Genomic DNA, 142594 nt, shown 5'->3' with positions numbered 1-142594 from the left:
AATACCAGCTCTCTTGGTTTGTTACTAGAACTAAGAACTTCGTAGCCATATACCAAATTGTCTCTTTCTGAGAAGTCAACAGAATGTAGAAATTAATTCACAAATTTGTGTGTCATCCTTGCATAGGGGCCGTGCTAATTTTCTCTGTATCATTCCAATTTTAGTATATGTGCTGCCAAAGCGAGCATGCAGAATGTAGAAATGTGATGTAGGACTGGAAAATACCCTGCTCTTTAGCATCAAGATGCAAACACACTCTGTTCTCCAGGTAACAGAGAATGGTCTACTATGAACTTTCCAACATTCTTGACCTTACAGTAGGGTCTTGCCTTCACTGCTCACTTCGTGATCTGAGGACATTTCTCAGAGATCTGTCAAGCTTTTCTGGGAACATGAAACCTGTTTTCTTAATTCATCTGACACATGCTGGAGGCTGTGAACTCCTTCTTTGTGCAGGTAGTCGCTCTGGCTTCAAAACAAACATTATCTTATAGCAAAACCCTTCCTTACATCATTATATAGTTATTAAAAGCACAGAAGCTGCCCTGCTGAATCAGAGTTGGGTCCCATCTGGCCTAGCATTTCGCTTTGAAGGGCAACCAGCCAGGTGCTTTGGGGGAAACTCATGAGCCAGGTGCAAAGGTGAAGGCTATCCTCTGACTGCCGCATATTCCCAGTGATATTGCCTCTGTACGTCCAGGTTCTGTGTAGATATTAAGGCTATTAGAGATGGGGCAGATTATTGGTACAGTGCTGTTGGTGCCAAGGTACTTCTATAACAACATTCAGCCTGTCTTGGAACAAGAAATCACCATGAGTTCTCTTCACATCTGGCACTTGCTGTTGCTTCTCTGCCATACTATTTTTTCCCTTTGTTCTTGGATCTTTTATAGCAGGGGTAGCCAAACTGTGGCTCTTTCACACATATTGCGTGGCTCTCAAAGCTCTTGCTGTCCCATTGGCTGAGTTGGAAAAGGCATTTCTTTCTTTCTCCAAGCCAAGCCAGCCTGCGGCTTGGAGAACGCATTTAAAGTTAAAGTTGCTTTCCTTCCACCTCTCCTTCCCTCTCATCTATTTGCCTTCCTTCCTTCCTTCCTGTCTGTGGCTCTCAAACATCCAACATTCATGCCTTGCAGCTCTCAGACATCTTTTATTCTGTGTGACACATCAGGCATATTTGGTCACCTCTTTTATAGGATATACTTTGCATGCTGTCTGGCGTCAAACCTTTGATCAACTATTGGTTTATATGTTTTCCATTGGAAAGTTTCCAATTTTTTTTTTAAAAAAACCCAGATCCAGGTGGAAAGCTTATACCCAGAATTAAACTTTGTGGGTTTTAAAGATTCCACTGGATTCAAACATTGTTCCATTTTTTTGCTCCTTCTACCCTGAAGGCCAAGAGTACAACCGATATGAGCACCACTCCTGTCCCCACGGAATTTAGAAGACCAGGATGTGAGGAGGATTACCAAATCCATGTAGGGATTGCAGATCTCCCAGAATTACGACTGATCTCCAGACTACAGAGATCAGTTCCCTTGGAGAAAATGGCAGCTTTGGAAGATGGACTCTCAGTCCCCTGTTGAGCTCTCCTCTCTTCAAAACCTGCCCTCCCCAGACTCCATTCCCAAATTTCCAAGAATTTCCTAACCTGGAGTTGGCAACCCTGGATGTGAAGAGGCCTCACCTTACAATCATGGCCTAAAACTTTTGTGTAGGTTTTTGTTAGTCTTCCCATTTCGTTGTTAAACATCCAACTTGATGAAGAATTGTGGAGACCACCAAAGCATGCACACTGTATTGCATTATTTTTTCACTGGTCTTCCTTAAAAGACTTTTTTTTAACATGGATTTTGCTTTTGGATTTTGCTCCAGACTAATACAGCTACCTGCATCCAGTATGTACAGTAGCAGCTGTATGTGATAGGGCTGCAGAGCCAAAGGTTATCACCGTTGCTGTCCAAAGGCTCCTAGCAGCTAGTCTGCAAAAACTCTATTTGGAGAGGAAAAAACCCAGATGGAGTACCCATCTGGTTTTACAGCACAAATAAATTTCACACAAGGAGGGCTTGCCGCTACTCTCCAGAGCCAGCAGCTTCGATAACTAAAATAAAAACACCTGCCCTGCTGCGATTCTGCGTCAGTCACTCCACCGCACGTTGCCCTGCCTTGCTGGATTGCTATCGGGTGGCCGGTGCCAGGCAGATATATCACCTCCCCTGGGGCTGATTGATTAATTAATTAGTTAATGATTGAACTGTGCTTTGAAGATAAGAGGGAGCCGCAACATTCAGCAGCAACCATCCTTCAGAAAGCCCGGCAGCGTGGTGCTTCGCAAATCTCAGATGAGGCTTCGGTGCTTGGGGTGGAAAAGCAAAATGGCTCCCTCTGTTTACATTAATTAACAGGGGGTCAATCCACGGGTGGTGGGGGGTTCAGAGTGAGTTTTATTTAACGCTGCGGTTCAAGCCCATTTCAATGAGGCTTTTCCAATTCATTTCATCCTCTGGACCAGATTTTTCTGGTTCATTGGGAGCAGCACCGGCCCGATGACACACAGCACCCTAGGCAGACTAGTAGTCTGCCGCCCCCCACATCTTCCCCCCCCCCCTGCGGCACTGCCCCCTCCTTCCCCACCCCAGGCCTATTTTAATGCGGCGAAAGGCGATCACACGCAGCTCCCAGGCTGTCTAAAGGCCGCCCTCCGCCAATCAGCTGATTGGCGGGTAAAACCACGCTGCGTCCTCACTCAATGCTGGGGCAGGCCAGCAGCCAAACTAACGAACCGCATCCTGAAAGGGTGCTGCTGTTCAGCTGATTGGTTGGGGGGGGGGGGGGGCGACGGCCTCTAGATAGCCTGGGAGTGGCGTGCGATCGCCCTTCCCTGCATTAAAATAGACCTGGGGGGAAGGGTTGGAGAAGGTGTGTGTGGGGGGCAAACTAGGCATTTGCCTAGGGGGGAGGGAGAAAGGCCAAATTCTGCACCCCACCTGCTGGTGCCCTAGGCAACCGCCTAGTTTGCCTAGTGGGCGAGCCGGCCCTGATTGGGAGACCATACCAAGTCTGGCAAACAGTGGAGGCAGGGACATGGTGAACATGTGTGAGACACTGGCAACAACTCCACTTCCAGGTACACTTCCAGAAGTGACAGAAGGTAGCTCTAGGAATTGGCAGAAACTCTCTATGGTTTTATGATAGAGTTTCCAGTGATACCTGCTGCCGCTGTGAGAGGTGGTGGGCAACAAAGCTTGCCAGTCCAAGCCCCTTGGATCTTGCAGCATGACACAGTAAGGTTGCCAACTGCAGTTTCTGAAATTCCTGGAGATTTGGGGGTGGAACCTGGGGAAGACAGGGGTTGGGAAGAGGAACAACCTCAGCAGGGTATAATACCATAGAATTTAAATTCCTAGAGAGGAGAATGTAATTTCCCTGTTCCTCCATTTTACCCTCATAGCAAGCCTGAGGTTAACTGGTACAAGGTCACCTGGAGACCTTCCATGGGAGAATGGGGATTCAAACCTGGGTCCTCCAGATCCAAGTCTGACTCTTTAACTGCTACACCACACCATGCTTTAATTACTACACCTGTCTGTGTGGTATCAGCTTGCTCCATCTCTCACAATGGGCATATTTACGGCTATAAACGTTTTACAAAATCACTGCAAGGCTCCACTACACTCTCTTCACAAGGAAGTCGAACCTGTAAAAATGCTTCCCCAAACAGCCCAATCCCCTCAGAGAAGTGGAGACGTTAATATATATATATATATAAACTAACACCAAAGGCTGCTGGGGATTCCACCCACTATATGTTTGGATATTATAAAGGGCTTTTTTTTTTTAGCAGGAACTTACAGGAATGGCGTTCCGGCTGGCTTGGCATCAGGGGGTGTGGCCTAATATGCAAATGAATTCCTGGTGGGCTTTCGCTACAAAACAGCCCTGTGAAACAATGGTGCCACCAGAGGTTCCTACTGGGTTTTTTCTACAAAAAAAAAAAATCCATGAGGATATGTTCAGATCATAATTAGAGATTCAGTGCATTCCAGCAGATTCAGCAAAGAGAGAATAAGTTCTGCATCTTTAAAAAATGCATCATACCTATTGCACGTGTAAAGTGCCATCTCCACTGCCAACTTATGGCGCCCCCAGCAAGGGGCTCTCAAGGCAAGTGAGAAGCACAGGTGGTTAGCCGTTGCCTTCCTCTGCAGAGTCTTCCTTGGTGGTCTCCCATCCTAGTACCAACCCTGCTTAGCTTCCAAGGTCTGATGAAACTCGGCTATATTATACCATACCATAAGCAGGGCTTTTTTTGGTAGCAGGAATTCATTTGCATATTAAGCCACACACACCTGATGTAGCCAATCCTCCTGGAGCTTACAGTAGGCCCTGTACTAAAAGCCCTGTAAACTCTTGGGGGATTGGCTACATCGGGGTGTGTGTGTGTGGCTTAATATGCAAAGGATTTCCTGCTACAAAAAAAGCCCTGACCATAAGCCTACAGCTGACTTATGGGGTTTTCAAGGCAAGAGATTTTCAGAGGTGGTTTGCCATTGCCTGGATCACGACCCTCGCCTTCCTTGGCGGTCTCCCTTCCAACTACCGACCCCACTTAGCTTCCAAGGTTTGACCAGATCAGGTTATACATGCTGCTTTCTCTCCCTATAGCAGGGGTGGCCAAACTGTGGCTCAGAAGCCACATGGGGCTCTTCCACACATATTGTGTGGCTCCAAGCCCCTCCCAGTCAGCTGGGAGAAGGCATTTGTCTCTTTAAATCACTTTGCCAAGCCAACTGAAGAACATATTTAAAGTTGCTTTCTTTCCACCTCTCCCTACTTCCCCCTTCCCCTATCTGCTTCCTTCCTTCCTTGTGGCTCTCGGACATCTGACATTCATGTCTTGTGGCTCTTGAACATTTGTGGCTCTCAAACTTCTCACATTTATTCAATGTGGCTCTTACAATAAGGAAATTTGGCCACCCCTGCCCTATAGCATTTATTTAGGTACCTAGTGCTATATATTGCACGTTAGACACCTATACCTACTAACAGATGGAGGGAAGGTGGCATGGCATGGCCCAGTCTCTTCAGGTCTCTGAAGCTAAGCGAGGTCAGTACTTGGAAGGGAGATCACCAAGGAAAACTCTGCAGAGGAAGGTAATGGGAAACCACCTCTGCTTCTCACCTGCCTTGGAAGCCCCTTACTGGGGACACCATAAGTTGGCTACAGCTTTACACACATACTAATACTGTTGGAATGGAAGCAGAAAATGGCATTTCATTTCCCACCTGCAGGGCTCACTGCAGTACTACAGTATTCCTTCCTGGATGTTGTTCACCACAAATGGCTGCTTGGCTCCCCATCCGTTCCATATGGTTCTTTACAGCACAGGAATCTTTGAATGATCCTTCACACACAGGTAATACAATTGCAAGTTAGGACTTATTCCCATCTCAATCGAAACTCATCTTTCAAAAAGAAGGGCAGCTCTAGGGTCAGTGACTGAGTTCCATCTTTCTGCCTCTTTCTTGCTGTTGGAATTGCAGCCTTGGCTGATCATAAAACAACAGACCTTTTTTATGCACAACATCGTGAAAAGATTTACCTGCTTGTTTTTGAAGGCCAAGTTCCTCAGAAGGCCAAGGACAACCAGAAAAGGTCAGGTCATTTTCTTGTTTTGCTGATCATCTGACAGTCGTACTTGACTTTATTTCTTCCAAGACTGGCTGGTACAAAAATATTTTCAAAGGTGCTCTTTGGATTCTTCCCATCTGTTATGTACTGTAGGGTTGCCAACCAGCTCGGAAAGAGCCCACCCTAATTGTGTCATGTGCCTGTCATGGGGAAATGAAGTGAAGAAATCTAAGTTTTAAACCAGTGAGGTATGGTGGTTTCAATGTTGAATTAGGATCTCAAGAGACCCAAATTCAAATCCCCACTGTTGAGTGATCTTGAACTAGTCACACACTCTCAGCTTCACCCCCCCTCACAGAGAGAATAAAACAGAGGACAGGGGAATGACAAGCCGCTGGGAAGAAAGGAGGAGTATCAGTAAATAGACAAATAAAAGCCATGCGGATATACCCATGGCTGCACAGGGGTCATTTTGTAGAAAAAGAGGTGCCAGAGTTCATTAGCAGAACTCATTTGCATGTGCCCACCCACACCCCTGACATCACCGGAAGGTGCACTAAATTATATCAGCTCAGCATCTACTTTAAAATGCTTCTTGAATTATAATTGTCATAGGAAAACTTTACTCCCCTCATACTTTTTACATTACTTTCTCCTATGCGGACAAAGTGGCGTGATGCTTTCCATTTGTCTGCTTTACACGTTTTGGTTATTTCCCCATGTTGATATTACAAAGTTTTTCAGATCTTGGAGTTCAGCAAAATTCTCCCAGGGGGTTTGAGCACTGGAGCCCAGAAGCAAGAGAGAGGGGCTTACAATCGCCTTCCCTTTGTCTCCCCACAACAGACACCCTGTGAGGTAGGTGGGGCTGAGAGAGCTCCTCTGAGAGTACTGCTCTTTAAAGAACAGCTCTGAGAGAACTGTAGCTGACCCAAGGTTCCTCAGCAGCTACATGTGGAGGAATGGTGAATCAAACCCGGTTCTCCAGATTAGAATCTGCCAGTCTTAACCACTGGCTCTCTCATCAGAGCCCCATGGCACAGAGTGATAAAGCTGCAGTACTGCAGTCCTAAGCTCTGCTCACGACCTGAGCTCGATCCCTGCCTTTCTCCTCAGTGGGGACCTAAAGCAGGTGACCTCATTCTACTCTCCTCCAATTTAATCCTCACAACAACCCTGTGAAGTAGGTTAGGCTGAGCATGTGACTGGCCTAAGGTCACCCAGCAAGCTTCCATGGCAGGAGACGGGATTCAAAGCAAGGTCTCTGAGATCCTAATCCAACCCCACACTGGCTCTCCATCAATATTCCCTCTAAGCTGTGGGGCCTTGTGAGCAAAAATTCTACTTTGTGAGCTACTGGCATTACAATCTGTGAGCTACTGCATAAACTGGTTTGCTCTGGGGCCATTTTTCCTGAGCTAAGCCAAAAATGTGTGAACTGGCCCTCCACAGAGTGCTTCAATATGCCCCCCAAACAAGCCATGGTGTCACAGGGCCCTTTAAAAGCAAAGAGATTTTTATTCCAGCAGCAGATTTCCATGGCCCCCACTTTGCAGCAAAAAATAAGCAGGACGAGTCTCACGGGATCACCCAGATGTGAATTCCAGCGCCAGTTTTCATGGACTGCAGCCCGTTTTCTCAGATGCCATAAAGTGGCCTCTAGTCCAGAGACGCTTTGTGTTGGTGATTTTTTAAAAAAAACAACTGCCTGTCAGGTGCCAACAGACTCTTGTTTATTTTTTGCTGCAACAGAATAACACAGCTGTGGAAGGGGAAGGTTGGCACCGAGATAAACGGGCTGGAGCAGAGAGGACTGTTTTTCCTCAAGCCATTTCCCGGAATGAGCATCGCTCTGCACCGGCCCGACAGACTCTAGTCCAGGTCCGTAGCTACAGTGGGGGCCAGGCCCATCCTTTCAATCCCCCCCTTCCAACTGTATGGCCCCTCGATTGGAGGGCCCTTAATCTGTCCCCTTTGCTCACGACCACTCTGAACAAGCAGCATCATTGCTGCTGGTGTTTTTGCTTTTTTCTCTCCCCTACCCTAATACAGCGTGCAGAGCAAAGTCGGGTGGTGGCGGTGGTGGTGGTGGGGGGGTAGAGTCAAGAGCAGTGTTCCCTCTAAGCTGAGTTAGCATGAGCTAGCTCACAGATTTTTAGCCTCTAGCTCACACATTTTTGTCTTCGCTCAGGAAAAACAGCCCCAGAGCACGCTCATTGATGCAGCAGCTCACTGCTTTTATACCAGTGGCTCACAGCTTTAATGCCAGCGGCTCGCAAAGTTGAATTTTTGCTCACAAGTCTCTGCAGCTTGATGAGGACGCTGCTCAAGCCAAGGGGTCTCTGTCTCTCTGAGAGAGGGGCACAGAAGAAGAAGATATTGGATTTATATCCCGCCCTCCACTCTGAAGAGTCTCAGAGCGGCTCACAATCTCCTTTACCTTCCTCCCCCACAACAGACACCCTGTGAGGTGGGTGGGGCTGGAGAGGGCTCTCACAGCAGCTGCCCTTTCAAGGACAACCTCTGCTAGAGCTATGGCTGACCCAAGGCCATGCTAGCAGGTGCAAGTGGAGGGGTGGGGAATCAAACCCGGTTCTCCCAGATAAGAGTCCGCACACTTAACCACTACACCAAACCGGCATAAGAAAGGGGGGAGGAGCAGAGCGGCTGTAGCTGCCCAGGCGAAGGGGGGTTAGCTTATGGAACTCTGTGCTGAGAGCCCCTGGGCCCTCCCCAAACAACAAACCCCGTTGTGGGTCCCACGAAAACAGGGCTACGGTCCTGCTCTAGTCCTTGTTTTTCAAGGTTTTCTCCGCAGTCCTCGACACAGGGCGGTTTAAGGGGAGGGGAGGGGGGGCAAGCGCGCCTGCCTTTGGCAAACGCCGCGCGTAACCACCGTGGAGGCTGCTGCTTTCCGAGCCCCTTCCCACGAAAGGCAGGCGGCCGAGGCGACCTGTCGCGGCCCACCCCCTCGGGCAGCCGCTCTCTCCCCCCCTCCGCCTGCCGCCGGTGCTGCAGTGGAGCGTGCGGCCCACACTAATCAGCCGCCGCTTCCCCGCCTTTTTTCCCCCTTCCCCAGACGGATGACGACATCGCGGGCTCGGCGGGAGGCCGGTGACGTCAGAGCGCGGGAGCAGCAGACCGCATCCGCAGAGCTCTTCCCGCGCGGGTTTGGCTCTGGTGGCTGCGGAGGAGGCCGCCTCTTCGCGCTATTCCTGGCGCTTGGGTTGGCTTCGAAGCTGCATTTGTGCGCGGCCGCGAGTTCCGTCATGCTTTCTGCTCCGAAGCGACCCAGCGGCTTTCTTTTTCTAGGGATCATTTCCAGGGACTTCGAGCGTCCCTGGAAATGATACTTGGAGAGGGAAGGCTCAGGGCGGCCAGCTGTCCATTGGGAAACGAATAGAGATTATTTGGGGATGGGGCAGCACACAGTTAGGGTGACCAAGTCCCAGGCCTTGAATTCAGCAGGTGCGCACCGCTCCTGAACTTTCCTGATGGTTCCTCCTCCCCACCTTGCCCATTGAATAGTAGGTGCAGCTGCATAACAATCCCTGGATGAGCTCCACCACCTATTTTTCTACAAAACGACCCTTGCCAGGTCCGACTCAAGAAATATCTGGGGACTTTGGGGGTGGGGCCAGGAGAAGGATTGATTCCATCAAGCATAATTGAACTGGAAGGGAGTTCTGGCCATTATATTCGAAGGGACTCCACATCTTTTAAATCCCTCCATTGGAAATAAGGATAGGAGCACCTTTGGGGGCTCATAAAATTGGACCCCCTGGTCTAATCTTTTTGAAACTTGGAGGGTATTTTGGGGGAGAGGGACTGGATGCTATGCTGCAAATTTTGTGCCTCTATCTCAGAAAATAGCCCCCTCCCCCCCTTTTGAGCTCCAGATAGTCACGGATCAATTCTCGATTATACCCTGTGGGAATTGGTCTCCATAGGGGAATAATGGAGTGCCCAGCAGACATTTCCCTACCCCCTTGCTTTCTGATGACCCTGAAGTAGGGGATCCCCTGCCCTAACCTGGGGATTGGCAACCCTATGCAGCACACTTTGGAGAGAGGAGAGCTGGGGATAGTACAGTTTGGGGAGAGGAGAGAGCTTGGAGGGGGCGGGGATGGGATGCTGCGGCCTCCGCCTTTTGCAGCTGCCATTTCTTCCAGGAGAACCGACCTCTGCAGTCTAGCAATCAGCCATCCTTCCAGGAGAACCTTCGGCCCCACTAGGAGGCTGGTAAACGTACATTCAATAACCAAACCCAGATTTGCAGCCTTCTCAGTGCAGCCAGTCATGGCTATATACTGGGGTGGCCAAACTGGTTCTGGAGGCCCAGAGCTATGGCTGACCCAAGGCTATGCTAGCAGGTGCAAGTGGATAGCTCTGGCAGAGGTTGTCCTTGCACAGCAGCTGCCCTTTCAAGGACAACCGGGTTTGATTCCCCACTCCAGGCCAGGGATCGTTCTGTAGAAAAATAGGTGGTGGAGCTCATTAACATATGCTACCCTCCACCTGCCAAAAGCAACTCAACGCAACAAAGGAGAGTCCTGGGTGAGTGAGGCCTGCTTGGGCTGGCTAGAGGTCCAGCAACCTCAAGCAGGCCTCACTCACCTGGGGCTCTCCTTGGCTGCCACCTCCCCACCCCCCAGTTAAAAGGCCAGCAAGCCACCACTGCCCAAAATCACATAAGTGGAGAAAGGATGGCATGGGCCATGAGAGCTGCTGGGGGTGTGGCAAAGCTCCTGGTGGCCGGCTGGCTGCCTGCTCTCCTAATCCAGGGATTGTTATGCAGCTGCACCTACTATTCATTGGTGAAGGTAGGTGGGGAGGAGGAGGGGGAACCCTCAGAAAGGTTCAGGATCTGTGCTCCTGTGAGCTCCTGCTGAATTCAAGGCCTGCTGGAGCCACATGTGACTCTCATATATTGTGCAGCTCTCAAAGACCCCACCACCTTGCTGGCTGGCTTGGAGAAGGCATTTGTCTCTTTAAATCCGTTCTCCAAGACAAGCCAGTCAACAGTTTGGGGAATGCATTTAAAGTTGCTTTCTTTCCCCCCCTCCCTCCCATCTTCCTTCCTTGTGGCTCTCAAACATCTGACGTTCATGTCTTGTGGCTCTCAAACGCCTGACGTTTATTCTGTGTAGCTCTTACGGTAAGCAAGTTTGGCCACTCTTGTTTAATATATATACAGTGCTGGAAAAATGACTTTGCTTCTGAAAAGCAGAAAAGAGGGCTCTTAGTACAGGGCCTAATGTAAGCTTTTGGAGGATTGGCTGCATCAGGGAAGTGTGGCCTAATATGCAGAGGTGTTCCCGCTACAAAAAAAAAAAGACCTGCCTCTAAGTAATCCAATGAGAGTTTGCCTCGTGCATAAGAGTGGAAAATTCAACTATGGCGAGTTTGCCTGGAAATCCTGTTAACATCTGAATTCTAGCTGGTTGGCACAATGAGCCCAGCAGGCTCAAGCTTGCACACTGGCAGGATATAAGGCCCCAGCAAGGGAACATAGAATTCCCATGTATCAAAATGTTCCATCACTGTCTTCCTGACCACTTTAGAGCTGTAAGCATAAGTGGTGGCTTGGGTGATAGGAAGTTTTGAACAAACACTGGCAACCAGGAAAGAACCAAGCTAATAAATAAAGGGGATAAATAACTAAATACAGGCACCTGCAGATACTTCTTTCAGGTACTTTGCCACAAGATCGTGGATAGATTTTAACTTCAGGAGTGGAATTCTAGCAGGAGCTCCTTTGCATAGTAGGCCACACACCCCTGATGTTGGCAATCCCCCAAGAGCTTCCAAGGCACTTTTTTTGTGAGCTCTTGGAGGACTGGCTACATCAGGGGTGTGTGGCCTAATATGCAAAGGAGCTCCCGCTAGAATTCCACCCTGCTTAACTCCATATTTGAGGGGTGGGGGAACTTAATGCAGTATACCTTAACAATAACCTTAAGCTATGAAAGAATTATCTCGATCACCTTTCAGTGGCCCCCAAAAGGGCAGCTGGAAGGCGGTCTCATACAAAAGAACATTGACAATGTTTATATCTTTTTGCAAGATAAAAAGACATACCGTACATCAAACGTTCCCATGGGAATGTCATGAGCACACCAGTATCCAGTCCCTTGCCTTTGATGGTACTGTAAAACCATAAACTTTGCCCACCAACAGGTTATTAGTCAGGCCAGAGCCCCTGGCCATACAGGAAAGATGTGATGCTAATATCTAGACATTCAATCTGAGGCAGAGTATAGAAGGAATGTAAGCTATGTATGGGAAAGAATTTGGCAGCCAAGCACACTGCCTTTGTGGGAAAGACAACTGCCATGTTGCAATGTTTTATGGATGAAACCAAAGTCTGCTTTTGCTAATGTCTATTCAGTATGCATAAATTGCCAAGTCTCCCTTAATCCAAAAAACTGCCACAGTTTTAACAGAGGTTCTGGCATGCATTTTGTTTGCAGTTTCAGGCTCAGCCATACTATATGCATGAAGATGTGTTGATGGGGAACATTGTGCCTGCTATCTTTTAGTAGGACAGCCACGAAAGACTGGCTGCAACAAACAAAAGTCCTGCATCTTCTTCCACACACACACACAATAATACACTTTCAATCAACATTTGACACACTTTGCAACTGGGTTTTGCTGTGTGTAATGGCAAAATCCATCTGCAAACAGATAGATCCAGGTGGGCAGCCGTGTTGGCCTGAAGCAGTAGAACAAAGCAGAGTCAGGTAGCACCTTTAAGACCAACAAAGTTTTATTCAGAATGTAAGCTTTTGTGTGCTCTAAGCACACTTCATCAGACAGTAGGATGGAATGGCAAGCAGTCTTAAATATAGAGAAAGTGGACAGTGAATCAGCATGCAGAATCATAGAAATGTCCCCTAGCGGATTAAAAGAATCACAAGCCTGGGCCTAGTGACTGTTCCACTTGCAAAGTCACTGACGTGGATTAAAACTGCATTATATAGTATGTGAGAAAGGACAGACTTGACTGTAGAAGAAGCTTCCGTGAACAGAAGAGGGTTCTCCTTCTGTTCACTAGCTGTGATCACACACACCACTAAACCATGCATTTTCAACTGGATTTTACTTTGCGAGCTGGCAAAATCCAGTTGGAAAGTGGATTGAAAGTGCATGATTTAGTGTGTGTGTTCACGGCCACTGTGTACCAGTGAGCAGGGCCAGTTTCAGGTTTTGGAAGGTCATGGGCAGAGAGTACCCAGAGCCCCCCTCTCCTCTGACCGCTACTGAAACCCTGTTTCTGCCATTTCAATTAATATCAATTGATTCATCCTGAAAGCTATGAACTCCCTGTCTGTGTAAGCAGAAATTGAAATCAGGTTCTGTTTAGCAGCCTGAAAACCAAGGAAGATATTAATTGAAATGTCTTGGGAGTATCTGGAATGGGTGTCACGCGAAGGCTAAATGAACTCTTTGTCCCTTTATTGGAAAATTGTGAACTTATTGCTAATTTGTATTTTGAATGAAAGTTATTGGGAGGAACAATGGAAATATGATGAAATACTTGTACAGCTAGCATATTGTTACAAAACCTGATGAATATTGTTGATGACTTCTACATATATCTTTGCATCTTGCTATTGAATATAGCTGTGTATCATCGAAACTTGAGAACTCTTTGTATGATATTTTGAATTGCTTAGAAACTCGGTTCTGGCAGCTGCCTTGCCTCAGGGTATGCTGATGCTGGCCCTGTCTGTGAGAACGAAATGACTGGCAACTGCATTCCTTTGTGGTGCTGTCCAAAGGTTGCCGATAATTGATAAGAGTCAACAAAAGCTGGGGTCCTTTGAACAGTGCCTCAGTTCTTATAAACATCTGATAAGCCTCCTGCTTGTGTTTACCTCAAGGGTCTTCACCAGGGCGCCTTTGCATTTTAGGCCACACCCCCTGATGTAGCCAACCATCTTGGAGCTTACAGTAGGCTCTGTACTAAGAGCCCTGTAAGCTCTTGGAGGATTGGCTACATCAGGGGTGTGTGGCCTAGTATGGAAAGGAATTCCTGCTACGAAAAAAGCCCTGGTCTTCATGAAGGACACACAATTGGAAGGAGGGGAAAGAGGACTACCATTCCTCCATATTGCCTCAGAATCTGCATACTGGCTTTTAGCTTGCCACTGGAGTAGGGTTGCCAGTCCCCAGGTGGGGACAGGGGATCCCCTCGTTTGGAGGCCCTCCTACTGCTTCAGGGTCATCAGAAATATCTGCTGGGCACTGCATTATACCTTTTAAATACCTTCCCTCCATTGGAAATAATGAAGGATAGGGGCACTTTCTTTTGGGGCTCATAGAATTGGATCCTCTGGTCCAGTCTTTTTGAAACTTGGGGGGGGGTATGTTTTGAAGAGAAGCATTGGATGCTATGCTGAAAATTTGGTGCCTCTACTTCAAAAAACAGCCCCCCCCGGTGACCCAGATACCTACAGATCAATTCTCCATTATACCCTATGGGAATTGGTCTCTATAGGGTATAATGGCGTGCCTAGCAGACACTTTACTCCCCCCCTCACTTTCTGATGACCCTGAAGTGGGGGCAGGGCCGGCCTGTGGGAGTAGGCGGGATAGGTGGTGGCCTCAGGCACTACCCCACCTGGGGGCGCTACGAGATGCCTCCTTACTCCCCTATACTCTTTGGAGGCTTCCTTGGAAGGCTCCAAAGAGCGAAGTTTCTTAGCGGCGCCCGGCCACTTTTGGGTTGAAAGCGGCCGAGCGGCGCCTTTCCATGAAGGTGTCACTTGGAAGGCTTCCAAGGAAGCCTCCAAAGACTGCAAGGGGAAAGCAGCAGCGCGGCAGCACTCTTGTGCACCTCCCGCCGCTCTCTAGTCCCCCTCATGAAGACGTCACTTTTAATGATGTCATTGTGGCGCTCGTGGAAAAGAAAAACCCCACAAGGGAGCTGGGGGGGGCGCGGCACAGGGGTCTGCCTCTAGTGGCAGAACCCTTAGCGCCGGCGCTGTGTGGGAGGAGGGCCTCCGACCAGGGGATCCCCTGTTTCCACATGGGGATTGGCAACCCTATTCCCCAGGGAAGTTCCCTATGCCATTTTTGGCCTTCAGGCAGCAGGCAAAGATAAATTTATTCAAGAGAGTGTTCAGTATTCAATTCATCTTTTTGGTGTTCCTCTTTCTGTGTTAACACTCACACATGAATGAATTTGTTGTTACTGTCCCCTTTCTGGTTGTTTTATTTTGTTCCCATGTTGTTTTTATCGTGCTTTAAAAAAAAAAAGAGCTGAATCTCAGCCGCTTTGACCATTGTGCAAAAAAGCAGCTTATAAATATTTTAATAAGCAAAAGCTGCAGCTTATTTGGAAAATAACAAGCCACATGGTGACCTCTGTGTTGACAGAATGTGAAATGCATGGCTGGATAGAGTAGAAGGTTGGATTGAACAACAGCCATTTTGTCCGATACCTGTCAGGGCTTTTTTTTTTTGGTAGTAGGAACTCCTTTGCATTTTAGGCCACACCCCCTGATGTAGCCAGTCCTCCGAGAGCTAACAGGGCTCTTCGTACTGTAAGCTCTTGGAGAATTGGCTACATCAAGGGTGCATGGCCTAATATGCAAAGGAGTTCCTGTTACAAAAAAACACCTGGGAAATCCCGGGGAATGCCATGATGCATTATCAGAATGAGTTATCATGTCAAGCAAACATTTCCCTTTAATGCAGCAACTTCCTGCTTCCCATGCAGGGGTAACAACTAGTGTATGGTGCAGGCTTTATTCTCATATGCTGTCTCACGCACTGGTATGCATGTACACATATATTGTTAAGTCGCAGCTGACTTATGGTGACCCCAGCAAGGGGTTTTCAAGGCAAGTGAGAAGCAGAGGTGGTTTCCCAATACCTTCCTCTGCAGAGTCTTCCTCTGTACTCTGTCTTCCAAGTACTGACCTTGCTTATCTTTCAAGATGGGCTATACTAGGGGTGGCCAAACTTATTTAACATAAGAGCCACATAGAATAAATGTCAGATGTCCAAGAGCCGCAAGACATGAATGTCAGATCTTTGAGAGCCACAAGGAAGGCAAATAGGAAGAGGTGGAAAGAAAGCAACTTTAACTTAAAATGTATTCTCCATGCTGACAGCTAGCTTGGCTTGGATAAGTGATTTAAAGAGAGAAATGCCTTCTCCAAGCCGGCTGGTGGGGGCAGTGGGGGCTTTGAGAGCCACACAATATGTGTGAAAGAGCCACATGTGGCTTCTGAGCCGCACTTTGGCCACCCCTGGGCAACACCGTTCAATCCCACACCCCACAGTTTAGATTGTGTGTGTACAGTGCCATCAAGTCTCAGTTGACTGCAGCAAGGGGTGTTGAAGGCAAGTGAGAAGCAGATGTGGTTTGACGTGGCTTTCCTCTGCAAAGTCTTCCTCGGTGATCTCCTTTGTAAGTACCAACCGTGCTTAGCTTCCAAGATTTGATGAGACTGGGCTATACCATTCTGCTTTCCCTCCCCCGTGCATTGGACACACATAACTTTTTGCTGAGCATTTCTTCCAGGAAACTATAGCTTGGGATCAAAGAAGATGACCGTTGATTTATACCCCGCCCTTTTCTCAGAGTGGCTTACAATCTCCTTTATCTTCTTCCCCAGAACATATACTCTGTAAGGTGGGTGAGGCTGAGAGAGCTCTCCCAGAAGCTGCCCTTTCAAGGACAACTGCAAGAGCTATGGCTGACCCAAGGCCATTCCAGCAGCTGCAAGTGGAGGACTGGGGAATCAAACCCGGTTCTCCCAGATAAGAGTCTGCGCACTTAACCACTACACCAAACTGGGTCGCTTGTGCTTGTTTCATTGCATTGGTGCTCTGCACAGCCAGTTTGGCACTGGGCTTTTAAGGTGCAGAGAGAGCTTCTTGTTATAGGAGGTATATAAATTGTTGCGCCTCTAGCCACTGGGCAGTGAAGCTCTCTGATTAGCAGCGCATACCGTGGCCTTCATGGGAAGGTGGTCTGTGCATCAGGGTTGGGTCATGCCTTTGTGGCAATGGTCCAATTGCTGCATGTTGACAGGTGCTTCCCTGATGTCACCAGTGCACAATACCATGTTCCCCATCACCATGGCAAGCCCATAGCTATGAAAGGGCTCTCATCAGGCAATGCCTCCTCCCCAGTTTATCCAGCCCAGCCAGAAGACTGATTTGTGCTTGTCTGTTCTGGAAGGCAAGACAGAGGGGGAAAAAACCCTTTTGTAGGTAAAAGCTGTTTTCATTTCCCTGCTAGCTGTCAGCTTCTAGCTGGAGGTGTGAACTGGCCATCATTGCCTGGCAAAGGTGGTTATTAGCATTGTTAAAGTGTTGGGCTGAAAGGAATTGACTAGCTTTAGATGTGAAACTGACCATTTCATTGATTGTGACCATGGAATAGTTCACAACTTTATGCAGTAGTTCACAACTTTAATGCCAGTAGCTCACAAAGTAGAATTTTTGCTCACAAGACTCTGCAGCTTAGAGGGAACATTGCCCACAAGTAAAGTTAATATGAAATTTGCCATGAATGTTTGGTTGCGAGCCCTGAGCTGGAATAGACACACGTTGGCTGCTCAGTCAAAACAAAACAAGAGCAGCTTCTGCATTCCTTTGCACATCCTGATCCGCTTAGCAGGTTTCCTCAGAAGTAAGTCCCATTGTGCTAAAATGGAACCCCACCTGCCCCCTCAAGAAAAAAAAAATCCTGGCTATGGTGCTGGGCCATAGAGGTGCCAAGGACACTGTGAGAGGATCTGCCAGGATTACTTCACTATATCTTGTTTCTTGTGTGTTCTGCTTGCAGCTCGGAGGACAAACGGTTGAGACACTCTGAGCTTTGCTGTGGTGTCCCCATGGGACATCTTTGCCTATTGATTCTGTGCACTAAGTAGGAATGCCGTCTTTGCATACTCATCTAGGAAATCTAATTCTGAACAGAGTGTGAACTCCCATCGTAAGGCAGACAGGGAACATCTGCCCAGCTTTGTGAGATCAGGATACCTCCCCCTCCTGTCTCTTTTGTGAAATCAGGGACTGGCCCCGTTTCCTTGGAAGAGGCTGTGAATAGAACAGGCTGAGAAGACAATAGAACAGAGTCCCTCCTAATCCCAGCATTCTCCTTGCTGCAGGAAAATCAGCCACTAGGATACAACTTTATCTCCTCCATCTCCCCCTGCAGTACAGTATTTAGCTTCCTGTGTGCCATGCAGGCCTCAGATTCAGCAGGAGCTCACAGGAGCACAGCTCCTGAACCTTTCTGAGAGTTGCCCCTCTTCCTCCCCTCCAACCTTGTCCATTGAATAGTAGGTGCAGCTGCATGACAATCCCTGGATTAGGAGAGTGGCCAGCCAGCCAGCCACCAGGGGCTTTGCCGTGCTCCCAGAAGCCTTTATTAACCCCTGGAGAAGCCCTCGCCACCCTTTCTCCACTTCTTATGTGATTTTGGGCAGCGGGTAGCTTGCTGGCCTTTTGATGAGGATGGCGGCCCAGGAGAACCGCAGCTGAGCGAGGCCTGCTTGGGCTGGCTGGATCTCTATCCAGCCCAAGCAGGCTTTGCTTGCCCAGGGCTCTCCTTTCTTGCATTGGGTTGCTTTTGTATGAGGGGAGTGGCATATGCTAATGAGTTATGCTAATGAGCTCCACCACCTATTTTTCTACAAAACGACACCTGGTGCCACGTCCCCTCCACTGGAAGGATGAAGCCGGATCTCTTTAACCAAAGTGGTTTATGAAGTCAGCGTGTTCGATACCAGTCCTATCGTGTAGGGTTGCCAGGTCCTCCCTGGCTATCAGAGGGTGAGGGTAGGATTGCCAGCTCCAGGTTGGGAAGCTCCTGGAGATTTGGGGGTGGAGCCTGGGGAGGACAAGGACTTTGATGGGGTGCAATGGCACAGAGTCCTCCCTCCAAAACATCCATTCCACACATAGAGACACCCTCCCGTGGGACTGAAGTCTGGAGATGTAATTCCAGGGGATTCCCAGGTGTGTAATAGGGCTTCAGTCGTGCCCGCCAATGAGTAATTGTTATTTCATGTGGATTGATTATACAGAACTCTGCTTAATACCATTTGTTATTCAATTTCTATGACATCCCAATGGGTTCACTGATGAATGTTACCAGAAGGAATACCTACTTCCTCCAAACTGTGGAGTCTTGTGAGCAAAAATTCTACTTTGTGAGCTAGTGGCATTAAAGTTGTGACCTACTGCATAAATTAGTTTACTCTGGGGCAAGCTAAGACAAAAATGTGGGCACAGGAAGCTAAAAAACTGTGAGCTAGCTTACACTAACTCAGCTTAGAGGGAACATTGAATAAGACCTTATATCTGGGATTTCTTGTGTGAACTTTTTGTACTTGAACTATTGGAACTGTGAACTTGAACAAGGAACTTTGGTATTCTGTGACTTTTGTTCTATGATGCTTTATGATGGAACCTCTATGACCGATGTACTTCCATGTTTGAAGAATTTTGCTGAATTGAGCTTGGATGAACAGTAATTTTGTGAATGAATTTTGTATACACACTTTGTCTTGATTCTATAATTAAGTACAGTGAGAATTTGATTTCATTATTTTTAATTATCGTTTGCACTATTGAAGTAATTTATTTCTTATGGTTTGTACGTTCTGTATACTGTAATCCAGGGGTGGCCAAACTTGCTGTAACATAAGAGCCACATAGAATAAACATCAGATGTTTGAGAGCCACAAAACATGAACGTCAGATGTTTGGGAGCTGGAAGGAAAGGAAGGAAAACAGATGGAAAGGGAGAGGTGGAAAGAAAGCTACTTTAACTTTAAATGCAGTTATCCAAGTGATTTAAATAGATAAATGGCTTCTCCAAGTCAGCCAATAGGGGGGGCTTTGAGAGCCATGCAATATGTGTGAAAGAGCCACATGTGACTCCTGAGGCAGAGTCTGGCCACCTCTGCTGCAATCCTTCTTGATATTCTCTCTCTCTTCCAGCTGGGGGCTGGCATCCCCAAAATAGATACTTGCTTGAATTCTCTCTCAGAACTTAGTGGAATTTCCAAGCAAAGGTGCAAGGACCGGGATGTTGCTAGTTTCCATAGCAGCAGTATCAGTAGGGGAAACTATATGATCGCCATAGCAGGGTTTTGGTGGAAGTTAAATTGTGCCTCCCTAGACAATTTCTTGGGGAAGGCGGTGGCAAACCACCCCGTAAAAAGTCTGCCGTGAAAACTTCGTGAAACCAACATCACCCCAGAGTCGGAAACGGGGGACTACCTTTACCTTTAGCCAATTTCTAGCAAAGATTGCTGGGACTCTTGGTAAGAATGTTGATCTAGGATTAGATGGACCTTGGCTTTGAAGAAGAAGAAGAAGACTGCAGATCGAACCAGAGACTGAATCAGAGAATCGGAGTGGCTTACAATCTCCTATATCTTCTCCCCCCACAACGAACACCCTGTGAGGTGGGTGAGGCTGAGAGGGCTCTCACAGCAGCTGCCCTTTCAAGGACAACCCCTGCAATAGCTATGGCTGACCCAAGGCCATTCCAGCAGCTGCAAGTGGAGGAATGGGGAATCAAACCCGGTTTTCCCAGATAAGAGTCCACACACTTAACCACTACACTTGACTCAGAAGGATGACCAGCTCTGGGCTAGGAGATTCCTAGGGATTTGGGGCTGAAGTCTGGGGAGGGCAGGGACTTGAGCTGGGTATAATGCCTAAGAATCCACCTTTTCTCCAGGAGAACTTGCCTCCAAGGTATGGAGATAAGTTGGAAGTTGGCAACCCTAACTAGGCTTGCTTAAATTAAGGTTGCTTGTTTAAGAGGTTCCGAGTATGATGATAAACAAAAGCCTTGTGGCTTCACATTTAGCCAGGCTTTATTCCAGCCTTTTGTGGCTCAGAGCCCACAAAGCCCAGGGGATCTGATGCCTGAATAAAGTCTGGCTGGACTTTAAAATAGGACTCAATTCCCATTTCTTTGCAATGGGGCTCCACAGCAGGAAAACAGACACCGGAATAAAATATTGCTAGCCTTTTAAGTTGCCTCCCTCCCCTTTTGCTGATTTATGCATCCCCAGAAAGTTTTCAAGGCAAGAGAGGTGGTTTGACAGATGTAAAGGCTCCACACCAATAACAAGCTAGGTTTATAGGGTCACTAGGTCACCTGGCTGCCCATCTGGATCTATCTCCCTAGATTCCAGTTTGGTTTTGTTTTGGCGTACTTCAGTATAGTGATTAGGGGGAGTGGTGTACTCTAATCTGGAGAACTGGGTTTGATTCCACCCCCCTCCTCCACATTCAGTCAGCTGGGTGACCTTGGTTCAGTCACAATTCTCTCAGAGCTGTCTCTCTCTGCACCACCTTCCTCACAGGGTGCCTACTGTGGGGAGAGAAAGGGAAAGGAGATTGTAAGCCGCTCTGAGACTCTGAATGAAGGGCTGCGTATAACTCCAACTCTTCCTTCCTCCCCTTCCTCCTCCAAGAGCTCTAGCCCGGGCCATGGACTGGTACCGGTATGTGGCCTATTAGCAACCGGGCTGTGAGTTGTATAATTATTTCATTACAAGCATCTGAAAAAAGGCACAAAGATCAATGTTTACAAAGCGGTTGTGATGACAACCCTCATCTACGGCTCCGAATCGTGGGTTTTATACCGTCATCACCTGCGACTCCTCGAGCGCTTTCATCAGCGCTGCCTTCGCACCATCCTCAACATCCACTGGAGTGACTTCGTGACCAACACTGAAGTCCTCAAGCGCGCGGAGGTTACCAGCATCGAGGCACTGCTGCTGAAGACGCAGCTGCGCTGGGCAGGGCATATTTCTAGGATGGAAAACCACCGCCTTCCCAAGATTGCCCTCCACCGGCCATCGAAATAGAGGGGCACCAAAGAAGAGGTACAAGGACTCCTTGAAGAAATCCCTTGGCACCTGTCGCATCAACCATCACCAGTGGTCTGACCTAGCCTCAGATCGCAAAGCATGGAGGCACACCATCCACCAGGCTGTCTCTTCCTTTGAGAACGCACGCATAGCTGGTCTTGAGGACAAAAGGAGATTGAGGAAGAATCGCACTGCTACAGCACCAACCCTAAATCAGACTTTTCCCTGCAGCCACTGTGGCCGGACCTGCCTGTCCCGCATTGGTCTTGTCAGCCACCAGCGAGCCTGCAGCAGATGTGGACTATTGCACCCTTCTTAAATCTTCGTTCGCGAAGCCAAGCCGAGAGAGATATTACACTGTAGTAGTAGTAGTCATTAATAATAATAATAATACAACATTGGATTTATATCCCGCCCTCTGAATCTCAGAGTGGTTCACAATCTCCTTTATCTTCTTTCCCCACAACAGACACCATGTGAGGTGGGTGGAGCTGAGAGAGCTCTCCCCAGAAGCTGCCCTTTCAAGGACATTCTGCAAGAGCTATGGCTGTCCCAAGGCCATTCCAGCAGGTGCAAGTGGAAAAGTGGGGAATCAAACCCAGTTCCCCCAGATAAGAGTCTGCACATTTAACCACCACACCAAAATAAAATGCACAATTGTATCATCCCAAAACCATCCCCCCCCCAGTCCGTGGAATAATTGTCTTCCACAAAACCAATCCCTTGGTGCCAAAAAGGTGCCAAAGAGGATTGCTGCTCTAGCCCACTCTTTTCCAGGTCCCCTGGATCCAAGTTTATTTTTGGTTTCAACCGATTCTGAATCTACAGGATCTACGTGCTTTTTGTAAAAGGTAAAGGTAGTCCCCCTGTGCAAGCATCAGTTGTTTCCGACTCTGGGGTGACGTTGCTTTCACAACGTTTTCATGGCAGACTTTTTACGGGGTGGGTTGCCATTGCCTTCCCCAGTCATCTGCACTTTCCCCCCAGCAAGCTAGGTACTCCTTTTACCAACCTTGGAAGGATGGAAGGCTGAGTCAACCTGGAGCCGGCTACCTGAACCAGCTTCCGCTGGGATTGAACTCAGGTCGGGAGGCTCCGACTACAGTACTGCAGCTTTACCACTCTGCGTCACGGGGCTCTTGTTTTTTTGAGGGAGGGGGGCAAAATTTAAAAATGACTCCCCCTTATGGACCATTCTTTTTCATGGTCCCATAGAATGCAATGGACTCCATACCCAAGTTGGCGCCCCGCCCCGCCCCCCCCAACCCTCTGCAAAGACTAAACGCGTCTCTCTTTGTGTGTGAGTTGATGCACTCTGGTTACGTAAAGCGGCGGGTCCCGGAGAGAAACCGAACCGAACCGCAGATCTCTCCCGTCCCCCCTCTTCCTTTTTTGTACACACGGTCGGCTCCAGGCCGGAGCTCTGCTCGTCTCAAATACAACCTTCCGGGGTGGGGGGAAGAGCTGAACCGTGCCTGGCCTCTGCGCTCTGCAGCAAGCAAGCCAAACGTAGCCCCGCTTCCCTTCCTTCCCTCTCGGAAATCGTTTTCTCCCCCTCGGGTGAGTGCAGCAGGCCCGCCGCCGGTGGCGCCTCGCCAATCCCCCGCTCGGGTCGCTCGTCTGCAGGTGGAGGCGCGGCGGCGGCGGCAGCGGCAGCAGCAGCGGAAGGGGAGGAGAAGAGGACGCCGCAACCTCCTTGAATAATTGATCGGCTGGCGGGGCTGCTGCTGCTGCTGCTGCGAAGGGGGAGCCGGCGGAGCGAATGCGGAGGAGCCGCTGCCGCCGGAGGACGCCGCCGGGCTCCCTGCGTCGTCGTCGCAGCCTCCAGCAGCAGCAGCTCGCCCGGACGCCGGAGATGAGAGAGCGGCGCGCAGGTAAGGGAGGCTCGGCCGCCGCGGGGCGGCTCTCCCGCCGGGCTCATTAAGGAGGAGCGGCCGGGGAGGGCGTCTAGAGAGAAGGGGAGGGAGGGTGGCTGGCTTTAACATGGAGGGGGGGGGGCCGCCAAGTTCTATCGTAGTTCGGGCGTGGAGCCTCCATGCGCAGAGGCAGTCTACCTCCAAAAGCTAGGCTTTCGTGTGAACTTGGAGAGAGGATGCTGGACTAGAAAGAATCAGAGAGCTGGAAGGGACCTCCAGGGTCATCCAGTCCAACCCCCTGCACAATGCAGGAAACTCACAAATCGCTCCCCCTAAATTCACAGGATCTTCATTGCTGTCAGATCTAGCCTCTGTTGGATGGCGGCTTTAACGTGGTGGTGGTGGGGGGAGGACTAAGTACCATCACAGGTCGGTTGTGGAGCCTCCATGCGCAGAGGCAGTCTACCCTTGAAAGCCGGGCTTTGGTGTAAGCTTGGAGAGAGGATGTTGGACTAGATGGAGGGAGCTTTAACATGGCGGGGGAGGGGGACACTGGTTCCATGATAGGTTGGTCGTGGAGCCTCTGTGTGCAGAGGCAGTCTACCTCTGAAAGCCAGGCTTTGGTGTAAACTTGGGGAGAGGATGCTGGACTGGATGGCGGCAGCTTTAACATGGGGGAGGAAACACTGGTTCCATGATAGGTCAGGCGTGGAGCCTCCACGTGCAGAAGCAGTCTACCTCTGAAAGCCAGGCTTTGGTGTAAACTTGGGTTGAGGATGCTGGACTGGATGGGGTACCTACCAGGCTGCCTTATACTGAATCAGACCGGTCCGTCGAAGTCAGTGTTGTCTACTCAGACTGGCAGTGGCTCTCCTGGGGTCTCAAGCAGAGGTCTTTCGCATTACCTACTCTCTGGGTTTTATTAAACTGGAGATGCCAGAGTTTGAACCTGGGACCTCCTGCAGGACAAACAGATGCTCTATTGAGTCACAGCCTCCAACACACATGAGGCTTATGAGGCTCTTTTTTGTAAGCTCTTGGAGGCTTGGCTACATCAGGGGTGTGTGGCCTAATATGCAAAGGAGCTCCTGCTAGAATTCCACCCCTGGGTGCATGTGGTGGCTTTTTGTCAGATGAAATCTCTCTCTACCTCTGGTCATGTGCAGAGTGTCTTGGGGCCGTTTGCCTGGAAACCCCAGCTGGCCCACACATTTGTAGGGTCAGAGGCCATGACTTGGAGGCAGAACACCGTCCCAGCTCCTTCTTTTGTTGGCTAACTTGAGAAGCTGCAGGTTCGAGTCCAAGAGTCCCTGAACTTTCCAGATGCATGGCTAATGGTGGTAGAAAGTGCTATCATATCACAGCTGACTTATGGCAACCCTGTGGGGTTTTCAAGGCAAGAGATGTTCAGAGGAGGTTTACCATTGCCTATCTCTGGACTTCCTCGGTGGTCTCCCATCCAACGCTGAGCCTGCATAGCTTCCAAGATCTAATGAGATTAGGCTAGCCTGAGCCATCCGAATCATGGCTAATAGCGAATAGTATTTATTTTGTTCTGTAGGATTAGGAATTGCTTCCATTTTGACAGATCTACAAAAAAAATCCATCTGGACTTCTGCAGAAGGTCTATAGCTGTTGCTGTGCACATCTGTGCAGGGTAGGAAACTGCAAGCACCAGTCGTTTCCGACTCTAGGGTGGCGTTGCTTTCACGACGTTTTCACGGCAGACTTTACAGGGTGGTTTGCCATTGCCTTCCCCAGTCATCTACACTTCCCCCCCAGCAAGCTGGGTACTCCTTTTACCGACCTCGGAATGATGGAAGGCTGAGTCAACCTCAAGCTGGCTACCTGAAAACCCAGCTTCCGCCAGGGATAGAACTCAGGTCATGAGCAGAGTTTAGGACTGCAGTACTGCAGCTTTAACACTCTGCGCCAAGGTAGAGAGAGGCTATATTTGAGAAAGATAGCCGTGTTAGCTGACGAACAAAACCGACAAGAGTCCTGTGGCACTTTAAAGGCGTAACAGATTTATGGTGGCGTTAGACTTCATGGACTGCAGCCCGCGCTCTCTCGCTCTCTCATTGGCATGAAGTGTTATCCTCACTTGGCAGGGGTGTGCAAGGATACAGAGAGAGGAATCGCTCCCGGCAGGCCAGTCTATGCGTGATGATCGCCCTATCCCGGATTCTCAGAGGTCCTTAACGTGACTCATTGAATTGATGGATGTAGCGGAGGATCAGTCATGGAAATTAATCTCGGCTTCTGGATTTAGGAGGGCGGAAGCAACCGCATACAAATGTACTGGTTCTGGCTCTTCATCATAACACAAATTAAATTTTAAAGCGGAAAACAAAGCGCAGCCTGATTTACTATCCAATCACCCGCTGAGTGGCATCAGAGAGAGATCTTGTACTAATGTTTCCCACGTCCAGCTTCACAAGATGAACGGTTTCAATATTTTTGGTTGATATTTCCCAGCTGGTGAAGCAGCTCCTGTTTGAACGTTTTCTTTGTTGTTGCAGGGAAACAAACAAAACAAAACAAAAATTTCTACTTCGTGTTGATTTGCTCAGAAATCATGACCTTTTCAGTAGAGACGGAAGAGCAATGCAGGGCTGGCCTTCCTGCTAGGCAATCTAGGTGACTGCCTAGGGTGCTGGCCTTCTGGGGGCACCGAATTGGGTACCCCCCCGTGACTCTGTGATGTCATCGGTGCTGGGGAAGGGCACCAGAAGTTAGCCTTGCCTAGGGTGCCAGTCTAGGGCTGGCTCTGGAGCCATGGGTCAGTGACAGAGCATCTTCACTGTGCGCAGAAGGTCCAGGTCCAGTCCCCAGCATCTCCAGTTGAAAGGACCTGGCAGTAGGTGATGAGAAAGACCTCTGCCTGAGACCTTGGAGAACTGCTGTCAGTCTGAGTAGCCGATAATGACCTTGATGGACAAAGGGTCTGGGTCAAGTATAAGGCAACTTCATGTGTATTCATATGAGACACCTGTCCCATCCGTTTTCCACAACAGCTTAAGAACATAAGAGAAGCCATGTTGGATCAGGCCAGTGGCCCATCCAGTTCCAACTGTCTGTGTCACGCAGTGGCCAAAAAAACCCAGGTGCCATCAGGACGTCCATCAGTGGGGCCAGGACACTAGAAGCGCTCACACTGTTGCCCCTCCCAAGCACCAAGAATTCCAGGCATCACTTGCCCCAGACAGAGTTCCAATAATACGCTGTGGCTAATAGCCACTGATGGACCTCTGCTTGGTATAACATGCAGTGTGGAGTAATTTTTGTTACGTTCTTGCTGCTAATACAGTGTCTCAAGCAATGTTGTGATAGCATTAATCAAGAATGCCAGAAAGCCACTGATGGAAACTTAGCAAGGCAAAAGCTTGTGTTCTTGAAAACATAGACAGGTGAAATTAAATAATTTTCCAGCCTGTGCTGGAAACTTTATTATACACCCTGGGTGCAATACTCCCTCTAAGCTGCAGAGTCTTGTGAGCAAAAATTCTACTTTTGGAGCTACTGGCATTAAAACTGTGGGCTACTGCATCGATTAGTTTGCTCTGGGGCCATTTTTCCTGAGCTAAGATGAAAATGTGTGAGCTGCGGGGCTAAAAAATGGTGAGCTAACTCACACTAACTTAGCATAGAGGGAACACTGCCTGGGTGGTATTTTACTGTGAGTCACATTGTGCAGGGATTATCTTTTGGACTGCATTTAAATTCCAGTTTAGCATCTGATAGTTTGGATCCTGACAAGTACGTACTTTTAAGGGGGGGGGGGGGAGGGTGGCAGAGCTAGATCAATAAAGCTATTTCTGAGCCTAGAAGGAAAATGTGGTGAAGTTTGATTGTAATTACTCTGAAGATGCTCTTAGGGACGTGCAACCCATGGTAAGTCAATAATTGCAAATATTCAGGTTCACTTTCATTTCATTGGGGAGTTATCGTGCTTCCAGTTTTCTGGAACGCTGCAGGAGTACCTCTTTTGTTATGATGATGCTCCAAATGAGAAGGTCCTTGAGTTTGAGGTTACTGAAGTGCTTGTTGCCCCGTTGGTTGCCTTGAAATTTCAGCACCGCATGTGCAGATTGTTCCGTTTTCTCCCTAGCAAGATCCAGATGTGTTTTCCAGCTGTCTGAGCAAGTCTCCCAAATACTGATAAGTTTCGATTGCTATTACAAGTCAATAGGCTGTTTAGTTTTCTGCTCTGTAACAAACTCATTAATACTGTCATGGTTCATAGCTCACATTTTTTCCCCTAGCAATAATTTCACAGCCTCCATTGAGTATGGGAGAGAGGAATATAATCACCAGAGTAGGTTAATACATCCTTCCTTTACCTCTCCTCTGTCTCTGGGGTATTAGTTAACAATACCCTAGAGTGTTCCAAGTTGGTGTCTGAATATAGAATCTCTTATTCACGACAACAATTGACATACCGAATTGCTTCCAGAAAATATTTCCCGTGGTTTTTCTTGCTCTGTTCAAGACTGCCTTGAAATCCACAAAACTGCCAATAATCGTCTGGATTTCCTAATAAGTAGAAAACCCTGGCCTTAAGTAGCTTGCTTTCTGAAGGGGATAAAAAGGGTGCTGTCTCTGTTTTTGCCCAGTTTTGAAAACAGATTTATCATATGTCGGGCTAAAAGGTCCACAAGAGTGCAAGACAGCTAGAACAAAGTTGTGGTTCTCAGAAGGAGTGGGTTTAGAGGGGTAAGAGTATGTAAAATCCTTGTATGGTACGCCCACCCTGTTAGGGAAACAGCCACTCTAAGAGAGAGGGATACTTTCAATTGAGAAAGCGTCACACAAAGGAAAAGTTTCAGAGGGTAGCAATGTGGGGCCAGCCCTAGATTGTGACACCCTAGGCAAGGCTAACTTCTGCCCCCTCCCGCACTGATAATGTCACAGAGTCATATGGGGAAGCTAAATTTGGTGCATCCAGAAGGCCAGCGCCCTAGGCAATCACCTAGCTTGCCTAGCTGTTGACATGTTGATCTGCAATAGAACAGTTAAATTTTAGTCCTTAGAGACCAATGAGAGTTTCAGGATAGCAGCTTTTAGGAGCAGAGTAGAAATGGAGATCTCCGAATCCTTTTATACCCTAGTCAGAAGGTGGGAGGGGTGTTGTAAAGAATGCTTGTAAAGGATGCAGAGGTACCATGTGTCCTGTAATGAGCTTGATTGGAGCAGAGGGGAAATGCTTGGGGGCAGGAAATCAGCATCTGTAGTGAGATAAGAATCCTGGGTCCCTATTCAGCTTTGGGGGGTGCTTTGTTTTGAATGGAAAAGAGAAGGTTACCTCTGTCCCCAGCACTCTTGTCATCATCTGAATTTCCCTCTCCCTTAGATCTGGTATTAACTATTTTTGAAAATACAGCATAAGAAGCTAGAGAAGCTCTGTTTTCCCTGGCTCAAGCAATTTGCAGGTGTATTTTAATCCGTGGCTCCCTTCAAATTCCCTTGCAGCTTCCGGATCTTAAAAAAAGCAAGAGCAGGAAGCTGCGAGGGAAATTGGAGGGAGCCACAGATCAAAATGCAACCATGCAGCAACTGGTGGGGAGTTGATTGCTTGAGTCAGGGAAAGCAGAAGCCTGGGGGTAGAGCTGCTAGTGAGAAATTGGTCCTAGTACATCTGTACTGTCAGGTTATTTAGTTGCACCCTAAATATATATGATGTAGACAAGCATGGCCTTTTAACCTGGAATCACTACCAGCAATGGCTTTGTGAATGAATGGAACAATGTGCTTTTAGAACATCAGTTTCCAAATTGCCTACCTTCCAGGAACCCTGTCTGCATTGGTTTGTGTGCTGCAGAATCTCTGTCTAGATCACACACAAGCAAAAGATTTTGCGGCATATTTAAGGATGTGTGCTGAGGTTGCAGTTCACTGCATGGTATCTCAATGGACTCACTTGACCTGTTTATTAAGAGTCTTTGGGTGTATTGTGGGTGTCAAGCATGCGGGTTCAATGACGAGTCAAAGTTGATACAAAGACTACGTTTATTGATAGACCGATACTTTGGCCGAAGCCATTTCTTCAGAAGAATGAAACTGATACATTGATACAAAACTTTTAAGGCTTACTTCAAAGGGATTCCATGGGAGGGGGTCGCGGGAGAGCGTTCACACACAAAATATCAAAACTGTCTACATTCCCAGAGCATTATCAGACGTTCGTCCTTGTTATGCCCAGATGTCTCATCCTCCCTAAGGAGAATATATGGGAAGGTACTGATTATTTAGTTCCCTTCTCACTATTTCTTAATTAATAGCCATAAAGCAGGGTGAAAAACAGGAAAGAATAACAAACTAACCAAAATGGGTCCTCCATGACAATTCCCAGATCAGACTCAGGCAGGACCATAAAACAATCAATCATCAATAGAGTTTTACCATGCTTGACAGTGGGGGCAGGGGGCCCACAGCCGCCCTGAGCCTGCTTCGGCGGGGAGGGCCGGATATAAATTAAAAATTATTGTTATTATTAAATTATTATTATTAGTGATGGCAGACAAATGATCTTTCAGGCACTATTACTGATGGTCTCACTGAAGATACCCCTATAAATTTCTGGGTAGACAAATGTAAAAATCTACCGTGTTTATATACAGAGAAGACAACTAAATGTAGGATTCCCTCCCTTAAAAGTGTTATACAAACATAAATATTACCGTATATTAGAAAAAGGAGCCTACCCTATATTTTTAATATCTGATAGGGCACATATAGAGAAAGGGACAGAAGATTTGTGTTTTACCTATTTCTTTTGGAATCCTTTGCTCAATTTGGTGCCAAGGTCGGATCTGGGGGGTGGGGGTGGGCAGAGGGGGTGCTTGTCCCAGACACTTATGGAGGGGGGGCCAAATTGGGTATGGAGTCCATTGTATTCTATGGGACCATAAGATAGAATGGCCCATAAGGGCGCGTCATTTTTTAATTTTGCCCCCCCCCCCTCAAAAACGTATAGATCTGGTCCTGTTTGGTGCTGTGCTAAAAGTATGCTTGTAAACATTTTCTTTTTAATAAATACTTAATAACTGTTGAGGCTGGCAGTGGTTCTCTGTATCACATAGACCTCCACCGTCTCTGTTTAAAAAGAGCCCTGGAAGACAGAAGGCAGTTGGCAAGTGGCTGTTCCTCCAGGGGCGCACAAGGCAGTAAACAGTCCCCATGGTGACCGGGTGCTGGGCCTTGGAAGACACAGAGGCAAGGCCTCAGAACTTGGAAGGGAAGCTGGGAGTTTTGATTCTCCCAGTGCGTAATTCCTGCAAAAGGTCAGGTGATGGTAGAGAGCAGAGTTGCCATTTCTGGGTTGGGAAATACCTGGAAATTTTGGGGGTGGAGCCTGAAGAGGGTGGGGTTTGGTGATGGGATGGACTTCAATGGAGTATAATACTATTGCCACAGAGTCCACCTTCCAAAGCAGCCATTTTCTCCAGGGGAACTGATCTTGGTCATCTGTAAATTAATTGTAATAGCGATGGATCCTGGAGGTTGGCGACCCGAGATTGAGAGTGGAAGAAAAGCCCTTCTAGGTGGTGAAAAAAACCTAGGGTAGAAATGGAGCAGGCACAGAGCAAGCACCTTTCACCGTAGAATGCATAAAGAAACCTTTCCTGGAACAGTAGGGTAAGAGCCAGCCATTGACAGTGAGACTTTAATCATGGCGAATTACTAGGGTTGTCAAGTCCAATTAAAGAAATATCTAGGAACTTTGGGAGTGGAGCCTGGAGATGTTGGGGGCGGAGCCAGGAGCAAGAGTGTAACAAGCACGATTGACCTCCAAAGGGAGTTCTGGAAATCACATTTAAAGGGACCGCACAGCTTTTAAATGCATTCCCTCCTTTGAAAATAATGAAGGACAGGGGCACCTTATTTTGGGGCTCATAGAACTGGACCCCCCAGTACAATCCTTTTGAAACTTGGGGGGTATTTTGGGGAGAGGTATTGGATGCTATGCTGAAAATTTGGTGCCTCTACCTCAAACATCCCCTCCAAAGCCCCAGATACCTGCAGATCAATTCTCCATTATACCCTATGGGAATCGGTCTTCATAGCGAATAATGGAGTGCCCAGCAGATATTTCCCTCTTTCCCTCCCGCTTTCTGATGACCCTGAAGTGTGGGCCTCCAAACCAGGGGATCCCCTGCCTCCACCTTGGGATTGGCAACCCTATGAATTACTGAGGATCTGTGACTGTGAGTCAAATTCCACCCTTTAAAGCCAATTGTCTTCACTTGATTTAGAAAGCTGTAATCCTGTTCAGGATTGTATTGTTGGGCAACTGTTTTGGTTAAAATTTATCACCAATCGTTCAAATTCAGTTTTAGGATGTAATTTAGCTGCTAACAACATTGGAGAATTTAAAAGGTGTATTAGCTGAATATACTCAAACCAAGGAGGAAGGCAATTTAGTTTCTTTCCCAGTTCAACCACTGACAAAATTGAGCTCCCAACGATTTATTGAAACAAAAATTTTATTGAGTTTCTGTTCCAAAAACCGTAAGAGCACTGGAGCAAACCAGGGTTGCCTCAAAAAGGTAGCAATTAAAGAGATAGGAGGGGCCAATCTCTTGCGATTGATATCCCATATATTTACTATTGCTTTCAAGAAGGGGCTCTGTAACAGCCAGCTTGGTTTGAGATGACCATGCATCTGCGGCAAATACTGCCAGTTCTTGGTGCATATCAATATTCTTTAGAGGGCATCTTCTCTACTGGTAGTTCCCCTCCCCTTTGTATTATTATGCATTCCAAAGGGAATTTGTATGTGCAACGTTTTAAAGGAAAGAGATGAGTAAGCAGGAAAGTCAGCCCTTGTCAGATGTTAAATGCATTTTGCCTTATTATAACACAATTGCACGGTAATGATCAAAGTTTCGGTTCAGTTGCTCCTCGCTAGAAAGTTGCTCATTTTTATCCTTCGTGTTTTATCAGCACAGTGTCGTCATGCATTCCTAGATGTTGGCAATGGTTTTGTTTCATGTAGAAGTCCTCAGGTTTAAGCTTCAGTTAAAAGTTTCAGATTACTGTGACTGGGAGACCATGGGGAGCTGTTGCCCAACACAGGTGGACGAATGAGGTCTATCTTTTGTATATTTCTTTGGAAATCTCTAGCTGTGTGATGGCTTTAATACAGATTCCGTTGTTCATGTATATCTAGTTCTCTCTAGAAAGCTTTGTGTTGGAGCATTAGATACAACTTTTAGAGCTGACCTCACTCAACCACTAGGCAAAGTTAGGTGATTGCCTAGGGCGCCGGATTTTTGAGGGGTACCAGAAAGGTAAGCAGAACCTCCTCTACTGATGGGAAAGAAAGCTTGGCATTAACTGGATTCTAGAATCTACATATCTGGGGAAACTGGTCTTCTATAGCTGCCTGTGGGCTTTTGTAGAGCATATCTGTTTTTATTTTTCCATTGTTTATTGTGAATACCTAGGAAAATGTTTGTTCTAGGCATCTCATTTTTCATTCTGTTGAATGGGGGAGCCAAACTCACAGTTTGCCTAGCCGAGGGGTGTCCAGCATGCGGCCCGGGGGCCGAATCAGGCCCCTGAGCAACTGGCTGTCATCTGCTTCCTCCTCCCTATCTCTTGCTTCCTTCTGCATAACAGCTTGCTTTGCAAGTCTTGCTCAATCGCACAGAAGCTACAGAGCAAGCCTTGCAAAGCAAGTTGTTATGCAGAAGGAAGCAAGAGATAGGGAGAAGAAAGCTATTTATTCCATTGGCTGAGGCTCCTCCCTTGGGAAGGAAAGGGGGGAGGCAGAGCTTGCTTTGCCAGGCTCTCTCAATCACACAGTAGAGTTACTTAGCCAAGCCTCTCTTCCTTCTTCTGTTCCTGGTCCACTGGGGAAGGAAGGAAAGAGCCAGAGCTTCCTTGACCCAGTTCCCTGGATTCCGTGGGAGAAATATAAAGAAAGCACCTTTAAGACCAATGAGTGCTAATGTTTTAAACATGTTTTATTATAAGCTTTTAAAAAATCTTTAATTCTGTTTGTCTGTGTCCTTTATAAAGCTTATATCTCTGCTACCTAATCTTAAATAGGAACTCACATGGCCCAGCCTGACATGGCTTGGCCCGACGTCTCATTTATGTCTGATCCGGCTTCACAACAAATGAATTCGACACCCCTGGCCTAGGGTGTCAAAAAACTCTTGGGCTGGCACCCACCATTTCATGCTCCTAGTTTCCTGGACTCCAACATCCCAAGAGCAGCTGCTGTAGGACAGGGTTTCTTTGGTAGAACAGAGTATAGTTACCACCCAGGAGTGCTAATCTTTAAAGCAGCTTCAGTTCCTTAGATGTGGAGGAAACCCACCTCCCCCCACCCCCATTCCTTTAAAATCAGCTGCAAAAACTGACTTCTGACTTCTTCATTGACTAATTCCAGCTGTTTGTTTTGTCCCTTTCCAGACCCCACTTAAGCAGATGCATGTGGGGAGACATTACTTACCTTAAGGAAGGTGATATCTAGCCATTGCTGGGTACTGAAGAAGGAACATTAGTGATTAGCTAAACAAAAGCCTGCAGGAGAGTGCATGTTGTCTCTCTGGGCAGCTATAATGGTACAATCACTATGGTTTTTTTAATCTGTTCCAGAATACAGCTTTATGCATGACTGTTTCTTTTTAAGCTGCTATAAACTGACTGAACCAGCATGATGTAACGTACTTAAAAGTGGCAAACTCTTACCTGGAGAACTGGGTTTGATTCCCCATTCCTCCTCCACATGAAGCCTGCTGGGTGACCTTGGGCAAATCACCATTCTCTCAGAAGTCTCTCAGCCTCACGACAAGGTGCCTGTTGTGGGGTGAGGAAGGGAAATGGGTTTGTAAGCTGCTTTGAGACTCCTTCAGGTAGAGAAAAACAGGATATAAAACCAATTCTTCTTCTTCTTTCTCTCTCTACTTACTGAGTTCCTCACTGCTTTTAAATTTACCTTGTCTCTCCCCACCACCCTCTTATTGGCTCGTAATTTTGCATTCTTCCTGATCCCTGTGGACCCATTGTGTGAACATATGAAGCTGCCTTATACTGAATCAGACCTTTGGTCCATCAAAGTCAGTATTGTCTTCTCAGACTGGCAGCGGCTCTCCAGGGTCTCAAGCTGAGGTTTTTCACACCTATTTGCCTGGACCCTTTTTTGGAGATGCCGGGGATTGAACCTGGGACCATTCTGCTTCCCAAGCAGATGCTCTACCACTGAGCCACCGTCCCTCCCCAATAAGCCTTGCTGAAATGGCTAGTATAGGCTGCACATAGGGGTATCCGTCCCACAAAAGCAGATTGCAGTTGTGGCTGAACTTGGCAGCCTAGATATAACTCTTGAATCCTGACATCACAGTCATTGAGAGTGCATGGCTAAGAGGGAGCTAGGGTTGATAACTTCCAGGTGGGTCCTGGAGATCTAGTATTACAGTGGATCCCCAGATTGTAGCGATCACTTTCTCTGGAAGAAATGGCTGCTTTGGAGACTGGATTCTAGGGAAACTGCTGGGGTCCCTCCCAGGCTACAGTGTGCAGGAATTGTTACCTTGTACTGTAATCACTACATACTTTTTAGAAAGGATAAATATATGGAGCAGAGGTCCATCAGTGGCTATTAGCCACAGTATATTGCTGGAACTCTCTGTCTGGGGCAAGTGATGCTTTGTATTCTTGGTGCTTGGGAGGGACAGCAGTGCAAGGACTTCTAGTATCCTGGCCTCACTGATGAACCTCCTGATGGCACCTGAGTTTTTTGGCCCCTGTGCTCTCTATAGTCTGGAGCAGGGCTTGAATACAGCAGGAGCTCACAGGAGCACAGCTCCTGAATCTCCAGCCAGGGTCTACATGCAGTGGGGAGTTCTCTCCCCGCTGCACATAGAGCCCGGGCATATGCAAATGAGATATTCTGCTGAGCTCCTGCACCTTTTCCCCCTACAAAACGACCCCTGGTCTGGAGAAGAGTTGTAATTCTGGGGGATTTCCAGTTCCCACTAGAGTATGAAGGCTTGCTGCTTAAAAAGAAGGTTGATTATAACAGAAGAGGTTTCAGTCATGGAACTAGAAAGGACAGCTTAAGACCTACATTCTTTTAGATTTTAACAAGGGGTTTCAAGAGGCTAAATCAAACATGCTCCTGCCATTTTTGGGAGGCTCTGGTGTAACTTCCATCATCCACCCAAATTAAGGATGTAGGGTTGCCAGTCCCCAGGTGGGGGCAGGGGATCCGCCAGTTTTGAGGCCCTCCTCCTGCCTCAGGGTCATCAGAAAGCAAGGGGAGGGGAGGGGAGGGGAGGGAGGTGTCTGTTGGGAACTTCATTATTCCCTATGGAGACTTATTCCCATAGAAAATAATGGAGAATTGATCTATGGGTATCTGGGGCTCTGGGGGGGATGTCTTTTGAGGTAAAGGCACCAAAGTTTTAGTAGAGCATCCAGTGCCTCTCCCCAAAATACCCTCCAAATTTAAAAAAAAAATTGGACTTGGGGGTCCAATTCTATGAGCCCCAAAACAAGGTGCCCCTATCCTTCATTATTTCCTATAGAAGGAAGGCATTTAAAAGGTGTGTGGTCCCTTTAAATGTGATGGCCAGAACTCCCTTTGGAGTTCAGTTATGCTTGTCACACCCTTGCTCCTGACTCCACCCCCAAAGTCCCCAGATATTTCTTGAATAGGACTTGGCAACCCTATAAGGATGCCATTTATCCACTGGAGGTGATGCAAGAAACTTTAAAGTCTTGAAAACTAATTCCCCATCTTCCGATGTTCCTGCCAGCCTACAAGAAATCACTGTTGGTGCGATGGCAGTTACATCACTTCTGGACGAAACCTGGAAGTGACATCATGCCATCGTGTGACACCCCTGCCCCATGTCTCAGCCTCCCCCAGACTCCCACCAAGTTGTTGTGAGTTGTTGGCCTCCAGCAACCCTAACCCAAGTTACTTTCGATTACACTGGCATTTTTAGCATTGTTGTTGATGCCTTCACAGTCACTGATTACTCCTGAGGAGATAATTTTTTTTTTGTTACACAACAATCTGAATGTAGAACCTGAGGAGAAGATTATACACCAGAGGAGGTGGTTAAAACGCCTTTAAATCAGCAGGCCTGTTATCATGGCACACTTTATAACTATTATATTAAAGTAGGATTTTTCCTCAAGATGGAATATGAGCATGGTTATCCCACTGATAAAAGGATTCTGAAATGTAGAAGCCAGATAGCCTGACTGATAGTGCAGTTGACTTGGTTGAATACTCCTATAGTCAGTTCTATTGTTGTTGAAGAGCAGCTGGTTTAAGAAGAAGAGGAAGAAGGAGGAGGAGGCAGGTTGGTTTTTGAACCTCACTTGAGTTCGATCCCGGTGGAAGCTGGGTTTAGGTAGCCGGCTCAAGGTTGACTCAGCCTTCCATCCTTCCAAGGTCAGTAAAATGAGTACCCAGCTTGCTGGAGGTCAAGTGTAGAGGACTAGGAAAGGCAATGACAAACCACCCATAAAAAGTCTCCGAATAAAATGTCGTGATGTGACGTCACCCCATGGGTTGGTAATGACTCGGTGCTTTATCTTTTACCTTTAAGAAATCTCAAAGTGGCGTACAATCACCATTCCCTTCTTCTCCCCACAACAGGCACCTTGTGAGGTCAGTGGGGCAGAAAGATTTCTGAGAGAACAGTGACTGGCCCAAGGTCAACCAGCTGGCTTTATGTGGAGAAGAAGAGGGGAATCAAACCCAGTTCTCCAGATTAGAACTTGTCTGCTTTTGACCTCTACAGCAAAGGGCCATCTGTGGTTGAAGACCACTGTTCTATCTTACAAATATGTAAACTGAAGAAAAGGGAGTTCAAAATTTGATTCTACACTACAGGAAGGAAATGGATCATCACATGGGAGACAGGGTTTTCCAGACTTTGGGTATGCCCGGAAATTGCTTGGACATATAATTCTAGTCTACAGTAGGGTTGTTAGGTCTTACCTGGCAACTGGTGGGGGAATTGGTACTCCAGGAGGTTCTTCCACATGTGCAAAGCTTGTGCAGTGCAGTGACATCACCCGGAAGTGACATCATCACATTGCCAACACAGAGGGGTGATGCTGTAGTTTTTGGGCAAAACTCTATGTTTGTAGCCAGTTTTACCACAGAGTTTTGCCCAGGAACTGAAGTGTCACTTGTGTGACGTGAAGATGTCACTTCTGAGCGACATCATCATGTCGCCTTTCAGGCCAGTTGGGGGTGGGATTTTCCCTGCTGGTGAGTGGCAGGAAATGCCCCCCCCCCAAAAAAAAGTGGGAATTCTCCTGCCTCCAGCAGGTGTCTGGCAACCCTAGTCTATAGAGACCAGTTCGTCTGGATAAAATGGCTGCTTTAGGCTTCGTGGCATTATGCCCCACTAAGGTCTTCCCCTCCTCAAACCCTCTCCCGTAGGGATGCTGGCTTCTTTAGAGAAGAATTCCTGTGCAGTGGCTTCCACATGTTGGCCATCAGTTGTTGCATAAAGTGTATCGTAGCAATTGTGCAGTTGTGTGCCTGAGCATGGAGGCCCCTATGCAATGTCATTCCCTGCACATGGACATTGGACACACTGAGGGGATGAGGGGGTGGGTGGGAAGAACCACTATCATTGGCACAAGGCTGAAGAAATAAGCTCAGCATTGGATGCTGTAGGGGTGGGATGGGATGTTGTTTGGCACTGAGGAATCTGGTAGTTTTTATAAATTACTCTGAAACAAAGGTAATGGTCTCTTCAAAATGTTCCTTTTTTCAAACATGGACAGGAGTGTTGAACTCATTTGTTATGAGGCCCGGATCAGACATAAATGAGACCTTGTTGGGCCGGGCCATGTATGTCATAAAAGGTAATGGCAGGTAGTGGAGATATAAACTTTATAAAGGACACAAACAAGCACAAAGATTTTGTATCTCTCCTGTGTGATCAAGGGAACTGGGCAAGGATTCTCTATCTCTTTCCCTCCCTCCCCAGGGGATGAGGGGGCGGAGCCTCAGCCAATAGAAGAAAAAGTGACTTGGCTCAGTAGCTGTGCTGTTCAATTGAGAGAGCCTTGCAAAGCAAGCTCCCCCTCCCCCCTTCCTCCCCGAAGAGTCCCAGCCAATTGAGATGATAGAGCCTTTGTTCTGTAGCTCCTGTGAGATTAAACAAGCCTGCCAAGCTGTGATAGAAGAAGAAACGAGAGAAAGAGAAGAAAGCAGACTTGCTTGTGGGCCTGATAAGAGCTCTCTGGGGGCTTGATGTTTGACACCCCTTGGATTGCATGTTTGACACCCCCGTTCTAGAACATAAACGAATAGAAAAATAAAGGTATTCTTGTGGTGGAAGGTGCTATTAAGTCTCAACTGACTTCTGGGGGCTTCTGTTGGGGTTTTCAAGTCAAGATATAAGCAGAGGTGATTTTCCACTGGACTTCCTTAGTGGTCTCCCGTTTAAGAACTGACCTTACCTAGTTTTCAAGATTTGACAAGATCAAGCGAGTCTGAGCAATCCAGGTTAGGGCAAAGGTGTTTTTTTTTTTTTTACTATTTAGGAACTGATTTGCTTACCAAATCAAGGAATTTGGGGCTGTAAAGGTCAGAAGTTCCTTGCCTCCTGTGTTCTGTTTCATACATCTCGGGGGGGGGGAAGGGGGGGTCATCTTTGCTCTGTTTTTTTCAAATTAAGAGCCCCGTGGCGCAGAGTGGTAAAGCTGCAGTACTGCAGTTGGAGCCCTCTGCTTCTGACCTGAGTTCAATTCCAGCGGAAGCTGGTTCAGGTAGCCGGCTCGAGGTTGACTCAGTCTTCCATCTTTCCGAGGTCTGTAAAACGAGTACCCAGCTTGCTGGGGGGAAAAGTGTAATAACTGAGGAAGGCAGTGGCAAACCACCCCGTAAAAAGGTCTGCTGTGAAAACGTTGTGAAAGCAACGTCACCCCAGAGTCGGAAACGATTGGTGCTTGCACAGGGGACCTTTCCTTCCTTTCCTTTTTTCCTTTTTCAAATTATTTATGGTTCTGAATGTTAGTGGTGGAAAGGGAAGCTCTGATGCCTTAGAATAAATTGAGAGTGTATTTTTAAAAAAATGAAATGTACTTGATTTAAAAGGCAGGAGAAAGATGGGGGGTATAAATGAAGTAAATAAAACAAACAGATTTACTTCTAAGTTTTCCTCTTCAGCTAGATTTAGGACTGAGATTGGTGTGAACACTAAGGCACTAATACTAGTTTATAAGTGACACTCGTAAAATATGTTGCTTTTGAGGATTGTGGACTTCTGAAGAAATGTCCCTCAGAGGAGCACTCAATCTTCCCTCATGGACATCTCTTTGTTTCCAGTAAGCAACAGATTTCCGCAGCAACCTATTTTGGATGAAGGTAACGTGAAGGACAGAGCGAAATCTTGGTTTCCAACTCAGCTCAATGGCATTGACATTTAATCTGATTTTGGCTTCGATTCAAAATTCATGTTTTCCTCAGGGGCTTAATCATTGTAAGGCTTCTCACAGGATTTTTTCCCCCTTTCTTGACCAACGTTAGCTTGAGGCTTAGATTGTAATTTACTTCAATACCATCCCGTATAGCATCTTGGCAGGATATCAGTTTGGCCTATGCACTCAAGTGTTTGTACACTGAGTAGGGTTGCCAGTAATTCTCTAAGCTGTGGAGTCTTGTGAGCAAAAGTTCTACTTTGTGAGCTACTGGTATTAAAGCTGTGAACTACTGCATACATCAGTTTGCTCTGGAGCCATTTTCTCTGAGGTAAGACAAAAATGCGTGAACGGTAGGCTAAACAAATGTGAGATAGCTCACACTTACACTTAGAGGGAACACTGGTTGCCAGGCCTGCTTATTAAATTGCCATGATGTTATAAAAGCATAGTAAATAAGCAAGTTGGCAACCTTGACTAAGGTTTGGATTGTGCACTTTTGGGGCCGTGAGACTGTTTGGCCAGCTGCATGTATTATGGGGAACATTCTTTTAAGAAGGACCAGTAGTTGGTAGTATCTTTAGAGCTTTTTGGACAGCAATAAGAAAAGTCTTTGTTCTTGCTTAAAATGAAGAGTGGCCTACTCTTTATAAGAAATGTACAAATATTTTTCTCTATGAGGTCTCATTGCTGCATTGCTTGTATTTCGAAGAGCATTATGCCAACTTTGGAAACGAAGGCTTGGAGCCAGATAAAAGAGAAATAAATTGGCTTGCTCCATACAGAAAAGCACATTGCAACAGTGGATGAGTCTTAAGAATATATGTTCCCTGTAATAGTTAAGTTGAATATTTTGGAGATAAAGTTCATCCCAGGATCCTAAAAATGCACCATATTTGTTCAATTACAGACTTTATCAGAGCATTGTTATCTGTATTTTTAAGGTGGTTCCTTCATGAAGCCTCAGAGCTTCTATCCAGTATCCATGGAGAGTGTTTTGGCCAGCAATGAAACGGAAGGCTTTGCATGTGTTTATAAAAAAAGATTACTCCTCTATTACATACAGCTCAACAAGAAGACATTAAGAATGCTGATGAAATGGCAACACGGAACGCGTCTATTATTATAACTAGTTACTTGTATGCTGTATTACTAAACAACAATGAGCTCTGTTTGAAAATGGTTTAATTGTTTCTTATGGTTGTTACTGTGAATTTTTGTGTAAATGATATTTGTAAATTCAAAAGTATTTTTTTAAAATAGTGTGGGTAGCCTATACAAATCACAGTTAATGCTTTCTGTTCCTTGTCGTGTATCTCAGCTGTGATCCCATTATTGTTCTTTGCTCCAGGTCTGCTTACTCGGCTGGCAGGGGTAGGAGGGAGCCTTCCAGGAGTGGGAGGGCGGGTGACATTGCTGGAAGCAACATTGTTGGTGCACAGAAGTGATCAGGGTGGAATTCTAGCAGGAGCTCCTTTGCATGTTAGGCCACACACCCCTGATGTAGTCAGTCCTCCAAGAGCTTACAAAAAAGAGCCTTGTAAGCTCTTGGAGGATTGGCTACATCGGGGGTGTGTGGCCTAATATGCAAAGGAGCGCCTACAAAAAAGAGCCTTGTAAGCTCTTGGAGGATTGGCTACATCAGGGGTGTGTGGCCTAATATGCAAAGGAGCTCCTGCTAGAATTCTACCTCTGGAGGTGACATCATCACATTGGGCATGTCGTGTGGCAACACTCTACCATTTTGGGCAAAACTTTGGTTACCACAGAGTAACTCTATGGTTACCATAGAGTTTAGGTCAAAATGCTAGAGTGTTGCCACATGAAGTACTTGGCATGATGATGTCACTTCCATGTGATGTCATTACGCTGACATTGTCAGCACCGGAGGGGTCTGTTTGAGGGTGGGGATTAGAGTTTGGGTTTGGGGATTGGAGCTTCCAAAATCAGGGGAACCCCTGCCCATACTGGGGGTCTGGCAACCCTGAGGTTGTGGGCAGGTCAGCCAACTCCAAATTAGGATATTTCTGAAGATTTTGGGCATGGAGCCTGGGGAGAGTGAGCTTTGGGAGTGGAGGGACCTCCATTGATATTATGTTATAGAGCTCACCCCCCCCAAACACCCATATCCTCCAGGAAAACTGATATCTGGAGATCACTTGTAATTCCAGGAGATTTCCAAGCCCCACCTGGAAGATAGATAGATAGATAGATAGATAGATAGATAGATAGATAGATAGATAAATTTATTGTCATTGTTCTCAAAAAAGAAAATGAGAGCAACGAAATGAGGTGCTCTTCCACAAACATATCAACACATCAACACCCACAAAAGGACATATACATAGAACATTTAAAGGCATCTAAAAACACATAACCATTCATAACCCTGCATTTAGCTTAACCACGGCACTTGGATAGAAGCTGCCCTTGAATCTATTTGTCTTTGCCTTCAGCACTCTATATCGCCTACCTGACGGTAAAATCTCAAATAGCAAGTGGCCTGGATGTGAAGGGTCCCTTAAGATCATTTGTATCTTCCTTCTACATCCCATATCATACAGATCCACCAATGAGGGCTGACCTAGTGGTGGTGGAGGATCTTCCTCAATATCTTCTGCCTTTCTTTATTATAGCCTCAGTCCCCTATGGCTGTTGTCCGTGCAGTTCCCATGATCTTCAGCCTAGGCTTTTTGTAGGGTTGTCAGGTCCAATTGAAGAAAAATCTGGGGGCTTTGAGGGTGGAGCCAGGAGACATTGTGGGTGAAGCCAGGAGTAAGGTTGTGACAAACATAATTGAACTCCAAAGAGAGTTCTGGCCATCACATTTAAAGGGACTGCACACCTTTTAAACACCGTTGTCTCCTTTGGAAATAATTAAGGATTGGGGTACCTTCTTTTGGTGCTCATAGAATTGGACCCCCTGGTCCAATCTCTTTGAAACTTTGTGGGTGTTTTGAGGAGAGGTACTGGATGCTATGCTGAAAGTGGAGTGCCTCTACCTCAAAAAACAGCCCCCACAGAGCCCCAGATACCCATGGGTCCATTATACCCTAAGGGAATTGGTCTCCATAGGGAATAATAGAGTGCCCAGCAGACATTTCCCTCCCCTCCCCTGATTTCTGATGACCCTGAAGTGGGGAAAGGGCCTCCAAATCCTCTGTCCCCAACTCCTCTTTTTCACCTGCAGAAAGGCTGGTTGGATCTAACCTGGTATTGTTCCCCCCCACCCTGCGTGGATACTTAAAACATGCTTTGATTAAATGGAAAGAACAAAAGGAGTAACTTATATTTATGCATTATGCATTAATTGCAGCTGAAACTCAGGGAGCACTTATTCAACCCTGTTTCTATTGCCAGAGAACCAAAAGCAAAATCACATTAGCAAAAGACGTGATAGACAATTTGTACTTGGGTCGTTCACCCTTCAGCGGTCCTAACAAATATTAGAATGTTTGATTTCTGTTGACTGTATGGATGCTCACTCTGATTGGTTCTATTGTTGTCATTAGGTTTTACTTTTTTGCACTGGCTTGCGGCTAATAGAAATAAAATTGAACTGATATTGGTGGCTGCTTGCTGTATCAAGCTAAAGGAAAATGTTATCTCAACAGATTTGGGACTAGGGGTGCCTGGCTGCCTGCGCCCCTAGGCCGAACCTCGAATGTCTGCCCCCACTGTTTGTATTCACATGCGCAAATGACTTCACTGCCACGCCTCCGGACTCTTCCAAAGTCTTCCAAGGAGTGCAGGGGGGGGGGCACACTCAGAACCAGTCGGCTCTGAGTGCACACGCTGCCATGACCCCCGGACTCTGCCAAAGCCTCCCGAGGCTCAGGAGCCTTCGGAAGAGTTGAGGGGGGCAGTCAGCTCTGAGCACACATGCTGCCACGCCCACCCCAGACTCTGCAGAGTCCGGAAGGCAGCAGGGAGGCGGGCAAGTGGATGGCGGTGGGGCATGGGGAGAGGGGACCCTAAGCCAAGTGGTGCCCGAGACGGCCGCCTACTTCCATGCGCCAGTCCTGCATCTCAAAGGAACTTTTGTCGTTGCCAAGCAGCAAAACTGAGGCTTAAGCGTTCCTTCAGTATGGTGTGGTTGTTAAGCACAGCGGACTCTATTCTGGAGAACCGGGTTTGATTTCCCACTCCTCACAAGGTGACTATTGTAGGGAGAGGAAGGGAAGGGGATTGTAAGCCGCTTTGAGAGTTCTCCTCCTCCTCCCTCTTAGGGTTACAGATAACTTTAAGGGGAATTACATAGATTCGTGAAGAATAGATCAGTTGAAGGCAAAATTGAATCCCTGTGGCCTGTCCTTGCCTGACATGGAAAGCGGTGAGAAAGAATTGCTGGTAGAGCTTTTGGCTTCTGTTTGTAGGCATCCTATGGGTGTCTGGTGGATCGCTGTGAAGTTTAGAAATAACCCTACACACTCAGAGGTACTCTGGGTAACAGAAAAAGGTTATAGCTATATATTTTAGTATTAAGAGTTATCTTTTATCGTGTGTGTGTGTGTTTAGTGGGATGGCGCAGAAGGCATACAGTATTCATGTAGTTCTTTTGGCTGCATACCACCATGTTTAAGTGATTCATGTGGTTCTCACCAGGGCGCTATTTGTGGGAAAAGCCCAGCAGGAGCTCATTTGCATACGAGGCCACACACCCCTGACAGCAACAAGCCAGCCAGAACTGCATTCCTGCTAAAAAAAAAAGACTTGGTTCCGATGATCTTTAGTCTTTCACACACTTCTTTCTTGGGATGAGGATCCCTGAGTCCTCATCTGTAGTCAAAACCAGTCCCAAGGACACAGAGCAGCTGCGTTCAATGTTCCGATTTCTTCTTTTTTCCATCTGTCCCTTTGCTGCCTTCCTCATTAGTGATGCAGCGACTGTATGCACCTTGGGGCCAGGACTTGTCTGTGTGCCTTGCTATTCTGTAAGGGAGCCCATCTGCTGATACTGCTATATAAATTATCATCCTGCAAAGGGCTTTTTGTCCAAGACCAAGATCCACCCCGTTGAGGCGATGCTACCTTTCCAGTTTTCCTTGTGCATCTCTTTGTGGTTTCTTTTTATAACTGTCTGATTCATGCCTCTCGGCAAGATCTCTCTCTTGCACTCTTCCTCGGCTGTTCTCTGGCATTCCTGGTATCCTACGGTGTCTCCCCAGGAGTTTCCTGCCCTTGCGCAGTGTAGGCCAAGCCCTAACTGCGCCGTTGCTCTTTTTCTAATTTGAAGCATGTCTTGGGAAAGCAAAGGAAGACGCAGGTTAAGATGTGGGGTGGGGGAACTGGGGGGTGCGGACGGAGCTGAGACGGGATGCCTCAGTGCCTGCCCAGCAAGGAAAGAAGCCTGCTTAGAGTAAGCTGGAGAACCCACAGCAGGCCAAGAGAAGAAGCTACAGCGGGTAGAGGATGTTTTCCCGGAAGCGTAGTTTTGCCTTTGGAGCCTATGGAGGGTATGTATCTGCACTAACCTGATGCCTCTCTGCTGCGTGTCCTTTGGGTAGCGTTACTGGTTTTGCAAAATGGATTTCTGTAGGCCTTCTGGGAACTCATTTTATACCCTTGCTCACCCCTTTCCACTAGGGCAATGAGGGCTTTCCCAAGATGTCTTGGGACATGGCTTGGGGTAGGGTTGCCAATCCCCAGGTGAGGACAGGGGATCCCCCCGGTTTGGAGGCCCTCCCCCCAATTCAGGGTCATCAGAAAGCGAGGGGGCGGGAATGTCTGCTAGGCACTCCATTATACCCTATGGAGACCAATTCCCATAGGGTATATTGGAAAATTGATCTGGGGCTGGGGGCAATGTTCCCTCTAAGTTGCAGAGTCTTGTGAGCAAAATTTCTACTTTATGAGCTACTGGCATTAAAGTTGTGAGCTACTGGCTTTAAAGCTGTGTCCTGCTGCATAAATCAGCATGCTCTGGGGTCATCCTTCCTTAGCTAAGATAAAAATGTGTGAGCTGGAGGCTAAAAATCTGTGAGCTAGCTCACACTAACTCAGCTTAGAGGGAACACTGGCTGGGGGGGGGGCTGTTTTTTTTAAAAAAAGATAGATGCACCAAATTTTCAGCATAGCATCTAGTGCCTCTCCTCAAAACATCTCCCAAGTTTCAAAAAGATTGGATCAGGGGGTCCAGTTTTCTGAGCCCCCAAAGAAAATGCCCCTATCCTTCATTATTTCCAATGGAAGGAAGGCATTTAAAAGGTGTGCAGTCCCTTGAAATGTGATGGCCAGAACTCCCTTTGGAGTTCAGTCATGCTTGTCACACCCTTGCTCCTGGCTCCACTCCCAATGTCTCCTGGCTCCATCCCCAAAGTCCCCAGATATTTCTTGAGTTGGACTTGGCAACCCTAGTTTGGGGAGAGCGCCGGATTGTTTCTTGCAGGCTGGTCTCCCTTTCCAGAAAATGTATCAGGTAAACTTTCAGGTTTTTCTCTTTTCTCTCCTCATCTCCTTCTTTCTGTTGCCTTTTATACCCTACAAGGTTTCAGGCTGGGAGGGACAGTTGAAATGGCCTTTTTAAAAACAAGGTGTTTGCTTTTGAAGTAGAACGGTTAAAAACTGTCGACTCTAGAGACCTGTCGTTTTGGATCTTAAGAGAGGCAAGTCCAAAATAACGGCAAGATCAAGGGTGCATTCTAGGCAAGTTAAAAGGAGGATACTGTTTGCAACTCGTAGCCATTAGGCGTTCAGTTACGAGGTTCAGTTATGAGGCTATCTTGAGCATAAAAGAAATCGTGGCTAAGAACATAAGCTGCCTATTAGGACCCCCAGGAAAAATCTCAGACAGAAACATGCCATATACCAAACTGTGATGTCCTGATCCACACAAGTGCCACTCACTTGTCATGGATTCGGTTTAAGGGCAGAAAGATCTTCTGCTGGCTTGCCCCTCCATTGCACACCCTGATACTGCACCCCATGCTGCTACCAAGACATCACTGGATAAACCTCTCCCCCCATTTTGAGGAGAGCAGGAGGAAGGGAGAGATGGGCAAATTCTAGGGATGCCAGCCTCCAGGTGGAACCTGGGGATCCCTTGGAATTACACCTCATCTCTGGATGACAGAGATCAGTTCCCCTGGAAAAAGAAGATATTGGATTTATATCCTGCTCTCCACTCTGAATTTCAGAGTCTCAGAGTGGCTCACAATCTCCCTCATCTTCCTCCCTCGCAAAAGACACCCTGTGAGGTAGGTGGGACTGAGAGACCCCTTTACAGCAGCTGCCCTTTCAAGGACAACTCCTGTGAAAGCTATGGCTGACCCAAGGCCATTCCAGCAGGTGCAAGTGGAGGAGTGGGGAATCGAACCCGGTTCTTCCGGATAAGGGTCCACACACTTAACCACTACACCAAAGTGGATGATTTGGGGGTGGTCTCCGTGGCATCGTACCCCCCTGAGGTCCCTGTCCTCTCCGGGCTCCATCCCCAGATCTATTCTGCTAGTGCAGCGGTGCAACTTGGTAATTCTAGGAACAGTAGTTTTGGCAAGGTACTGAGCATCCTTTTTTACAGATCCCTAGTGTTCTCTCATCCTGAACTGTCCTTCCCAGGATCCACTGGGAAGACGAAGTGCCTCCATCACGGCTAAAAAGCCTCTCAGCCAGGACGAAACTGGGTCACACCCACCTGCTCGGCCTTCACCTGCCACCTGCCATAAAATAAAGCGTTATATAACATATGTAAAGTGGTTTGGACACTCAGTGCCTTAGAAACGTTGTGTATTTTTAATTATTTATAGTAAGGTTGCCAAGAAACCCTTACTGTATCGGTTCAACCAGTAAAACTACATTCTGTCATGCAACCCACTAAAGGCTGGGTTTGAAGAGCCGACCGTCTTCAGAACTAGTCCAGTGCCAATTTTTGTTTCCCACCACAGAGTCTCTGTATGCAGACTCACCTTGCCTGTCCTTGGGTGGCTAGCACTTTTTTTTAACACCCCCTCCCTCCCCCACCCAAGCTGGCTATTTTAGATATACAGAAGGAATCATGAAATGAGATATCTTGAAGTTGGCTTTCTAGGGTAGCCAGCCTCCAGGTGGTACCCAGAGGTCTCTTGGAATCACAACTGATCACTAGACGGCAAAGTTCAGTTCTCCTTATTGTTCCTAGCCCTGGGTTGAGAAATACCTGGAGATTTTGGGAGTGGAGCCTGAGAAAGGTGAGTTAGGGTTGCCAGTCCCCAGTTGGGGGCAGGGAATCCCCTGGTTTGGAGGCCCTCCCCCCACTTCAGGGTTATCGGAAAGTGGGGTGGGGTGGAGGTGGAGAGGGTATTGAATGTCTGCCAGGCACTACATTTTACCCTATGAAGACCGGTCCCCATAGGGTACAATGGAGAATTGATCCATGGGTATCTGGGGCATGGGGGGCTGTTTTTTTAAATTAAAGGCATGGAACTTTCAGCATAGCATTTAGTGCCTCTCCTCAAACACCACCCCTCCCCAGGTTCAATTCTATGAGCCCCCAAAGAAGGTACCCCATCCTCCATTATTTCCAATGGAGAGAAGGCATTTAAAAGGAGTGCAGCCCCTTTAAATGTGATGGCCAGAACTCCCTTTGGAGTTCAGTTATGCTTGTCACAGCCTTGTTCTTGGCTCCACCCAAAATGTCTCCTGGCTCCACCCCCAGATATTTCTTGAACTGGACCTGGAACCCTCTCTCCAGGGGAATGAATCTCTGTATTCTGGGGATCAGCTGGAGTTCTGGGAAGTTTCCAGGCCCCACCAGGAGGTTGGCAGCCCTATGGGCTGGCAGACTGCTGGGCTTGCCTACAGCATTGACATTGGTCAAAGACAACAATCCAATGTAGGTAATTTGGCCCTAAAAGGGTTCGTTCTTAAAGCTATCATACTCACCCACGGAAATCCTGCAGCTGGATCCTGTCTCCAAGAAGATCTAAAAACTCTAAGAAGCCGAGACTCTCGTCATTATTACTGGAAACCTTTTCCTCTGTGGTCTTGAGAGGGAGAGGGGACAAAATGGGAGAGGAGCCCTTTTCCCCTTCAAGCTCTCCAGACCTGCCCTGGAGCCTAAGACTCTTTATAATGGAGAATTCACCTGTGGGTATCTGGGGCTTTGCGGGGGGGGTGGTGGGTTCTGTTTTTTGAGGTAGAGGTGCCAAATTTTCCTCATAACATCTGGTGCCTCTTCTCAAAACACCCTCCATGTTACAAAAGGATTGGACCAGGGGGTACCCCATCCTCCATTATTAACAATGTAGGGAAGGCATTTAAAGGGCAAGTGATCCCTTTAGGTGTGATAAGCAGAACTCCCTTTGGAATTCAATTGTGCTTGTCACAACTTTGCTCCTGGCTCCACCTCCAAAGTCCACAGATATTTCCTGAGTTTGGACCTGGCAACCCTAGGGGTGGAGTTTGGGGAGGGGAGGGACTTCAGTCAAGTATAATGCTATAAAGTCCACTTTCCAAAGCAACTGTTTTCTTCAGGGGAATTGATCTCTGTTGCCTGCAGATCAGGCGTCACCCCACGAGATCTCCAGCCACCACCTGGAGTTTGGCAAACTTAGTTTCTGTGGAGAAAATGGCAGTTTTGGAGGGTGGACTCCAGCATTGTACTCTGCTGAGGCCCCTCCCCTCCTCAAACCCCACCCTCTCGAGGCTCCACCCACAAATATCCAGGAATTTCCCAACTCAGAGCTGGCAGCCTTTCTTGTGGGAATGTCATCTGTCTAGCTCCCCTCCGCCATCCTGTAAGCAGTTCAATGGTTTTTATTCGATTTTCCAATGCTTTATGGCTGCAGTGAGCAATGTAATCTGCATAGCAGGGAAATGACTAACTTCTGCGAATGAATGAACTATAGCCAAGGCCTTCCGCTGGTTTCCTCTGGAGGACCTTCCAGGAAATCCATTTAACTAGGCTCTTTTCTTCAGAACCATAAGGGCCATAACGGGCCTTTGTTGTGCTGCCTCATACTTCCCCTGTTGGGTGAGAAACAAAAGAAGTGGATTGTAAATTAGCTCTCCCTTTGCAAACTGCTGCTATCTAATGCAGGCAGGGTTTGGGTGAAGCCCCTCCCAGAATGCAGTGCAAGCTGTGCCTGGCATGGACACAGGCAAAAGGATTCCACCCTGAATGGCAAGTCATGCATTGAGATTCCCAGGGCTTTTTGGGTCAGAAAAAGCCCAGCAGGAACTCATTTGCATATTAGGCCACACCCCCTGATGCCACCACTGTAGCACACAGGGCTTTTGTAGAAAAGGCCCAGCAGGAACTCATTTGCATATTAGGCCACACCCATGACACCAAGCCAGCCGGAACTGCGTTCCTGGGCATTCCTGCTCAAAAAAAGCCCTGGAGATTCCTTTTTATGCATTGTTTTGGCAAATAGTGTTTAAGGCCCAGGGCACTTATCAGCAGTGTTCCCTCTAAGCTGAGTTAGCATGAGCCAGCTCACAGCTTTTTAGCCTGCGGATCACAGATTTTTGTCTTAGTTCAGGAAGGATGGCTCCAGAGCACAATAATCTATGCAGTAGCTCGCAACTTTAATGCCAGTAGCTCACAACTTTGATGTCAGTAGCTCACAAAGTAGAATTATTGGTCACAAGATTCCACAGCTTAAAGGGAACATTGCTTGCCAGCTATTGGTCATGAATTTTGTGCGGAGGGATCTGTAACTTGGTATTTGTTGTTGGGATTGGGCCGGTGGTATTTATAACATTACTTCGGCTCTTTCTTTAAGAAGCATGGCGTGCCTGCCATGAAGCCACCTGATACCTTATCTGGCAACCTGCCAAGTGTTTTCAGAAAGTGGGTGGAGCCAGGTGGGGCTGTGGCCCATCTGGGCGTCTGATTGGCTATTGGAGATGTGATTGGGCATGCAGATCAAAATAACATTGCTTTGTTGGCAGCTGCCACCAGTGTTGGTTTTATTCTTTCACTTCTCTTTTTCTGGTGTATTTTAAAAAATTAAACCCCTTCTCCCCTGAAGATGAAATTCTTTAAGTGTGTATATATATATATATGACCACCTCCCATATAGGGTTGCCATCCTCCAGGTACTGGCTGGAGATCTCCCAGTATTACAGCTGATCTCCAGGTGGCAGAGATCAGTTCACATGGAGAAAATGGCTGCTTTTGAAGCTGAATTCTATGGTATTATGCCCCAAACCCTGCCCTCCTCAGACTCCACCTCCAAAATCTCCAGGTATTTCCCAACCTGGAGCTGGCAACCCTACTTCCATGGCATTGTGAAAAGAGGTAGGGTTGCCAGGTTTTTTGGAAATGCCTGGGGGGCATGGGGAGGAACTTTCTGGGAGCTGGAAGCATTGTTGCATGATGTCCTGACGTCACCAGAAGTGATGTCATGCAATGTGTCTGTCACTCAGAAGTAATGTAGGAACATTGGGAGGTGATGCTCTGGTTTAAGGGCAAAACTTTATGGTAAATTCAGCTTTAGACCATAGAGTTCTGCTGCCAAACCAGAGCATCACTCTGTAATGTCATCAACTTGCCTATCAGAGCCAGTTTGGTTGTAGTGTTTAAGTGCATGGGCTCTTATCTGGGAGAACGTGCAGCTTCTGGAATGGCCTTGGGTCAGCCATAGTTCTTGTAGGAGTTATCCTTGAAAGGGCAGCTGCTGTAAGAGCTCTCTTAACCCCACCTACCTCACAGGGTGTCTGTTGTGCGGGGCGGGGGGGGGGGGGAGGTAAAAGGAGATTGTGACTGCTCTGAGATTCAGAGTGTAGGGCAGGATATAAATCCCTCCTCTTCCTCCTGCTGCCACTTCCAGGTGATGTAGGTACATCACATTTATTTCCAATGACGTCATTGTTTGGGGGGGGGATTTCTTCCTGCCAGCAAGCTGGCTGTAAGAGCCCACAAAAGTGGGGGATCTTCCGCCCCTAACTGGGGAACGGCAACCCTAGAAAGTGTTCAAACCTTGTGCTTCTAGTCTATATGAAGCTCTAGGGCCTAATTGGGACACCCTTTCACGCAGGAAGACTGATGAGGCAGAGCACTGCATTCGTGACCTCCTAGACTCCCCTGTCCAGGCCTCTCCAGCTGCCCTCCACTCAGCGGTTCCAAACAAGGTAAGGCCCTCCAGTTTCTTCTCATGCATCTCTGGTAAATGGAATTTTGTTATGGCAAGTTCACAACAAGAACATGACCAGCAATGTGTGCTGTAGTTGGAGGATACGTGGCAGCAGGGGAGGAATTCTAGCAGGAGCTCGTTTGCATATTAGGCCACACCCCCTCGATGTAGCCAGTTCTCCAAGAGCTCACATGGCTCTTTGTTGTAAGCTGTTGGAGGATTGGCTACATCAGAGGTGTGTGGCCTAATATGCAAAGGAGCTCCTGCTAGAATTCCACCCCTGCGTGGCAGGTTGTTCTGTATATGTGTCCACGCAGAAGAGTCAGATGTGTGTGCTTCCACTGAGGATGTCGTACCAATTGGCTGGAGGAGGTTACTTCTGTATTTTAGCTGTGCTGCATTCTACTTGCTGTTCTTGCGTGCAAGTATAAGAGATTGTGTTTTATCTTTTGTGTATATCCAAGGATTGGGGCCAAATGGCATGTACGGGTTTATAAAGACTCAACTTGGGTTCCCCAGACCCACCTTGGTTTTCCTTTCAGGGCTTTTTTTGTAGCAGGAATGCCTTTGCATATTAGGCCACACCCCTTTTATGTAGCCAATCCTCCAATTGCTTACAGGGCTGTTATTACAAGGCCTACTGTAAGCTTGGAGGATTGGCTACATTAGGGGTGTGTAGCCTAATATGCAAAGGAGTTCCTGCTACAAAAAAAAGCCCTGCCCACAGCCACACAGCAACTCTTTTAAAAAAAGAAAAAGGATAACCCAGATGGACTAGGAACACCATTGCTGGAGGAGAGCTCCAATGGCTTTCCACTGCTTTCCCCTCAAGCTGTTTTCCCCACACAAAAACAGTACTTGGGGTGGGGAGTATCCAGTTTGGTGTAGTGGTTAAAGTGTGTGGACTCTTATCGGAGAGAACCCGGTTTGATTCCCCACTCCTCCACTTGCAGCTGTTGGAATGGCCCTGGGTCAGCCACAGCTCTTGCAGAGTTATCCTTGAAAGGGCAGCTTCTGTGAGAGCTCTCTCAGCCCCACCTACCTCACAGGATGTCTGTTGTGGGTGAAGAAGATAAAAGAGATTGTGAGCTGCTCTGAGACTCTGATTCAGAGAGAAGGGTGGGGTATGAATCAATGGTCTTGTTCTTCTTTGATTTTGCTGCTACATGTGGAGTATTCTGTGCTGTGGAGTAGCACAGTGGGGAAATAACTCTCCCCAGCACTGTTTCCGTGTGGGAAAACAGCTTTTTTTTTTTGCGGGGGGTGGTGGAGGAATGCAGCATTTTTTCCTTCCTCTGCAGTGGCATTCCAACCAAGAGCATTTAGGTTCTAGTTATTTTTTAAAAGCCATTCCTCAGAACTGTTGTGTGGTTGCAGGGAAACCAAGTTTTTAAAAGCCCAGACATGTAGTTTGGCCCTCAGGTGTCCTCTGTGGTTCTACCCAACTGTGAAGTGTTACTAATTACGGACACGTACAACTGAACGATGCCAAGTCAGAAGTCTGGTCTGTCTAGCCAAGTCTTGTCTTCTCCCCTCTAAGAATTGAAGCTGAGGTCTTTCTTGGCTCCGTTCCCACCATGAAATAATTCGACCTGGAGATGCTAAGGACCAAACGGGAGGTCGTTTAGATACGAGGCGCCTGCCCAACTCCTGAGCAGTTCTCTTTCCCTCAAAGACCAACAAATGGCTTTTCTGCCTCTTGGCTTGCATGCCGATGAGGCAGATCTTTCACTCACAGCGAGTACATGTGGGCTTCGTTCCAGCAGAGTGTGCAGAGCACCAAAGCTCTTTAAAAGAATTTTTTAAACCCTGTAACCTGAACAATCGGCTGCTTTGTGGTGACATGAGAGTGGAGGAGGAGAATGACTGAATTGCATCCTCTTGATCAGTTTAGGGTTGCCAGGTCCAACTCAAGAAATATCTGGGGACTTTGGGGATGGAGTTGGGAGAAAGGTTGTGACAAGCCCAATTGAATTCCGAAGGGAGTTCTGGCCATCATATTTAAAGGTACCATGCTCCTTTTAAATGCCTTCCCTCCATTTGAAATAATGAAGGGTAGGGGCACCTTCTTTTGGGGCTCATAGAATTGGACCCCCCAGCCCAATCTTTTTTTTAAACTTGGGGAATTTTTTGAGGAGAGGCACCAGATTCTGTACTGAAAATTTTGTGCTTTTACCTCAAAAAAACAGCCCACCCCCTAGAGCCCCACATACACACAGATCAATTTTCCATTATGCCCTATGGGAATTGGTCTCCATAGGGAATAATGCCCAGCAGACATTTTCCTCCCCCTCCCCACTTTTTGATGACCCTGAAGCGGGGGGGGGAGGGCCTCTAAACTGGGGGATCCTCTGTCCCCACCTGGGGATTGGCTGCCCTAGATTGGTTGGCTGTCAGTCACCCCCCTCCCCCAGTGTGCCAGCTCTGGGTTGGGAAATACCTGGGGATTTGGGGAGTGAGTCTGGAGAGAGCAGGGTTTGTGGAGGGGAGGGATCTCTGCGTGGCACAATGTCATAGATTCTACCCACCAAAGCATCTGTTTTCTCCAGGGGAATCGAACTCTGTAGTTTGGAGATCAGTCATAAAAATGGGCAATCTCTAGGCCCCACCTGAAAGTTGACAACACTATATTTGGTGCCCTTGGCTCGAGACAAGGAAGGTCACATAGAGTTTGCTGTTGTGATTTTTCCTGTTTAGGTAGAGATGTTCACAGAATCCAGATTCCATGCATCTACAGCCCCTACGTGAATGAGCTAGTTGAGCTAGATCATATTTCAGAGATGACAATCTGGATCTGCGCTCCACACCCTGTGCTAATTAGGGATGCCAGCCTCCAGGTGGGGCCTGGAGATCTCCTGTTTTTACAATTGATCTCCAGCTGGCAGAGATCAGTTCCCTTGGAGAAAATGGCTCCTTTGAAGGGTGGGCTCTGTGGCATTGGACCATGCTGAGGCCCCTCTCCTCCCCAACCCCTCCCTCTCCCAGCTCCGTGACCGTCCCCAAAGTCTCCAGGTATTTCCCAACACAGGCCCGGCAACCCAAGTGTTAATAATCATGTGTGGATTGAGGTTCACTATTTGGCTTACTGCAGAAAAGCATGTGTAACTGAGGCAAAATGTAAGTTTCCCCCAACATGTTAAGTAGAATGAGGGCTTTTTTTGTAGCAGGGACTCCTTTGCATACTAGGCTGCACATCTCTGATGTAGCCAATCCTCTGAGAGCTTCCAGGGCCTGCTGTAAGCTCCAGGAGGATTCGCTAAATCAGGGGTATGTGACCTAATATGCAAAGGAGTCCCTGCTACAAAAAAGGCCCCGAGTAGAACCCTCAAGGGCCATTTCAGACAAGGTTAAGGGGGTGGCCCCTATTGTTACCTTTTTAGTTGGGAAATTTTCCAGGTTTTCATGGAGCTTTCCAGTTCAGCATATGAGCAGCACTTCTACAAGAAATGCAGTCCTGGTTGTTGTCCATTCCCCCCCCCACCCCCGCCCTGCCCGAGACATCTAGACCGTGAGATTTTTCAAAATGGCATAAGTTGAGGGAGTGCTATTTTTGAGTCTGGGTTTTCGGAGTCATCATTAAACCTTATGCAATAGTCTCAGCCTCATAGCTATTTCTGAACCACTGTGGATCAGGGCATGCTGAGGTTGTCAGCGGCGCTATTAAGCTGTTAGAGCGCCTTGCGGATTCAAATGTTTGGTGGACACGTTGAAAGCGCAGCGTCACAGAATGAAAAAAGAAAATCCCTTTGAATCTAATTGATCCTTGTGTAAGATCTTTCATTTCTTGCTTTTCACAGGCAGTGGACTTGTTTGAAATGATTGAAAAAATGCAGGTGAGTCAGGGTTGCTTATCCCGTCAAGGTCTGCTTCATGAGGATGAAATGCTTTCTGAGCATTGAATCTGCTGCACGGTTGCCTGCAATTCCAACCCTGCCTGCCCATCCCAATGGCCATGTCGAAATCTTCCCAGTTTGGTGTAGTGGTTAAGGGCACAGGCTCTTATCTGGGAGAACCGGGTTTGATTCCCCACTCCTCCACTTTCTGCTGCTGGAATGGCCTTGGGTCAGCCATAGCTCTGGCAGAGGTTGTCCTTGAAAGGGCAGCTGCTGTGAGAGCCCTCTCCAGCCCCACCCACCTCACAGGGTGTCTGTTGTGGGGGAGGAAGGTAAAGGAGATTGTGAGCAGCTCTGAGACTCTTTTGGAGTGGAGGGCGGGCTATAAATCCAATATCATCATCTTCTTCCCCACCCTGATAACATTGTAACATAACATGATGTAGAACAGGGAGTTGAACTTATTTGTTACATAAATGAGACCTTGTTGGGCTGGGCCGGACCATATTGGGCCAGGCCATGTGTGTACCTATTTAAGATTAGGTAGCAGAGATATAAAGTTTATAAAGGACACAGACAAACACAATATATATATATATATATATATATATATATATAAAAAAACTTAAAACATGCTTAAAGTTAGCACTCATTGGTCTTAAAGTTGCTTTCTTTGTATTTCTCCCATGGGATCCAGGGAACTGGGCAAAGGAAGCTCTGGCGCTTCCCTTCCTTCCCCAGGGGACAGGGGAGGGAGGAGCTTCAGCCAATAGCAGGAAGAGAGGCTTGGCTCAGTAACTCTTCTGTGCAATTGAGAGAGCCTGGGAAAACAAGCTCTGCTTCCTCCCCAAGGGAGGAGCCTCAGCTAATGGAGAAAATAGAGGTTTTGCTCTGTAGTTCCTGTGCAACTGAGCAAGCCTTGCAAAGCAAGCTGTTATGCAGAAGGAAGCACGAGATAGTGAAAAGTAAGCCGATGACAGCTAGTTACTAGTTACTATGTTTAGTTTTTCAATATTTATTTATTTATCTTTAGTCTTTCAGTTGTTATTTAATTACTTTATTTAGATCCTACCTGTCCTCCCTCTGGGTGCCCAGAGTTGTTTACATTTTTTGCCCTCACCTCCATTTTCTCCTCACAACAACCCTGTGAGGTAGGTTAGGCACAGAATGTGTGACTGGCCCAAGGTCACCCAGAGAGGTTCCAGGAATGAGTGGGGATTTGAACCTGGAACCATTGTACAACATTGCCTTTACATATATGTATCTCAGGTGAGCCTTTTGGAGAACCTTGCTGTCCTTTCACTGATAGCCGGGATAGAGTGCTGGAAGAGGTCTTGGTAGCGGGGATACGGAATGAAATAGATGTACTGGGCTTTCACTGTTTCACTTTCTCTGTGTCTAGAGAAGTCGTTTGGATGAGCAAAGATGTTCACTTCCGGCTCCACTCAAGGTGAGTTCATGGAATTTTATAAATGAAAATGGTTGTTATTTTTTTTAAATCCTCACATCTGATGATAAATCCAGGGCTTTTTTTGTAGCAGGGACTCCTTTCCATATTAGGCCACACGCCCCTGACGTAGCCAATCCTCCTGGAGCTTACAGTAGGCCCTGTAAGCTCTCGGAGAATTGGCTACATCGGGGGGGGGGGAGCATAATATGCAAAGGAGTTCCTGCTGCAAAAAAAACAAAAAGCCCTGGATAAATCTGATTCACAACATGCCATAGAACTTATGGCTGGAGGCCTCCCATCAGCAACTGTCCTTACCTGACACTGTGGTAGCAGGAGAGTAAAAAAAAAAAGAACCCCTTGGTGTTGTGTGTGCTGATATGTCACTTCCGGGGAAAACCCAGATAGGTTAGCTCTAGGAATCACCAAAAATATTGTCATTTTACCATAGTGTTTCCAGAGATTCCTAGAGCTACCTTACGTCACTTTTGGGTTTTCCCTAGAAATGACATCACGCCCCTCACATCCTGCCTCTGACTCTCCCATCGGTTGCCATGCCAACCCTATACTGAACTGTAGGGTGACCCGCAAACAGAACTCAGGATCGGGCTATGCTGGTAAAGATCAGTATCAGCTTTTGAAGACTGAAGCATCAGAGACAAGGAACAGGGAAAGGTTTAGCACCCCAGTACATCCATGTACTCCATAGGAATGAATGGCAGCAATTTCCCTTTTTGTAGGAGAAAGTGAAATGTTAAACATGGAAGGATTCTGGCAAGTGCTGGGACTGTCACCATGGAGTTCCTCATAGAATGGATATTTGCCAATAACCTTGACTGTTCAGCATGCTTGATTCACTGGCAACCCCCATTTGTTTTTTTCTACAAAAAAAGCCCACCAGTAACTCATTTGCATACTAGGCCACATCCCCGGAGACCAAGCCAGCCGGAACGGCGTTCTTGTGCATTCCTGTTCCAAAAAAGCCCTGGTGCCAGATAACAAAACTTTTTCTCTAATATTGAATTAGAGCTGAGCGGGGGTCGTTTTGTAGAAAAATAGGTGGTAGAGCTCATTAGCATAACTCATTAGCATATGCCACCACCCCCCACCAGCAAAAAGCAACCCAAAGCAAGAAAGGAGTGCCCCGAGAGTGCAAGACCTGCTTGGGCTTGCTAGAGATCCAGCCAGCCCAAGCAAGCCTCACTCACTTGGGGCTCTCCTCAGCCACCCCTCTCCACAGTCAAAAGGCCAGCAAGCCACCCACCACCCAGAATCACGTAAGAAGTGGAGAAAGAAGAAGAAGATATTGGATTTATATCCCGCCCTCCACTCCGAAGAGTCTCAGCGCGGCTCATAATCTCCTTTACCTTCCTCCCCCACAACAGACACCCTGTGAGGTGGGTGGGGCTGGAGAGGGCTCTCACAGCAGCTGCCCTTTCAAGGACAACCTCTGCCAGGGCTATGGCTGACCCAAGGCCATGCTAGCAGGTGCAAGTGGAGAAGTGGGGAATCAAACCCGGTTCTCCCAGACAAGAGTCCACACACTTAACCACTACACCAAACTGGCGGGCTTTTCCAGGGGTTAATGAGGGCTCTCCTAATCCAGAGATTGTTATGAAGCTGCACCTACTACTCAATGGACAAGGTAGGTGGGGAGGAGGGGGAACTGTCAGAAAGGTTCAGGAGCTGCGCTCCCGTGAGCTCCTGCTTAATTCAACGCCTGCAGCTGAGTAACAGTAGCAATATCAAAATCCTAAAATGACAAATGTGCATCTGGTGGTTCTTTCCTATGGGGAACACTTTTTGAGTATAAAATGAGATCACCGGCAAGACATTGGCACTTCTGAGAGGGGAATTTGTTGTCTGCGTTGGTGGACAAATTGTGCGTGGGCATCGTTTGCATGCATTAGCAAAACATTATTTCCAGAAGCTGGGAAATATCACTCATCTCACTCTGCCATTGTTAGCTGTTGTATAGTAACGGAATGAAAGAGAGATGACTTGGATGAAAATCACTGAGGGCCCACAAATGTTGTTCTAATGGGTTCAAGGGGTTCATTGTGGTTGATATAGATCTTACGAGATGTCATGATTCCCAGTTTCTTGCCCATGTATCTTTCCTAATTAATTCTGTGTGCTTTCAGAGAGAAGAAGAGTATATCCCATACCCCAGCATCCAGGAGGTGAGCCAAAACTAGTCCTGATCTGGGTTTGAGTTCAGTGTATTCCATAGAATCATAGAGTTGGAAGGGACCTCCAGGGTCATCTAGGCCAACCCCTTGCACGATGCAGGAAATTCACAAATACCTTTCCCCATGAGCATAAACTGACTTTTATTTATTTATTTTTATTTCATTCAATTTATATTCCACCCTTTCCCAGAAATGGGCTCAGGGCAGATAACAACGTAATAAAGCAACAGTTAAAAACTTACAATTAAAACCAAAACAATATAAATCAGTACAATAATAAAAAAACAAACAAATTATAAGCAAATTATAGACAAATTGTAGATGGCGACTCCATTGGGCACATTTTACAGTATACTGGTCTGAAATACAGTAATTAAACATAGTGAGATGTTATCACAGCAGCGATGGTATCACAGTACAGGGGGGCCAACTGAAGGAATAGGACGCCCACTGCCTCTACCCAAAGTCTAGTGGAATAGCTCCGTTTTACAGGCCCTACAAAAAGGTAGTAACTCCATAAGGGTCCGGATCTCTGTAGGGAGCTGATTCCACCAGGCCAGGGCCAAGGCCAAAAAGGCCCTGGTTGAGGCAAGTCGGATGTCCTTCGGGCCAGGGATGGTCAGTAAGTGTTTTGAACTAGATTGTAACGATCTACAGGGCACATATGGAAAGAAGTGGTCCAGTAGATATGTCGGTCCCCGGCTGCATAAGGCTTTAATTGTTAATACTAAATCCTTGAAATGGATCCGGTACTCTACTGGTATCCAGTGCAGTTGATACAGCACTGGCCGGATGCTTTTCCACACAGACTTCTGACTCAAGTTCCCTACCTAAATGTATCAGGTGTTAGTTCGTGTGACTGCCCCTCAGAATTCTTGCCTGGTGTTTTGTGGGCTGGATCCTGTTGAGTGGTTTATCAGTGCAGCACTCCCAGGTCCTTTTTAGCTGGAGGGCAACTTTGGAATTCTGGAAGAGCATAGAATATTTACCACACAATAGCTGCTGCAGGAGGCGGAGCCAGCCATAAAATGGCTGCCGCAGCTTACTTTCAGTCGTGCAGTCAAGGCGCTTTGTGCCGCAGTGGCAGCTGCTGCCCAAAAACCTGCTAGGCAATCAAATCTCCAGTGGCCAATCAGAAGTCTTGCTGGGCAAAAGGTCCACCTGGCGCTGCCCACTTTCTGAAAACACTTAGTGGGTACCAGTAAAGATGTTCGTGGGCACCAAGGCACCCAGGGAGACCCTTGCACAAGTTGATGCATTTTCTTTCAAGGAAAAAAAATCCCTCCCCTGATGCAAGGGATGTGTTTGTTCCTGTGTCAGCATCCAGCAAAAATAAAAGATTAGTTTTAAAGTTATGTATAAAAAGCTGAACATAGAAGGCAGCAAGTATTGTGTTCTGGTTAGGTGCTATGTTTATATGAAGTTATCGCTTGAGATGATTTTGAGGTTCAGGGCAGACGCCAGTTTGCATTTGTGCAAATCTCTTCCGTCTTAAATCCTGGTTCATGCCAGCCCTTATAGTGTCTGTCTTTCACTTCCAAAAGGTGTTACGGAGAGGGTGGCCCTACCCTCTGATTATCTTACCCCAGTTTGGGGGCTACTGGATCGAAGGGACCTGTCACAGCCTGCCCAATTCGGGACCAGAATCTCATGACTTGCCCTCCCCTTGCAGTGGCAAAGTGAAGCTGGAGTGTGACCCGACAGCTAAGCTGTACCACAAGCACTTCCTGGGGAAGGTAAGAAACTCTACAGTCCCTTATTACCCCCAACTGTTTCCTTAGGTAAATTTGATGATGGTGCCTGAGGCTCAATATCTGGCCATAAAATTTTTGGGAATGAAAAGACTAGAGTTGGGGGGAAAAGCTTCTTACACCACACTATTAACTGTTTCTCTCCATCTGTATTTTTGTAACCATTCTTTGAAAAAAAAAATCGGTGTATTTCCAAAAATGCAGCAAGAATAACATCATAATGGCAGCAGTGGGGGATGACCACTTGGTGACTTTGTAGAGTGGGACTTTCCTGTTTTGCTTTCCTACTGAACTCCATGGAGCCCGTCAAAATTTTGCTGGAGGCGGATCACTGAACCCTCAGGAACAGTGTACAGGCAAAGAAAGAGGGGTTGCTGTGGAAAGTGGGGGGAAACTGGGTGGGATATGTTGCCCTGTCTTTTGCATAGGGTTGCCAGGCTGTGCTTGTCAGCCAGTGGAAGGCTTGGGGAGGCAGAGACATGGGGGCGGGGGGGCAATGACGCTGTGTGTATTAATGCATCACTTCTGGGAAACATCTGGACTTGACAGATGGCATCTCTAGGAATTGGCAGAAACTTTGTGGTAAAGCCATAGAGTTTCCGGCAATTCCTAGAGCCTACCCCCCATCACATCCAGGTTTTTCCTGGAAGTGAATAACAGCAGATGCATTGCCATTCTTTTTAAAGAAGAAAAAAATCCCACCGCCACTTGGAGCAACAGGATCTGGGTGATGGGAAATCCCCTGCCCGAGCAAGGGGATGGGCAAACCTACTTCTAGAAATGGAAATGTTGGAAGAGCTGTATAATTGGATACAGACCAGCAAGCCTGAAACACAGCAGAATTGATTACGAGCTGCATTCAGTGCACTGATTTCAGCATATACAGCGTGTCTCCGAGAAATGATAAAAATGAATGCATTAAAGATGTTTAAGTGCCGCCAGGATAACTCGTGCTGTTGCCCAGTTTAACATGCTTCTGTCCCTTAGGATTAACTCTGTTCTTATTGCAAATATCTCCATGTGTGCTAACCAGATATCCTGGGTAATGAAGGGCTATTGATGTCTCATTAATGGTAAATGCAGGGCTTTTTTTTGTAGCAGGAACTCCTTTGCATGTTAAGCCACCCCCCCCCCCCCCCCACGATGTAGCCAATCTTCCAAGAGCTTACAGGGCTCTTAGTACAGGACCTACTGTAAGCTTTTGGAGGATTGGCTACATCAGGGTGTGTGCCTAATATGCAAAGGAGTTCCTGCTCCAGAAAAAAGCCCTGGGTTTGAATGTGCCTTGGTAGGATGGCACATCACTTCACATGAGAGAGCAGGAAGAATAATTTATTCTGTGGCCACTCTCTAGAATGCCACCCTAAATGCTACAGCTGCCTATTTGGATCTACCCTGAATTTAAGATCGAGCTGATTACCTAGAGATTCTTTTGCCCATGTTATCTGCCACCAAGGCAGCCACCGAAGCTGATCCACAGTTTTGAAGTCTAGTACATACACTCGACTGATATAATGGGGGGCCACTTCCACGTGGAAAGAATTTAGTATTTTGTCTCCCAGTAGAAATGCAACAGGTATATATACTGCTTCTCTTTGTGTTTTTGTTTGTGTTTTTCTATCTTGTATCCCCTTCCCCTTTTTGCTTCTGTAACCCCTTATTTCCTACCCTTTTTATATTCAAACTTAATAAACATTTTTAAAAAAGGATATAATGGGGGCCACAATGTCTTTAAGCAGGCGATGCAGGCACAGTAGCGGGACTTCCAAAAGGCAGGTTATCTTGTACTTCCCAGTCCACCAGCATCAGAGCCGGATTAACAATTAGGGGCCTTTAGGGGCCCCAGGGGGCTTTAGGGGCCCACATATCCCCAGTTTCCTGGAAGTGAATAACAGCAGATGCATTGCCATTCTTTTTAAAGAAAAAAAATCCCACCGCCACTTGGAGCAGCTTGCAGCCCTCCCAGCCTGCATGCGCAGCCAGCAACTGAGCCGCTCTTTGCCCAACTTGGCTGGTGCAGCTGCTGCTGACGTTGTCGCCAAGTTTGCCTCTCTCTGCCTCTCCCCTGCAGTTTTCTCAAAGGGGCTTTGCAGAAGGTGCCTGCAGGCTGCAAAAGGGGCTGTAGGCAGTGAGGTGGGCACTCTGAGATGATTTGTGAGGGCTCCCCCAAGATTTCGACTGCCTAGGGACCTCCAGAGGGTTTAATGCGGCACTGGCCAGCATCGTCCGTCACCATCTCCCAGCATTGCCAGGCAATCGTCCGTCACCATCTCCCAGCATTGCCAGAATTGGCAATTGAATAGTGTTTATAACATTATGACAGGTTCTCTCCATTTTCAGAAGGTAAATGTAGCTCCTTTTGTTGAAGGGGTGTTCTTTTCTCCTTATACCTCTGCAGTGAAAGAGACTTTTTTTTTTTAAATGAAAGCTGGGAATCCATGTAACTTGTTTTAAAGTTATTTTTTAAATCACAATAAGAATATTCAGTTGCCAATATAAAAAATCCACCTCTATGGGGTGGAGAGAGAAAATGGCCCCTGTGTGGAAAATGGCTGCTGCATAGACAGGATTGGGGAAATCTGAACTTTCTTGCTCACATGGCAGACATACAGACTTTGTGGTAATCTTTCTCAAAACGTCAGAACAAAGTGGGTTTGGCAGAGATCAGAGGACCATCAAGGAAACCCTGGGAAGGTGCACAAACACGCCGCTGATGCTGTAGGGAAGCAGGAAAAAAGCCCACTACCCGTAATATTGAATCAGGGGCAAATGAAATATGTGGAAATGACCAGGATTGCCCATCTAGCACCACTTTCCATTTTAAAAAGCATATCATTTTATTTTTTTAAAAAAAGTAATTTAAATTGAGACTTACTATTTAAGTGTCTCTATGTGAGGTTGGTGACTGCACATTGCAACGGCCCCTGCAATGTTTTTTTTCAGCTTGAGCAGATTAACATGCTATTACATCATGGCAACAGGAATATCACCAGTTGGTAGAAATAGAATGAAAGTGTGATGGCGCTGGCCTAAAAAAAAGGTGACTGTGTCAAGCACTTCAGAGGCTGACAATTAAAACAGCAGCAATGTGGCCTGTGGAATAAACAGCTGCTTTGTCAAACACAGACTTCAGTGACCATTGAGATGATCCAGTCATTAGCTCATCACTCATCAAGGGAATCAAGTTCATCTGGCATTCATGTTTGTAGTGAAATTTACAACTTCTCCACTGTTTTCTTTTAAAATAGTGGGAAGACTCTATTAATGGATCTCTTTACTCTGCACTTGGTTTGGCCTTGTTGGTGGGAGGCAGACATGATCCCTGCACAGAGATGTCCAGCATTTCTAGAAGAAAACTTCTAGACTAATCTTGCCTTCTTCCTGATATCTAGGCTTCTATGTAAAGGGATTTTTGTTTTTCTGTCTGCAAAGGCGCAGCTGCTCATGCATGAAGTCTGGAGTAGTACAGCCAGCCTGAACAGACCACCTCTGTGGAGGTCAAGTTTTGTTGCTATGATACCCCCGAGCTCCTCTACCAATAGGAATCTTCTCCAGAGAGTGCTGCTGCATTCTCTGATGGGACTGTCACCCTCTATTTTAAACGTCATAAACTGTCTTTTAGCTCACGTGTTTCCTCAAGTGAATGCAATGTGGTCTAGAATCTGGATGACTGTGTGTGTTCTGCAACTGTAAGAATGGGAGGGGGATCACAGAGCTATCTAAATATGTGTTTTCCCCGCTGTGTAGCAGAAGGCAAAGAGATGTCACAACAATATTCTCTCTCCCCCCTTCCTTCCTTCCTTCCTTCCTTCCTTCCTTCCTTCCTTCCTTCCCTCCCTCCCTCCCTCCCTCCCTTCTTCCTTTTAAAGGAGCATCAGAATTTTTATGCCAATGATGCAACTTTGGGCAACCTCGTCCTTTCGGTGAAGTATGAACAGGTTGAAAGGCATGACAACCTCCGCCTGATCCTCAGGTAAAACTGTCCATTTATACAACCCACAGGTGCGGGCCTCAGATATTGTTACAAGATGGGGGACAGGTGGGGACATTCCAGTATTCCCCCCACTAGCATTTCTCTCTGTTTTGTGTTGCTTTTTGTCAGGACTCGAACTGGTACCAAGCATGACCTGATCCCTATTTCCTGCCTGAATGAATTTCCGAATGCTGTCCAGATGGCAAAGGTATGTTAGGGGCTCAGCATTTCCACCATTCTCCCCTGTTCCCCTCCCTTGTAATCAGCATTCTGTTTTTTTAATTTGTGGTCAGTCGTAGTACTCTGTGCTTGAGTAGCAGAATCACAGGAGGAGCTGTGGCTTAGTGGCAAAGCATCTGCTTGGCATTTAGAAGGTCCCAAGTTCTATCCCTGGCATCTCCAGTTAACTGCTGCCAATCCGAATAGATAATACTGATTTTGAGACCCAGGGTGGATTCTACAGTTTAAAACCGTGTGATCAAATAGAATGATATCATGAGATATCTCACAGTGTATTATAACTAAAAGGTAAAAAGGTAGTCCCCTGTGCAAGCACCAGTCATTTTCGACTCTGGGGTGACGTTGCTTTCACAACGTTTTCACGGCAGACTTTTTACGGGGTGGTTTGCCACTGCCTTTCCCAGTCATCTACACTTTCCCCCCAGCAAGCTGGGTACTCATTTTACCGACCTCGGAAGGATGGAAGGCTGAGTCAACCTGAGCTGGCTACCTGAAACCAGCTCCCGCTGGGATCGAACCTAGGTCGTGAGCAGAGGGCTCTGACTGCAGTACTGCAGCTTTCCCACTCTGCGCCACGGGGCTCTTGTATTATAACTAGGATTACAAAAATCAGAAACAATGCTTGAAAAAGTACCAGGCGTGATACGCCAAACAATGCAGAGGATGGGATGATGGAATTCAAACACAATGCAGCGAGAGCAGCGGCCAGTGTCAAGAATTAGCATCCTTTTTTCCACAGTCCTACAGGAGCCAAAGTCCCACATCACTGCTCTAGGGACATTGCCATGTGATTCTTTCTGGAGATCTTCTGCCTTCTCATCTAAACCAGAGTCTACCATCTTCTGTTGAGCATGTTGTTTTTTTTTGTAGCAGGAACTCCTTTGCATATTAGGCCACACCTCCCTTATGTAGCCAATCCTTCAAGAGCTAACAGGGCTCTTATTACGGGGCCTACTGTAAGCTCTTGGAGGATTGGCTACATCAGGTGTGTGTGGCCTAATATGCAAAGGAGTTCCTGCTACAAAAAAAGGCCCTGGCTATAATTACTTCCTCCTGTAATTTGTATTTTTAAACACCTTCAGTTGCACACTAGCTGCTAACATGAGTCATAAGTGCCCAAGAGTGGCATAGCACAGACATAAATAGAGACACATGCCTAACATCCCAATTTCTGTATCAAAAATCATTGCCTGACTGCACACACCCTTCTCTGGTTACTCATTGCCAAAGCCTGTTCTCTGTAAATTGTACTAACTTACTCCAAACGGGCCTGTCCCACGCTGGTTTAAAAGGCAAGAGGGTGTGGGTTCGCTGAGTTAAATATACACTAGGAAAACATAATTGTTTCATTATCTGTTACCAAGTTCAAAATACATCATGGCAGCTGCAGTGTGTGAAATGTCAAGCTGGGAGTGAACATAAGAGAAACCATGATGGATCAGGCCACTGGCCCATCCAGTCGAACACTGTGTCACACAGTGGCCAAAAAACTCAGGTGCCATCAGGAGGTTCACCAGTGAGACCAGGACACTAGAAGCCCTCCCACTGTTGCCTCCCCAAGCATCAAGAATACAGAGCATCACTTGCCCCAGACAGAGTTCCTTCTATGCTTTGTGGCTTATAGCCACTGATGGACCTCTGCTCCGTTTGTGTGGTGTTATGGTGCCTTAGTGTTTATGCATGTGTATTGTGGCAGGTATGTGTTAAGGCTGTATCTATCCCACCCACTCAGATATCTCAAGATTCTAGGAAATGGAGCTGAATTTGGCAATTCATGCTGAACATTTTAGCAAGGTGCTGCCTTCCCTGAGGCAAACAGGAGCCAGAAAATTGAGAACGGTCCTTAAAACTCACCAGGATGGTGGAAAGTGCCATGAATTAACAGCGGTTGTATGGTGGCCCTGCAGAGTTGTCGAGGCAAGAGACAAGCAGAGGTGATTTGCCATTGCCGGCCTCTCTGTAGCAACCCTGGAATTAATTCTTAGGCGGTCTCCTAACCAAGTACTGACTGTGCTTACATTCCAAAATCTGATGAAATCTGACTTGCCCGGCCCACTCAGGCTAAGGATAACCTACCCTGAGAATGCTTAAAGCTTTGAATTCTGAGCAATTAAAATAAGAGGAATTTTTAATGTGGAAAGTAATATCTTTTTTTTTTTTTTGCAAAGGCTAGGTTATTCTGAATTTGAATTTGCAAAAGGTGAATATTGTGTATTAAATATTGAAGCAGCCCCTGCCCTTTTCTCTTTTGTGACGGTAGCGTCTTCTGTAAAACCACATTGCCGCGACGAGAACGCTAATCCCGCTCCTTCTCTCCTCCTGCAGTTGCTGTGTGAAGATGTGAATGTTGACCGTTTCTTCCCGGTGTTGTATCCCAAGGTAGGATCAGTGGGACTTCATACTGCCGTCTTCTCTCTGTGGGGCATCTGCCTGCTGTTTCGATCTCATTTTGTCTTGTTTCCTCCATTTCCTAGGCTTCTCAGCTCATCGTTGCCTTTGATGAACACGTAATCAGCAATAACTTCAAGTTTGGGGTTATCTACCAGAAACTTGGACAGGTAAACAAACCAACCAACAAGCCTTGTGACACCCACATTCATCACTCCTGACAAAGGCCAAGTAAACAGACAAGTGGGGAACTGTCTCTCTCTCTCTCCTCTTCTCTCAGCTCCATTGTCCACTTTCTCCGTTGCTTAATCTTTATCTTTCTACCCACCAGGGCTTTTTTTTGAGCAGGGATGCAGTTCCCGCTAGCTTGGTGTCAGGGTGTGTGGCCTAATATGCAAATGAGTTCCTGCTGGGCTTTTACTACCAAAAAAAAAGCCTTTCTACCCACCATCGCCCCCTTTTGACAAATCCCGTTCACTTCCTCCTCATTCCCTTTGCCTTCAGTAGCTAGAAATGGTAGCCACTGGGACAGGCAGGAATGGTTAAGAAAGAGGCCCAGAGCTTCAGATTCCTCTCAGAAAACGTTTCTTACTTTTTAGTTCCACTGCTCCCATGGCCAGAGCTGTGGTTTAATGACAGTGCGTCTGTTTGTGAAAGTCCCAGGTTCGGTCTCTAGTGTCTCCAGTTAAAAGACCTAAAGAAGCAGGTGATAGAGAAGGCTCTTCTCTGCTTCAGACTCTAGGGAGCCATCCTCAGTCACTGTAATCATAGCTGAGCTTGGTGGACCAGTGATCTATTTTGGCATGAGGCAGCTTCATGTGCCCATCTGTGCGTGAAGAGGCATGTTGTTAGATGCGCTGCAACATGATAACTAGGACAATAATCTGTAGGTGTAGCAGTCTGCTGCAGCAAAATAAAACAGGAGTCCCGTGGCACCTTGAAGAGCAGTGGCGGTATAGCGGTTAGAGTCAGGTGGGCAACCATGTTGGCCTGAAGCAATAGAACAAAGAAGCACCTTTAAAACCAGCAAAGTTAGCCCTGACCTGGATATCCCAGGCAAGCCCAATTTGAAAGCTAAGCAGGGAAACTCTGGCAAGTACTTGGATGGGAGGCCTCGAAGGAGTAGCAGACAAGAGGTACGGGCAGGATAAGATCCTCCAGGCCTCCAGTAGGGGTCAGTCACCAGAGGTCGCCGTGACTCCCAGGTGCACACACACACATAAAATCTTTTTTAAACCCAAAAGAACCCCAAACCTTACAAAACCAACCAAGTTTAATTCTGGATGTAAGCTTTTTGTGTGCATGCACACTTCTTCAGTAGTTGGAATGTTGCGCTAGGTTATGAGAGAGCTAGGTTTGAATTCCCACTTTGCCATGAAGCTTGCAAGGTGACCCTGGTCCAGCCCCAGGCTTTCTCAGCCTGATCTACCTGATGGGGTGGTTGTGGGCAGGACAAAATGGAGGAAGGGAGCAAAGGGAAGGTAGTATGATTTTGAAGGGAGAAATCAAGTTCGCCAGGGCTTTTTTTGTAACAGGAACTCCTTTGCATATAAGGCCACACACCCCTGATGTAGCCAATCCTCCCGGAGCTTACAGGAGGCCCTGTACTAAGAGCCCTGGAAGGTCTTGGAGGATTGGCTGCATCAGGGGAGTGTGGCCTAATATGCAAAGGAGTTCCTGCTACAAAAATGCTCTGAAGCTAGCAAATAAAGACCAACAATAAAAAAAGTTGGACTTTAAAGTCTTGCTGTACACTTTTTTGATCTTAGGTCTATATTCACACCCATATCTCTTCATTAAAAATGTCAATCCTTTGGTTTGGCATGTAAGCAGACTCCAAATAATTTTTTTAAAAAAAATTAAATTAACAAAAGATGCAGCAAATCACAAGGGCTGTACTGCCAGGGCCCTGCCTTTGCTGCTCCATTTCTGTGCTCCTGAGTTCAAATTGTACAATGGCTCTTTCTTTTAAAAAGTTCACACAGCCAAAAAAAATAAAGAGCTTTCCTCCATCTTACACAGCCAAAAAATAAAGAGTCTTCCACCATCTTGCCTGCCAGGCTCCAGGGCAGGTCTGGAGAGCTTGAAGGGGAAAAGGGCTCCCCTCCCATTTTGTCCCCTCTCCCTTTCCAGACCACAGAGGAAGAGGTTTTCGGTAACAACGACGAGAGTCTCGGCTTCTTAGAGTTTTTAGATCTTCTTGGAGACAGGATCCAGCTGCAGGATTTCCGTGGGTGAGTATGATAGCTTTAGGTATGAACCCTTTTAGGGCCAAATTACCTATATTGGATTGTTCTTGTGGTAGCAGAGTTTCTGATGTTGAGTACCTGAGTTGGCACAATGACTCAGAATGGTCTTTGACCAATGTCAACGCGGTAGGCAAGCCCAGCAGTGTGCCAGCCCATAGGGCTGCCAACCTCCTGGTGGAGCCTGGAAACTTCCCAGAATTCCAGCTGATCCCTAGAATACAGAGATTCATTCCCCTGGAGAGAGGGTTGCCAGGTCCAGTTCAAGAAAAATCTGTGGACTTTGGGGGTGGAGCCAGGAGCAAGGTTGTGACAAGCATAACTGAACTCCAAAGGGAGTTCTGACCATCACATTTTAAGGGGCTGCACTCCTTTTAAATGCCTCCCCTCTATTGTGAATAATGAAGGATAGGGGCACCTTCTTTTGGGGCTTATAGAACTGGACCCCCTCAGTCCAATCCTTTTGAAATTTGGAGGGTATTTTGAGGAGAGGTACCAGATGCTATGCTGAAAATGTGGTGCATTTATCTCTAAAAACAGCCCCTCCAGAGCCCCAGATACCTGCAGATCAGTTCTCTATTATACCCTATGGGAATCAGTCTCCCTAGAGAATAATGGAGTGCCCAGCAGACATTTCCCTTCCCCCTCCACACTTTCTGATGACCCTGAAGTGGGGTTGCGGGCCTCCAAACCGGGGGATCCCCTGCCCCCAACTGGGAATTGGGAACCCTATCTGGAGAAAATGTCTGCTTTGGAGAACAGGCTCTGTGGCATTATACCCTGCTGAGGTCCTTTTCTCTCCTCAAACTCTTCAGAGCCAGTCCAGTTGCAAGTTTTTATTTTGCCTTTTCCACAAAGGCTCCATATGCTAACTCCCCTTGTACCATTTATGAAGGTGATTTCCTCTTCCCACCACTGGCCTTCAGCTCCCCCTTCAGGCTGTTCCTGGAACTTGGGTGGCATTTTGGGCAGCAGTGGGGAGGGCGGAACTGAGGAATTTGCAGCCTGTTGGTGGAAATCGCTTCTGTCAGCGATTTACCACAGTAACCAAGCCTTTGTTAAAGGCCCCTGTTATGATTACAGTTTTCTTCTCTGGAAGGGAAGGAACAAAGACTTGATTTTTCTTTCTGATTTCAAATCGCTGTTTTCTTTCCTCATCCTGTTTCTTTTTCTCCTCTTTCCCATCCTCTTCTGTCTTTCCCTGTGATGTGTGGGGACTGACCCCCTCAGCTTCCGAGGCGGCTTGGACGTCACGAGAGGTCAGACAGGAACCGAGTCTGTCTACACAAATTTCCGGGGCAAGGAGATCATGTTCCATGTCTCTACAAAGTTGCCTTTCACAGAGGGGGATGCCCAGCAGGTATCTTGTAGGGGGAAATTATGGAGGATGGTGGGGAGCTCAGAATGGTGGATAAGCTTTTTAGGATGGTGGTAACAGCCCATGGAGTACTGCACAGAGATTATTGGAGAGGGTTGGAAAGGAGAGGCAGTAAACTGGTTGAGTAGGTAGTAGGACTGCCAAGTTCTTGCCAGGGGCAGGAGATCCCCCACTTTGGTGGGCCCCAACTCACCGGCAGGGAGGAGGCTGCCAGGGGGATCACTGCCCCCCAGAGAGTCCCATTGCTGCATATTGTGTGCGGCACCTGGAAGTGTAGTATCATGCCAGACACATTGTGCGAAGACGCTCTAGGAATTTGTGGAAACTATAGGTTTGTGTGGGGACACTCTAGCAATTTGGGGAGGAAACTCTATGGTACCATAGAGTCCCCACCCAAATTGCTAGAGCATCCCATGTGAAATCATAGAATTTTTCCTGCAAATTCCTAGAGCATCCCCTGCTCAATGTGCCCACCCCAAAAGTCCCCCGCTGGCAGCCGCAGGAGACTTGACAATCCTATTAGATAGTTGAGCGACATCTTTAGGGAAAGTTTGGGTTTTGAAACAGGAGATAGGATTGAATAAACTGTGCCAGGAGTTTTCGATGCGGAATGGTGACACCCCTCTCGTTCTCTTGTTTCCAGCTTCAGCGGAAGCGCCACATCGGGAATGATATTGTGGCCATTGTGTTCCAAGACGAAAACACGCCCTTTGTCCCCGACATGATTGCATCCAACTTCCTACATGCCTATGTGGTGGTCCAGGTCCATCACAGTGCCCTCGGGGAGACGCTCTACAAGGTCAAATCCATATACAGCTGCCAGCCGCAGCATCCCTTTCATACTGTTGTGTTGATTCCATGGTGGGTGGCCATATTGGGGATACCCTCACCGAGTAGCAATAGCCGGCATCTTACCTGTAGGTTCTCCATTCAGACTGGCCTCTTTTCTTCCTGTGGGAGGATGGCAGGAGACTAAAGTGGAATTCTTTTCTGCCTCTTTGTCTCAGCAAGATATGTAGGAATGGTGCTGCAATCCTTCCCTGCCCACTGGTGCTGGAAAATGCCACTAAGTCACAGTCTATTAATGGCGACCTCATCTGGTTTTCAAGGCAAAAGATGTTTAGAGGTGTTTTGTCATTGCCTGGCTCTTTGTAGCAGCCCGGAACTTCCTAGGTGGTTTCCCATACGAGTAATAACCAGGGCTGACCTTGCTTGACTTCTGAAACGTGACAAGATCAGACTAACTTGGACCATCCAAGTTTGGGTCACTCCTGTGCATTTCAGTGAGAAGAGAGGTGATGTATGCAACGACACCAATCTCGGTGCATCTCAGTCTCAATCTACATGCTTCTGTATTCTTCCCTCAAGCATCCTTATGGAGGCACAAAATGGCCTCCAGTGATCAGCAGTGATAACCACAGTGGTGGGTGGTCTCTTACTTGTCCTTGTATGACCACGCACTGCAAAGGTCTGAGCGATTAATTAAAAGTAGGCCATGTGCATACATATCCAGGACTTTTTTTGTAGCAGGAACTTCTTTGCATATTAGGCCACACACTCCTGATGTAGCCAATCCTCCTGGAGCTTACAGTAGGCCCTGTAACAAGAATCCTATTAGCTCTCAGGGGATTGGTTACATCATGGGGGTGTGGCTTAATGTTCAAAGGAGTTCCTGCTACAAAAAAGCCCCATACACACCTATACGTTCAACTTCAGTGCTGCATACAACACCCAGCGCAAATAGTAGGTGGAATGATTAGGGGTCCAGATATGAATTGGGCCTCACTAGTCTGCTGTCTTTTCAAGAAGGATCAGTTGGGTTTCTGTAATCCAGAAAACCTGCAGGCTTTTCAAGAGGTTTAAAAAAAAAAAAAAGATAGCAGATTTCTCTGGGCTAGAGAAACACAACTGACCTGATGGGTTTAGGACATAGCAAAGTGTTGTATCCAGGACTTCCTAGCAAACTTAACCGGGAAGCATTGAAGTACTGGTATACGGTGCAGAAACTTTGAGAAGGTTAAGCTTCCAAGTTGGAATGAAGTAGCTGGGAGCTCTTGGTTCTAGGTGGTGGCTCACCAGATTTTAACAATTTTGGGTTTTTTTGTTTCCCTGTAAAAGTTGCTGTTGGACGGGGAGATGACTCCTACACAATGCAAAGTGTATATCTTGTATTTGGCAGGCTGTAAGCAGAAATCGCTTTATAGTTTGCTCTGCAGTTAGCCATTTCATCCTACACCAAGTTATTGTGCTGCCTTCAGAACCTCCCTTGATCAGAGGTCTTTGTATCACAGCTCCTGAATCACTTTGTCATTTGATGCTGTTTTTCAGGTTTCTGTTACAGCCCGCGATGATGTCCCCTTTTTTGGACCCCCTCTCCCAAATCCAGCCATATTCAAAAAGGTTTGTGTGTGTGTGGGGAAGGGGGGAGGGCTATAATAAAAAACGTAAAGACTTGATAAGTAGTCTAGTAGTGTTTATCAGGTCCCAGTGAACTAATCTATGTCATAACCATGGCCTAGAAAAACCTGGCCCTTCTTACATATAGTATCTTGGGTTGAGAAATATTTCGTGTTGCTGGCCATACAACCTGGACATGTTTCTCATATTAGGTGCAGTTCAAGATGTTCAGGGATGTCCATCTCATTTGTTATGAGGGCCGGATCTGACATAAATGAGACCTTGTCGGGCCGGGCCATGTGTGTCATAAAATGTAATGCCATGTAGTGGAGATATAAACTTTATAAAGGGCACAGGCAAACACAATTAAAGATTTTTTTAAAACTTAAAAACATTAGCGCTTGTTGGTCTTAAAGGTGCTTTCTGTGTATCTCTCCCATGAAGAAGAAGAAGAAGACCGCAGATTTATACCCCGCCCTTCTCTCTGAATCAGAGACTCAGAGCGGCTTACAATCTCCTCCCACAACAGACACCTTGTGAGGTGGGTGGGGCTGAGAGGGCTCTCACAGCAGCTGCCCTTTCAAGGACAGCCTCTGCCAGAGCTATGGCTAACCCAAGGCCATTCCAGCAGGTACGAGTAGAGGAGTAGGGAACTGGGCAAAGTGAGCTCTGGCTCTTTCCTTCCTTCCCTCAGGGGACCAGGAGAGGGAGGAGCCTCAGCCAACAGAAGGAAGAGAGGCTTGACTTAGTAGCTTTGCTGTATGATTGAGAGAGCCTGGCAAAGCAAGCTATCCCTTTTCCCATTTTTTCCCTGTTTTTGATTGTTTTAATGATTTTTTTTTGGGGGGGGGGTGATTTTATCACACCAGCTGCCTCAGTGGCCCTTCTAAGGGCAGAAAGGCAGGATACAATTTTTTTAAAGAAAGTAAATCATATAATATGCTCATAGACTGCTTCCTCCTGTCCCCACTGCCACAGTTGTTGCCATTTCAAAATCTGACAGATGCTGAAAGCATACATGGCGTTGTGTGTAGATGAAAAGAGAGAGGCTGCTTCTCAGAGACTCAGTGTCTTACATTACACCACATCCCTTGCTTAGGTGACCTTCAGTTTGTCCACTGAAAAGATGATGTGGGGAGTGAGTCGTTTTAGCTTGCAAGCAAAGGATGGCATGTGTGAATGTTCCGCTAAGCAAAAGCTTTCCTTATCTGTAGAAAGCTCATTTGGAAGAGCGCCAGTTTGGTGTAGTGGTTAAGTGCGCAGACTCTTATCTGGGAGAACTGGGTGTGATTCCCCACTCCTCCACTTGCAGCTGCTGGAATGGCCTTGGGTCAGCCATAGCTCTCACAGGAGTTGTCCTTGAAAGGGCAGCTGCTGTAAGAGCTCTCTCAGCCCCACCTCCCTCACAAGGTGTCTATTGTGGGTGGGAGGGGAGGTAAAAGGAGATTGTGACTGCTCTGAGACTCTTGAGATTCAGAGTGAAGGGTGGGATATACATGCAGTATCATCTTCGTCTTCATCTCCTCCTCGTCTCACTCTTCCTCTTCACAAGCAAGGATTCTTTTCTAGGAGATTAGAGGGGTGGGAATTCTGATTGTATGGTGGTGGACTGGAATTCCACCTCCACCAGAACTCTTTCCCCAAGGATGCTTGCCTGTCCCCCTTCTGTTGTTACCTTCTGCTAGAAGAGAGCCAGTATGGTGTAGTGGTTAAGTGTGCGGACTCTTATCTGGGAGAACCTGGTTTGATTCCCCACTCCTTCACTTGCACCTGCTGGAATGACCTTGGGTTAGCCATAGCTCTTGCAGGAGTTGTCCTTGAAAGGACAGCTGCTGTGAGAGCCCTCTCAGCCCCACCCACCTCACAGGGTGTCTGTTGTGGGAAAGAGAAGATATAGGAGATTGTAAACCACTCTGAGTCTCTGATTCACAGAGAAGGGCGGGGTATAAATCTGCAGTCGTCTTCTTCCAGCGGGTGAAGACTTTCTTGTTTCATCTAGAGTTCCCTCCGTGATTCTGCCCAATGTTTTAATGGTTGTTCTTTTTATGTTTTGCATGTGTATTTTAGCTCTGGTTTTATTTGTTTTAATGATCTGAGGATTTTTTTTGGGAGGGGGTTGTTTTAATGGTTTCTAATTTGAGGATTTATTATGTATTTTTTTTATTTGATTGCTGCCTTAGTAGTCGTTAGGATAGCAGAAGGGCAGGGAACATATTTTCTAAATAAATAGATATATATATTTACAATGCTTTAGACATACCAGGACTGTCTTACTGGTTATTGTGAACAAGCAGGTTTACTGTAAAGTACCACTAATTGAGGTGAATAGGTAAATATTCTTCCATAAGTATAAAAGTGTTCTTGCAGCATGTATGTGTTGGGTGTGTAAAGGAGCAGGGATTTTTTTTTCCGCAGGAACTCCTTTGCATATAAGGCCACACCCCCTGATGTAGCCAATCCTCCAAGAGCTTACAGTTGGCCCTGTAAGAAGAGCCCTGTAAGTTCTTGGAGGATTCGCTACATCAGGGGTGTGTGGCCTAATATGCAAAGGAGTTCCTGCTACCAAAAAAGCCCTTTAAAGGAGCATATCTCCAGCTCCATTCTGGTGCCAGAGTAGCTTCTAGACCAAGGGTGGCCAAGCTTGCTTAACGCAAGAGCCACATAGAATAAATTTCAGATATTTGAGAGCCGCAAAACATGAACATCAGATGTTTGAGGGAAGGGAGGAAAATAGATAATAGATTTTGGGTAGGGAGAGGTGGAAAGAATGCAATTTTAATTTTAAATGTGGCTGGCTTGGCTTGGAGAAATGATTTAAAGAGACATATGCCTTCTCCAAACCAATTGATGGGGTGGTGGGGGCTTCAAGAGCCACACAATATGTGTGAAAGAGTCACACATGGCTCCTGAGCCACAGTTTGGCCACCTCCATTCCAGGCATTGCAGTATTTTTGAGAATTGGCATCTCAAGACCGTCAGAACTACAAGTGAGTGAGTGTTTTTCTCTTCCTCGTTCTCTCTGCAGGGCCCAGAATTCCGTGAATTTCTCCTGGCAAAGCTAATCAACGCAGAGTACAGTTGCTTCCACGCTGATAAATTTGCTAAGCTGGAGGTGGGTTTTTTAAAAACCTTTAAAATTTGTATCTGCATTCATGGCTTTTGGGATCTTGGGAATATGAGAGCCAGGAAATAACATCTTGGAAAGAAAGAGTGGCATATGAAATGCAGGAGGTAAATAACACCAGCTGACTAATGACATCCCTTTAAGTCTCTGTTAAAGGGATGGGACATTTTTGTCCCACCAGGCTGCTGGCAGCCCCACTGCTAAACCTGCTGAGGAATGATGATAGGCAAAAGCAGCTCTGAGACTTTCAGGACAGGAGTGGCAGAGGATCCTTACCCAGGGCTTTTTGGGGGCAGGAACGCACCGGAGCGGAGCTCCGCCTGGGCTGGCCAGGGCTCCTGCTGGCACTCTGGGGAAGGTGCAGGGAGGCATCTTTAAATGCCTCCCTGATGGCTTCAGCCTTCCCCAGCAGGCCTGCTGCGGCGGGTGTGCTGGGAAAGGCACGGGGAAGCTCCTGCTGGGCTTTTTCTACAAAAAAGCCCTGTTCATACCCCTCTCTCTTCTGAATGGGTTGGGACTGGTATTTACTGGCTAGTGAAGAGTGCTTTCTGTCTCCTAGGTAAAAAAAAAGAGAAGAATAGCTTGCTATTTTTTAAGTAGGGGCTGATTCGCACGATGTAAAGACCTTGCGGCTGCCACATGGTTTGACACGTGCAATTTACTTCTTTCTGTTCTCTGCTGCACGCAGATGGGTTTTGTTCCTGCTCTGAATCAGGCCTCCAAATGCCTGGGAACCGAATTGCAAGCATGGGACTGCTAGAGCACATTTAGCTATGGCAGCCGTTGGGCGGTGGGGCACCTTAGGACTTTGTAACGCATACCTCAGCCTGAGATTTGCTGAATCACTGGGACAGTTCACTCTGTCGAGAAATCAGGTTCTTTGCTGTTTGTATGGGGACCCTGTATATTCCAGTGCTCTCCTTTCCATATTTAGAAAAGAATCACCTACCTAACATATAGAAAGAGCACCTAGGGAGCAGAATTCAGCAAGACCTAGACATACTAGCTTTTGTTTTAATGTGCAAGACTATTTTGTGTGAAGGAGTGGATAAAACATGAATGCAACTCCCCCCTCCCAACCCCCACATACAGTTGAAGCGATACAGTCCAGAAAAAGTTCCACGGAGAGACTCGGTTGATTGCTATCGTTGTTTTCTATGTTATGTTTGCCTACGTCTCTGTTTCCATTTCTTTAATTGACACGGGTGCCCTTTTCCTTTCCGATGCAGGAGCGCACCCGCAGTGCCCTTCTGGAGAGCCTGTACGAGGAGCTGCAGATTCGTAGCCGCAGCATGATGGGCTGGGCCTCCGGGGAGGATGATAAAATGGAGAACGGGGGTGGCGGATTCTTTGAGAACTTCAAGGTGAGAGAGGCTGAGGTTGCTGGGTTGAGCCTGGCAACTGGCAGGGAAGCTGGGGGCAAGGACATGATGAGGAGGGTTATGGCTGGCATGACGACATCACTTCCGGGGAAAGGCAGGAAGTGACAGCGGGTAGCTCTAGGAATTGCCAGACACTTGATGGCCTTACCGTCACCATCACTTCTGAGTTTCCCTGAGAAGGGACTCTCATGCTGGTGACTCTGCCTGGTTTCTTTTTATTCCTCCCCCACTGCCGCTTAGAGTAGCAGCGGGCATGGGAGTTTGGGGCAGGAAATCCCTCGTCTCCGCCAGAGGCTTTGCAGCCTTTCAGGGTCAATTTCAGTGCTTTCAAACTGCGATGGGTAATGCATTCTCAATGTGCCGTAGCAATTGTTTGCACCTGGATAATTCAGTTGCAAACAATTGCTCTAGAGCGTTGAAAGTACGTTCTCTGACGTGTGTAGAAGCACACAGGTTGCTTTGTGGGATATAATATGTTGCTGTTTAATTTAATGTTTACTCAGCGTTCAAAGCACTTTATGTACCCCGTCTCATTCTTACACTGACCCGTCAAGATAGGTCAGAAACACTGCCTTCATATTGGAAGTAGGGAAGGGTCTGAACAATTGCCTGACCCTGGGTACAGAGACAGAAAACGCTTCTGAACAGGGCCGGATTAACAATTAGGCCAAGTAGGCACTTGCCTATGGGCGCCCACATCTTTAGGGGCCCCAGGCCGACTTCCCCCCTCGGTTTCCCCTCTGCTTGCAGCCTTCCCAGCCTGCACGTGCAGCCAGCAACTGAACTGCTCTTTGCCCGACTCGCTTGGTGTGGCTGCTGCTGGTGTCATCGTGAAGTTTGGCTCTCTCTGCCTCTTCCCCACAGCTTTGTCAAAAGTTCCTGCGGGCCGCAGCAGGGCTCCAACTCTGAGATAATTTGCGAGGGGCCCCCCGAGATTTTGACTGCCTAGGAGCCTCTACAGGGTTTAATCCGGCACTACTTCTCAATGTGGACAGAAGTCGATCGAGAGACCCTTGTTTCCCTCTAGAACATTGGTCTGCTCTGCGGATCTGAGTAGCAGTAGATTCAAGGCAGACAAAAGGATGTACGGCTTTACCCAAAGGGTGGTTGTCTTGTGGAACTTGCCACCACTAGATAAGTGTGATGATGACCATGGAGCTTGCTGGATTTAAAAGGACAGGTTGGACGAACGGATGGAAGATAAGTCTATCATGGGCAACTAGCTAAGTGGGACCTTCAGCTTTGGAGAAGGAATGCTTCTGGTTGTCAGGGGTCAGCAGGGGAGGTGTGTAGCAGCAGGCCCTGCTTCTGGGCCTCTCCGTGGCATCTGAATAGTCACTGTTGGACACGGGATGGTGGATCAAGGTCTGGTCCAGCATGGCTTCTGTTACGATCTTCAGGCTTTACTGGACCAAATAATGTGGTCCTATTGTCATGTACCATCATGTTCAAGAGAGACCATATTATCTCCATGTCTGGTTAGCTGCTTATGCAGCGATATGGACACAGCTGTCTTATTAGAATTATCAATCTCCCAGTTCTAATTTCATTGCAGGCTTTTGAATTCTGGTGCAAGTTCTCAAGGATGTCTCATTTTCCCCCCAGTGTCCTCAGACTTTCATGTGTCCATCCTAGTAAATACATTAAGCTGCTGGGGCAGGGAATGCAGTTGATGGACAAAAACAAATTACAGATCTACAGAGAGAGATTGGCTCTCCAGGCTATGATTTGAGAATAGCAGGGACGATCTAGCCCTGGTTCTTTGGCCACGACTTCCCACTGCATTGGCCACCAGCCATGTTTAAATGAATGGGCTGGGAAGTAAAAGGATCCTGGTTTTGGTACAGCTCAGAGCAGAAGCACATGGAACTAGAAGAGCAGCCTAAGTGGAGTGTGTCTGATCCAGCATCCTTTCACAATGGTCAACCAGATGCATCCAAGTAGGGCACAGAAGCCAACCATATCTCCATTTCTGTCACTCAACACTGATATTTATAAGGCTCTTGCCTTAACAGATGGAGGTTTCATTTAGTCATCGTGGCTATCAGCCATTGATGGGGCCTCCCTCTCCAACACATGTCCCATCCCCTTTCCAAGTCAACAAAACTAACAGCTATCACTGCATCCTGCAGTAGGGAATTTCACAAGCCAATCACTCTTTGAGCGAAGAAATACTTCATTTTTTTTTGCCTGGAATCTGATATCTGTCAGGGCCACCAGGCAACTACCTGTTGAATGAACAGAACAGGGGTGTCAAACATGAGGCCCAGGGGCTGAATCAGGCTCCTGGAGGGCTCCTATCAGGCCCCCAAGCAACTGGCTGTCATCTGCTTCCTTCTCCCTCTCTCTTGGTTGCTTCTCCATAACAGCTGCTTTGCAAGGTTTGCTCAATCGTACAGGAGCTACAGAGCAAAGCCTCCATGTTCTTCATCAGCTAAGGTCCTCCTTTGGGGAGGAAGGGGAGAGAGAGTCTGCTTTGCCAGGCTTTCTCCATCGCACAGTGGAGCTACCGAGCCAAGCCTTTCTTCCTTCTATTGGCTGAGGCTCCTGCCCCTCCTAGTCCCCTGGAGAAGGAAGGAAAGAGCCAGAGCTTCCATTGCCCGTTCCCTGGATCCCATGGGAGAGATGCAAAGAAAGCACCTTTAAGACCACCAAGTGCTAATGTTTTAGGCATGTTTTATTTCAAGTTTTTAAAAAATCTTTAATTGTGCTTGTGTCCTTTATAATGTTTATATCCCTGCTACCAGACATTACATTTTACGACACACATGTTCCAGCCCGACAAGGTTTTATTTATGTTAGATCCAGCCCTCATAACAAATGAGTTCGAAAGCTCTGGAATATAACTTCTTGTGAACACAGATGTGTTTGGGAATGCTAGGAGGGGGGCAGGATTAAGCCCATCATTCATATCTTGTTTTGGGCAGTGCTGGATGAACCACAGAATCATAGAGTCGGAAGGGGCCTCCAGGGTCATCTAGACCAACCCCCTACGCAATGCAGGAAATTCACAAATACCTCTCCCTAAATTCACAGGCTCTGCATTGCCTCTGTTTAAAAACCTCCAAGGAAGGGAGCCCACACCATCTCCCAAACCAACAAGAATTTTTTTTGCATCAATTGTTCTTATCAAATAGGGGCATTGCATTTTTCTGCAGAGTTTTGAATGTGGTGTGTGGTGAGTTCTGTCTCTTTCCCAGGCCTTGGTTGTCTATTCTTGCCCAGGCTTGGGAAAAATATTTGGATTTCACCCTTCTGATGACCTGAGGTCTTGGGGCAACAGAGTGTGAGAACTGAGTTCTTGTTGTGTCTTCGAACCACTGTGGATGCTATGTGAATAATGCAAGAATCGTTATTTCAGCTAGCAGAAGGGTATTTTTGTTCTCAATTATCGTTCTGTGAGAACGCTGCCTGCCCCAGGGAAACTCTGCCGGGGCAAAAATGGCAGCGACCTTTATTTAATTTCCCCCTGCCTTTTAAATAAAAATAAATAAGATCTTTATGGCACCTCAGATCCTAACAAGTTTTTTTTTCTTTTTAAATTATTCTACCATAAAACTTTTGTGGGTTTAGCCTTCTGATGGACTAAAAACTTACGCCAAGCAGAGCTCATGCTAAAATAAAAATATTTATTGGTGCCAGCTGACCCCATGTTTATATTTGCTACTACCACTGGCTACCACACTGCGATCATTACAGGGTTTTTTCCTTTAAAAAGGAGTTTTTTGATTGCTTGGAATGAGTGACTCAGGGTATTGCATTACCTTGGGCCAAGGGTGCAAATGTGTTTTGCCAAATGTGGGAACCAGTGAGATTTTCGAAGAACTGGATTGGATGGAGAGGTAAGAGGCAGAGCCCTGAAGCACCAGCAAGAGGAGGGCTCCTGTGCTTGAGTGTAAGATTCTGCATGCCGCAGGCCTTCACCTCTGCGGCTTACCCTGCTCCATGTCAGGCTGGGCAGTGCCGTGAGCCAAGCTGACCATGTAGTGGATCTGGGAAAGGAACAGACCAGGCAATAAGAGAACGGTGACATTATGACTGACGAAATCAAAGTGTGTTACATCGTGTCACAGAGATAAGGAGGGAAAAAAGAATAAAAAACCACGCAAACTAATCCATGGGCTAGGCTCAAATCATTTCCCTGACCTGCTGGTTGAACACGTGCTGGGAGTGTTTATTTAAATATTAGGAAGGATTCCACCTTTTGAAATGCTACCCAAATAGGAACACTCCAGCATCTCATGGGACTGCTGAGTATGTAGCTTATGGTTTAGTATGGATCATGAGTCAGTGTGGTGTACTCCTTTGAATGTCAGATTAGGGTTAGATTGAATGTCAGATTGGAAGACTGGAGTTGAAATCCCCACTCAGCCATGAAGTCTGTTTGGTGAACTTGGGGCAGTCATTTCCTCTCAACAGACCTACCTAACAGGTTTGTTGTTGCCATGCCATGCCTAGCAGCTGTTAAAAGCTTGGGGAGGGGGGCATGGTGGTATATGTGGCATTGTGTGTGCCATGATGTTTCTTCCAGGGAAAACCCAGAAGTGAAGATAGGTAGCTCTAGAAATCCACAGAAGTTCTGTGGTAAACCATAAACCATTCCGGCAGTTCCCAGAGCTACCCAGTGTTTCTAGGACACAGCATCAACTTTTTAAAAACTCTTCTGCTGTCACTCAAGGATATTATTTGTTAGATTACAGCTGAGGGGGATTTTGGGTTTCAGTGGTTGAGTCGTTGACCACCTGATGCTGTTGGCAGAAGAAACCATCTCCAAGTGATGTTAAACAGAGATAGGCAGGTCAGAGGCAAAACGTGCATTTTGGTTGGAATTGCTGTGTTGAGCCTGACTTGCTACTAAGAGGAGGCTTTGGCCTAGTTTGCATGTGCAGCAGAAACTTGCCAACTGCAAGCTGGGAAATTGCTGGGAGATTTGGGGGTGGAGCCTAGGGAGGACGGGAGTTCAGGGAGGGAAAGAAGCTCACCATAGAGTCTACCATCTCAATCTGCCATTTTCTCCAGCCCAATTGATGTGTGTAGTCTGGAGATCTGATTCCATGTCTCACTTGTGTGTTGGCAACCGTAGCCAGAAACGTGACTCTCCCTACTTACCATCTGAAGTGGTGCAGTTGGCTCTGTTACCTCAGAACTCCACTTCCTCATTCTCCTGCATGTCTAGATAGGGTTGTCAGGTTCCCTTGCCTGTCTGGTGGTGGGATTTGGGGTGTGTGTGTGTGTGTGTGTGCTCTGGGATGTGGCATAGGGTATTTGGGTGACACTTTCTTTCCACCCTCAAAGCCATAGAGTTTGCCCAAATACCAGAGTGGCCCTGCGTGATATCCCCCAATGCAATGACATCACTTTCTGGTGACATCATCACAATGGGGATGTTGTGTGGTGACGTCCCTGTTTAGGGGGGTTTCCCCTGCTGGGACGCAACAGTCTACACCAAGCCTAAGTGGGCATAATTGGCAATGTTGTCTTACAGTGGCAATGTTGTCCTACAGAAGAGCTGCACTGGGATGTATTTCTCTTGTTGAAAGAAGATGGCAGGAGAGTGAGCTTTTTGAAGACATGGATTAGAGAGGCTCAAAACAGTTACACCAATGTTAAGACGGTGCCCTTTCCACCATAGTTCTAGAAGGACTCTCATTGTGGTGATGCTAACGTTAGTTCCTCTGCCTTCCTTTCTCCCACCCACTGCTGTCCTGTGGCTCGCTCTGTGATGTCCTTCTTGTGGGTCCGTGATTGTGTCGGTGTCTGTCTCCCTGTTTCCCTTCTTTCCAGCGAGTGATCCGAGGCCGTAGCCAGAGCCTGGATACTATGGGGATAGCCATGCGGAAACAGCAGCAGCCGGCTACTCCACCCAACCGCCCGGCTACTGCCGGCCTTGCGCTCAACCAGAGTGTCGCCGAGGGCCCCAAGGCCATTGCTGCGGTAAGCTGTTGAAGAGGGGGAGAGGCATCCCAGGGCAGAGGAGACCCAGCCACTCACCTCCTTCCCCTCACCCTTGACCTGCTGTCTCTTCATTTTCGGTTTGCTGTTCTTTATTTCTCCATGTCTGTATATCTAGGTGGTTTTTATTGGTTCTCCCTGCCTCCTCCTCCCATCTTCCTTGGTGCGTGTTTTCCTGGTCATACATCCCTGAGTTTGGACCCAAATCTGTGCACATGGTTATCCCGACTCTGAAGTGAGGATGAAAGATGGGGGTATATGTTGCCCTATGGACAATCTGAGTATTACAAATTTTAGAGAACATCCTTGTGTGTCACCCTTTCTTTTGCTAGGCTAGCCTTGATCTTGAACCAAGGACTCTCTGGAGAACCTCTCTGTTGATTGTATTTCATTTTTTTTAGGTGTTCCCCCCCCACCTCCAATTGTAGTACAGTGGAATTTTGGAACTAACATGGAGGTTCCTACTGAGGCAAAATATTATGTGCTTTCCTCAAAATTTGTCAAAAGTATTTTTAATGGGTCTAGTGACATTCTGGATGACCGAAGGTGAGCCTACAGCTCTCTACCAAGGCCCCATGTATAAACCTCCATTGCTGTTGGAAGTCCATTGACAGTCTAGAATGATTTAACCTCCTACAGTAAAGTTTTAGGACAGTTTGTTGTCTGCCTTTGTTTCAGAGATGACAAAAAAAAAATTGCCACATGGTGGGCAAAGATTGATGGGATCTGGGATTAGAGTTGCTCCCTATTTTTCCCTAAAGTGAAATTCTGAGGTGATTTTTGCAGCTCCTGCTTGGAGGAATACATCTGAGGGAAGCGAAAAACTTTGATCAGAGGGGCAAAATCTCTCTGGGTTATGCACATCTTTGCTACAGATAGTTTGGGGATGATATTATGTTTCCCAGTAAGTGTGGTTTCAGTACTATGACTGATCTGTTCTGGGGGGTTGGCTGGATGTGATAAAGTAGGGTTTCGAGGTAGATGATGTGGAGTCTGAGACTCTGCAGTGACAAGTCTTTCTCTTGCGAATAGTACTGGACAGGGCTTTTTTTTGTAGAAAAGGCCCAACAGGAACTCATTTGCATATTAGACCACACCCCCTAATGCCACCATTGTTTCACACGGGGCTTTTTTGTAGAAAAAGCCCAGCAGGAACTCATTTGCATATTAGGCCACATTCCTGGGTGCCAAGCCAAACAGAAGTGTGTTCCTGTGAGTTCCTGCTCAAAAAAAGCCCTGGTACTGGATTAGAACAGAATTTGAATCCATGAGCATCTTAAAGACCAACAAAATGTTGCAGGATTTCCAGTGAGTAAGAGCTCACTTGGTTAGATACAGACTCCATCAACATTACAACAGTGTGCAAAGAAGTGTGCTTGCACACAAGTTTATAACTTGAATGAAACTTTGTTGCCACTGGACTCAAACTTGGTTGGTTAAAAACCAGATACCATATCTGACATAAGTTATTATATCTGATGAAGTGAGCTTTGACTCAGAAATGCTGAAACCCTGGAATTTGGTTGGTTTTTCAGGCGCTACTGGACTCAGATTTTGTTCTGCTTCTACATGCTAGCACAGCTATTCACCTGAAAATAGTATTTGATAAGATTTGTCTTGGACTGGTTTGGAGCAATCCAAGTGAACACTTACTTCCTTAAATAGGCATAAAGGTAAAAAGTAAAGGTAGTCCCCTGTGCAAACATGGAGTCGTTACCGACCCATGGGGTGATGTCAGATCGTGGTGTTTTCTTGGCAGACTTTTTATGGGGTGGTTTGCCATTGCCTTCCCCAATCATCTACCCCCAGCAAGCTGGAGACTCATTTTACCAACCACGGAAGGATGGAAGGCCGAGTCAACCTTGAGCCGGCTACCTGAACCCAGCTTCCACCGAGACTGAACTCAAGTCATGAGCAGAACTCGCAGTACTGCAGCTTATCAGTCTGTGTCATGGGGCTCCTTTAAATAGGCATTGGTGATGAAAAATAGAGACTTGGATGGCTTACTAAATCTGCCTCTGCCAAATTCTCCCCAGGTGTGAGGGTTCCGAATTACACCAGTGCTGAACTCCAGTCATATTTCCTTTTGTCTGCCCTGAACATGCTGCCCCGATCAGCTTCATTGGGCCCCCTTATGTTCTAATATTTCGGGAGATGGAGAAAAATTTCTCTGTCAACTCTCTCCACCCCAGGCATAATTTTATAAGCCATTATCATGTCCCCCCCTTAGTCATCCATTTTCTAAACTGAAAAGTCCAACACTCTTCAGCCTTTTTGTGTTGTATAGTTCCATCATTTTAAGAGTCAATAAAGGATGTGCTTTATTGTTCAGAAATGGTGCCTCAGCTAGCACTGACAGCATCTTCTAGGGTAGGGGTGTCAAACATGTGGCCCAGGGGCCGGAACAGGCCCCAGAAGGGCTCCTTTCAGACCCACGAGCAAATCTGCTTTCTTTTTCCTCTCTTTTCTGAGTCACAGCTTGCTTTGCTAGGCTTGCTCAATTGCACAGAAGCTACAGAACAAAGCCTCTATTTTCTCCATTGGCTGAGGCTCCTCCCTTGGGGAGGAGGGATAGCTTGCTTTGCCAGGTTCTCTGAATTGCACAGCAGAGCTACTGAGCCAAGCCTCTCTTCCTTCAACTGGATGAGGCTCTGCCCCTCCTTATCCCATAGGGAGGGAGGGAAAGAGCCAGAACCTCCTTTGCCCAGTTCCCTCAATCACACAGAAGAGATACAAAATCTTTAATTGTGTCTGCCTGCATCCTTTATAAAGTTTCTATCTCCACTACCTGGAGTTACATTTCATGACACACATGGCTCAGCTGACAAGATCTCATTTATATAGATCCCAGTAGGCAGCCGTGTTGGTCTGAAACAATAGAACAAAGCAGTAGACAAGTGCACCTTTAAGACCAACTAAGTTTTATTTAGAATGTAAGCTATTCCCATTCCCACTTGTCTGATGAGGTCTGCTTAAGAGCATACAAAAGCTTACATTCTGAATAAAACTTAGTTGGTCTTAAAGATCTCATTTATGTCAGATCTGGCCCTCATAATAAATGAGTTTGACACCCCTGTTCAAGGTTGCCTTTCCTTTGGCAGTTGGCTCACCTTGTACCTCTGGGAGTAGAGTCGAAGGCTGTGACTTCTAGGCACTCGAGCCCTGGTGCCTAAGTGCTCAGTCCCATGTGGCCACTTTATCGCTGCAAGTCAGGGTTAATGTTCAACTGTTGCGTGTTCAGTGGAGGATTCTGATGTTGGCATTTCAGAAATCCATGGCTCCTCAATCATAGCAGGAATTAATGTCTGTATTACCCTGTTCCAATCTCTGCTGGGTGCTATGGCTTGTACCCAACCACTGATACAAAGAAGGTCGTAAAGAGCTTTCCCCCATTCCTCTTCTTTCCAGCAGTCTCTTCTGACCCACAGGAAGATAATACCAGGGGATGGTGGTATCTGTGTGGAGGATTAGCTATGTGGATCAGTGGGCTGGAGTGAGGAGGAACAAAAGGTTGAAATATGCATCCCCAGCAGAGCTGTTAATTAATTATTGTGTGGCATTGTGTGCAGTATAGCCAGAAGATCTTAAGATTGTCTGGCAGCTAGTCTAGCTCTCTTTTAGCATTATGTACCACTAGGTGGTGAGCTAGACTGGTTTTTAAGGCAAGAGACATTTCAGAGGTGGCTTGCCATTGCCTGCCTCTGCATCACACCGCTGATATTCCTTGGAGGTCACCATTCCAAATACTATCCAGGACTGACCCTGCTTAGCTTCTGAGATCGGGCTAACCTGGGCTATCCAGCAGAGGGCGGGGGAGAAAGATTTCACTCCAGCCTCCTGACCAGCACAGCAATTTCCCCAATGATCTTTTCCAGAGTCTATAAAGGCTGCAGAAATGCAGGGGGGAAACTCCATGTCCTGTATGCTGCTGGTTAGATGCCCATTCCCAAGAAAGGGTCTCTGGGGGCAGTGCTGCAGGGAAAGGGGATAGCACCTGCAGGAGGGGCAATGATAGGAGAAGTGACAAATTGGTATGGGCTGCTGTGAAAAGGAGTCCTCTGCATCTCTCTCTATATATCTTTGCACGGAAACACTCGCTCTTACAGCAGGTGGGAAGCTCTTCTAGGTGGGGCTTTTTTTGTAGCAGGAACTTCTTTGAATCTTAGGCCACACACCCCTGATGTAGCCAATCCTCCAGGAGCTTACAGGGTTCTTAGTACAGGGTCCACTGTAAGCTCCAGGATGATTGGCTACGTCAGGGGTGTGTGGCCTTATATGCAAAGGAGTTCCTGCTACAACAAAAAGCCCCACCTAGAAGAGCTTCCTGCCTCCTGTAAGAGTGTTTCCCTGCTCTTCATCACTGGCTGCACATAAGTGGAGCAGGGAAGCCTACCTCAAGCTATTACAAAGGCAGAGGTGCAAAAAGGCATGTGGCTGCCATTTTCAGCAGCGACTGTATGCTTACCAGAATATCTGTCTTTTCCTGTGGGGAAATGTATGTCTGTTTTTTCCTGCTGGGATGTCTATTTTTCCTCCTGTTTTTTTCTGACTGGAATGTCTATTTTTCCTCCTAGAAAAATAGACCACAAAGTCTATTTTTCCTGCTGGGGCTCTGCAGTTCTTTCCTGTGTCTTCTCCCTCTCTTTCTCTCTTCCAAGTCTATATTTTGTCTCTGTACCACTGATAGTTCCTTATACCTCCCTATGAATTTCTGCCTGCTGATCTTTTCCATCTCTGTCTGCCTCCTGGGTTGCCATGTTTCTTCCGCTTTCCTCTCTTGGTTCATCCCCTGAACACCCAACTTGGACACTTTCCCACATTCTCCTCTATGGGAACACTAGATGGGCTAGATCTTTTACTACTGGGTGATGATATGAGGGCAGGGACCACGCCCCACTGTGTCCCCCTGCCCTGCCTTTTCCAGTTCCCGCCTTCTGTACCTTTCCCCTCCTCTTTCTCCTTCTCTCTTTTTCCCTACTATCCTTTCCTCCCCCTCTAGTCTTTTGCTCTACCTGGGAGAAGCCCATCACGCAACCGAGGCCGTTTCAACGGGCGTCGCAGTAGTGCCATTGGCATTGAGAACATCCAAGAGGAAAAGAGGTACGCACCTTGTGGGAGATGCTCAGGGCTAGAATTGGAGAGGCAGGAATTTAACTGTAGGCAGGCGCTGTTAGAATGAGAAACTATGGGTGATGATAGCTGCAGCGCTTGAAATAAAGCCACATTTTTGTGTTGTGTATTTTCATCATTTTTATAGTCTCTAAGGTAAAGCGCTGTTGGGCCCAACGCTCTCTCTAAGCTGTGGCGCTTTACGAGCAAATATTCTACTTTGTGAACTGCTGGCGTTAAAATTGTGAGTGAGCGTTTTGGCTGCTTCATAAATTAGCTAGCTCTGGGGCCATCCTTCCTGAGCGGAGACAAAAATGTGTGAGCTGGAGGCTAAAAAACTCACGCTAACTCTGCTTAGAGGGAACACTGGTTGGGTCTCTCTGGGTGCCTTTTTCAGGAGCCTCTGTTTTTTTTTTTAAAATGTTGCAGATACGATACAGAATGTTGATCATGGTGTCTCCTCCCACAGGGGTATTTTGCTAAGAAATCCATCATGTTTGAGTGCTATGAAGGAGATGTTAAGGGCAGTTTTAGGGCTAAACTAGACACACTGGTGTCCTCGTGGCCATCGTTAGGATACCCCCATTTAAAATCCATTTTGAAATGCTGTGAAAAGCCAGTATTGACTGGGCCAACAGTTCAGCACTCTCATTCCCTCCCCAAGCACCTTTTCAAGTGCCAAAAGAGCTGGGGGGGGGGGGGCTGTGTGTGCAGCTATTTTGACACTTCATAAGGTGCGCTGAAGGGGGGAGGACCAAGAGTGACTTAGTCTACACAGGTCCAGTCAGCAGTGTTTTGAAATGACTTTAACCAGGGCGTTTTTTGTAGAAAAAGCTCAGCTGGGAGTCATTTGCATATTAGGCCACGCCCCCCCCAATGCCAAGCCAACTAGAACTGCATTCATGCACAGAAAACCCGACTTTAACACAGTGGCAAGCTTGTGGCGGCCGCAAGGACGCTGTCACATCTTGTTTGGCCTTTATAGCTCCAAAATCAATGGTTAAAAACCTTTGCTTGTCATTTTTTATATAGCTTCTTCTGTTTTCCATTTTTGCAGGGCTTTTTGTAGCAGGAACTCCTTTGCATATTAGGCCACACACCCCTGACATAGCCAGTCCTCCTGGAGCTTACAGTAAGCCCTATAATAAGTTCCCTGTAAGCTCTTGGAGGATTGGCTACATCAGGGGTGTGTGGCTTACGGATGGAATTCTAGCAGGAGTTCCTTTGCATATTAGGCCACGCCCCCTGACGTAGCCAATCCTCCTGGAGCTTAGAGTAGGCCCTGTACGAAGAGCCCTGTAAGCTCTTGAAGGATTGGCTACATCAGGGGTGTGTGGCCTAATATGCAAAGGAGTTCCTGCTACAAAAAAGAAGCCCTGCGTTTTTGTGTAAAGATTCCTTGGACTTGGCCTGCTCTTCGTATGGTAAAAGTGAAGGGAAGCCAAGATAGTGACTTCAGAAAGGGGGCAAAGCTGTGTGATCTTGTCCCCAACATGGGGGCCAACAGAAAATGTTGGAGACCGGGGAAAGCAGGCTTAGGTGAAACTGAATAAAAGGTGCCCGGAGCAGTCCACGAGAAGACAGGAATCTGAATAGAGATCTGGGAAGAGATTCATTGGGGCGACAGGCTGAGAGGGAAGGGGACAACCACCTACTTGGAGCTGAAGATGGACAAATAGCTTGTAAGAGAGGTTTCAGTTGGTGCAAGAGCGGACATCCTTCCCATGAGTAACTGTGTCCGTTTCTTTTGTCTTGCTGTTGGCCAAACCAGTTTTGCTAAGTGTAAACAGGGATAATGGCGGGAGAAGCATACTTGGTAGGCAGAAATACCCCTTGAGTACCACCGTTGGGAAGCAAACCTCTATTGCAAGGAGTGCCATATAAGAGCCTAGGTTTTTCATGCTGTCTGGAGTCTTAATGATAGAAAAGAGGACCAAAGTAGACAACAGGGTATTTGTAGCCCTTAGAAATAACAGGGCCGCATGGAATTATGATCCTTTCCTTTCTTGCAGCTAATCAAACAGGGATCACCAGGTTTATACAATGTCTAATATGTTGCCATGGCCATTTAGCTTCTCTTTCTTTTTTTCTCTTTTTCTTCCTGGTACCCCTTTGAGTACGTTTTCTTGTAAATGCTTTACTAGTTTCTCAGGAGCAAAAACTGCAGAAGGACACGGATTAAGGGGACGTTTGGGATTCTCCCTCCCTCCCTCTCTCTCTGGTGTACAAAACCATGGATCTGGGTATAGCAAAAGAAAGACACTTACAGCCCTGGCTTTTGTCTGAAGAGTGCAGCTGTGATCCCAAGAGACCTTTGTGGATGCACCAAGGCAGAGACACGTAGAGGCTTTCCAACCATTAGATAGTGGGGTGGATCCTACCCAGGGCTGACTCTGCCACTAGGAAAACTAGGTGATTGCTTAGGGTGCCAGCCTTCTGGGGTCAACAAATTGGGCACCCCCCCCCATGTGACTCGGTGATGTTATCACCGGGGGGTGGGGTCGCCAGAGGTTAGCATTGCCTTGGGTGCCAGACAGTCTAGGGTGGGCCCTGATCCTACCCCCATCCTATCACTCCAATGCACATTTATTGAATTCTGTATCTATCAGTTAAAATATTTATGTCCCACTGAGCTCCTGAAAACAGCAGTTTGGAAAACATATTTCTGCAATTTCTAGGGCAGTCCGACTAGGAAAAGCCAGAGATCTGAGGCTGATAGCATCTTAGAGGCCCACAAGATTTTTTTTTTTTGGGGGGTATCAACTTTCGAGGCTCATCTCTCAGAAGTTTATACTCTGGAAATCTTGTTGGTCTCCAGGGCTTTTTTTTTTTTTGTAGCAGAAACTCCTTTGCATATTAGGCCACACACCCCTGAGGTAGCCAATCCTCTTGGAGCTTACAAGGCTCTTAGTACAAGGCCTACTGTAAGCTACAGGAGGATTGGCTACATCAGGTGGGTGTGGCCTAATATGCAAAGGAGTTCCTGCTATCGAAAAAAGCCCCGTTGGTGTCTAAGGTGCTTCTGGGTTCGGATCTGGCTTTTCTGCCGCAGCCCTCCTGAAACAAGCTTATTCAGGGCTACTCTTCTCTAAGTCCATTGATTGGAATGGGGGGCAAAAACAATTGCCTCCTGTCACTCCTCTGTTCCAAACTACCTTATTCTGGCTTCTCCCACCTCACCCCTTCAGCTTACCTTCAGTCATATGGGCAGGGCTTTTTTTTTTTAAGAAAGCCCAGCAGGAGCGCATTTGCACAATAGGCCACACCCCCTGACATCACCGTCGTTTCACATCGGGCTTTTTTTGTTTAAAAAAGTCCAGCAGGAACTTACTTGCTTATTAGGCTGCACCCTCTGACATCAAGCTAGACAGAACTGCATTCCTGTGTGTCCCTGCTCCAAAAAAGCCCTGCCTATGGGGAAGATCTTTGTGCTGGGGTGGCGGTTGTTATCAAAGCAAAAGTTTCAAAACATCTGCGCAGCCAATCAGGTCTTCAGTGACCAATCAAATGCCCTGCTGGGCAATAGCCCCATATGGCCCCGCCCACTTTCTAAAAACATTTGTCAGGAACAAATAATTATCGTTGTAAGGCAGCATGGAGAGCATAGCCAGGAGATCTTAAAGACTGGTGGCTGGAGGTTCTAGCTCTTTTAGCATCGTGTACCACTAGATGGCGAGCTAGGCTTGTTTTTAAGGCAAGAGACATTTCAGAAGTGGTTTGCCCTTGTCTGCCTCTGCGTAGCAATCCTGGACTTCCTTGGAGGACAGCCATCAAAATACTAGCGTGGGTTGACCCTGCTTAGCTTCTGGGATCTGACGACATTGGGATAGCGTGGGCTATCCAGGTCGGGGCAGGAATAAGGAAAAGGCACCATCAGGCCCCGTGGTGCCCACAAAACCACGTTGGGGGACCCCTGTTCTACACTGCCAATCAAGTCTGAAACCAGAGTTACAGCTACTCCGTTCTTCAAGACGAGCAGGTTCAGTTTTAAGGTGACAGCCACGAGGGTTAGTGTTTTTATGGTTCAATCTGATATTCCCTTAAACTTCTCAAACCTGCATCCTATATGAATGTGCATTTGTGGAACGGGGGAAGGTGTGCGAGAAGGTTCTCGAAGTCAACATTTATGGTCCTAAATGACGGAGTGCATACGCTCCTCTCCGGCTTCAATGCAAAATGTAAGAAAATAAGAGAAGCCACGTTGGATCAGGCCAGTGGCCCATCCAGTCCAACACTCTGTGGCATACAGTGGCCAAAAAAACAGGTGCCATTAGGAGGTCCATCAGTGGGGCCAGGGCACTAGAAGTCCTCCCACAGTCCCCTTGCCCCTCGCACCAAGAATACAGAGTATCACTGCCCCAGACAGAGGGTTGCATCAATACCCTGTGGCTAATAGCCACTGATGCTACAATAAAATTGGTATGGCTTGGGATATATGATGGCTCAGGCCAGCCTGATCTTGTCAGATCTCAGAAGCTAAGCAGGCTTGGCTCCGGTCAGTATTTGGATGGGAGATCACCAAGTCCAGGATCACGATGCAGAAAGCAGGCAATGGCAGCCCACCCCTGAAATCTCTGGCCTTGAAAACCCGAAGGGGTTGTCCAAGTCTGCTGCAACTTGATGGCAGTTTCCAGCACTGCCAAACTAAACAGGGGACCGAGCTCACTTTGTAGCAGGAGCTCCTTTGCATATTAGTCCACACACCCCTGATGTAGCCAATCCTCCAAGAGCTTACAGTAGGCCCTGGAAGAAGAGCCCTGGAAGCTCTTGGAGGATTGGCTACATCAGGGGTGTGTGGCCTAATATGCAAAGGAGCTCCTGCTACAAAGTGAGCCGTGGAAGGAACGATGGCGTGCAGTCCAGTTCTTAGTCTCGCAGGGAACTTTCGACTTTGTGGTCTGTTGTGTCGAAAACCTTTTCTTTTTTCCCCCCTCTTCAGCAAAGATGTGGCGGAGAGGATACAGAAAGTACCGGAGAGTCCAGGACCCTTCTGTGATCTCAAGTCTGACGGTTCCTCCAGCCCCAGTTCTCCAGAATTCCCAAACAGGAAGAGCAAGTGAGTGGAGAACACATCTGCTGAGACTGACCCTACGAAGGTCAGTCTTGTGTACTCTGACCAGCACAACACACACACACGAAGCTGCCTTCTACTCGGGGCTTTTTTTTTGTAGCAGGTACTCCTTTGCATATTAGGCCACCCCCCCTAGCCAATCCTGCAAGAGCTTACAGGGCTCTTAGTACAGGGCCTGCTGTAAGCTCCAGGAGGATTGGCTGCATCAAGGGTTTGTGGCCTAATATGCAAAGCAGTTCATTCTACAAAAAGTAGCCCTGCTTCCATTGATTCAGACCATTGGTCCATCATATTGTCTACTCAGAGGAACAGCCAGACATCACCTACTGCCTGGTTCTTTTCAACTGGAGATGCCAGGGATTGAACCTGGGACTTCCTCAGCATGCCAAGCAATTGCTCTGCCATTGAGCCACAGCTGTTCCAGAGTCTCAGGCCTTCCAGGGTCTTTCACACCACTTACTACCTGCCCTCCCCTTTTAAACTGGAGCTGCTGGGGATTGAACCTGGAACCTCCTGCGTATGGAGTAGAGGCTCTACTGTTGAGCCACAGCCTCAGAAAAAGAGATGACTGCCAGGTGAAGGCTGGAGAAGGCTTCAATTCAGCATAGATTCTCTGTCTGCCATCCTTACTCTGTTTTAATATGTAGAGGGGTTCTGTTCGCACTCTGACACCAGACTTAAGATGCAAGCATGGATGCAGTCAGCTCCACCCAATATCCATAACCGGATATACACCAACGAGAGGCCCGCAGGATTTGGCTTGCCACGTAAAGTATGGAAGACTTTACGGCTAATAGGATATGAATAGGCCTTGGCAGTTGTGCAGACCTGTTGTTTAAATGGGGCAAAATGCCAGGACCCAAATGCATTTGGGGGGCAGCCTGCCCAAACTGTTTTCCATCTGTCACAGGCAGGGTTTTTTTTTGTAGCAGGAACTCCTTTGCACATTAGGCCACACACCCCTGATATAGCCAATCCTCCAAGAGCTTACAGGGTTCTTCTTGCAGGGCCAACCGTAAGCACTTGGGAGGATTGGCTACATCAGGGGTGTGTGGCCTCATGTGCAAAGGAGTTCCTGCTACAAAAAAAAAGCCCTGGTCACAGGAATGTGAGCGTCGTGCTTTCCAGGGAGATGCAATAGAGTGCTTTGAACTCTCCCCACAGCTGCGATTGAATGGACTGAAAATGTAGATATTAGTATTTAGGGGAATTGCCCGATCAGTCTGCATCCTCATCGTCTCAACTGGGTTGTGTATTTTATATTATTATGTTTCCTCTGTGTTACTCTCCCATATGTAAAAAAATAAATAACTGGCTAGGCTTTGAGACTTCTGCAGTATAGCGCAACTAGGATTTCTAGGTTGCCCGGATCCATGGTGAAGGACTGGGGTAGAGGGTAGGGTTGCCAGATCCGGGTTGGGAGACTCCTGAAGATATGGGGGCTGGAGCCTGGGGAGGGCAGGGACCTCAGTGGGGTACAAAAGTCCACAGAGCCCACCCTCCAAAGCATCCATTTAATCCAGGGGAACCGATCCGTGTCATCTGGTGAGGCACTGTAGTTCCAGGGGATCCCTAGGTGGTCCCACCCTGAGGTTGGCATGTGTGACTTTGGCCCAAGGGGATGCCAAATGGAAAGTTCATGACGGAGGAACCTCAACGACCTTCAGGATCACAGTAGCTGATTGGGGGCTTTTGTTCCTTCACCAGGGTCCTCCCTGGCCAGATGTCGGGATACAGCGCAATGCATCCCCTCTCCCGTTCCTCGTCCAACGTGAGCAGCTGCTGTAGTGGAGTGAGAGAGAATGAAACGTCGGAGGAGGAGGAGAATGAGGCGGTCAGTGCGGGGCAGTGGCAGGGGGTGGGGGAAGAGTGCTTCTCAAAGACCCTTTCACTTAAGTATCTTCCTGTTCTGGCTGAGCGGATGTGGCATAAGAACATAAGAGAAGCCATGTTGGATCAGGCTAGTGGCCCATTTAGTCCAACACTCTGTGTCACACAGTGGCCAAAAAACACCCAGGTGCCATCAGAGGGTCCATCAGAGGGGCCAGGACACTAGAAGCCCTCCCACTGCCCCCCTTCTCCCCAGAACCAAGAATACAGAGCATCACTGCCTCAGACAGAGTACCGTTATATACTGTGGCTAACAGCCACTGATGGATCTCTGCTCCAAATCTTGATCCAATCCCCTCTTGAAGCTGTCTGTGCTTGAAGCCACCACCACCTCCTGTGGCAGTGAATTCCATGTGTTAATCACCCTTTCTTTTATCTGGGTTTTTTTTTTTTTTTTGAGGTAGAGTCACCAAATTTGCAGCCTGAGATCTGACACCGCCTTATACTTTGCTCTTTTCCATGTCTCTGGTGCAGGAGCTGATGTGTTCCCTTGAAGGCCCCCATAAGCACGACTCGATGGTTCAGAGCCCGTGGACAGAGGAGTCTGCCTGTACACCCAGCAGCACCAGTTCCCCAGGTACAGAGGGTACAAGCGTCTGAAGGTATTGCACAGGTTGCCTGGATTACATACCATTGTAGATTTCTATATCTATTTTAACTCATTTATTTCATTAGCCTTGTTTTATATTCAGGGCTTTTTGAAAAGGGGAAAAAAAGCCCAGCAGGGACTCATTTGCATATTAGGCCACACCCCTGACACCAAGCCAGCCAGAATTGTGCTCCTGTGCATTCCTGCTCAAAAAAAGCCTTGCCTTTACTGTGTTTTAACGTAACGTAAACCCAAGAGCCAGCATGAGGTAGGAGTTAGAGTATCAAAGACCCGGAGACCTGGTAGGGGTTAGAGTATCGGAGACCTCCTTATACTGCATTTTAACATAACGTAAACCCAAGAGCCAGCACGAGGTAGGGGTTAGAGTATCAAAGACCCGGAGACCTGGTAGGGGTTAGAGTATCGGAGACCTCCTTATACTGCATTTTAACATAACGTAAACCCAAGAGCCAGCACGAGGTAGGGGTTAGAGTATCAAAGACCCGGAGACCTGGTAGGGGTTAGAGTATCGGAGACCTCCTTATACTGCGTTTTAACATAACGTAAACCCAAGAGCCAGCACGAGGTAGGGGTTAGAGTATCAAAGACCCGGAGACCTGGTAGGGGTTAGAGTATCGGAGACCTCCTTATACTGCGTTTTAACATAACGTAAACCCAAGAGCCAGCACAAGGTAGGGGTTAGAGTATCAAAGACCCGGAGACCTGGTAGGGGTTAGAGTATCGGAGACCTCCTTATACTGCATTTTAACATAACGTAAATTCAAGAGCCAGCACGAGGTAGGGGTTAGAGTATCAAAGACCCGGAGACCTGGTAGGGGTTAGAGTATCGGAGACCTCCTTATACTGCATTTTAACATAACGTAAACCCAAGAGCCAGCACGAGGTAGGGGTTAGAGTATCAAAGACCCGGAGACCTGGTAGGGGTTAGAGTATCGGAGACCTCCTTATACTGCATTTTAACATAACGTAAACCCAAGAGCCAGCACGAGGTAGGGGTTAGAGTATCAAAGACCCGGAGACCTGGTAGGGGTTAGAGTATCGGAGACCTCCTTATACTGCATTTTAACATAACGTAAACCCAAGAGCCAGCACGAGGTAGGGGTTAGAGTATTGGAGACCTGGATTTGAATCCTTGCTTGTGCCATGGCAGTTCATTGGGTGACCTTGGGCCAGACACAAGCTCCCAGCCTAACCTACCTCACAGGGTTGTTGTGAGGATAAACCAGAAGAGAAGCATGTCAACTGCTTTGGGTCCTGTTTAGGAGGCAGGTGGGGTGTCAGTGAAATAAGTTAATCAATTAATTTTACTTAATTTATACCCCACTTTGTTTCCTGAGGGGGGGACTCCTTTCCACCATTTTATCTTCACAACAGCCCTGTAATATAGGTAAAGCTGAGAGAATGAGACTGGCCCAAGGTAACCCGGCAAGCTTCCACAACAGGCGGGGGAATTCAAACCTGGGTCTCCTGGATACTAGTTCGACACTCTTAACCACCACAGCTGCTCTTAGCAAAGCAAAGTGGGTGTTTGTGTGCTCTAACTTTGATTAACACCCTTTGATGAACATTATATACTTAATGGCAGGGGGTCATTTTGTAGAAAATAGGTGGTGGAGCTCATCCGGGGATTGTTATGCAGCTGCACCTACTATTCAATAGACAAGGTAGGTGGGGAGGAAGAGGGGGAACCATCAGAAAGGTTCAGGAGCTGCGCTCCTTTGAGTTCCTGCTGAATTCAAGGCCTGCTTAATGGTTCAAAACACAAGTCACTTACTTGTGCACATGGACAGGGATGTTTCCTAGAGAAGCTGCATTCCTTTAAAAAAAAAAAGTATGGTGTGTGTGCGTGTGTGTTTGCATGCCTGAAAGTCATGGTGGTTTCTGGCAACCCCTAGTGAGGCTAGGATGTTTTCAGAGAGGTGGCTTGCTATTTCCTACTTTTGTGTCCCGGCCCTGGTATTCGTTGGAGGTCTCCCTTCCAAGTGCTTGACAGGGTTAGCTCTGCTTAGCTTCTGAGATCTGACTTGCCAGGGCAAGAAGTCAGGGCAAGAAGCCAGGAATTGGGTCTGAACTTGCTGAACTTTGAAACAGTATCCTCATAAGACATAAGAGAAGCCATGTTGGATCAGGCCAATGGCCCATCCAATCCAACATTCTGTGTCACACAGTGGCCAAAAAAAAACAGGCACCATCAGGATGTCTATCAGTGGAGCCAGGACACTAGAAGCCCTCCCACTGTTGCCCCCCCCAAGCACCAAGAATACAGAGCATCACTGCCCCTGTGTGATAGACCAACCCCAGTGGCATAAGAACATAAGAGAAGCCATGTTGGATCAGGCCAGTGGCCCATCCAATCCAACACTCTGTGTCACATAAGAACATAAGAGAAGCCATGTTGGATCAGGCCAATGGCCCATCCAATCCAACACTCTGTGTCACATAAGAACATAAGAGAAGCCATGTTGGATCAGGCCAATGGCCCATCCAATCCAACACTCTGTGTCACATAAGAACATAAGAGAAGCCAATGTTGGATCAGGCCAATGGCCCATCCAATCCAACACTCTGTGTCACATAAGAACATAAGAGAAGCCATGTTGGATCAGGCCAATGGCCCATCCAATCCAACACTCTGTGCCATATAAGAACATAAGAGAAGCCATGTTGGATCAGGCCAATGGCCCATCCAACCCAACACTCTGTGTCACATAAGAACATAAGAGAAGCCTTGTTGGGTCAGGCCAATGGCCCATCCAATCCAACACTCTGTGCCACATAAGAACATAAGAGAAGCCATGTTGGATCAGGCCAATGGCCCATCCAATCCAACACTCTGTGTCACATAAGAACATAAGAGAAGCCATGTTGGATCAGGCCAATGGCCCATCCAATCCAACACTCTGTGTCACATAAGAACATAAGAGAAGCCATGTTGGGTCAGGCCAATGGCCCATCCAATCCAACACTCTGTGCCACATAAGAACATAAGAGAAGCCATGTTGGATCAGACCAATGGCCCATCCAATCCAACACTCTGTGCCACATAAGAACATAAGAGAAGCCATGTTGGATCAGGCCAATGGCCCATCCAGTCCAACATTCTGTGTCACACAGTGGCCAAAAAAACACAGGCACCATCAGGATGTCTATCAGTGGGGCCAGGACACTAGAAGCCCTCCCACTGTTGTCCCCCCCAAGCACCAAGAATACAGAGCATCAGTGCCCTAGACAGAGTCCCAACAATTTACCATGGCTAATAGCCACTGATGGACCTCTGCTCCATATGTTTACCCAGTCCCCCCTTAGGCTGGCTATGCTTGTAGCCACCATCACCTCCCCCAAAAAGTATAAGTTGCAAACAGCTTACAAACACTGGGTGCTGTGACACTGTAGCTTCCCTGTTTATGTTGGGAACCTTGGAACACTGGAAGCTAAGCAGGCATCTGTTAGTGCTGGGAGAAGCCAAACTGAAGGAGAATGGTAACCCTACTACACCAGAAATGACTGGATTTCTCTCTTCCGCCCATTCACACTTTTGTTTCTTTCAGTCACTCGCCTGCTCCCTCCTGCCAGCACTGCCGGATCCACGGAGAAGGGGAAAAGTGGCAAAGTGGACGCTCAGCGTTACAGTCCAGTAGGTGGCGATTTCTCTCTCCCCCCTCCCCATAATACTAGGAAGGCAGAGGGGGTGAACTGTGGGTTCAGCAGATCCAGGAAGTAAACGTGGAGGGGGGGGGTGGGCGAGGGGAAGAGTTTTAAAAGAAACTGCCACTTCCTTATTTCACAGGCCTCCATTTTGTGCTGTGTGTGATGTCATCGCTGGAGGGGTGTCTCAGTGCATGCTGGGTAATGCACAGGTAATCCACACCCTAGCCAGCCTGGTGCCCCAGGAAGAGGGGCATGTAGGTAGGGTTGCCAACCTCCAGGTGGGGCTTGGATGTTTCCCAGAATGACAACTGATCTCCAGACGTCACAGATCAGTCCCTGGAAGAAGCTATTTGTCCAGAGGGTAGACTGTGGTATTCTGTTCTGTCGAGGTCCCTTCCTTACCAAACCCTACCCGCCACCTCCAAATCTCCAGGAATTTCCCAACCCTGGTTGGCAACCCTACATGTAGGCAAAAGGTGACAGAAGGGAAGGGGGCTCCTCCATATTTCTAAATGGAACCCCCCCCCCATCAACATTATACTATATACTGATTCCCCCATCATAGAAACTGGAACTTCTTCCCACCAGACAGCCTCTCCTGGCCCTAATGGAAAGCCATCATCTCCACTGAGATGTGCCTCTGTTAGCCACTCACTCCTCCTCCCCCCTGCCCCAGTCCTAGCAATCTCCTCCACAGAGCTGTTCCCCATTTCCCTCTTCTGTCACCTGGTGCTGCCAGGGCTTTATTTTGCTGAATCATCTTTCTGCTCATTGGCTGTTTTGTTTGTGTGCGTGTCTGTCTGTCTGTCTGTCTTGCCTCTGCTGCTTTCTGCCTCTCTCGTTAGTGGGGTGTGCAGAGTTTCTTAGGAGGGTCAGGCGTTAAGACTGGGGTGGGAAGGTGTCCCCGCAAACCATAGGAGATTTTGAACCGGAGGCGGCAGCTGTCTGGTCTTGGCAATGACTTTAGATCTCATTTTCTGGGTGACTTCCTGCTTCTGCCCTTTGAATAGCACCTGATCTCATACGCTATTTTGGGCCTGACTTAGAAACCAAAGGCTCTGAAATAAACCAGCAGGCCCATAGCTACAGTGGGTCCCAGGGGGAGCCAGGCCTATCCTTTCAAACCCCCCTTCCAGCTGTAATGCCCCTCCATTGGAGGGCCCCTAATCTGTTCCCTTTGCTCACTGCCACTCTGAACAAGTAGTAGCATTGCTGCTGGGTTTTCTTGCTTTTTCCTCTCCCCTTTCCTATCACACCATGCAGAGCAAAGGGGCGGGGGAGATGTTTAGCATGTGGAACTCAAGGGAGTTTACAGTGCCAAGAGCCCGGGGCACCAAACCGGGTGCCCCCCCTGCTGTGAGCTGCACCAAATCCTGCTGTGAGCTGCACCAAACATGAAATCCTGGCTAGGGCCCTATAAACCAGCCTGAAATTATAATAAATTATGAAAGACAATAACCCATACTTTTACCTCCAATAGAAATTTAAATTTCTCAAACGGAATATGACAAATAAAGCACAATTTCCAGCAGTATCACAATTAGGAATCCCCAGGATGAGACAAAATCGTAAAGATGAAACCCAGTGCAAAATTAGACTCGAAGTCCTCATGCACCAGTCTTCTCAGTGCGCAGCTATGCACGGTGAATCCTTTGCGTGACGGGACGGTACTCGATATTCCTTGTTTCACTGTCGCTTTTTCCAGCTTAGTGCTTTTAATATCAGAACACGACAAGAACGCTTCAAGGCACCTCCAAACTCTCAAGTGCAGCAGCTCAAATCTTTGCCCAGAAGCAGGCAAACCTTCCCAGCAGCATAACCCATGCCAGGCTCTAGTGCCAGCTCCACACATTTGCAGAAAGTGAGAATCCCACATTATCAACCTGAGCAGGGGTCCCCAGTGTGGTGCTTTGGCAGCAGCTGCTATCACGGCACCAGAAGCTTCCTCCTGCAGCAGTCAGTTTATGACAGCCATTTTGTGGCTGCGCCCACCGTGTTATGGCAGGATACCAAGGTGTCTCTGGGCTCGGAAAGGTTGAGGACCCCTGCGCTGGATGATCACTGCATCACATAAAACAGGGGCGTCGAACTCATCTATTGAGGGCCAGAACTGACATAAATTAGACCATCTTGGGATCCAAGAAAAAAGACAAGGAAGCTTTGGCTCTTTCCTCCCTTCCCCAGGGGATCAGGAGGGGGAGAAGCCTCAGCCAATAGAAGGAAAAGAGGCTTGGTTCAGTAGCTGTGCTGTGTAATTGAGAGAGCCTGGCAAAGCAAACACTGTTCCCCCCTTCCTCCCCAAAGGAGGAGCCTCAGCCAATGGAGAAAATAGAGACTTTGCTCTGTAGCTCCTGTGCAATTGAGCAAGCCTTGCAAAGCAAACTTGTGATGCAGAAGGAAGCAAGAGACAGGGAGAAAGGAAGCAGATGACAGCCAGTTGCTCGGGGGCCTGATAGGAGCCCTCCGAGGGCCTGATGGCCGCATGTTTGACACCCCTGACAAAGTGCTGCTGCCCTAGCAGCTAGCTGGAGACTGCAGGAAATGACCTGCCCCTTTGCAGGATCAGTCTGCTTGTGATAATCCCAAAATACTTCCCCCTCTTGGAATTCATTGGGTTCCTTCACGTGCAGCTGAGTTCAGACGCGGTAAAGCTCACCCAAGTTGATTTCTTTGCATAGCCAGATCTCTCGTGTTTGCGTTCTTCCAAACTGTCCAAACGTGGGTCAAGCAACAGTCTGCTTTCTTGTGATGAAACCCCCCATTGTACAATGGCAACAAAATAACCACCACCGCCAGGGCTTTTTTTGTAGCAGGAACTCCTTTGCATATTAGGCCACACCCCTCTTATGTAGCCAATCCACCAAGAGCTTACGGGGCTCTTCTTGCAGGGCCTATTGTAAGCTCCAGGGGGATTGGCTGCATCAGGGGGCATGGCCTAATATGCAAATGAGTTCTCACTACAAAAAAAGCCCTGACCACCACCAACAACAAACCAGGGCTCCTGGCTATATCTGTATCACAGTTTTCTTCCCTCCATAAAAACCGACTTATCTCATTCTACAGCACTGAAATGCAGAACAGGAATCTCTGACGGATTTCTCACTAGGGCTTGTTCTGGTGTTGGAACCCTTCCCCCACCCCCCTCCCGGCACTTCCGTCCAATTTCGCACAAACTGCCGCGGGGCTGTGACTTGCCTCGTCTCTTTCCCGTGGCAAGCAAGATCCTTTGAAAACCAGTTTCTGCTTGCCTCAGGAAAAAGTAACAAACAAAAGTGGCAACACAGTTTATAATCGACAAAAGGAAACACCACTGTGTATACAAACAATAAAGAATTATAATTTCAAAAGTCTCATGTTTTTTCAAAGAGTCCTAATGTACAATACAAAACCTTCTAAAGGGGTGGATTCCACAACGCAAATTTCTGTCCAGTTCTTTCAGAACTTTCAGAAATGTTTCAAATGCTGTTGCAGGGAAATTTCTTGTAGCAGCTTTCATTCAGAACAGATAATATATACTCATGGTCCTCCTCATTGTTGTGGCAAGTCCATTTCCCCTAAAGTAAAGGCTCCACTTTTCTCCTTGACGTGCCTGTCGACTTTAGGAAACACGTTTTTGCAGAAACGTTCTTCCTAAAGTTCTTACAAATTCTTACAATTTACCAAAGGCACAAGAGGTGAGAAGAAAGCATGAATGAGCTTGTGCCTTTGGTAAGAAGTCTTAGCTTGATGTCAATTGATAGATATTGCAGAATGGCTCTGTGATAAAGCACCTCTGCCTCTCTTCAACCCCCCTCCTCCCAAGTTTCAAAAGGGGGTCCAATTCTATGGGCCCCCAAAGAAGGTGCCCCATTTTTCATTTGAGAAAAAAGGTGTTTAAAGGGATCACTGTCCCTTTAAAAGCCTTCTCCAAGCCATGTGACTTTGTGGTGAGTGAACTTCAAAGGCATTTAAAGGGTTCACAGTCCTTTTAAACACATTATCGGAGCGGCAAGTTCACAGTCCTTATAAACACATTATTGGAGCGGCAAGTTCACCCCGAAAGCATGATCCCTTTAAATGCCCTTTAAGTTTAGCTGCCTGGAGGTCCCGAAAATCCTGAATCTATTTGGGATTTTTGGGTCTTGGCCATTTTGGATACCTGAAATTGAGCCAAATTTATATCCATCTGAAAATATCTAGAAAATACCTATAAGGATATTTTTTTCAGCTCAGATTTAGGCAAATGCACACCCCTAGTGGCAACCATTTTGATTGCACCCGCCATCACGTCTGAGAATTCTAAAGGTGCCTGCAGGGGTCAAAAAGGTTTAGGGGATTGCTTCTCATTGTTAAGAATGGAACAAAGCTCAGGAAAAAGTTCTCCCAAGATTTTTCTAATGATTCTTTGACCATATGAGTGGAATTAGGTGTTTCTCTTTTCCGCATTTGTAGGATTCGCTGCCAAAGTGAGACCTCTGGGCAACTCCTCACTCTGAAGGTCAGAGGCGAGAGAGACAAATCCCCAGAAAAAAACACACCACCTGACCTGGCCCTTCTGCTTCCTTCCGTGACAGTGGCCACCACGGGCACCAAGGACCCCCACCACACCGTCCACTGTGGCATTCCCTCACCCATCTGTATCATTCCTCTTTGGCATCCTCAGGAGGCCAGGATACCACTTCAGTCAAAAGAGGGAGCCTCCCGTCTGCCATAGCTGAGAAGTGGCCACGGAGGGAGTGCCTCTCCTGTTCGATTGAGTACCCCAAATCCAAAACAGTAGGCCTCTGCCGTCAAACAGGGCCTTCTCGGGAAAGCTACGATGGAATCCATTCTTGAGAGGGCAGAATTCCACGCCATGGTTTCCAGCTGGTTCGGAAGGCTGTAACATCCGCAAACGATCTGACGCACCACTTGTGGGAAAGAGCACTGCCTTGCGTGTGATGGCAGGAGGGGTGTGCAACCATTTCCTCATGCACGGGGGTTTCCCCAGGTCATTGTTTGGGATTTCACCATACAACCTCCCCACCCCTTCTCCAGAGTCTTTGTGCCATGAAGAAACGACCACCTGTAAATGTGAATCTGTGACCCCCTTCCCACCCCCCCCTTAACTCCATGCTTGTTGTGTCTGTGGTATCTTGGGCTTGCAATAAAAAGACAACTGTGACCAACCCGTTGTGAAGTCTATTTTGTTCCGGTTTTGCCAAGTGCTGGAATCGCTGAGGAAGAAGAAGATGATATTGGATTTATATCCCGCCCTTCACTCCGAAGAGTCTCAGAGCGGCTCACAATCTCCTTTCCCTTCCTCCCCCACAACAGACACCCTGTGAGGTGGGTGGGGCTGGAGAGGGCTCTCACAGCAGCTGCCCTTTCAAGGACAACCTCTGCCAGAGCTATGACTGACCCAAGGCCATTCTAGCAGGAAGAAGCAGCTCATTCCAGTTCCCCTGGATGTCTCCCGCAAACTGTGACCTGGAACTCGGGCTGCATAAACAGAACCTTTCCCATCCTGCAGCCATCTGTGACCCTGGAATTTAGGCCAGAGGGAGTGGTCCATGAACCCTCAAGGATACTGTGGGAGCTGCAGCAACGTAGGGGGGCAGGAAAAAACCAGGGGATTGAGGCTTCTGGGATGTACTGCAAAGTGTGTGTCTTGGGCCAAACATAGAGCTACTCTTGTATGCCTCCCCCCCACCCCCGCTCCACTCACAGCCATATTTGTAGTATACAGCAGGGGTGACCAACGGTAGCTCTCCAGATGTTTTTTGGCCTACAACTCCCATCAGCCCCAGCCAGCATAGCCAATGGCTGGGGCTGATGGGAGTTGTAGGCAAAAAAACCATCTGGAGAGCTACCGTTGGCCACCCCTGCTATACAGCAAGTTAAATATCATTGTCCAGTAATTCAGTACCTCACCAGTACCACGTTTTCCCAAAAGCTGACACTGTAGCATCCTTAAAATAGGGGTACAACATCGCTGTATACTACAGGCATTTGGGGTTATTGGCTTTGCGATTTCAAGCATGTGGCTACAATAGATAAAGGCACTGGGCTGAATCCAGACTTAAGTTTTCTGTTAACTAGCAGAATTTATGGCAGGGGAGCGTAACTTTGCCTTCACCTCCTGTTCAGGCCCACTGACCACCCCCTCCATGGTGTTTCTGGGGACTGCAGGGAAATTAGTTATCATCAGGCCTTGAATTCAGCAGGAGCTCACAGCAGCACAGCTCCTGAACCTGAGAGTTCCCTCCCTATCTTGTCCATTGAATAGGAGGTGTAGCTGCATAACAATCCCTGGATTAGGAGAAGGGGCAGCCAGCAGCCCTCATTAACCCCTAGAGACGCTCACACCACCCTTTCTCCACTTTTTACATGATTCTGGGCAGTGGGTGGCTTGCTGCCGTTTTGACTGGAGGGGAACAGCCAAGAAGAGCCCCAGGTGAGAGAGGCATTGCTTGGGCTGGCTGGATCTCTAGCCAGCCCGAGCAGGCCGTGCTTGCCCAGGGCTCTCCTTTCTTCTGTTGGGTTGCCTCTGGCTAGTGGGGAAGCATCTGCTAATGTTATGCTGAGCTCCACCGCCTATTTTTCTACAAAACAACCCCTGGTTATCATACAGCACTGTGTGTATAATAGCCAGGAGATCCTGTAAGGAAGTGCTTGGCTGCCAAAGCTGTAGCTCTTTTGTGGCACCACTAGGTGGCAAGCTATAATTGTTTTTAGGCTGCGAGTGCTTTGACTTGCCTATTACTCATTTAGCTTCAAGGGGGAAGCGGGCAGGGCTTTTTTTTAGCAGGAACACAGTTCTGGCTGGCTTGGTGTCAGGGTGTGTGGCCTAATATGTAAATGAGTTCCTGCTGGGCTTTCTCTACAAAAATGCCCAGCGCGAAACACTGGCGATATCAGGGTGTGTGGCCTAATATGCAAATGAGTTCCTGCTAGGCATTTTCTACAAAAGAAGCCCTGGAAGTGGTGAATCGAACCCGGTTCTCCAGATTAGAATATGCCGCTCTTACCAGGGGAGGAGGCAGGGAAGTTCCATTTCCCCTGGGACTGGGCTTTCCAGTCACTGAAGCCAAGCTTTTGTTCCAACTTAATCTTTACTGAAGTTTCCCCCCCCCACCCCCAGCAGCAATATCAGTTATTCCTTAAAGCAGCTTATATAACAGATCGGAATTGTTTTTCTACTCAGGACCAGAAGGGCGCTTAGGAATTCGCTTACTCATTTATCAGAGCTGCACTACTGATTTATTAAATTATACAAAGCTTGTGGGAATCATCAAAAAAAAAATGAGGCACAGGAAGAGGTCGTCCGGCAGAAAGGCTCTTAGCAAAATAAAACTGACTCGGCCCTAGTTCAGTCCAATGAATCGATGCCACATTTTAAAGGCCACGTTACTGAATAGATGAAAAAATGTATTGGCGGGCAGGCAAGACCAAGGGCAGAAGGTACACGGGCATGGAAATGACAGGCTCTCTTGCAAAAGTTGACAATCCCCTCCCACCACGCCAACCACAACCAGACTTCCTGTCAACAGGGCTTGAAGCAAGCTGGCAAAGGAAATCAGGAGATTCAAAGGAAACCAAGCTTCTCTCTGGCAGCAGAGAGCATAAAGTAGTGCAGAGAACAGACGTTTCTCCAGCCCCTCTCTGAAACCTCACGAGAGCAGGTTAATCTTTTCCTCTTGCCACTGCTGTCTCACCCCAAGGTGAACACGACACCAATTCTTAGTTCGCTTGCAGGTTTCTGCAACAAATCATTCACATTTTCTGGGTGCAGCAGTGACCGCTGGTGGCTCTCAACTGGCCGCTCTCATGCAGTTAAAAAACAGGGAACAATTGGTCATCCGGTTATACGCTGAAGCTTCCACATTCACACACGTACATCCGCTGGGCCACAGGTCTAGAGCACACGAGGCTGGTACCAGCTGTGCGATTAACTCGCGTGGATCACACTACAGTTGGACGTGGTTGCCATGCTGCCTTCTGCAGGCTCTGTGCTTGCCTCGGGCCGTTCTCTTCCAGTTTGAAGAAGGGGTGTGCTTTGTCCATTGATCCTCCTGTACTGAATCCGTGAAAGCTTGTAGGGTCACAGCTCCCAAGTCTGTTGTCTTGCTGAGTCGTGCCCCACTGCTGTTCCTCGTAGCTAGAGCTTGGCGGATGCTGGCACTGGTCCCAACCATTTCTCTCCTGTGAAACGCATCAGTCAGATGATGAAAAAAAGATGATACTGGATTTAATTCCTGCCCTCCACTCTGAATCTCAAGAGCAGGGGTGTCAAACATGTGGCCCGGGGCCCGAATCAGATCCCCAGAGGACTTATTATCAGGCCCTCGAGCAACTGGCTGTCATTTGCTTCCTTTTGCATCACAGCTTGCTTTACAAGGCTTGCTCAATTGCACAGGAGCTACAGATCTATTTTCTCCATTGACTGAGACTCCTTTGGGGAGGATGGGGGGGAGTGAGAGCTTGCTTTGCCAGGCTCTCTCAATTGCACAGCAGAGCTACCAAGCCAAGCCTCTCTTCCTTTTATTAGCTGAGGCTTCTCCCCCTCCTGGTCCTCTGGGGAAGAAAGGAAAGAGCCAGAGCTTCCTTTGCCCAACTCACTGAATCCCATGGGAGAGATACAAAGAAGCACCTTTAAGACCAAGTGCTAATGATTTAAGCATATTTTAAGTTAAAAAAATCCTTGTCTGTGTCCTTTACAAAGTTTATATCTCTGCTACCTAATCTTAAATAGGTACACACATGGCCCAGCCCTACAAGGTCTCATTTATGTCAGATCTGTCCCTCATAACAAATGAGTTCGACACCCTGCTCAAGAGTCTCAGAGTAGCTTACAATCTCCTTTACCTTCCCAGCCCCCACCAGACACCCTGTGAAGTGGGTGGGGCTGAGAGAGCTCTCCCAGCAGCTGCCCTTCCAAGGACAGCTCTGTGAGAGCTATGGCTGCCCCAAGGCCGTTCCAGCAGCTGCAAGTGGAGAAGCGGGGAATCAAACGAAAGCAACAGCTGGTCTACGCACAACCCTAGTAAGTGGCAAACTGCTTTTAACAGATCAGCCTGTGGTATAATAACTGGGTGCCGTCGAGTCGCACAGGCATCCCAGGATCATGGGGTTTCCATTCAGAGACATTCAGAGGTGGTCTGCCCATTGCCTTCCTCTGCAATGGCAACTCTGGCCTTCCTTGGTGGTCTCCCACCAAAGTACCAACTGGGGCCGACCCTGCTTAGCTTCCAAGCTGGGACAAGATCAAGCTAGTCAAGGCTATTTCCTCTGCACAGAAGAACATACTGTAGAATCATGGCTGCCCCAAGACCAATATTCCCTCCCAGGGCATTTTTTGTAGCAGGAACTCCTTTGCGTATTAGGCCGCACCCCCTGATGTAGCCAATCCTCCAAGAGCTTACAGAGTTCTTCTTACAGAGCCTACTGTAAGCTCCAGGAGGATTGGCTACATCGGGGGGGGGTGCAGCCTAATATGCAAAAGAGTTCCTGCTACAAAAAAAGCCCTGCCCTCCTCTAAGCTGTGGAGTCTTGTGAGCAAGAATTCTAGTTCGTGCACTACTGGAATTAAAGTTACTGCATACATTAGTTTGCTCTGGGGCCATCTTTCTTGAGCTAAGACAAAAATATGTGAGCCGGAGGTGACAAAATTGTGAGCTAACTTACACTAACTCAGCTTAAAGGGAACTATGTGGTCTTCAAGGCGAGAGAGGAGCAAAAGGCCACAGGTTTGCCACCCTCGTGACCTTAGTAGGACTGACACATCCTCCCACGCTCTGCTGGAATGCAGATTTTATGAGATTATGAGAGATTACTCTATTAAGCTTTTAATCAATCTATTGGCCCCTACATTCCTGACGTTTTTGCTTGAGGATCCTAAGACCACTCTTAACAACTGCAAAATTAGTCTCAGCCCTTTTAGCCTTTGCATACAAAAAAATAAGAAATCAGTGTCTTTTGCTGCTTAAGATTCCTGAATCAATTAGCTTTCTAAGATGGGGGAGGGTAGAGGAGGAGAGAGGAGGAAAGGAGGGGAGAGGAGAGATTTGCCATTGCCTGTTCAATAAAAACAGGATCAGTTGCATTCAGTGCACTCACCCAAAATGCTGGCCAGCAGTTCCAGGCGATCTGAACCGAAGAAAAGTTCAGGCTTGCCATCAACGTGGGCCACAACAGAGGGCATCCCGAATGCCTGAAAAAGCAAGACACACTTTGTCTAAGTTTCCAGGATGGGGTATAATGCAAGGCAGGGGGTAATGCTGTATGTCACCAGGAAGGTGAACTAAAAGGCCAGATTGTGGCACATCATTTTGGGGAGTCTTCCCCTCTCCCTGCTCCTCAGTCTGCTGGAAGATTGCTCAGAAATCAGCCGCCCAGGCTAATTGCTATGTTTGTCCCGCAGTTCGCTGGCTTTGTATTCTTCTCTACCTCTTTTAATTTACATATGAACATATGAAGCTGCCTTATACTGAATCAGACCCTCAGTCCATCGAAGTCAGTATTGTCTACTCAGACTGGCAGCGGCTCTCCAAGGTCTCAAGGTGAGGTTTTTCATGTCTACTTGCCTGGACCCATTTTAGTTGGAGATGCGAGGGACTGCACCTAGGACCTTCTGCTTACCAAGCAGATGCTCTACCACTGAGCCACCAAACCTCTCTTCTTGCAAGTTTTCCTGCTACATTGTGCTAGGAATTGCAGAAGCAGAAATGACAGCTTCTTTGTGTTTCCACGCTGGATTGTCTGAAGGCACTCTTAAAGGCAGGAACTCCTTTGCATATTAGGCCACACACCCCTGATGCAGCCAATCCTCTAAGAGCTTACAGGGCTCTTCTTACAGGGCCTACTCTAAGCTCCAGGAGGATTGGCTGCATCAGGGGTGTGTGGCCTAATACGCAAAGGAGTTCCTGCTACAAAAAAGAAAAAGCCCTGCTTAAAAGTGTTTTGAAAGCCTCTTGGTTCTTCTACACAGAATGAGAGAGAATGAGAACCAGGTAAGAAGATAAGTCAAGATATTGGATTTATATCCCGCCCTATACTCTGAATCTCAGAGTGGTCACAATCTCCTTTACCTACCCCCCCCCACACACACACAACAGTCACTCTGTGAGGTAGGTGGGGCTAAGAGAGTTCTGACAGCAGCTGCCCTTTCAAGGACAACACCTGCGATAGCTATGGCTGACCCAAGGCCATTCCAGCAGGTGCAAGTGGAGCAGTGGGGAATCAAACCCGGTTCTCCCAGATAAGAGTCCGTGCACTTAGCCACATATGCCTCTATGCCCTGTTGATAGCTGTCCAGGGGACCTGGTACCAAGGGAAGGTTTGATGGCTGTGTTGCCTCTGAACCAAACCCAGCCCAATGGAAAAAATAGTCTGGAATGGATCACATTGGATTCCCGTCTGAGAAGCTTGCTGGGTGATCTTAGGCTAGTCACCTACCCTAATTTACCTCACAGGGATGTTGCAAAGATAACATGGAGGAGAGGAAGGTGGTGTATGTCATTATGGAGCAAAGTGGGGTTTAAGTACAGCCAATGAAATAATTTGTTGCCTGTGCCATCAAAATAGTGGTTTGTATGGGTCTGAAGGAGCCACCAATCAGAACCTTACGTTTTTGTCACATGCCAGCCAATACTCCAATTAAGCTGTAGAGTCTTGTGAGCAAAAGTTCTACTTTGTGAGCCACTGGCATTAAAGTTGCGAGCTGCTGCAGAAATTAGTTTGCTCTGGGGCCATTTTTTTTCCTGAGCGAAGACAAAAATGTGTGAACCGGAGGCTAAATGACTGTGAGCTAGCTCACACTAACTCAGCTTAGAGAAAACTGAATGCCAGCTAAAACGCGCTTAGAATCATAAGAGTTGGAAGGGGCCATACAGGCCACATAGTCCAATCCCCTGTTCAATGCAGGATCAGCCTACAGTATCCCTGACAAGCATTTGTCCAGCTGCTGCTTAAAGACTGCCAGTGAGGGAGAGCTCACAACCTCCCTCGGTAGCTGATTCCACTGCTGAACAACTCTTACTGTAAAAAAGTTTTTTTTATCCAGTGTATACCTTCCTGCCCTTAATTTAAACCCAATATTGCAAGTTCTCTCCTCCACTGCCAACAGGAACAGCTCCCTACCCTCCTCTAAGTGACAGCCTTTCAAATACTTCAAGAGAGCAATCATGTCTCCCCTCTCCTCAACCTCCTCTTCTCCAGACTGAGCATTCCCAAATCCCTCAGCCTCTCCTCATAAGGCTTGATCTCTAGGCCCCAATCATCCTTGTTGCTCTTCTCTGCACCCGCTCCAATCTGTCCACATCCTTCTTGAAGTGAGGCCTCCAGAACTGCACATGATACTCCAGGTGTGGCCTGACCAATGCAGTGTACAGCAGATCTTGTGATCTGGATGTTATGCCTCTGCTGATACACCCCAAGATGGCATTTGCCTTTTTTGTTGCTGCGTCACACTGGCTGCTCATTTTCAACTTATGGTCCACCTGGACCCCAAGATCTTGCTCACGAACACTGCTATCCAGTGCTACTTCCTTTAAAGAAAGACAGATAGGCCCACTGACTCATGAAGTGGAGTCAGGGCACTGAAAGCAGAGTGGTGCTGAGGGGCAAAACCTCCAGGAACCCTGCCCCTCTGGAGGAGGACAAGTTGTGTGCTCTGTTATCATGCAAAGAAAACAACTAGATGGAAGTTCTGCCGGGTGGCTCATGAGGGCTCTCAGTGGCCCTCACTGAAGGGTCTGGATTCCTTAGCACTCCAGTTCCTTCCAGAGCCCTTCTGAACAAAAGGACGTGTTGCAAAAGGGGCCCAGCTGTTCCCAAACGATTGCCCTGAAGGGGTACTGGCCTCTCACCCCATATTTGATTGCTTCGGCTGTGGTGGTTTTCAGGCGATTCTTCACCTCAGGCGAGGCACTCATTTCCAGAAGCTTCTTAGCTTGCTCCAAGGGGACACCTGCTTTCTCGGCTGCCTGAGAGAGACATACTCACAATCACGTCAAAGGCAGATTCTGTAACGCTTCATGGGATCAAAAGTCAGGGTGACAGATTTGAACTGTGCGAAAACCATTCAAGTTTGCTCCAGTACACCTTGCCACATCTGAAGCTGTTTTGCCCGGCATCTGGGCCACTGATTCCCACTGGCACTGGCTCTCTGGAGTATCAGGGTAAGTCTCTTTTAGCCTTGCTAACTGGCGATGAGTGGGATTGGATGAGACATTTTGCCAAGTAACACTCAGATAGACTTTGACTATGATTACATAGGTGAAGCTTTACTGATACGTTACAAGTGCTGCAGCCTCTAGCCTAGGCCAGTGAGCTTCAGTCAATAGTTCAGGTAATAGAACCCTTTCTACCATGTCATGAGCCCTCACAGAGTTGCCATTTTATTTGCTGCCTCCAAGTCTCTGGTCCTCAACTTGCTCCTCAAAGTGGTACACTCCCTAGCATTCATCTTGTATTTCCTGTTTATTATGACTTCTATTTTACTAGAGGTATAAAGTCACAGTTGTTTAAAATTACTATTTTGATACAAGAACCTGTCTCCCGCTCTTAAGTCTGTTCATGGCTTTGGCCTGGAGACCAGCGAGGTCATAACTCTAGTTCCCCTTTTCCCTGTCACATGACTGATGGCACACCACTTCCTGTCACATACTTTCTGTTAGGTCCTGGAAAATTTAAAGTCCACTGACCTAGACTACACAAGGACTGTGCCATCCTGTTCCCACTCACATATATCTGGTTTTTTGAATGGAAAATTCCCTTAGAACCTCAAGGAATCCACAACTAGGAAGAGGAGGGAAAGAAACAACGCACATGAAACAACACACATTTTTCTCCCATTTTTCCCCTCCGAGGCACTCAGGAAAGCCGAGAAATGGAAGACAGATGCAAAGTATCCAACAGCCACACCATGACCAGGGTCTGCCCCCACCAGGACGCCACTAGACCCCCAAACCAGTGCCAAGACAAGAACAAGAAAGGAGAAAGAACCTACTGCCAAGATACTCTCTGGTTGGGTGATGTCTTCATCCTGGAGAGAGAAAGCGACCAGTTATTAAATACTGCTCTATGAAAATTGCTCTAAAGCCAGAAAATGAACCTTTGCAACTATGCTGAGCAAATTCTGGACAATGCAGAATGTAAACATTTTAATGAAATAAATAAGCGTATTTTATTTTCTATGTTAAGATGTTTCACATAGAGAATAGCAACAGTCTAGCTCCTTTTCTCCATTGGGCAACAGCTATATGTACACGACATGAAAAATTGTGATGTTCACAAAGAAAAGAAGTAGTGTAATGTTTTAATATCTGTTTTAAGGTTTTAATATCTGTTCCATTTGCCATTATCAATAGGCTTATATTACTCTAAGAGGTACATTTGCCTATAAAAGTTTGTTATTTTGACAAACCATTCCTCACAGCTGCTGTGTGACTGCAGAGAACACAAGATGAGTCCAGGGGACCTAGACTGAACTCTTTAAAAACAGTAATGTTTATTTTGGCTGTAAGCAGGGCTTTTTTTTTTGTAGCAGGAACTCCTTTGCATATTAGGCCACACACCCCTGATTGTTGCCAATCCTCCAAGAGCTCACAGGGCTCTTCTTACAGGACCTACTGTACGGTTCAGGAGGAATGGCTACATCAGGGGTGTGTGGCCTAATATGCAAAGGAGTTCCTGCTACAAAAAAAGCTCTGGCTATAAGTCTCTATTAAAGTGGCAGAATATTTTCTCCTGGCCATTTGGCAATGGAGGGCAGATACCTTGACCTGTCAGCTGCTTCTCAAGCTTCATGTAAAAAAAAAACAATCTTGAGACAGCAGTTAACCAAGGAGGTTTAACAAAGCCTTAGTGACCATAAAGCAATTCTACAGGGCCGTATTTGGCTTGAGGGATCCAATGTCATGCAAACCTGGCCAAGGTAATATCAGGCTTCCAGCCCAAGTATCCTGAGAACTGAAGAATGAGGGGCCCAGAAACATTACCTCTGAAGCCCAGATACAAAAAAATACTTACTCGATTCCAAATGCGCATCCAAAGCTCTCTAGAAACAGACTCCACAAACTGCGGCTGCGCTATATCCACAGCGCTAATAAAGCGCATGGCAGACAGACTGCCTGTGTGAGGGAAACGGAGAGAAAGACTTACACACAATCAGAGAGTCTGCATGTGTGAAATAAAAAAAGGATATCCTGATCTAGGACCTCATAGACCAGGATTTGAACCTCCACCCTGCCATGGGGCCAGTCACATTCTCTCTTCACCTAAGTTACCTCACAGGGCTGTTGTGAAGAGAAAGCAGAGGAAGGGAAAGAACCTCAAAGGCCTCCCAGAGCTCCTTGCTGAGGTAAAAAAAGTACCAAATATACTTTCCTCAAACAGCAGGCAGTCCATTTCAAGTAAGGTTTTCTGGGAGGTTGTCTGAGAGGGCTTTTCATCAGAGAGTTTTACTTTCAAAGAGACAGTAAAAAAGGAGAGAGAACAGATCTCAAAAATGTAAATTTTGACAGGTTCAAGGAAAAGAACACTCAGCACTAGCCAGAAAGGCTCCTCTCCTCAAAATTAACCAAAAAAGGAAAACCTCTCAAGCAAGGTTTGCACCAAAATCCACCCAACCCAGGTTCCCCAAATTTTTGAGCCAATATTCCTTAATTGCTTCTACAAAATATCACAAATTTTGGTTTCTAAGAAAGGAAAGCACAGCTATGCAAAGCGTTATGTCCAGAACTTCGCCGTGCACCTTGGATCACTAAATCAACATTACACAATCTACATAGGGCGCACCCCACATTCTATTCCCAGGAAGCCTGACCACTCGCGGGATGTCCTTTGTTATTGGACTTCCTTATTCCTGGAACTTAACCCTGCATTTCTTCCTTCTACCCAATACAGGCAAAAGTCTGCCAGGGTGTTCTCCAAAAAGAATATTTAGCCAACTTTCGCCAGGTATCATAATGCCTAAAACGGTGTTTCCAGCCCTGTGGGCACGTTCAAAATTCGGCCACACCGTGGTGGGCACAGCCACAAAATGGCTGCCACAAGAGGCGGAGCCCACCACAAAATGATTGCCACAGCTTAACTTCAGTATCACAGTAAAGAATCCTTGTGCTGTGGTGGTAGCTGTTGCCAAAGCAATGTAAAAAAAAAAATCTGTACAGCCAATCAAGAAGAAGATGAAGAAGATATTGGATTTATACCCCACCCTTCACTCTGAATCTCAGAGCTGCTCACAATCTCCTTTACCTTCCTACCTCACAAAAGACACCCTGTGAGGCAGGTGGGGCTGAAAGGGCTCTCACAGAAGCTGCCCTTTCAAGGACAACTCCTGCGAGAGCTAAGGCTGACCCAAGGCCATTCCAGCATCTGCAAGTGAATCAAACCCGGTTCTCCCAGATAAGAGTCTACGCACTTAACCACTACACCAAATTGGCTCTCCAATAGTCAGCCAGAAGCCCTGCTGGGCAAAAGGCCTACCTGGATCCACCCACTTCCTAAAAAACACTTGGTGGGCCCCATGAGTACCACAATGGAGACGCATGGCCTAATAACTCATAAATGCAGAGAGAGGTAGACACAAATACATGAAGCTGCCACCTACTGAGTCAGACTCTTGGTCTATCAAGGTCAGTATTGCCTACTCAGGCTGGCAGCCGCTCTCCAGAGTCTCAGGCAGAGTTCCTTCCCGTCACCTACTGCCTAGTCATTTTAGCTGGAGAGGCCATGAAAAAGACCACCACCCTTTCCCAGATTATTAGGTGGCTTTAGTTCCTTACCCTTTCTGATAACAGTCTCAAAGAAATCCTTTGGGGCTTGCAGTGGCACTTGGTAGTATTTTGCCATCCGTGGAATGTCTTTTGTCATGTATCTGGCTCTTTGGGGGACCATGGCCGGGGGCTGGTTGCCTGTTAAAAAGACACTACGTTACAGGAGTAGAAAAATCCCCACTGCGGGGCACCCACCCCTCATTCCTCCAAGGCAGGCGATTGAATCAGCCTGTGTCTTGCCCTCATGGGGTAACCTCAAACACCAGGCAGTAAAGCCATCTTCAAAGAAACCCAAAATTGTGGAAGTCTTTCTGATTGCCGTCACAGAAACACAAAATGGCGGCAGTCTTTCTGATCCCCCTCCCAATCTCATTAGTGCATTATCAGAGCAGTGGTCCATCTAGTCCTGCATCCTGTCTCACACAGTGGCCAACCAGGTCCTCTGGACAGCCAGCAACAGGGCACAGAGACCAAGGCCTTCCCCTGATGATGTTGCCTCTCAACAGGTTTATGACAATTTCTATTCTTGGGCTGCATTGTGAAGGCAGAGTTTGATGGAGGAAACTTAAATTCAAAACAGAAAAGAGATGACTAAGAGGTGGGCCATGACAGAGGTTTCTACAATTATGCAAAAGTTGAAGGGAGCTGATAAAGAGACATTTTTTTTCTCCCTCTCCCAAAATACTAGGCCTCGAGGACATAAAATGAAGCTGAGGGGCAGTGGATTCAGGGCAGACAAAAGGAAGTACTTCCTTACACAGGAAGTGATTAAAATGTGGAATTCTCTGCCAGAGGACGCAGTGATGGCTACAGAAATAAGCCGCTTTAAAAGGGAATTTGATAGATTAATGGAGGAAAGGACTATCAGTGACTACAAAGATGACTGAGGGGAACCTCCACATTCAGAGATGCTGAGCCTCTGAATCCCAGAGCCAGGAGACAAAATCAGGGGAAGGCCTCGGCCTCTATGCCCTGTTGCTAGATGTCCAGAGGAAATGGTTGGCCACTGTGTGAGACAGGATGCTCTTATGTTCTCATGAAGGGCTCAGCAGGACTCTTATGTTCTCATGAAGGCCTCAGCCTCTATGCCCGGTTGCTGGCCACCCAGAGGAAATGGTTGGCCACTGTGTGAAACAGAATGCTGGACTAGATGGACCACTGGTCTGATCCAGCAGGACTCTTATGTTCTCATGAAGGTCTCAGCCTCTATGCCCGGTTGCTGACCACCCAGAGGAAATGGTTGGCCACTGTGTGAGACAGGAGGCTGGACTAGATGGACCACTGGTCTGATCCAGCAGGACTCTTATGTTCTCACGAAGGCCTCAGCCTCTATGCCTGACTGCTGGCCACCCAAAGGAACTGGTTGGCTACTGTGTGAGACAGGATGCTGAACTAGATGGACGACTGATCTGATCCAGCAGGACTCTTATGTTCTCACGAAGGCCTCAGCTTCTATGCCCAATTGCTGGCCATCCAGAGGAAATGGTTGGCCACTGTGTGAGACAGGAGGCTGAACTAGATGGGCCACTGATCTGATCCAGCAGGGCTCTTATGTTCTTTGAAGGCCTCAGCCTCTATGCCCGGCTGCTGGCCACCCAGAGGAAATGGTTGGCCACTGTGTGAGACAGGATGCTGGACTAGATGGGCCACTGATCTGATCCAGCAGGGCTCTTATGTTCTTTGAAGGCCTCAGCCTCTATGCCCGATTGCTGGCCACCCAGAGGAAATGGTTGGCCACTTGTGTGAGACAGGATGCTGGACTAGATGGACCACTGGTCTGATCCAGCAGGACTCTTATGTTCTCACGAAGGCCTCAGCCTCTATGCCCGGTTGCTGGCCACCCAGAGGAAATGGTTGGCCACTGTGTGAGACAGGATGCTGAACTAGATGGACCACTGGTCTGATGCAGCAGGGCTCTTATGTTCTCATGAAGGCCTCAGCCTCTATGCCCGGTTGCTGGCCATCCAGAGGAACTGATTGGCCACTGTGTGAGACAGGAAGCTGGACTAGATGGGCCACTGCTCTGATGCAGCAGCACGCTTCTTATGTCCTTAACAGCACTCTTCCCAGGATAAGACTGCACTGAGAAAATATGACCAATGCTAAATGCTTCTCCAACCCCTGCAGCCCATACCAAACTTCAAAAGTCAGAGGTTTAGAATTGCTCCTCAATAGAATCTTTTGCACATGGCCTCCATGAATAAATCCTACTATTACATTATTCAGCACCTACCGACCTGTCTCATTCATGACCCCACCAAGGAAAGCAGGCCGCAAGCGCAGCTCGATGTTCCAGATGGGCCGGTACCGGCATAGAACCTACAAGGGAGAGAACAATAAATACATTGGTTAGCAGTAGGCCACTGTCTCCAGCACACGGGGGAGGCAGGGGGACACATCCAAAGATGGCAGCCAGAGAACAGGAAGCATATTTCTGCACAGCAGAAGCGTAGCTGTTCTTTTCCCATGCGGTACTTGAGAAAACAATGGGTTTGCTGGGGCAACAGCCAGCATTCCCTCGAAGCTGAATTAGCATGAACTAGCATACAGATTTTTAGCCTCCAGCTCACCCTAGTTCCAGTTCAGTTACCTTTTATTGGCATTAGAGGGATAAAAGATGTACACACATATGCATACAAATAGATAAAACATGCCAACGTGAGTCAAGACAGAAGAACATTCTAAAAGGGTCTAAAATCTGTACAAAAATAAGTCAAAAGTCAATCTGTCTAATACAAATTTAAATTGCAAGACATTACTGCGTATAAGAAAAGCAGCCTGTAAAAACTTTGCCACAGCGTCAGTTGTGTTCCCATCTTTGTTCTTTAGCAGATTCAGCAGTTTATATGAATCCGGAAGCTCTAAGATACTATCAAGAATTAATGATAAAATGCTGTGTTGAATATTAACACAATAACAGCATTCTAATAACACAAGAGGCACAGTTTCAATGGACCCGCTTGCACAAGGGCATAGTCTGTTAGCAAAAAGTACACCGTTAAGTCTCCCATGTAGATAGATCCAAAGTGGGCAGCCGGTGTTGGTCTGAAGTAGTTGAACAAAGCAGGAGTCAAGTTTACCTTTAAGACCAAGCTTACATTCTGAATAAAACTTGGTTGGTCTTAAAGGTGCCACTTGACTCCTACTTTGTTAAATCTCCCAGTTAAAAATCGCTGAAGGGAGGGCATTGAGCCTAGCAAGAGAAAAGATTCTGCGTAATGCTCACAATATCTTGGTTCAGGAAGGATGACCCCAGAGCACACCAATTTATGTGGTAGCTCACAACTTTCATGCCAGTAGCTCGTAACTTTAATACCAGCAGTTCACAAAGTAGAATGTTTGCTCACAAGACTCTGCAGCATAGAGGGAACATTGGCATCAGCCAGCTTCCCAAAATGCAAAATGTGAACTGAGAGGGTAACGGATACACACACACTTGTGTGGCTCTTGAAGCTCCCACCACCCTGTCGGCTGGCTTGGAGAAGGCATTTATCTCTTTAAATCTCTTCTCCAAGCCAAGTCAGCCATCAGTGCAGAGAATGCATTTAAAGTTACTTTCTTTCTACCTCTTCCTCTGTCCCCCCTCTGTTTTTCTTCCTTTGTTTCAGCTCTCAAACATCTGACATTCATGTCTTGCAGCTCTCAAGCATCTGACATTTATTCTATGTGGCTCTTACGTTAAGCAAGTTTGGCCAAACCTGGCCAATACTCATACCCTAGCTTCAGGCCACTAGGACTCTTGCTAAAATGCAACTCCTAGCCATGGATTGGCTTCTTCTATTTGTTGTTTTGCAGTATGTGTTAAAACTTCAGAGAAACATTCCAAAATGTGATTCTTCTCCTGTAGTGTGAAAAAGGGTGGCATTTATTCCACATTTCTCTCCGCAGCGGCAACCAAAAGCAGCCGACAACACCTTCCGCCCCTCGCATTGCAAACTTCTATGGCCGACTCAGGATTCAAACCTGGGTCTTCCACAATCTCACTAGTACCCCACCCTGGCACCCCATTCTACCCCATCATTCTTTGGCATGTGTAAATCCGGACTCACAGGCCAAACTGGAGGGACTTCTAACTCGCTTTTGCCATGGGGACTTTCAGCTGCAAATTCCTTGGGGAGAATAAGAGAAGCCATGTTGGATCAGGCCGATGGCCCATCCAGTCCAACACTCTGTGTCACGCAGTGGCCAAAAAACCCAGGTGTCATCAGGAAGTCCATCAGTGGGGCCAGGACACTAGAAGCCCTTTCACTGTTGCCCTTCCCAAGCACCAAGAATACAGAGCATCACTTGCCCCAGACAGAGAGTTCCAACAGTACGCTGTGGCTAATAGCCACTGATGGACCTCTGTTCCATATGTCTATCCAATCTCCTCTTGAAGCTGTCTATGCTGGCAGCCATCACCACCTCCTGTGGCAGTGAATTCCACACGTTAATCACCCTTTGGGTGAAGAAGTACTTCCTTTTATCCGTTCTAACCCCACTGCTCAGGTGGGACACAGGGTGGGAAAGAAGGGTTTCAGCCTCCCCCTTCCATACACACAGTTTTTCCAACTCAAAATGGTTGGGGAGGGCAGTTACATGTCCCAACAGCCAGCTAGAGATGCAGGCCTCCCTTACAAGTCAGATGCAATGTCTACTTTGTCTCTTGGATAGTTCTAAACAAGGCTGTTTGCTTACAGTTGCACAAAAGGAAAGAGTCAATCCCCCAAGAATCTGCAGGAAGCAGATTTTTGCTTTTTGCTGTTAAGTCACAGCTGACTTATGGAGACTCCCCCATATGTCTTTCAAGACAAGAGACATTTAGAGTCAGTTTGCCATTGCCTGTCTCCATGTAATGGCCTTGTGTTCCTTAGCTATCTTTCATCCAGGGGTGGAATTCCAGCAGGAGCTCCTTTGCCTATTAGGCCACACCTTCCTGATGTAGCCAATCCTCCCAGAGTTTACAAAAAAAAAAAAAGCCTTGTAAGCTCTTGGGAGGATTGGCTACACCAGGGAGGTGTGGCTTAATATGCAAAGGAGCTCCTGTTGGAATTCCAGCCCTGCTCTCATCCAAAGACTAGCCAAGGCCGACCCTGCTTAGCTTCCAAGATCTGAAAAGGCCGGGCTAGTCCGGGTTATCCAGAGCAGGGCAAAAAGACAATTAGGAGCTCCAAATCATTAAACACTGAGCAAAGGCGGGCTTGCTAGATCTCACTTGGGAATGCAGACCTTGTACCTTTGAACTGTTCATGCCCACGCTGCAGCTGCAATCATACAGAGACACACTAAGCTAAGGCATATACACACACACAAGGGGTGGAATTCTAGCAGGATTCCTGTAAGCTTTTGGAGGATTGGCTACATCACAGGGGTGTGGCCTAATATGCACAGGAGCTCCTGCTAGAATTCCACCCCTACACACACACACAGAGGATAGTCAAACCACTGAAGCCTCTGCATTGCTGGTAGCAGCTGTGCTTTTAACTGAAGGTGCTTGTGGCATGCTTTGGAGTCTCAGTACTATGTTTAGGAATGAAACCAAAACTGCCAAATGCATAACCTGTGCTTGCTAGAAACAAGGACTAAGGGACAAGCATTCCACCATCAAAGCACATCTAATGCTGGAGCTGTGATCCTTTTAATCTGCTAAAAAACATTTCCATGACTTTGCATACTAATTCACTGCCCATTTTCTCTATATTAAGGACTGCTTGCCATTCCATCCTGTTGTCTGATGAAGTGTGCTTTTCTGGCACGTGAAAGTTTACATTCTGAATAAAACTTGGTTGGTCTTAAAGGTGCTACTTGACTCCTGCTTTGTTCTTGAACAAAGTCTGAGAAACATTCGCTGATGCAGCAGGCGCACCCTAAAGTTGTGAGCCTCGCTTCTCAGGTTATGCCTCGCCTCAACGAAGAGGTCTACTAGCCCCTTATTCTCCTACAAGGAGCAGCTGCAACGAACAGCCTGCAGCGAGAAGGGCTGCCTGTAAACGGGTGCAGGCATGCAGTGGTGATAAGCCAACCAGGACAAAGCTCAGGCCACAACCACAGGAGAGGGAGGGAGGGAGGGAGAGGCCTCTCTGAGGAGTTTGCAAAGATTTGTAAGGAAGGGCAAAGAGGAGCCGTTGCACTGCCCATCAAGAAATGTCACTACGATAACACATCTATGCCATTATCCTAGGATTGGATTCCAACAGGCAAAGTTCAGGAAGTAGCTAACAGGGCCTTTTTTTTTTAACAGGAACGCACAGGAACTTAGTACCGGCTGGCTTGGTGGCAGAGGGTGTGGCCTAATATGCAAATGAGTTCCTGCTGGGCTTCTCCTATAGAATAATCCTGTGCAGAACAATGGTGACATCAGGGGGTGTGGTCTAATATGTAAATGAGTTCCTGCTGGGCTTTTTCTACAAAACAAGCCCACTAGCTACAATATGGTCAGCATAAAAAGCTGCAAAAGGAACTCCCTACACAGAGAATACATACTGACGTGTTCAAAAGAAGCTCAGTTTATAGAATGTACGGAATGCCCAGGGTGAACGAACTTCTCAGAAAAGGAGGGTGAGGGGGAAGGGGGGAAAACAAACAGACAAACAAAAATATATACAATAAAGACAAAATTGGGGAAGGGGGACTTAAAGGGTTAAGATTTTGTGAATATTTGACTGCACTGGTTGTTGTTTTTAAGGTTAATTTAAAAAAGAGAATGGAAAAAAGAATGTCACTACAGATCTACGCGGGTTATTCCGGACTAGACCTTTAATCCCGGTTCAACTCCGTCCCCAAACTGACATTCTGCACGTCAATCATGGAATCCTAGAAATAAAACTCCATGAGTTTCTGATTCTATGATTCTAGTGTAGAAAATCAATTTGGGGACAGGGCTAAACCAGGATTAAAGGTCTACGCATCCCGCTACTCCGCCGTTATGCGGCGCAGAAACTTCTTAAGAACACCCAAGTCCCGTTTACTTTACGCAGGGCCATTGCTCTGACCTCAAACCCGAGCCAGGAGTAAGGAGACAGCACATCGTAGAACAAGTCCACTAGCGTCTTGCTGCCGCTCAGGCCTCCGCGGACCGCCGCCATCGGCCTTGCCTCCGGGATTCACACAGATCTCCGAGCTTTGACACCGGAGAAACGGATTTGCAAATGGCAGAAGGAAAACAACGTGCACCTCCACCTCCCCTTGCGCCGCCTCCAGCCCCAGTTCAGTCTCCGCCCGGTCGCCGATCACATGAGAAAGCCCCACGGCTGCTCTGTGCTGGCCCCTCGTGGTAAAGCGCCGGCACAGCGCCTCTCAGAGACGCCTGCCGAGAAAGCAAGCGAGCGAGAAGAGGCGACGGCTTTGGAAAGAGCGGAGAGAAAGCCGGTGGGGGAGGGTTTTCTTGTCGGGGTGTGTCAGACCCCCTAAACTTGCACGACTTGTGCAATTGTATCAGATTAGCAGCCGTGTTGGTCTAAAGCGGTGGAAAAAATTGTGAGCCCAGTGAACTTTGTGAACTTTGATTGATTGATTTATTACTTTAAATTTCTATCCCGCCCTCTCCGCAAGCGGACTCAGGGCGGCTGACAACATTCATTTTTACAGATTAAAACCAATAAAAGATAATTACAATTTAAATTTTTTAAAAAAACATTTCATTTCATGGCGCTGTATCACTACAATATAATATAAGCGGTGATCACATAGTACTCTATAATGATGTAGGGTGGCAGCTCTCTCCCGGAAACAGTTCAGTTTTACAGGCCCTGCGGAAAGTAGAGAGATCCCGTAGGGCCCTTATGGCCTCCAGGAGACCAGTCCACAATTCTGGTGCTGCCACCAAGAAGGCCCTAGCTCACGTCAGCTGCAGCCTAGCCTCCTTTGGTCCAGGGATGGACAATAGATTTCTTGTCCCTGAACACAGTGCTCTCTGGGGAACATGTGGAGAAAGGCGGTCCCGCAGATAGACAGGCCCCTGACCATAGAGGGCTTTAAAGCTCAATACCAACACCTTGAAACGGACTCGGAACACAATAGGTAGCCAGTGCAGCTCTCTCAGCACTGGCCGAATGTACTCCCACTGGGGGAGTCCCATTAACAGTCGTGCTGCAGCATTCTGCATTAGCTGCAGTTTCCGAGTCAGCGCCAAGGGTAGCCCCATGTAGAGAGCATTGCAGTGATCTATCCTTGAGGTGACCGTAGAATGATGTGCAGGCATACTTCTTCACAGGGCTTTTTTCCTAGAAATGAGCAGGAATTCACTTCATATTAGGCCACACCCCCTGATGTCACCACTGTTTTTGTACATGGCTTTTTTATGGAAGAAGCCCAGCAAAAACATATTTGCATGTTAGGCCACATCCCCTGACACCAAGCCAGTCAGAACTGTGTTCTTGTGGGTTCCTGCTAAAAAAAAGCCCTGCTTCTTCAGATACAGAGAAATGAAGGTAAAGTTTCATCATGTGTGTGTGTGCACGCACACACTTGCATAGGTAGATGACTAACAATGTTGCCTCTAAGCTGCAGAGTCTGGTAAGCAAAAATTCTACTTCGTGAGCTAAAGGTAAAGGTAGTCCCCTGTGCAAGCACCAGTCATTTTCGACTCTGGGGTGACGTTGTTTTCACGGCAGCCTTTTTATGGGGTGGTTTGCCATTGCCTTCCCAAGTCATTTACGCTTTCCCCCCAGCAAGCTGGGTACTCATTTTACCGACCTCAGAAGGATGGAAGGCCACTTACTTGGCCTACTCCCACATGCTGGCCCTGGCTACTGCGTAGATTAGTGTGCTCTGGAGGGTCATCCTTCACAAAATGTCATGAGCAGAGGGCTCCGACTGCAGTGCTGCAGCTTTACCACTCTGCGCCATGGGGCTCTTACTTTGTGAGCTACTGGTATTAAAATTGTGAGCTACCGTGAAAACGTTGTGAAAGCAATGTCACCCCAGAGTCGAAAATGACTGGTGCTTGCACAGGGAACTACCTTTACATTTAGCTCACATTAAAGTTGTGAGCTACTGCCAGGCCCGGTGTTGGGGGTTCTGCCGCCCCAAGCGGACCCCCGCCCTGGCCTGGGCAAGGTTGGGACGGCTGCGGGTGCATTCAGAGCTGGGCTCTGAGCGCGCTCGCTACCAACTCCCTGACTTCACCGGGGCCTCCTGAGCCTCAGGAAGTCTCGGCGAGGTCAGGAAGGCAGCGGCCACGGTGCATGAGGAAGGAGGGGGGCTTCTTGTGGTGTCCCTAGGCTAGGTGGTGCCCTAGATGGCCACTACTCCCACATGCTGGCCCTGGCTACTACATAAATTAATGTGCTCTGGAGGGTCATCCTTCACAAAATGTGTGAGCTGGAGACTAAAATGTGTGAGCTGGAGGCTAAAAATCTGTGATCTAGCTCATGCTAACTCATTTTAGAGGGAATGCTGACCTCTACATAGGTGAACGGCGAATTATCATACAGCTTAATGAAGAGCCCCGTGGCGCAGAGTGTTAAAACTGCAGTACTGCAGTCCTAAGTTCTGCTCAACACCTGAGTGACTTTTAGCTGGAGGCTAAAAGTCTGTGAGCTAGCTCACACTAACTCAACTTAGAGAGAACACTGGTTGCTTCATGCTGGCTCACGCTTTTCTGACTGCTTTTGTCAGGATTCTCAGGGCTTTTTGTGTAGCAGGAATGCCTTTACATATTAGGCCATGCCCCCAGATGTAGCCAATCCTCCTGGAGTTTGCAGGGCTCTTTGTTCAGGGCCTACTGTAAGCTCTTGGAGGATTGGCTACATCAGGGGTGTGTGGCCTAATATGCAAAGGAGCTCCTGCTACTAAAAAAGCCCTGGAGCTGTTCATGTCAAGATCTGGCTCTTGCCATGTTATCATGTGATGTATTTTTATTCTCATGCTCTTATTTTGACTCTGTCTACAGGTTCACTGTCTTGGTAGCATTAAGTATAAGTAATCTCTCTGCCCTAGCCAGCAGCACGCATTCCTTTCACTAGCAGTGAAGGTCACCTGTTTTCTGGATGGCTGGAGTCTGTGGCTAACTTTTGCTTTCAAAGAAAACTGTCTGAACTGTGGGGGGAAGAGGGGGAGTATCTATCTTTAAATTATTGTAATTGCCTGCCAGAATTTGTGTGCCTAATCGTGCATGTAACTAGCAGTCACCCTAAGGTATAAAGGTATGGTGGAGGTCAGTTTTAAAGGTGAAGTTTTATAAAGGTGGAGGTCAGTTTTAGCAAGACCAGTCCTTGTATGAACATGCTAATCATTAAATAAACCCTAATTTGATTTACATCAAAGATGTGTAATTAATGAATGCTGCAAAGAACTTGACATTTCAGGGACAGGTGCAACCCATCAATGGCTGAGCAGCTTACAAGGCTGCGAGTTCTGATCCTGTAGTGACTCAGACTCATGGGCAGAGGTTGACCAGTGCTGGACTGCCAACTGCACACTACTGCATTACTCTTGTGCCTCCCTCTGGGCCTGCCTTCGCCTACATTCCAAGGGCTCTGGTGACCTTGGGGGTGAGGCTAGCGACTGTGGATCTGGCTGCAGGACTGAGGATGTGGAGCTCTAGCTTCAGCCTGAGATTTCCCGCCTGCACCTGATGGAGTCTCTACCTTGTCTGGCAGGTCTTCCTGCAGCATCTGAGGGCTGGGGCCAGCTTCCTCTATCTCTTCCTCATCCAGCAGGCGGACCCACAACACTCCATGGGTTCTGGAGATCTTCCGGAATTACAACGGTTTTCCAGACATCAAGATAACTTCCCCTCAAGGAAATTACAGCCTTGGGGTTTGAATTCTATGCCACCATACCCCACTGACCCCATGGCGCAGAGTGGTAAAGCTGTAGTACTGCAGTCCGAGCTCTCTGCTCACGACCCGGGTTTGATCCCAGCAGAAACTGGGTTCAGGTAGCCAGCTCAAGGTTACTCAGCCTTCCATCCTTCCGAGATAAGTAAAATGAGTACCCAGCTTGTTTGGGGGAAAGTGTAGATGAATCTAGAAGGCAATGGCAAACTACCCCATAAAAAAAGTCTAGCATGCAAACGTCGTGATTCAACGTCACCCCAGAGTTGGAAACCACTGGCACTTGCACAGGGGACTACCTTTACCTTTATACCCCACCCTCTACAAACCCCATCATCTCCTGGCTTCACTGCCAAAGCTCAAAGATTCTTCCCGACCCAGATTTTCCCAACCCAGAGAGCCAGTTTAGTGTAGTGGTTAAGCGTGCGGACTCTTATCTGGGAGAACCGGGTTTGATTCCCCACTCCTCCACTTGCACCTGCTGGAATGGTTTTGGGTTAGCCATAGCTCTCGTAGGAGTTGTCCTTGAAAGGGCAGCTTCTGGGAGAGCTCTCTCAGCCGCACCCACCTCACAGGGTGTCTGTTGTGGGGGAGGAAGATGTAGGAGATTATAAACCGCTCTGAGTCTCTGATTCAGAGAGAAGGGTGGGGAATAAATCTGCAGTCTTCTTCTTCTTCTTAAAGAGTTTTGCAACCCTAACGCTAACACAGCATCATAGTGCTCGGTAGGCATTTGGAGCAACCACAGAGTTTGGTTTCAAGCAAGACTGAAAGGAAAGGTCCCCTGTGCAAGCACCAGTCGTTTCCGACTCTGGGGTGACGTTGCTTTCGCAATGTTTTCATGGCAGACTTTTTACGGAGTGGTTTGCCATTGCCTTCCCCAGTCTTTTACACTTCCCCCCCAGCAAGCTGGGAACTCATTTTACCGACCTCGGAAGGATGGAAGGCTGAGTCAACCTTGGGCCGGCTACCGGAATCCAGCTTCCGCCGGAATCGAACTCAGATCGTGAGCAGAGAGTTCAGACCACAGTACTGCAGTACTGCTGCTTTACCACTCTATGCCACGGGGCTGTGGCTAATTTTTGCATATGCCCCACAGAAGGATTGCTAATTTCAGCGAGGGCAGGGAACACAAAAGTGGGGGATGTTTTTGCATGAGTTGAGAGACCCATGGAAATGCAAAGTCTGGAGAGATTCTGTTACAGCGCTTCCATGTTTGCATTTGCATCTTGGCGGAGACTGGCCACGCTCTGCATTGTAAGCAAATAACTGGATTTTCATGCACAGCAGCAACCACTGATTTATGGCTCAGGGGGTCCAATTCGGTCTCCGACTGCAAGGTTTCCTAGCAATCTGACTCTGAGGGGGCAGGCTGGGAACTAAGAGGTGGGTGGAGCCTGGCAGGATGACTGGAGACTAACGACATTTAACGGAGACAGAATGCAGCATCTTGGGTTTCCATTGGGCCTGGAAGAATATGTCCAGTCCCGTTAATAGAGGCTTTTAATGTGCAAAAAAAGACCGCTGGAATGTTTTATGACATGGAGGTAAGAATATTTTTCTCTAATTCAGAGCAGAGCCCCATGGTCATATAGATGAGACAGAGGAGGCAAATGGAAAATGTCAAATAGCTTATCCACTTGATTCTGAACTCTGTCTCTGATTCTTGGTCCCAGAGGCCCTGAAATTTCAGTTCAGACTCTGATACTTGGAACCTCGAAATCGGGGGTGTCAAACATGTTGCCTGGGGGCCAAATCAGGCCCCCGAGCTACTGGCTCATCTGCTTCTTTCTCCTTTTCTCTTGCTTCCTTCTGCATCTCAACTTGATTTGCAAGGCTTGCTCAATCACACAGGAGCTAGAGAGCAAAACCTCGGTTTTCTCCATTGGTTGAAGCTCCTCCCCCTCCTGGTCCGCTGGGGAGGGAGAGAAAGAGCCAGAGCTTCCTTTACCCAGTTCCCTGGATCTCTTGGGAGAAATACACAGAAAGCACCTGTGAGGCGGGAGGGGCTGAGAGAGCTCTCCCAGAAGCTGCCCTTTCAAGAACAACCTCTCTGAGAGCTATGGCTGACCCAAGACCATTCCAGCAGCTGCAAGTGGAGGAGTGGGGATTCAAACCTGGTTCTCTCAGATAAGAGTCCGATCGCTCTTATTGCTCACTACATCAAATTGGAAGACCCAACTTGAGATGAATTGACGCAGTGAAGAGAGCCATGGCTCTCAGTTTGCTAGAACTGAGCAAGGCTGTTAATGATATTTTTGAGGTCAGTAATTCATAGGATCAGCACAGGTTGGAAGGGGCTTGATGGTACATAGCACAACACATACAAGCCTTGGTCTTCCAGGGGAGAGTCGGTTGGGCCTTTATCACTGAGATCTCGCTGACAGAGGCAGAGGGCCTCACATGTTCTAAACGTGCCCTGTTGGGTTCTACGTATCAAGAGAAAGATGTGGAGTGGGTCAGGATAGAATTGATGTGCCTGTAAGACATGCATCTCCCACCAGATGAGGTGGCAGGGTGAATGCTATCAGCAAGAAAGCCCTTGGAGGCACTGAAGCTCTTTTGATTTTGTTGTTCAGTCGCACAGTCGAGTCCGACTGTTTGTGACCCCATGGACCAAGTCACGCAATGCCCTCCTGTCTTCCACCATCCTCCGAAGTCTACTCAAATTCATGTTGGTTACATCAGTAACGCTGTCCAGCCATCTCATCTTTTGCCATCCCCTTCTTCTTTTGCCTTCTCTCTTTCCCAGCATCAGGGTCTTCTCCAGGGAGTGCTCCCTTCTCATTTGGTGGCCAAAGTATTTGAGCTTCAGCATCTGACCTCCCAGGGAACAGTCTGGGTTGATTTCCCTTAGGACTGACTGATTTGTGATATGACTTGTCAAATAGAGTTGCCCAGTCCCCCTAGGCTACCAGCTGGGGTTGGAGGGATAGGGGTGCCAGATTCAGGTTGGAAAACTTTTGGAGAATTGGGGATGGAGCTTGGGAAGAACAGGGTCCTCAGTGGAGTACAATAGCGTAGTGCCCACCCTCCAAAATATCCATTTTCTTCAAGGGAACTGATCTCTGTAGCTTGGAGATGAGCTATAATTTTGGGAGATCCCCATGTCCCACCTGGAGGCTGGGATCCCTATGTGTCAAATTTTGGTTTCTCTGATTGCTGAAGTATAGGGTTCCTAGGCTTCACCCTGGCAAATGCTGTGTGTGTGTGAAGGGGGGGGGGAGTCAGGTTACTTTCTCCATGGCCCTCTGGGAATTCTCCCAATTGCTATGGTCTCTCATCCAAGTACCAACCTTGCTTAGCTTTCAACTGGGTTATTAGGGCTAAATCTGTCCTTTTAAGAATATTGCAGATTGTTATTGTCGTCAGGATGAATTCATAATTATTACTTTCATTCTCATGAAATCAAATTATCCTCATCGTAACGAATACATAGCAATAAAATCCAGTGGGAAATTTCTGTTGCACAATTAAAAATCTTCAAATGTAAAAGATAAAGGTAGTCTCCTGTGCAAGCACTTGGTCATTACTGACCCATGGGGTGATGTCACATCACGACATTTTCTTGGCAGACTTTTTGCAAGGTGGTTTGCCATTGCCTTCCCCAGTCTTCAAATGTAGTAGATAAATTATAAGAAAAAATGTTTTTTTCCACTCTCTTTAAGTCTCCATGGGGCTAAACCTATTCTAAAAAATTTCTGCAACTCGCAATTTGACTGTAGTACCATTATGCCTACGCTTTTTAAGACCCTTGGAGGTGGAGCCTATGATTTTCTTCCATCGGGTCTTCTTTCAATAGAAGAACTTCCTCCAACAAAGAACCATTTTTCTCCATCAAAGGAAGCCTTTTTCAGTTAGATAATACCATTATCTTCAAATTATTTGATTGCAATGACACTCCAATTGGGTGAAATGGCAAGTCTCAGGCCAGGGCGAATTCCTTATTTATTTATTTACATGATTTACCATTCTTACTGGTGTTCAAGGCAGATGACATGGAATAAATCAATACAATCAACAGGATGAGATTCCACCCTCCAATTGACGAGGCAATAGGATTTGACTTGTAGCCATCTGGAACCAACTAGAGGTGAAGTAAAACATAACCTACCTATCTGCGGGACCGCCTTGCCCCACATGTTCCCCAGAGAGCACTGCAATCAAGCTCTCAAAATCTTCTGGCTGTACCTGGGCTAAAGGAGAGCCTTCTCGGTTGTGGCCCCAATACCCTGGAACACCCTTCCAGAAGCCATCGGGACCCTGTGGGATTTATCGCAGTTCCGCAGGGCCTGCAAGACTGAACTGTTTCGGGTGGCATATAACATCTAATGGGAGAGGGCTGCCACCACATCTGGATCCATAGCACTTTTATTACTAACTGCCTAGGATCTGTGCGAGTGAGAAAGAAAATATTACATGACCCGCCTGAAGTAGCACCGTTGTCATTTATCTGATTGTTTGATTGTTTTAATATTGTTTCTGTTTACTGTCTGTTTTATGCTGTTAGTCGCCTTGAGTCCGTACAGAATGGATGGGATATAAAGATAACATAAATAAATAAAAGAAAATAACGATTAAGATGACACAACGAACAAATGCAAACATTATATAGTAGAAACCTACTTACAGATAGTATGATTTAAACGCAGCGGTATAGTCTATAGTCCCTAACTCTGCACCTCAAGCTTCTTCTGAACCATATTGTTAAAAAGGTAAAGGTTGTCCCCTGTGCAAGCACCAGTTGTTTCCAACTATAGGGTGACATTGCATCACAATGTTTTCATGGCAGACTTTTTATGGGGTGGTTTGCCATTGCCTTCCCCAGTCATCTACACAGGGCCGACACATGGGAGTCGGTGAGGTAGACGGCCACCTGGGATTCCACCTCACCGTTGGGACGGGAGAGGGGGCAAGTGCCCCCTGCCTGTCGCCACTCGCACCGAAGGAGCTCGCTTCTGAGGGAGCTGGTGGGGCAGCAGTCGCCCACGTGCTTTTTCCTGCATTTCGAAGCGTGTAGGCAGCTGCTGCCCAGCCAGCTCCCTCTGAAGAGTCAGAGGACTGAGCAAGGGGCAGGCCAAGTGATGATGTCACTTTTGATGTCATTGTGCCGCATGCGCTTTGCGCGCGCAGTTAGTGTACGGGTGGGCTGGGGTTCTGTCTGAGGCGGCAGAACCCCTAGCGCCAGGCCTGCATCTACACTTTCCCCTCAGCAAGCTGGATACTGCTTTTACCGACTTCGGAAGGATGGAAGGTTGAGTCAGCCTTGAGCTGGCTACCTGAAGCCAGCTTCCGCCAGGATCGAACTCAAGTCGTGAGTAGAGAGCTTGGACTGCAGTACTGCAGCTTTGCCAGTCTGCGCCATGGGGCTCTTTCATTGTATTGTTAGAGCACAGCAAAGTTCCCTGCATAAAAAGCCCTCCGGAAGAATTCAGTTTTGTGCAGTTTGCAAAACTGAGGGAGTGGGAGCTTTCCAGCGCAATCATAAGCAGAACTACTCCATCTAAGCCTGCTGAAATCCATGCGCACAGGAGGGTTTATCAATTCCATGCACACTCACTAGAGCAGGGGTCCTCAAACTTTTTAAATAGGGGGCCAGTTCACTGTCCCTCAGACTGTTGGAGGGCCGGACTGCCATTACTGTACAAGGCCGCGGGCCGTCAGTTCTCCATCTTCTGCATCTCTCTCCCTTCCCCACACCACACACCCCGGCCTGGGAACTTACCTCACCTCGGTATCACCTCACACTCTGTCTCCGCCGCCTCAGCCCAGTGCCGGAAGTGTGCGTTGCTAACGCGAGTTTAGGTCGAACGTCACTTCCGGTCTGATTTTGCCATAACTCGGCGGGCCGCATAAACATCCTCAGCGGGCCGCATCTGGCCCGCGGGCCGTAGTTTGAGGACCCCTGCACTAGAGTGTAAGTTAAGGTAAAGGTAGTCCCCTGTGCAAGTACCGAGTTGCTACCAACCCACGGGGTGAAGTCACATCACAACATTTTCTTGGCAGACTTTTTACAGGATGGTCTGCCATTGCCTTCCCCAGTCATCTACAATGTAAATTCCTAAAAAAATAAATCACTCAGTGAGTCTACTTTATGAGTCAACAAGCATAAGACAGGAAAGTAAAAAAGTCACATTCCCATGGAAAATAACAACAGTGGATCTCTCTCAAAAGGCCCCTGTGAGGGTCCCAAATGCTGTTGAGATATATCTGCCTGATATATTTTAATCCTTCCTCAGGCAGCTCACCAAGGGATACAATTACAATTCAGTTCTGCTCTGTCTATCTCCACAGGACCAAGCACAGCTCCACGCTTTTATTCGTCCTTGGCTTTTCTTGAAAGGGCCAGCCTTTAAGGAGTTTAGGGCAGTGTATGTGGCTCTTCTGTCCCCATTTTGGGGCAAAACCAAGGTTGTTGTGAGGGAGGTTGGGCTGACTGGCCTGAGCTATCCCCCATTGCCCCTCGCAACTTTCATGACAGGCTAGATTACAAATTCCAACCACCAGACCACACTGGCCCACAGAGATTCTTTCATATCATTTGGTCACTCAAACGACCCTTAAAATAGTTATCAAGGGTCTGAGGGATGAATTAAATTGTCCTTTAGTCTGTTTAAATTCTCCACCAAGACAACGGGACATTAAGTACATAAGCAAATGTGTTTAAATAAATAATGGCAAAAGACAGGATTTACAGAGAGGTGTGTCAGGGCTAGTTCAGTTGTATCCAGTTCTTTCAAAGGGAGGACCTTCCCCAAGGTTGAAGCAATGTGAAGGGAGCAACCCAACACGGCTATTGGAGTTATCCTCCATTTCAAGACTTCAAAGACACAGGTGAATTCTCTACATCCTTTTGTGATAGTTGGCAGTCTCCACAATTGGGAAATGTTTCTCGGATTTATATAACTAGAGAGAAAAAGTTATTGATATAGAAAGAGAGAGTGTCACACACACATATGGTATTTCTCTAGGAGCACATATCCTCCTCATGAGGCACCTCTTATGAGATTTAGAATATGGCTGCACACTTTCCTCAGCTTGAGATTGGTGAATTTCATGATGACGGAGTGTGCTGAAGTATACGAAGACAGGAATATCTCACAGATCAGCTGCTCGAGCTTGCCGTAACTGAAAACATCAGTGAAGATAATGATCATGGAGGCAAAATATAAAAGGTAGAAGAAGAGAGAGAGAAGCAAAGGCTTCATGACTCTGAGGTGGGCCTGAGTGATGAGGTCCTGGGTGCTGAGGCCGCCCTTCTCCAGATTCCTCGTGTGCCTCCACAGAGAGAGAAGCAAAGCAATGGATGCAGTTAAGCAGATGCTGAAACTAATGGCAGCAAAAGATATCAGAAGAGCTCTTAAAAACATAACACAGTTGGTGCCATGAGCCTCCCTTGGCTGGTGTTCTCTGGTAGGCTTCCGGTGAGATTGCGGCATTTATCAACTTCAATATGCCTAATAACCGGATAAATAGAGCAGATTATGAAAGCTTCGAAGGATATTCCAAGGAGTCTGGGCACCAATACCCCAATTCTTAGCTTCAGCCATGCAAAGAAAGGATGAGTAAAGTTGGTGACCTTCATGCTGTAGAAGATATTGAGCCATGTGGCGCACCAGAGGCTTGCTGTGTCCAAATAAACCCAGAATAAATTGAATGCCAGCTCTTCTCTGCTCTCTATGTCTCCAGAGAGCTGAAATATGTAAACCGGTTGCTGGTGGAAATGCACCGCAAAAGAAACCTGGAGAGGTTCAGAGTGGTCAAGAGGAACTCACAAGGGAGCATCTTCTTGTTGTGGAGCCAGCTGTGGCCGTTCACGGCTAGGATGAATCCATTCCCTAACAGGGAAATGATGGACTCGATTCCAAAAACGATCAGAAAAAGACTCCCAGTGGAGAAAAGTGCTTTATGCCCATCACTACCATTTTTGGAGAGAAATATTTAAAATGGGAACCAGATGTATTAAATTGTGGCTCTCCTGGTTCCTGTGTGATGTTTTGCAGAGAAAACGTTCACTTTGGTGTCTGTGTTAATAGTCATGGCATGCCATATAGAGTGAGATGCAAATCTGAAGAAGGATTCTGTTACAAATGATGCACTCAGGTATCATGTTGGACACATCCGTCCAGGGATCACAACTACTGCTTTGATTTTTTTGGGGGGGGTGGGGGGTGGGGATTAAACATTCCAATTTAGTAACATTTTACCTGAAGCCACTGTTTTCAAAGATGATGGCTGCCAATACTCCCTGTAGGCCAGAGGTATCAAACGCATTTGTTACGAGGGCCAGATCTGGCATACATGAGACCTAGCTGGGCCAGGCCATGTGTGTCATAAAATATAACGCCAGGTAGCAAAGATATAAACTTTATAAAGGACACAGGCAACCACAAAGATTTTTTAAAAACTGAAAATAAAACATGCTTAAAACATTAGCGCTTGTTGGTCTTAAAAGGTGCTTTCTTTTTATCTTAAATAAAAATGTCTCTTGTAGGGTGTCACAGGCTGGGGCCAGGTCAGGCGAAGTCCAGGGGCAGTCCAAGGTCTGTAGCTGGTGAACAAAGAGGGTCCAAAGCGCCAAAACCAAATCACAGTCCAGGTATCGCAAGTCAGAGGTTCAGAAGCCGAAGTCAGGGAGTCCAGAAGCCAGAGTCAGACACCAAAGTGGATGCTAGAACATCAGGTGAGTGACTAGTTGCTTCCACAAAGCCTCCTCCCAAAGCCCACAGCTATATAGCCCTCTGCTGTCTGTTTGGGCTAATTTGGGCTAATTGCTGACTCAGAGGGCGGCCAGGATCCTGCTGAGACTCAAGCACCCTCACTCCTAGAAGGGCCAGAATCCTTTTAAAACTCAGGGCTCAGGGAGCATCTTGCTCGTGAGCGTGCCGCCCTCCTCCGATCCCTGAGGTCCTGACGAAGGCGGTCACGCACACGAGCCACCCGAGAGGGCGAGGCAGGGGGGCTTGGATCTTCTCCAGCAGGAGGCAGGGGCACTGGTGCAGGTGGCAGGGGCACAGTTTCTTCTGCAGGCTCAGCTTCTTCTGCAGGGTCCCAAGGACTCATGACATAGGGAATGATCTCAGGTTCCACAGTCTATTATATCCTTAATCAAAGAATCAGTTAGATCGTCAAAGTTACATGCTGCTGTTAGTGTTCTTCAGGCAGTTCAGGCAGTAATGTAAGAATTGTGGTGAAGGAGGTTTGGTTGACTGATCTGAACTCTCTCCCACCTCACCCTTCACAAGTTTCATGACAGGATAGATTACAAATACACATATGGCCCGTCCTGACATGGTCTAGCCCAGCCCGACAAGGTCTCATTTATGTCAGATTCAGCCCTCATAACATATGAGTTCGACACCCGTGCTCTAAATTGTCCTTCTAAAGTGTCCTTCTCCTTATTGGATTTCAATAGATATTGCAAACAGAAGTATACAGGGGTCGTTTTGTAGAAAAATAAGTGGTGGAGCTCATCCAGGGATTGTTATGCAGTTGCACCTACTGTTCAATGGACAAGGAGGTGGAACTCTCAGAAGGAGGAGGAGGAACTCTCAGAGGGGTTCGGGAGCTGTGCTCCTGTGAGCTCCCACTAAATCCGAGGCCTGGAAGTATAACCCCTTTTTAGTATGCAACATTTCCAACTGTGGAATGAGGACATCGTGGGTTCTTCTCACCGATTCCCCCTCCATTCATGGTGTTTTGCAAGGTTAGGTTGTCTGGTGCCCTGGCCAGGATCCCCTTCCAGGAATTGTCTCTCGGTCCTCATGGTGCACAAGGCTATCCTTACACTTGTTTCTGATGCCAAACATCTGTGCACTCTTAACATTCCTTGAATGTGACATTTCTTAGTTTGAGGTCTCCTAGAGACCCAACACTACATTGTATTGGTCTCTTAGGCTCTAAAAAAGGCTGGTCAATTTCCTTGCACAGCCATGGTCCACTCTGCCACCAGGGAAACTAGGTGATTGCCAGCATTCTGGGTGCGACAAATTGGGCATCCCCATGTGCCTCGGTGATGTTATCAGTGCAGGGGGGGGGGAGTGCCAGAAGTTTATTTTTATTTATTTAGTAGGCTTATATTCCGCCTTTTCCCGTACACGGGCTCAAGGTGGATCACAACTTATAAAAATAACAATAAAAACCTACATATCAAAGTTAAAGCACCAAATTAAAATTAAAATTAAAAACAATAAAACGCACCACCGGTGGACAGGGCACAGCATATCAATAACCAGTTGTAGACCCACCTTAAACGATGGTAATAACAATAGGATAGCACTGTAATAAAGCATGATGTCACCACAAGGGAGGCCAAATGTGTTGTTGTATAAGTTAGCAGATTTGTGACTGCCTTTGTCTGCCATTGTCCATCCACTTTGATGAGCAATAGTTTAACACAGCCAACACCACACTGGGTTCTTAAACTATATACAAGGCCCTAGCTCTGGTTGAGGCAAGTTGGACGTCCTTAGGGCCAGGGGTGGTCAGGAGGTGTTGCATAGCCTATCGCAACGACGTCTGAGGCATATATGGGGAAAGGCGGTCCCTCAGGTATGTTGGTCCCAGACCACGTAAGCCTTTAAATGTCAGTACCAAAACCTTGAAGTGGATCTGGTACTCAATAGGTAGCCAGTGCAGCTGGCGCAGCTCTGGCTGAATGCTTGCCTCTAAAGGCAATACAGTTAATAGCCATGCTGCCGCATTTTGCACTAGCTGGAGTTTCTGGATCAGCCGCAAGGGTAAGCCTGTGTAGAGCAAGTTACAGTAATCCAACCTGGACGTGACCGTTGCATGGATCACAGTAGCTAAATCCTGGGGGTATAGGTAGGGCACCAGCTGCCTGGCCTGCCAAAGGTGGTGAAAGGCAGATCGAGCAACTGCTGTGACCTGGGCCTCCGTGGTAAGTGAGGCATTCAGTATCACTCCCAGACTCCTCACCTTCTGAACCGGTGCAAGAGATGCAGTGTCCAGGGTTGGGAGTCAGAGGCAGTATAGTCTGCAATTCTTAACTCATCTCCACCCCAAGCTTCTTCTGAACCATATAGTTAGAGTCAGGGGTAGAATTCTAGCAGGAGCTCCATTGCATATTAGGCCACACACTCCTGATGTAGCCAGTCCTCCAAGAGCTTACAAGGCTCTGTTTTGTAAGCTCTTGGTACATCAGGGGTGTGTGGCCTAATATGCAAAGGAGTTGCTGCTAGAATTCCACCCCTGGTTAGAGTACAGCTCTGTTTCCTGGACAGAAAGCCCTCTTGAATAATTCAGTTTTGCATAGTTCGTGGAGAGCCAGGAGAGTGGGTGTTCTTCAGTGCAATCCCAAGCAGAATGATCACATCTAAGACTACTAAAATCAATGGGCAGAGAACAGTTTAGTAAATCCTGTGTACACTTACTAGAGAGTAAATCGCACTGAACTCAGTGAGGTTACTTTAGGCGTCAACATGCCTAAGACAGTAGGGCAAAAAAAGGAGAGTCCCATTCCCATGGAGAAAAACAATTGAGCATTTCTCTCCAAAGACACCTGTGTGTCATCATGAAAGTCCTAAATACTGCTGAGATGTATCTGTCCAGTACATTTTAAGGCCAGCCTTCAAAGAGATTAGGGTAGCATATATGGCTCTTCTGTCCTCATTTTGGGGCAAAACCAGGGTTGTGTTGAAGTAGGTTAGGTTGACTGATCTGAGCTCTCCCCCACCCCACCCCACACAAGTGTCATGACAGGACAGATGGCAAATTCAGATCATCACACCACACTGGCCCACAGAGATTCCTGTATACTACTGAATCATTCAAGTGGCCTTAAAATTGTTAGCAACAGTCTCATGAATGGATAAAATGGCCCTTTGGTCTATTGAAGTTCTCCACCAAGAAATGGGATATGAAGATACACAAGCAAATGTGTCTAAAGAAATAATGGCGAAAGACAGGATTTGTGTAGAAGTGTGTGTTTTAGAGCAGGTTCAGGTGTACCCTGGTTATTTCAAAAGGGAGTAAACAGACCTTCTCCATGGATGAAGCAATGTGAAGGGAGTAACCCAACCACCACAGGAAATGCTATCCTCCATTTCAGGAAATTCAAAGATGTGGGTGAATTATCTTCATCCGTTTGTGTTAGTTGGCTGACTCCACAACTGAGAAATGTTTATCAGATTTATGTAACTAGAGAAAATAAGCTACTGACCCAGAAAGAGACAGAGTGATGAGCCTGTAGGGTCTTTCCTCTGGGACGGAAGCAGCTCATGTCCTCTTCATGAGGAACTTCTGGGGTTTAGAACATGGGTACACACTCTCCTCAGTTTGGGATTGGTGAATATCAAGATGATGGAGTGTGCTGAAGGATACGAATACAGGAATATGTCACAAATTAGCTTCTCAAGCTTGCCATACGTGAAAACGTCAGTGAGGACAATGATCAAGGCAGCAAAATGCAAAATGTAGAAGAAGAGGGAGAGAAGCAAAGGGTTCATGACTCTGAGGTGGGCCTGAGTGCTGAAGTCCTTAGTGCTGAGGCCGCCCTTCTTCAGATTTCTCATGTGCCTCAACAGAGAGAGAAGCAAAACAACGGATGCCATTAAGCAGATGCTGAAAGTGGTGGCGGTAAAATAAATCTGAAGCATATCTAAAAACATAAAACAGTTGATGCCATGAGTCTCACTGTGGCTGGTGTTCTCTGGTAGGTTTCCTGTGAGATTGTTGCATGTTTCATCTTCAAAATGCCTAATGACTGGATGAATAGAGCAGATTAGGAAAGCTAGGAGAGATATTCCAAGGAATCTGGGCACCAACACCCCAATTCTCAGCTTCAGCCATGCAAAGAAAGGATGAGCAAAGTTGGTGACCTTCATGCAGTAGAAGACATTGAGCAACGTGGCACACCAGTGGCTGGCTATGTTTAAATAACCCCAGGAGAACGCAAATGCCTGCTCTGCTTTACTATATAGAAATGTCTCTGGAGAGCTCAAATACACAAATTGGCTGCTCATGGAAACACACTGGAAGAGAAACCTGGAGAGGCTCAGAGTGGTCAGTAGGAAATCACAAGGGAGCATCTTCTTGCTGCGGAACCAGCTGTGGCCATTCACAGCTAGGATGAACCCATTCCCTAACAGGGAAAGAATGCACTCGACTCCAAAAACGATCAGAATAAAGACTCCCAGTGGGGAAAACAGACTTCTGCCCATCCCTGCCATTTTTGGGAACAAGACAAATTAAATTGTAGCTCTCCTGGTTGCTGTGTGATGCTTTGCAGAGAAAACATTTGCTTTGGTGTCTGTATTAATAGTCACGGCATGTCATACAAAGAGTGCGATGCAAATCAAGAGGAAGTATTCTGTTACGAACGATGCAGCCAGGTATCATATTGTACATAACTTTAGAATTAGAACTATTGCTTTCCTCTAGACTTATATCTTATCAGTGCTCTTGGAATAGAGACTGTAATAAAGACTTCACTGAAGAGCAGTGGTCAAAGATTTGGAACCCCACTCTAGATGCCTCATCATCAAGACACATGAAACTACCAGACTTTACAGTTTTAACCAGGGGGTAGCTTAGCCCTAAAAAACTGCAATTAATGTCCCACTCTTATTCATCTGATTGCTAGAAAGGGTGTGGTGCCACTGTTTCTTTTGCATGTCGCTGGTGGCATTTCCCTTCATTGGAAATTTTCTGGAGAACAATACCTGAAGGCGTGAATAAGATTACAGGTTGTGCCGTTCTCTCCAGAAATACTCTTTCTTCAATACTGGAACAACTCTGACTGGACTGACTTGCAGTTTTTGGGCGGCAGCATTAGGGTTGCCAAGTCCCATTTAAAAATATCTGGGGACTTTGGGGGTGGAGCCAGGAGACTTTGGGGGTGGAGCCAGGAGACACTGGGGTGGAGCTAGGGGGAGGGGGGGGAAACGGCACCGGGGAACGTGGCTGCTCCTCTGAGATGGGCTCAAATTGGGCCCCTCTCGGAGGAGCAGCTGCGGGGGGGGGGGGGGCAGCGGCGCAGCGCGCTCCGCTCCCCCTCTGGGTTGGAATCGGGGGCTGCTGCAGGAGAGAGACGCGCCGGCCTACCGCGGCCAGCTGGCCCAGTGCCTCGTGGGGCTGCCCACGCCGCCGCCGAGCACGTGTCCCGCTTCCGTCCCTTGCAGGTTTCCAGCCCCCGCGAGGTGGTCGGGAGGGTGGTGGGGCGGATGTGCGCGCAGGGCAAGAAGAACGTGCTGGCCTCCGGCTACGCCCTGCTGGCTGAGAGCCGACGCCAGAATCACCAACCAGCATCACCTTGAAGGCGACGTCGTAGAACTCGCCGCTGCTGCTCAGGGAGGGCCGGCCGGGCAGCGGTGCCACCACCCCATTGGCCGCCCCGGCTTCTGCCCCTCCGCGCCCGCCGGCTGCGCCCCTCGCCTTGGCGCCGCGCTGCTGCTGGGCGGTGGGCAGCGCGGACGAGGGCAAAGAGGCGCCCTTGCCACGCGGGGACTTCTTGCGGGACATGCTGGCTCAGGGCGCCGCCAGTGCTGGCCTCGCCCGCCTGACGCAGCTCCAGCTGCCCCTCCCGAGCGCCGCCGCTGCCATCCCGACCTGCTGCTCACCGGCCTTCTCTTCCCTTCCCGCGGCCCGCTACAGCTGCCCCGCCTCGCCTCGCCAC

General features: G+C 47.5%; 2 protein-coding genes and 1 non-coding gene across 10 annotated transcripts; 1 reads left to right on the top strand and 2 right to left on the bottom strand.

Annotated features, from left to right (window-relative positions):
• Positions 1-81: 81 nt before the first annotated feature.
• LOC132570640 (U6 spliceosomal RNA) lies at positions 82-188 on the bottom strand. Its single transcript, XR_009555346.1, has one exon. It is a non-coding gene; the product is annotated as a U6 spliceosomal RNA (small nuclear RNA).
• Positions 189-23269: 23081 nt separating this feature from the next.
• On the top strand, positions 23270-105188 carry LOC132570362 (rap1 GTPase-activating protein 1-like). Of its 8 annotated transcripts, none has more exons than XM_060236923.1 (24): positions 23347-23381; positions 51737-51830; positions 55630-55665; positions 57068-57115; positions 59257-59295; positions 60849-61040; positions 64925-65028; positions 65158-65236; positions 67594-67647; positions 67743-67826; positions 69790-69890; positions 71133-71262; positions 71924-72079; positions 73609-73680; positions 76703-76789; positions 78031-78165; positions 83968-84117; positions 89135-89235; positions 94184-94300; positions 96023-96149; positions 96680-96782; positions 100364-100449; positions 100603-100672; positions 105017-105164. In XM_060236923.1, exons 3-23 carry the CDS (start codon positions 55648-55650, stop codon positions 100624-100626), a joined length of 2007 nt encoding a protein of 668 aa, XP_060092906.1. In that variant the 5' UTR covers positions 23347-23381; positions 51737-51830; positions 55630-55647; the 3' UTR covers positions 100627-100672; positions 105017-105164. The 8 variants fall into 8 exon arrangements, 7 of the variants coding, with proteins under 7 accessions (XP_060092909.1, XP_060092906.1, XP_060092905.1 ...); XM_060236922.1 differs by having other exon boundaries at positions 104895-105158; XM_060236926.1 differs by lacking the exon at positions 100603-100672 and having other exon boundaries at positions 23270-23381; positions 105017-105188.
• Positions 105189-107661: 2473 nt separating this feature from the next.
• GSTK1 (glutathione S-transferase kappa 1) lies at positions 107662-124428 on the bottom strand. Its single transcript, XM_060236920.1, has 8 exons — positions 124174-124428; positions 119440-119521; positions 117212-117340; positions 115455-115555; positions 114433-114468; positions 113291-113407; positions 110541-110634; positions 107662-108626 (listed from the first exon to the last, which is right to left on the bottom strand). The coding sequence occupies exons 1-8, from the start codon at positions 124264-124266 to the stop codon at positions 108583-108585; spliced, it is 696 nt and encodes a 231-aa protein (XP_060092903.1). The 5' UTR covers positions 124267-124428; the 3' UTR covers positions 107662-108582.
• Positions 124429-142594: the final 18166 nt, after the last annotated feature.

The sequence above is a fragment of the Heteronotia binoei genome, chromosome 4, assembly GCF_032191835.1.
Source record: "Heteronotia binoei isolate CCM8104 ecotype False Entrance Well chromosome 4, APGP_CSIRO_Hbin_v1, whole genome shotgun sequence".
Lineage (NCBI taxonomy): Eukaryota > Metazoa > Chordata > Lepidosauria > Squamata > Gekkonidae > Heteronotia > Heteronotia binoei.
The sequence above is the reverse complement of the archived record's forward strand: the minus strand, read 5'-3'. Positions and strand labels throughout refer to the sequence as shown.

Bases quoted from the DNA above. Each gene is read 5' to 3' on its own strand.
- LOC132570362 (XM_060236926.1), top strand. The intron at 67,827-69,789 runs GTAAACAAACCA...CTCCCTTTCCAG, and splicing joins TCTACCAGAAACTTGGACAG to ACCACAGAGGAAGAGGTTTT. The intron at 78,166-83,967 runs GTGAGAGAGGCT...CCTTCTTTCCAG, and splicing joins GATTCTTTGAGAACTTCAAG to CGAGTGATCCGAGGCCGTAG.
- GSTK1 (XM_060236920.1), bottom strand. From the start codon at position 124,266: ATGGCGGCGGTCCGCGGAGGCCTGAGCGGCAGCAAGACGCTAGTGGAC. The intron at 119,522-124,173 runs GTCAGAGCAATG...TCTCCCTTGTAG, and splicing joins ACTCCTGGCTCGGGTTTGAG to GTTCTATGCCGGTACCGGCC. The intron at 115,556-117,211 runs GTAAGGAACTAA...TCCCTCACACAG, and splicing joins TGAGACTGTTATCAGAAAGG to GCAGTCTGTCTGCCATGCGC.